This window comes from Calidris pugnax, unplaced genomic scaffold, assembly GCF_001431845.1.
Source record: "Calidris pugnax isolate Ruff unplaced genomic scaffold, ASM143184v1 scaffold167, whole genome shotgun sequence".
Lineage (NCBI taxonomy): Eukaryota > Metazoa > Chordata > Aves > Charadriiformes > Scolopacidae > Calidris > Calidris pugnax.
Window position 1 is genome coordinate 2,204,043 of NW_015091045.1, and position 137,700 is coordinate 2,341,742.

Below are 137,700 nucleotides of genomic sequence, written 5' to 3' on the forward strand. Positions count from 1 at the left end.
TGGCTTCCTCCCCCACGAGCCACCCCAAAAGTAGGGGTATCATGGAGCACCCCAGCACCTGGAAGATCTTCTGGGGTCAAGCGCTGGGACGTGGAGGAGATACCACCTCGGGAAACGTGGAGCTCACAGCCTCTCCTGCACCACGTCGTAGTACTCTGTGGGGAGAAACGGGGAGCTGGAGGATGTGCAATGGCCACCCCCAGGACCCCATGGATGGAGGGAGCGGGGAGGGCTCAGCCTTTGACCAGGAGCTGCTCGGTTGATGCATGTTTGAGGGCAAGATGTCTCTCGTTGAGGGACAAGGGGAGAACATCTCCTTACCTGATGCTGGTGGGATGTTGGCTCCAACGGTCCCCGTGGCGCTGGGGGGTGGAGGTGGTGGCACCGCAGGGCTGGAGAGGAGCAAGGGGAGGAATAAGTGCCAGCCTGGCATTGCCCCTTGTGTCCCAGCTTGGGCTGGAAGGTCCTGGTACACCAGGGACCACAGGGACAATCACACAGCCCCACAGCACCCTCCAGTTCTGGGCTCCCCAGTTCAAGAGGGACAGGGAACTACTAGAAAGAGTCCAGCGTAGGGCTACAAAGATGATTCAAGGATTGGAGCATCTCCCTTATGAGGAGAGACTGAGAGAGCTGGGACTCTTTAGTCTGGAGAAGAGAAGGCTGAGGGGAGACCTTATCAATGCCTACAAGTATCTCAAGGGAGGGTTGAAGGAGGAGGGAGCCAGACTCTTTTCAGTGGTTCCCACTGAGAGGACGAGGGGCAACAAGTTGGGACATAAGAGGTTCCACTCAAATATGAGGAGAAACTTCTTCACGGTGAGGGTGGCAGAGCCCTGGAAGAGGCTGCCCAGGGAGGGTGTGGAGTCCCCTTCTTTGGAGATTTTCAAAACCTGCCTGGATGCTCCTGAGTAACATGCTCTGACAAGCTCTGGGCAATCCTGCTTCAGCAGGGGAGTTGGATTAGATGATCTCTATGGTCCCTTCCAACTCTAGAAATTCAGTGAAATTTCAGTGAAATTACTCACAGCTCCCCATCCCCAGCTAACGAGCCTGTCCCCAGGTACCGCACAGCCCCCAGTCCCCGATCCCGCATCGGGACTGGCCACGCCAGGATGGGAGAGGGACCAGGGTAGGGGATGTAGTGATGGTGGAACACCACAGCCTCCTCTTCCTCTTCAGTCTGCAGAGGTCCCGTCATCGCCTGCGGGGAGGAACAAAAGGGCAAGCCCCTCTTGGCAGCTTGGGGCACCGCTCCCCAAAGCACCAGCAAGAGATTTCCCACGGAGCCACGCTTGGCTGCGATGCCTCAAGCATGGAATAGCTCTCCCAGGGTCCTGCTGGGTGGGCTCCATCCCACACAAAGCCCCACGGTCGGCCAGCCTGGGAACCCGGCTGCTGGGCAGACGGGGAGGTGGCAGCCCCACAGCCAGGACCTCAAAACGCTGCTGGGAAGAGCCCCTTTGATGCGGCCGCTGAGATGCGACAGGCAGAGTCTGGTGATGGGTGAACTGGTGGGCGCTGGGCGGGCAGCACGAAGGGGGGGACATGCCTAGAGATGCCAGCTGGCAGCAAGAAAAGCAGCTGCCCACAGCCCAGCTCTCACCCCCGCCAAGAAAGCAGCATTTGTTTCCCCCCATGGAGATGAAATGTTTAATATGATTTGTATTCGACGTGGACTTTTAAATCAGATTTAATGAATAGTGCTCAGCTGCCGCAGCCCAGGGCTGCGCCCTGCCCGGACCGCAGCACGCAGAGGGAGGGTCCTGGCTCTTCCCAGCTGGGCTAAGTCACTTCCAAGAAGCCTGGATGTGATCTGCGCTGGCAGAGCTGGGGGTGAAACCAGCATAAAGAGCCCCAAAACCCCAAGGGGCTGCAGAGCCTGGACTGAGATGGGTTGAGACCACCCAGCTTCTGTGCCTGGAGGGGTCCCACACTGTGCCAAAGCAGGACACGGGCATCCCGCTCTTCTGAGCAGCTCTGGAAAGGTCTCTTTGCCCCCCTCTTTGGTCCTTTTGGTCCTTTGCAACATCTCTGACCCTTACCTGGACAGTGGCTGGGGATGGCCCAAACCCGAAGGAATAGTCCCTTTGCAACATCTCTGACCCTTACCTGGGCAGTGGCTGGGGATGGCCCAAACCCGAAGGATGCCAGAGCAGACACAGTCAGGCTGTTCATCACCACCTGGTGCATTTGGAAGTTTTGAATCATCATCAACTCAATTAAATCTGCCGGAGAGCAAGGGGCTCTGTGTCAGAGAGAGATCAGAGGAAAAGCACAAGAAACATGGCCATGGGATGAATGCCTGGGATGGGATGGGATGGGGCGGCACCATGGCTTGTCCCTCTGCCCAAGTGGTGGGACCTACGCCAGATTCCCCCCACCCCAATTTGGAAGGCCCCCAATTATTTTGCTTGGATAAAGCTTTTAAATATCCATATCCCAGCCTTTTCTTATTTGCAAATGTGATTAAACATCTGGTCTGGCTTGCTCAGGGCTGCTCACAAAAGGTGATTAGTGGTGCTGGAGGCATCAGACTTTCTGCCCATTCAGAGGAGAATTGCTGTGGTCCTGGCAGTGCTCAGCGGCTTGGCTCGGCTCTGCCTTGGCACCAGGCAGCAGAGCCGGTGTCCTAGGGGTGGCACCACATGGGGACCATGCCAGGGTCAGCTCTGCTTGGCACCACGTCGTGCAGGGGGGCCCTCAGAGACCCTCCCGAGGAGGCAGGAGCTGGGGCTGGACCCATCTCCATTCCCAGGAGGAAGCACCTATGGAGCTGGGTGCAGGAGAGGAGTGGGATGGGGATGCTCGGTGCCTCCCCAGCCCCAACCTGGCTCTGCACGAGGAGCTGGGACCCGGAGTGGCCGTGCACGTACGTGTTCACATCCCAGTCCCCTTGGCTGGTTGCCCAAGCCGTGAGGTGGCCACTGAGGGCAATTTGGCTGCGGGGGAAGCGCAGCGTCTGGCTCTGCATCCCCATCAAAACATCCCCAATTCGCCGCAGGCACGAAATTCCACTGCAAAATCCCTGTGAATCTGCTGCAGGGGCTGCCCCTGAGATCCTGCTGGCTTTGTGCACCAGACCCATGAGCCCCCCTGGGAAATAAAGGGGTTTGGGCATCTCTGTGTCCCACATGCCAGATCCCAAAATGCTTTCGTGGCTGCAGGGATGGGCTCCCAGGGCACCCAGGAGGGAGCCAACCCTCCAGTGAGGAACGTTACAGGACAGCCCGGGAGGTGGCTGGAGCCACGAGGAGGGAGTGGGACAGCAGCCAGGCATTGAACCAGGAGGAGAAGACACGCAAAGAGCTTGGGGCTCTTAATGCATCCCACCCGTCCCACTGGAAATGCAGCCAGCTGTGAGGGGCCGGGCTGGGGTCTCTCCCTTCTCTTCCCACACCAATTTTCAGCATGCCCTTTCCTCCGTGTGTTTTTCAAGACAGCTCAATCTTCTCCCCCTCCCTGCAACGCTGCGTGGCTTCACCCACAGCGTGTCCTGTGGACCACCAGCTCCCCAACCTCTGCTCTCTGCTCCCCCAGCCTGGATTGCTGGATCCTGGGGTGCACAAGGTTGGGTGAAGCCCCTATGGACAGTCAGTCTTTGCTCCCACCTCCACATTCCACAGGCTCTGGGGCTGGCATGTGTCCCACTCCAGTCCCACCTGGGAGCCTGTATCACCCTAGCTTTCCCTGGTGATGCTCCCTACACCCACATGAAATGGGGTTTTGGAGAACAGAGAGAGGCAGAGTTAAAAAAACAGCCCCAAACCATTCCACGAGAGCATCCCAGTTGTGGCTAAAGCCAGCCCGGATTTCAAGGTTGGTAAAACCACCAAAAATTGCGTCCCATGGGGCAAAGCAGCCATCAAAGCATGGAGTAAAGATGCAGAGGGTGGACACAGCCCCTCTGCCTGCCCCTCATCCTGAAAAGGCTGGCGGGGGGGGGAAAGAAGAGGATGAAATGAAGCTGGTTTTAACGCTGACCTCTATGACATCTACCATCACGCACCTCCCCGGATGTCTGGGGGTCTGGTGGGGGGAGCCAGGGCAGCCATGGTCCCAGGAAGCTGCTGGAGGATCACCACTGGCTGCTGGGGCACTGGCACGGCCCCACCACGTCTCCTGGGCTGGAGCTGAAAGGCAGGAGGGGAAGGAAAACCCCAGGAATCTCCCAAAATTGCCTTAATTTAGTGCCCCGTTAGTGGGGCAGCCGGGGAAGAGAGGGGCAGGGAGGAAAGAGGGAAGGGGCAGGGAGGAGAGAGAGGGCCAGGAAGGAGAAGCAACACTGGCCCCAGGGGGAGCAGGGGTGAGAACCTCGGAGGAGGGGATGGTTTGCATTTTCCCCCCATTTTTCCAGGGGTGCAGCCCTGCATACCTGGATGAATTGCACTCCTGGCAAGTCCCAAACCCTGGAGACATGTCCCTGTGCAGAAGCGGCCTTACCGGTGACCGGGGTCTGCAAGGAGGTGTTGTGCAAGGAGAAGCTTTGTAGCCCCCAATCCCAGTGCCCACCTGAAACCAGCCCCTCTCTCCTCCCACCCCATCCCATCCCATTTTCCCCACCTGACCCTTGTAAGCCCTGACCTCCCCATAAATCCAGAGACAGAGCTGCTTTCCAGGGCTTACCCTGTGTGGGATGGTGTAGGTCCCTGCTGGGGTGTCCCCCCAGGCCCCCTGGGGTGCCCCCACCTCCATGGCTGGGGCAGGCGATGGGGCAAGCAGGGTTTCTGCTGGTGGCAGAGCTTGTTGCTATAGCTGCTGGGGCTAAACAAACCCTTCCCTGCAGGTTTGGCCAGTGGAGGAATGTCCTCGGGCTGGTTTTCCCTGTGGTGAATCCCCAGGATAACCCCCCCCTGGCCACTGCAGTGGGCTGTGGGGCAGGGATGGCTTGTGCCCCCCCTGAAGGCATTTCTGAGCCTCCAGGACAACCTGCCCTGCAGTGAATCTAGCCAGGAGCAGGGAGCTGCAGGTTTTTCCAAGCCCTGCTACCGGTCCCAGTGGCAGGGGAGACCTGGTCCCAGTGCTGGGGCTGCTGGCAGCATCTCACAATGTGTGGATTTGGGGGCTTTCCTAAAATCCCAGGTCCCAGCACCCTGTGGTCTCCGTAGGTCCCATCTGTCGCGGCTGGTGGGACACAGGGCTGCTCCTGCCCTGTGCTTGTGCTCTCAGTGCCTCTGGTTCCCAGTCTGGGGGGCTGCAGGAGATATCTGGGGATACCCAGCCCAAACAAAGCCACCCCAGGACAGAGCAAAGGTTGCTCAGAGGGGAACAAGAGGGAAAACCTGCGATGACATCTACCATCTCCTGGGCTTCGGTAATCTGGGGCTCTGGGACATCCCAAGCCGGAGGCAATCCCAACTTTAACAGCCTTTTCTTTTCCGTTTAAGGGTCGTTCCCTTGTCTTCAAGCCCACTGCCAGGTCACCTCTCTGCGGCAGAAGGGATAGAAATGGCAAAACAAGGATGGGGCAGGGGCTGGCGGGACCTGCCAGGGTTCCTGTCAGGGCAACTCACTCCTCACTGCACCACCTCTTTTATTGGGACTTGTTGAAAGGTCTTGTCAACCACTGGTGGAAAGCCCCAGGAGGCAGTGGCAGTATGTCCCTGTGGGGATGAGCTGTCACCTGTGCTTGGAGGGGGGCTCTGGGGTGTCGGAGCAAACCTGGTGAGGTGCCTTTGCAGGGATCGTGAGGAGATGGGTCTGGTTGAGAATCTGGGATAGCTTTAGATGTCTGGGATCAGATCTTCAAGGTTCTGCAGTGGCTGCTGTGGGATGGAGGCATCCCTGCCTGTGCACCACAGGTTTGGGGTCTCCATTGATGGAGGGAGAAGGTCCTTCCACCCCATGGGATGTCCCCTTGCATGTCCTCAGAGACATTATCCCCCTGCTCACAACAAGGCACATGGGCTGGGGATGTCACTCAGCCCCACTGGTACCAGGTACTGGCCCACCACTGGGTCCCCTGGGTCTGGCCCCCAGCCTCATGGACTACTTCCCTGGAGATGCAACGACCAGCCACCGCATCCCACCATGGAAACCCAGGCAGGAAACAATTGTGCCAGAGCCTGGCTTCAGACTGCTGCTCTCTCCAACCACCAGTCCCTCCCAGGCTGCTCACAGGGGGATTTGTGTCCAGCAGACCAAAACCAGCTCACGTTTTGCCTTTATCTCCCCCTGGCCAGGGAGCTCTGCCTGTCCAAGCTCTTCTCAGGGAAACTCTGCATAAAATATCTAAGCCCCAGCAACCCCATTGCCATGAAAACCCACTGTCTCCCTCAAAACAATCCAGCTTCCCACTGGCTTCAGGTATCTTTCTTCCATCTCCATCAGCTTCATTCCCCCCAACTCCTCTTCTGGGTCATTATTTCCATCGATATTACATCCAAAATCCACCATCCGCTGATAGCGCAGATCTGGGAACTTTTCCCAGGAACCCAGCCTACAGCCAGCCCCGCTCACCAAGCAGGAACGGATCTCTCCAAAACCCCTTGTTCTGCCCCAAAATGGCACTGAAGACACCCCCAGAAGCCAGGGGAGGAGTGCTCCGAGGCTGGCTGCCTTGGCCCCCATCCGTTGGCTCCAATCGGGCTATTTTCTGCTTGATTAGATTTTGCTCTGAGTTCCTAATTTCTCTGAGCCCCTCTGGATTATTTCTCTGCCTTTTGTTATAGCTCCCAAATTCCCATTATTTGCACATTTAATTACTGTGCTGATTACCCCCTGCTTCTGGCAGAGCCTGCCTTGCTCTGAAGAGAGCCCGGGTACCCGCCTCACTGGCGCTAATATTGCTCTAATCTGTAGGAAAGATTCAAGCTCCGGGGTGAAGGGCTGAGCAGCAGAAGGAAACCTTCTGCCAGTGGTGGGACAACGAGGGGAGATGGGGGACCTTCTCTGAACATCCTCAGCACCCCCTCCATGGCAGCCTGAGCCCCTTTGGGGGTGTCATTGGCTCCCTCCAGTGCAACCCACAGCCCCGATGCATCTCGTGCAGCGTTTCAGGACAGGGCACAGGCTGGGGGGCTTGGCTGAAGGCAGAGCTGTGCTTGGCATGTCCATGTCACCATGGCATGTCCCTTTTTCAGTCCCCCAGCACGTCTGTCACGCAGAGAGAAGGTCTGAGCATCAGTGGGAGAGAGGGTGCAGGAGATGCCAGCACCGTGTGGCCACCCGTGCATGTCAGCCCGGCTCTCAGTCTTCTTTAAATCACAACGTCATTAAATTAGGGCTGCAGATATCAGAGCGGGGACAACCCCCCCCCCCCAGGACCCCTCGGGCAGGAGCACTCATGGTCGTGTGGGTGGATTGACTGCCAGGTGATGGATGGATGCTGAGTGACACCGACACCATAAGGACTGGCCAGGAAAGCACGATCTGGGCACGGGGTCCAGAGGAGGCCACAGAGATGCTGGGAGGGCTGGAGCCCCTCTGCTGGGAGGGGGGGCTGAGAGAGTTGGGGGGGTTCAGCCTGGAGAAGAGAAGGCTCCGGGGAGACCTTGGAGCCCCTTCCAGTCCCTCAAGGGGCTCCAGGAGAGATGGGGAGGGACTCTGGATCAGGGAGGGGAGCCCTAGGAGGAGGGGGAAGGGTTTGCCCCTGAAAGAGGGGAGATGGAGCTGAGCTGTGGGGAAGAACTTGTTTGGTGTGAGGGTGGTGAGAGCCTGGCCCAGGTTGGCCAGAGAAGCTGTGGCTGCCCCATCCCTGAAGGGGTTCAAGGGCAGGTTGGAGGGGGCTTGGAGCAATCTGGTGGGGGGGGGGAGGGGTCCCTGCCCAGGGCAGGGGGTGGCACTGGGGGGGCTTTAAGGTTTTTTCCAACCCAAAACATTCTGTCTTTCCATGATTCTATGAAATGCAAGTGTCAAGGCACATAGGATGGGCACAGAGAAAGGCAGCCATGGCTGTGTTGTCCCCAGGATGCTGCCCAGAGACACCTTTCACAGGTAGAAATGATCCTCCAGCTGGAGATACCACCTCTTCGCACCAAGGAATTGGGGTGAGGACACCCATCAGCCAATTCACCTACACTGGGGAGATGTGTCAGCCCAGGAAAGGTTTATGCTCCCCATCTTGACATGCTTGATGATGGCACATAAGGCACCTATATGTGTATCAAAGAAAACCGAGACTCAGGAGGGATCAGAAGATTAAAACTTTCTCGTGGGGATGGACCCTGCTGTCCTCAGTAAGAGCCACCTTGCCAAACCCAACCCCAGACACCCTGAGGAAGATCAGCAGATAATTTTACTGGCAGCCCTCTCTTTGGAAGGTCTTGAACCCCCCTTGTTCTGGAAACCCTCACCTAAACCTTCACCTTAAGTCAAAATCAAGGCCAGGAACTCTGGTTAGGCAAAAGGTGGGCTCCACCAGAAGCTTTGCTTCAGGCCATGGTCAGGACCAAGGCAGTGGTCCTGAAACAAGGTCACTCCCTGGGGACCAGGAGGGACAGGCACCTTCTGCCACCCCCCCACCCCCTTGGACATGAACACAACACCAGCACCATGTGGGTGCAAGCAGAGGCTGCAACTCAAGCCAGGAGCAGGGGGTGATGCTCCACCAGGCATCTGGAGCAGGATCAACGTGATCCAGCCCCTCGGAGGGAAGTGATGCTCTGTCTTGCACACGTTTCCACTTGGAATGCAAGCAAAGAAAGCTCAGCATCGATGAGCTTTGGTGAATTAGCTGAGGAGCAGAACAGGGGCACACGGGCCAGGATCACCAGGATGCATCCAACCTGGATGAGCCATGCTCTGACATGGCCCAGCAGGAACAACCCACTGAGCTGCCCTCCCATAGCTGGGCAAGACAATGGGGTGACGGCGCATCCCTTGTGCCATCCCCCCTTTCCCAGAGACAACTTGGAGCCGGAGAGATTCCCAAAATGAGGGAACGCAGGCAGGAGGCAACAACCTTGCCTAAGACTGGTGGAAGATGAAGTAAGCACAACTGAAGCAATTAATCCCCCTGTAATCCCTGCTGGCTCTTAAGGGGTATAAAGAAACCAGTCCAAAAACCAGTTTGTCGTTGCACATGAAGACAAACCCCGGATGCAGTGACACTTTGGCAGCTGCCGTCCCCTGACCTCTGCATCATGCTGTGACACACAGCCACGTGGGTGCACACCTCTCAGGGATGCTCTGTGGGTCCAGAAGCATGAGTGGGTGAAAGCATCCCATTTTGAAAGCTAATTGCAAACAGAAGTGCCACTTTCCTTTTCCTGGAGGTCTCAAGCTGCTGGTGCTCGTCTTCCCCGAGCCACCATCCGGCCACCGTGGTCTCCTCTTACTCTGAATCACTCTCCGCAGGCTGTTTCCTTCCCCAGAGCCTAAAATTAAGCAAGAGGTGGTTGGCGAGGGCTGGGGACACCCCACTTCTTTGCCGTCAGGTGGGAAGGAGGTAACACAATTAGTAATTTCCAGCCCTGGGTAAACGAGCACTTGCCGCTTGCAAAAAGATTACTGCGAGTGACTTCATTTGCTTTGGAAACGGCTGAGTCATTTGTAATTACCGACAGGCACCAGCAGCACCAGCAGCAATCCCGGCCTGGAGGAGGATTAATGGGAGCGCCCGTGGCTGGAGGGCATCCTCCGGGAGCTTCCTGGGGCTTCGGCATGGACACGGAGCCTCATGGTCACCTCTCCCCCCAACCCACGGCCGTGTATGTGCCTTAGGAAAATCCTCCTCTCCTGCCACCTCCACTCAACCACTGCTGTCCCCACCACTGTCACCATTGATGCTCCTGTGCTGGTCCAGGTGGGGAGCATGGAGAGGGCTGGAGGGTCCTGGACTGGCCAGGGTTTGCAACGCAGTGAGTGTGACCTCATTCCATAGAATCATGGAATGGTTTGGGTGGGAAGGGACCTTAAGGACCATCCAGTGCCACCCCCTGCCTGGGCAGGGACACCTCCCACCACACCAGGTTCCTCCAAGCCCCCCCCAACCTGCCCTTGAACCCCTTCAGGGATGGGGCAGCCACAGCTTCTCTGCCCAACCTGGGCCAGGCTCTCACCACCCTCACACCAAACAAGTTCTTCCCCACAGCTCAGCTCCATCTCCCCTCTTTCGGTGTCAAACCCTTCCCCCTCCTCCTAGGGCTCCCCTCCCTGATCCAGAGTCCCTCCCCATCTCTCCTGGAGCCCCTTGAGGGACTGGAAGGGGCTCCAAGGTCTCCCCGGAGCCTTCTCTTCTCCAGGCTGAACCCCCCCATCTCTCTCAGCCCCCCCTCCCAGCATCTTCCCTAAAAGTGATGTCCCTAACACCAGTAGGGGTGGGCCTAAGAGTGATGTCCCTAACACCAGTAGGGGTGGGCAGGTCACCCAGGCAGGAGGCCAAGCCACCATCATCTGTCCCAGCTCATCCTCAGTAGAGAAACAGTAGGACCAGCTCAAGAAAGTGGAGGTGGTTGGTCATTGCCTGAGGGGTCTCCCCATCACATGAGGTGCTTGCTGGGGAAGAGCAATGGTCCTCTTCCAGCGATGTGGTGCTTGACAAACCTCCTCTGGTCTTTCCCACCACGGGGACTGGACCCAGCCACCTCCAGTGATGTGGTGCTTGACAAACCTCTTCTGGCCTTTCCTACAACGGGGACTGCACCCAGCCACCTCCAAACTGGGCTGCTCCCCTCCATCGCCCAGCTGGGGACGGGACCCTCAAGTCAACTCGCCACCAGATGGCACCACGGCCTTGTGGGGGACATGTTGGGTGGCTCATGTCCACCACCACCCCCAAACCAGGTGGTGTCCCCCATCACCCCCTTCCTCTGCCCCTCAGCCGGAGCTGCCGGCGCTGCCCGTGGGGTGAAGTGGGGCACGGGGTTGTTTGCACCGGGTATTGTTTTTGTTTGGGTTTCGCAGCGTCTGATAAGGCACCCTCCCTCCGCGTGTTTATATGCTGTTGGCAAATTAAATGATTAAGAACGGGTGTTTGCATTTCAGTGGAAACTATTAGACGGTAATGAGTCTGGCCGGGTCTCAGCAGCCTTTTGTGTCAACATCACCGCGGGCTCAGCCTTCGCCGGCCCGAGAGCGGCGGCGGTCACTCCTAATAATGTCAAGCAAGTGCTTTTAAATACAAAGGGCCTAGTTCTTTTATTCGCTTTGTTCTTTTTAGGGGTATTTAATTTACATAGCGATTCTTACCGAGGTCTTTGAATGGCGGAGCGACGGCAGCCGCTCGCTCATCGGCTTCGTGTCTCATTATGGGGAGTTATGGAAGGAGTAGCTAATGTGATCTGCTGCCTCGTTAAGAAATGGTAATGACGTAGGATTACTAAAATTAGCCCAAAAATAGTTCACCCTCCTCCCACCCCAGTACCAAGTGCAGTGCCCCCCCTGCCCCCAGCCCTCCACCTCCCACCAAGGTCCCGTGGGGCCATTTTCGCCCCCTCCTTTCCCCATCGCCCACACCTGAGTTGTTTCCATGAGGAGGATTTTTAGGGGGGGCCTGGGAGTGCGAGGCTGGATCCTTCATCCCCAAAAATGATCACAGCTGCTTCCCTGCGCCCCTGGGTTTCCTCCTCCTTCCTGTGCCCCTCCTGCCCTCCCTGCTTCCTCAATAAAAGCATTGAAATGGTGAGGTTTGGGTCAAAATTCCCTTTGCTAAAGGGGCTGGGGCACTGTAGCATGGATTATATATATATGTTTACACATATATATTTATAATACTGATATATAATATTGATATATAAAAATATATAATACCTATTAATTTTTTAAAAATTTATATATATATAAGGCGAAGAGCCCAGGTAAGGGCCCAGGGGCCCGTAGCTGGCCCCAAGGACAGCCCCATCCCTGGGCATGGCTGGGAGCGATGCTGTGCTGGGTGGTTTGTGGTGTGTGTCCATCATGGGCTGCTCCCACTCGTGGGGCCCACCAGCACCCACCATCCCAGTAGCACCAAACCACCAAGATCACAAGCTCAGACAAGACCAAAAACCATAGTTGGAGCAGAATTAATGTTATTTTGCAGAGCTGCCTGCCAGACACCCAGTGTCCTCCCCGGGCTTTTCTGGGTAGAGAATGCATTTCAGAAAGGGGGTGTCCCCAGGAGGAGATGCAGGAGGTGAGCGGGCAGGATGGAGGTGGGGACAGGGATCTGTCTAGGCTGATGGAATCCCCTGCACGGGCAGAGCTTGAAGGAGCATCACTGACCCTATGCCACATACATGTGTGTGGCCAGGCATGCACACACGTGTCAGGGCATGTGCTTGCACATGCTTTTTTTATGGTTGGACAAGATGGTCTTAAAGGTCCCTTCCAACCTAGGTGATTCTGTAATTCTTCTGTGATTCTGTGTACATGCACAGTCCCAGCATCCTGACATCTCCTTTGAGGTCTCTACCTTCCTCTAGCCCCATGTCCCACGTGGAGCCAGCCAGAGAGCATGGTGACCCATGGCATGTCCCCTGCACCCCATCCTGGCTGCACCCCCACTTCCCACAGCCTTTACCCAGTGGTTTTTCCAGCTCAGCAGCATCCAAGGAGGAGGCGAGAGGGCTCCGAGCTCCCCCTGTGCATCCCCCTGGGCCCAGCCGGGGGTCCCCATGTCCCTGACAGGAGCAGATAAGGGGGTGCTGGCAGCCCGGTGGTGGCCAGGGTGGGCAGTGCCAGGCTGGGGTGTCCCCCCCGTGCTGCTCCTCGAATCCAGCCCTCTGCATGGGGAGGGGGAGCGGAGGGTGGAGCCTCACATATTACCAGATCCAGGAGCTGTGACATTCATTCTGGCAGAGAGACGGAGCCCGTCGGTCTTGGGCAAGGCAGGGGGGGGACAGTCAGAGCTGGGTGGGCACAAGGAGTGGGTCAGGACCACCTGAGAGGGACTGAGCATCCTCCACGGGAAAAGGTCCCGGAGGGAGCTGGGAGCAGGACAGGGCTGGGAAGGAGCAGCAGAAGTGGGGTTCGGTGGAGCAGGGTCACCCCTGGGAGCCGGGGTGTTGATGTGGCCCCCCACCCAGAGGACCACGCAGGAGGAGCCAGGCTGTCCCCAGCCCCTCGGGGACTGACCCAGGACACCCGTGGACAAGGCAGCACAGGGTTGGCTCCAGCCATGGGGGGCCCGTGGCAGCCCCCCGGTGCCTGCACGCTGCTGGTCCTGCTGCTCATGCTCCCCATGCTCCAGGTAAGTGTCCCCAGGGAGGAGGGGACCGTGGAGGGGGGAGAGGGTGGGCAGCATGCGTGGTGGTCCCTTGCCTGTGACAGCCACTTTGGGGTCCAGCCAGCCCTGGGGAGCAGCATGGCTGTGGTCCTGGTCAGGGGTGAGGTCTCCCCCCAGCACGTCCCCATCACTGTCCCCATCCCTCCAGCTGCTTGACCCATGGGTGACACCAAGCTACAGCCCTGAGTGCTGCTGGCACTTCTGCTCCCACCCGGGTGCTTTCACAGCAGCTTCTGGGGAGGATATGGTGCAGGGAGGGAGGTGGGTGATGCTGGGACCCCACTGTGCCCCCCCCAGGCTGGGACAGGACTCGGGGTCTGGGAGGGGCAGCCAGCAAAGCTCCATTGGGGTTCAGCTCCAGGGGATACTCCAGGGAGGGTGACCCCTCTCTGCCCTGCCATGGGGACGGTCCCCTCCATCCTGACATGGGTCCTGGAGAAGGGGGGGGCTTCACTCACATCATCTTCAGTGTCTTGAAGGAGCCCCCAAACCCCAAGGGCCTGGGGGAGCATCTGCAGGGGAGAAGGTTGGGATGGGTGCAGGATGCAGGGGGCAAGGACCACACGTTGAGTGCTCCCCATCTCTGGGTGGCCCCATGGGCACTGGGTGCCCGCTGAAACAGGGGGGACACGGGGGGGTCGTGCTGCCGGAGCAATGCACGGTGAGTTTGACAGCTGTGAGGCAAAGCCAGCCCCAACTTGTCAAATTGCTTCGGCGGCAAATGCCGGGGGGTGGAGGGCTCTGACAAGAGAGGTTTTTGGCTTGGTGTTCCTCCACGAAGCCTTTGGGATTGCTCCCGGCGCTGGCTGGCTCCTCAAGCTCCTTAGCTGACATGGGGGGTCTGAATGATGGAAAGGAAAAGAAAATGAAAAGAAAGGGAAAGGGAGAAAAAGGAAGGAGGGAAGGGAAGGGAAGGGAGAGAAAAAAGAAAAAAGGAAGAAGAGAGAACAAAAGAAAGAAAGGGAGGAAGAAAGGGAGGAAGGAAGGAAGGAAGGAAGGAAGGAAGGAAGGAAGGAAGGAGAAAGAAAGAAGGAAGAAAGGAAAGAAAGGAAAGAAAGGAAAGAAAGTATCTAACCATTGGACTAATCTGAAGAAAAACTACCCATTTGAAAAGAAAGAAAGAAAGAAAGAAAGAAAGAAAGAAAGAAAGAAAGAAAGAAAGAAAGAAAGAAAGAAAGAAAGAAAGAAAGAAAGAAAGAAAGAAAGAAAGAAAGAAAGAAAGAAAGAAAGAAAGAAAGAAAGAAAGAAAGAAAGAAAGAAAGAAAGAAAGAAAGAAAGAAAGAAAGAAAGAAAGAAAGAAAGAAAGAAAGAAAGAAAGAAAGAAAGAAAGGAAGAAAGAAAGAAAGAAAGGAAGAAAGAAAGAAAGGAAGGAAGGAAGAAAGAAAGGAAGAAAGAAAGGAAGAAAGAAAGGAAGAAAGAAAGGAAGAAAGGAAGGAAGGAAGGGAGGGAGGGAGAAAGGGGAAAGGGCAGGGAACACAAGCAGGATCAGGACAGTGCCAGAGGCTTTGAGGACTTTACAAGGGAGGGAGGGAGAAAGGGGAAAGAGCAGGGAACACAAGCAGGATCAGGACAGTGCCAGAAGCTTTGAGGGCTTTACAAGGAGAGTGATGGCATCAGACCCCTTCCCAGATGGGGAAACTGAGGCACAGCAAGGAGCTGCCTGTCCTGAAGCAAGCTCCAAAGGGAGCACTGCACATTACCTGCTCCGCTGCTCCAGTAGTCATGCTGCGTTGCCATAAATAATAAAAACCAGCAGCTTAGTAGCTAAAAGGGGCTGCGGCACCTCTGGCCAGTCCAGATCCTTCCTCACTGCAATGTGCTTTCTCAGTGCTGTGCTCAGCAGCCATCACCAAAATGTATTTTGCAGATCTGGAATTTCCTTGTAAATCTTGTGCTCAGCAGGAAAAGGAAACCAAATCTCCTTGGGGAGGTGAAGGAGCCCCAGGGGATGGGGCACGATGTCCAGGACAGGGCAGGGGAAGGACGGGACTCAGCCAAGTGATGCTTTAACCTCCCAGATTTTCCTCCAATCCTTGGGTCCACTTGCCCACCCTCATCCCTCTCTTTCTCCAGCTTTTGTATCTCTGGCCTCACACCTGAAGCCATCAGCAACCCAATCCCATCTCCTTGGCCCAAAAGCCCTGCCCCAGGCAGTCCCCACCTCTGGATGCTGCAGCCCCGACTGCATCCCTCCATGGGGATGGGTGGATGGGAATGGGCATGGATGCTTGGGAACGGGCATGCAAAATTCAGCTTCAGTCTCCCGTCTTGTCAGCAGGAAGCTGAAGGGGCAAACCCCAAAAGTGGGAATTCCTGGATAGATTCTCTCGAGGCTGCACGATGGCCGGGACAGGGCAGGGGAAGGACGGGACTCAGCCAAATGATGCTTTAACCTCCCAGATTTTCCTCCAATCCTTGGGTCCACTTGCCCACCCTCATCCCTCTCTTTCTCCAGCTTTTGTATCTCTGGCCTCACACCTGAAGCCATCAGCAACCCAATCCCATCTCCTTGGCCCAAAAGCCCTGCCCCAGGCAGTCCCCATCTCTGGATGCTGCAGCCCCGACTGCATCCCTCCATGGGGATGGGTGGATGGGAATGGGCATGGATGCTTGGGAACGGGCATGCAAAATTCAGCTTCAGTCTCCCGTCTTGTCAGCAGGAAGCTGAAGGGGCAAACCCCAAAAGTGGGAATTCCTGGATAGATTCTCTCCCAGGGAGCCGAGCCACCACACGCCTTGCAATTTTGGGAGCTGTGGGGTCGGGGTGAACTCTTTGGTGTTTCAGCACTTCTGCTCAAAAAACCAAGAGCTTTAAGGGGGTCAGCGTGCCCCTTTTGCAGTATCTCCCCAAAGAGATGGGGAAAAGGAGAAAAGGAACTCCAACAGCCATTACCGATGCCTCTGATTAAAATCCACCGCCCTGAACGTGAGCAAAGCCCATGTGAGCAAAACCCAGCTGGCAAGGGATGGGTTAGACGTGCCCAAATAGGTGGGTGGTATTTTTCAAACCTCTAATTACATGGTTTCCTTGCTCAGGCTTCGAACGTGCTCGCCTCTGCCCTGCTGATGGGGTCGGCCCCTCCGTCTCTTCAAGCTCAGCTCCTCTGCGTTGGAGCTTGCGTCTTGGCGGAGCGGTGCCCTCAAGCATCACACGCTTTCAGAGGGAATTAGAAATAATTGCGGTGGTTCTTTATGGTGTTTACAAGGCAAACAGTAGAAAGCTAAGGAAATGTCAGGGTCCAAAAGCACTGTTACGTAGATAAGGCTCTCCTGGGGCTGGCTGCAACAGAAATAGTGAATATTGGCTGGTACCCCGCCTGCTCGGGTCTTTTAATGCCCGGCATCCCACTGTCTGCCCTTTCCTCCCTCCCAAGGTGAGAGCGACACATCCCGACTGCTCCGTCGTCCTCTATTTCCAAGAGCAAGAAGCTGAATGTCTGGAGATTATCAGGAGTGAAAGGGAAACGTCAGCCCCCCCGGGACCCCCCGGGCAACGAGGTGAGTGTGAGCTCAAGCTGCCCGCCGTGTACAGGGCTCATCTTCCTCGGGAGGAGGGGGGGATCTGCTAAGGGGGGTCTTTGGAGGATGATCCATGGAAGGGGGGGGGTGCAGAAGAGCAGGTATTTTCAGGAAAATGGAGAGCAACACTGAGGTGAAGGCTGAGGACAAGAGGGAACGGCCTCAAGTTACACCAGGGGAGGTTTAGGATGGAAATTAGGAAAAATTGCTTCGCAGAAAGGGTTAGAAGAGCAGTTATTTTCAGGAAAATGGAGAGCAGCACTGAGGTGAAGGCTGAGGACAAGAGGGAGCGGCCTCAAGTTACACCAGGGGAGGTTTAGGATGGAAATTAGGAAAAATTCCTTCACAGGAAGGGTTATCAAACACTGAGACAGGCTGCCCAGGGTAGTTGTGGGGTCACCATCCCTGGAGGGATTTAAAAAACGTGTAGATGTGGTGCTGAGGGACATGGGTTAGTGGTGGTTTGGGGAGTGTTGGGTTGATGGTTGGACTCGATGATCTGAAAGGTCCCTTCCAACCTGGACAATTCAAAACATCCCTGGAGAGCCCCGAAATTGCTGCTGCAAGGAGAGAGGGGAGCTGAGATTTCACCCAGGGAGCACAGGGGGGCTGAGGGATACAAATAACCACAAGGGCTGAGTCCCCCCAGATTTAAGGCATATGGCAATGGAACAATGGTGAGGTCTGTGCCCCAAAAAAAGCCTCCTGCCCCACTCCTGTCCCCCCTGCATGGATGCTCCGGGGCCAGGCAGGGCAATGCAGACTCTTGGCCATCACCATCACGGCACGTGTCACCACTTCATACCTTCCTAATTCAGTTACTTTTAATGCTAAACATGTTTTGAGCAACTTAATTTTTACATATCTGGGACTTTTAAACCAATCAACTAATTGAAAAACAGTTTTAAAGTGCTGTTTTCGTACTTTTTTTTTTTTTTTAATTACATTTCAATTTCCATCCAGAAGCAGCTTGGCTCAAATTCTGGGTAGAAATTATCACCCAGTGAATAAGAAATGCGTCATTCAATGGATTTCATCTAATACAAATGTAAAAATGAAACATCTCAATAAATGCATGTTAAGGTGCATAATTGCTTAAGTAACTGTGCAGAGATGTAACGTATCATCCAGCTTAGCGGAGAAAAGCCAAGTTGATTGGAAAAAGCCCATTTTGCAGCCCAGATCGTGCCAGCCAGGGGGAAGGAGTCTCACTGTAGGAAAATGAGCAAGAAGCATGAATGCATAATTAAAATCAGTATTTAATCCCAGGTTTCCTGCTTGCCTGCCGCCTCCGCTGCCCACCTGAACTGAATTTATCCCTTCCCCCTTGTTTCTTTGTGCCAGTGTAGGGAAGGGTCCCGCAGAGCGTGTGGCTCCAAGTGACAATGGAGGGGATGGCTCAGGTGCCCCGGACACGGTGGCAAATTAGCGTGAAGAAGCAGGACAGGGATCTCAGACCTCAGCATCCTGTTGGGGAACCCGCCGTGGGGCCCTAAAACTGGTCAGAGACTCCGTTTGTGATGCTTTCTCTTCAAAATCTGCTCCTCTCCTCGCAGCATTTTCTGCTCTGAAATAGTCAGGGAGAAGTAACCCGCTGGGGAGGCTGAAGAGATCACTTTTGGAGGTCTCCAGGTACCAGTCAGAGCAGTGAGAAATAGGGAGGTGGCCCGAGCAGGTCTGTGTATAGTTGACCAGTAGAAATCCTGAGCAGGAACTTCCCATCAAACTGCATTTTGAAGGGAAAAAAATGGTCTTTTCGGCCACGTGAAGGAGACCACCACAGGGATAATGTTGATCTCGGGTGTGTTTCAGCCCTTCGCTGGGAAAAACTGAAATAAAGGAGGGTGCTTTGGGTCAGTCCAAACCAAACACCTTGGGCTGCCAGGCCAGGCTGGCTGGGAACCCGGGGACAAGGGACAGTGAGAGGACATGGTGGCCGCTGGGGACCAACAACGCAGGGACACTGAGGGCACAGCTCCTGCCTGCAAGGTGGGCAATGAGACACGGTGCCAGGTCCTTTGCTCATGTTTTTTTTCACTCTGTTCCCCCCAGATGTTGCCTCCATCACCTCTTCTCCATGGGAGAGTTGTCCTCATTTTAGTGCCAGGTCCTTTGCTCATGTTTTTTCACTCTATTCCCCCCAGATGTTGCCTCCATCAGCTCTTCTCCATGGGAGAGTTGTCCTCATTTTGCATGCCACTAAGAAACGGGGTTTTTTTAGATACCACACCAGCCCAGGAGAGAGAAACAGAGCAGGAAGGGGGATTTCAACCTTTTCTCCCCATCCGAATGGAGGGGTGACTTTATTCCCCGGGAAGGCACTACAGAGCTGGGTGAATCCCAGCTCAATCCCTGTGCCATGGGTCCTCTGGCTCCCAACCAGGTGGTCCCACAGCACTCACCGTGCTGGAAGAGCTTGTTCATACGACGAGAGATGCATTTATAGAGAGGGATGGCTCTGCCGTACAGAGATTTTACTCAGACCCCAAGAAATGAAGCAACCGCTCTCAGCACCAGCCCCAGCAGCTCTCCTCAGTTCCCCTGTCCTCCAGAGCAGAAATTAAGACGTACCTTGACGTTGTAATGACAGCCCTGCAAATCCCTCCAAGCCTGGCCAGATACCTACAGACGGCTTTGCCGAAAATCAGAGAAAACCAATTAGACTTGTCTGAGTCCACATTCCCTGGCAGGGAATAGACGTGGCTGCAGGTTAATAATGTATATCCACAAGGTTAATAATGTACATGTGCGAGGAGGAGAGCTGTCCTGGAAGTGTGATGTCTGTGTCTCATCCCCTTGTGCTGCAGCACTAATTCTTCAAGGCCCCGCATCTGCTTGGCCGTGCTTGTTTCCAAGGCAATTGGAGAGTCATTTACAGAAGAACTTAGTGCTAGACAGAGAAGCAAAACATGTTTAAGTTAATTGCTCTCCAGCAAGTCCTGCGGTGCTTTCTCCTGTCCTCCTCCTCCGGGCTGGAGAGACGCCCCACGGCTGTTGGGGGCAGAAATCCAGCATAAAACTGCATTATTTGAGATGCCACCAGGAAAGTCCCAGCCCTTCCCACACCCTCATCTCCCGGGGTCTCCCCACAGCAGCTCCAGCTCTGACGTAGCCCCAAGAAATACCAGGTCCCACCTCGCCGTGGGGCTAAAAGGAGATGTCAGCGCCGGGGGAGGTCGTTCCCAGAACTGGAGCTGGGATGCTCCTAATTCCTGAGGGGGTACGGCATGGTCCCGTAGATCGGGTGACGGCTGGATGCTCTCTGCTCTCCTGTTACACCCCCGCAGACGTGCCCAGGCACCGGGGGGCTGTGTCTCTGCGTGTGTGTGTGTGTGTGTCCCCAGCACGTCCCTTCCCAGCGGCACCAACGGTCCCCTCCCTCCCCAGGCTGCCCGACCGAGTGGGATGGAGTGAGCTGCTGATCGGCCCTGCCCGTCGGACAGTCCCGAGCTGTCTCCTGCCCTGACATCCTCCACGTCTTCAAGAAGTCCAAAGGTGCGGTGCTCTGAATCCATCCCCCAGGACCGAGGGCTGAGCTGCACCCACCCCTGCCTCCCTGGGGTCCTTCTCCCACCCCAGACCTTCCCCCTTGGTCCCACAGCTCCTGCCCCCTCCACAAGATTGGCATATATTGCAATCCAAGCAGGGGGTGGGCAAAAGCAGGGTTCTGTCACACCAGGGGAGTCCCAAAACCATTTCATCACCCAGCACCAAGCATCCCCTGTGGGTAGAGCGCTTGGGAACCTCATCCTCCAACCAGGAGAGCCCCTGAGCTGTTCGGTGCCCTCCTTTCTCCATCCACACACCAGCCTAATGCTCTTGACATGCTTGGTACCACTCCAAGGCACACAGATGAAAAACGCAGTGTAAGATCATGATTATTTCAAGGCCGGGCACTCTACCAGGGCGGGTGCTGCCGGGGGAGCTGCTGCCTCCATCCATCTCGGGGGCAGTGGACTGTGAAGGAGAGCCCCCAACCAGCTCCCATGGCATCCGAGCCCTTCCTCAGCTGGGCAAAGGCAATGGAGGGTTGGTAAATACTTGCTTTAGGGCAGAAACAGCTCAGGAGAGGCTTGATGAAGCCCTCGCAGGATGAAAAAGCCCCCTTTTAGCCTTAATTCCCTCCCACTGTAAGGATTCATGCTTGCTTTCACATCCTGCCCTAAAATGCCCTGGCACCTCCAGGCACGGCCAGCTCAGGAGAGGCTTGATGAAGCCCTCGCAGGATGAAAAAGCCTCCGGGCACTCTACCAGGGCGGGTGCTGCCGGGGGAGCTGCTGCCTCCATCCATCTCGGGGGCAGTGGACTGTGAAGGAGAGCCCCCAACCAGCTCCCATGGCATCCGAGCCCTTCCTCAGCTGGGCAAAGGCAATGGAGGGTTGGTAAATACTTGCTTTAGGGCAGAAACAGCTCAGGAGAGGCTTGATGAAGCCCTCGCAGGATGAAAAAGCCTCCTTTTAGCCTTAATTCCCTCCCACCGTGAGGGTTCATGCTTGCTTTCACATCCTGCCCTAAAATGCCCTGGCACCTACAGGCACAGCACTGGAGGGCAGAGATGTGATCCGGGTGGGAGGGATGGGGCAGCACTCGGGTACCAGGCTGCTGTCACAGCCGGGATGCTGGTGCTGGGATCTGGGCTCCCTCCCTGAGAGCAGGGTGTCATCCCCAGACATTTTGGGGGTGAGGATGCCGAGGTGATGTCCATGGCTCTCCTGATGTCCCTTCAATGCCCTGGCACCTCCAGGCACGGCACGGGAGGGCAGAGATGTGATCCGGGTGGGAGGGATGGGGTACCAGGCTGCTGTCACAGCCGGGATGCTGGTGCTGGGATCTGGGCTCCCTCCCTGAGAGCAGGGTGTCATCCCCAGACATTTTGGGGGTGAGGATGCCGAGGTGATGTCCATGGCTCTCCTGATGTCCCTTCTTGTTGCCATAGCACTGATCTGGAGGAACTGCACCGAGTCGGGATGGAGCTTCCCCAGCCCTCCCTACTACAATGCCTGCGAGCTGGAGACCACTGGCAGCAACAATGACACTGAGGCCAAGGCAAGTGGGTTCCCCAGGGCCATGGGGCATCCTCCCTTGCATCACCCTACCCCAACCCCACGTTGGGCAATGAAACATGAAGATGAGTGGCTCTCCTGATGTCCCTTCTTGTCGCCGTAGCGCTGATCTGGAGGAACTGCACCGAGTCGGGATGGAGCTTCCCCAGCCCTCCCTACTACAATGCCTGTGAGCTGGAGAACACTGGCAGCAACAATGACACCGAGGCCAAGGCAAGTGGGTTCCCCAGGGCCATGGGGCATCCTCCCTTGCATCACCCTACCCCACGTTGGGCAATGAAACATGAAGATGAAGATGTATCCTTGGCTTCATCCTTCTTGCTGGGCTGCCTGGAGGGATCTGAGCTTGGCTGGGTGCAAGGGCTGGACCATCACCCTGCCCGTCGCAGACCACCCCCTCCCAGCCCATGCTGCCTCACTCCACTGGTGCTTTCCCTTCTAGAAAGGCTATTTTGTCACCATGAAGATTCTTTACACCTGTGGCTACTCCACGTCCCTGGCAGCCCTGTTCCTGGCCATCGGCATCTTCTCCTGCTTCAGGTAGGGCTCAGCGATGGCTGCCCTGTGGGTTGGAGGAAAGTGGTGTAAATCATGAGCATCATTGGATGCTCTCAGTCTCTCCCCTCACTGAGCAGTCAGGGTCCATCCCTGCCAACACAGATAACCAGGGAGGCATGAGACAAACAGCAACGTTGTCCTTTCCTGCTGAGACAAAGACTTTAAACCCTCAGGTTGCCCCTTCCAGCTTTGTTTTTGCAGACCTTGCTGTGCTGCGGAAGGATGCTCTCCGGAGGTGGCTGGAGGATGTGCCCCAGCACACCTCGTCTCCAGGCAGCAGCTCTGAGCACAACACAACCTTGTCCTTCATGATTTCAGAGCAGGAAAACCTTCTCCAGGGCTTTGTGCTGGACCACCACCAAGTTATGGTCCCCTGGGCTGGGGTCCAGCCAGGGAAGTGGCCCATCTGCTCTCCCTGCTCCTCCCTGGGCACAGCCCATCTCTGCCTCCCATAGGAAGCTTCATTGCACCAGGAACTCCATCCACATCCACTTCTTCACCTCCTTCATACTGCGTGGGGCTGCCGTGTTCATCAAGGACGCCGTCCTCTTCTCGGACGAGTCTGTTGACCACTGCACGATGTCAACGGTAAGACACCGAGTCCCAACCCAGACATGGTGCAGGAGCTGATCTGGAGGGGTCAGGGTGGGTTTCTAGTGGAGTTAGGACTGAAAAGAGGAGAGACAAAGAAGTTGTGAACCTGTGGAGGAAAGGTTGGCTTGGGTGGACTTCAGGAGGTTCACAACAGCATCTCTGCTTGAGCCCTGGCTGCAGCGAACATGTTCTACCCTCAAAGCTCTCCCTGGTCTCAGAGGATCTCCCAGCAGGGCTAAAGCTCAGCACAGCCCCATGTACATGCAAACTGAACTGGCACCTCTGGCTGTGCAGATCTGGGGGTGTCAACAGAAGCAGAAACCCCTGTGTGCAGCTCACATACAGTGCTGTGGACACCACAGACACAGGTTTCTAAAGGTCCTACGATAACAGGCCGTGGTCTTCTGCCCATGCTGCACAGGCAGAGCAGAAAATCCCTGGGGCTGCACCGAAAGGCCACCACAGGTCTCCTTGACCAGATGGACAGAGAGGCTGCCCATCCCCTGTGCCCCCAGGACATGGTCTGACATCAGCCCACACTCCTGAGCTGATCATGACTCCTCCTCATCCTCACAGGTGAACTGCAAAGCAGCCATCGCCTTCTTCCAGTACTCCGTCCTGGCCAACTTCTACTGGCTGCTGGTGGAGGGCATGTACCTGCAGACCCTGCTGCTGCTCACCTTCACCTCCGACAAGAGGTACATCTGGTGGTACATCCTCATCGGCTGGGGTGAGTGCGGGGTCCCCCAGCACACCCACCCCCCTCCAGTGAGGTCCCACTGACACAGACCAGGGTAGGCACCACTTTGTGGGATTGCCTGCTCTGAGGCCCACCTGGCCAGGGGTCCACAGGCACGATGGTCCCCATGGATGCTCACAGCATGGCCCCCCACCCCAGCATCTCTCTGTATAGCCTCATGCTTGCTCAGTCAGCATGGTCCTTGCCCTCGTGGCATGTGTGCAAAATCACTCAAAAACTCCTGCTAATGCCAACCAAAGAGACTTTGCAGCAGCACCTGCTGCCCACCCATCCTGAATGTGGTCAGGATGGGACAGAGACAGGTTCTTCCTTCTTCCCACATCCATCCAGGGCTGGAAACACCCATCCCGGGCACCCAGGTTAGATGTCAGAGCACAGAGAATGGCAGGTGGGTGGCCAGGAGGTGACACAAAACATCACCATCAGTGGGCACCATCTGCTTTTGAAACCTGGAAAAAGGGGAAAGGCTGCCACCTTCCTGCAACCTCCAGAGCCTCATACCTCACCTAGACACATGTTTTGGGGGATAAGGGATGGAGGGGAGGTACAGGGGCTCCCCAGAGGCCCAGGGTGACTCCACATCCCTGCCTGGGTCCTGTCCTTGCAGGCGTCCCCATGCTGACAGTCTGCGTCTGGGTGGTCACCAGGCTGCAGTACGACAACCATGGGTAAGATCAGCCACCACTCTTCTTTCTCCAGGCCAGCTTGGCCATACATCCCCCATGCAAGTTGTGGGGGATGAACCTCTTGCATGGGAGGCTCAGGAGGGGAGAAGTGGGGCAGCACTTTATTTTAAAGCTATTTCTATTTTCTGGTGGGGCCCACACTGCCTATTGCAAGAGGTGTACTGGGGCAACACTTTATTTTAAAGATATTTCTATTTTCTGGTGGGGCCCACGCTGCCTATTGCAAGAGGTGTTGTGCAAATGGGGCAGGGGGCTGGAAGGGGAGGGGGGGGAAAGTGGGTTGAGACCTGGGCTAAAAGGGTTGTAAGTGGGTGGCAGAGCCATTCTCCTCCCACAGGTGCTGGGATGACTACACCAGTCTGTACTGGTGGGTGATCAAGGCTCCCATCCTCCTGGCCATATTTGTGAGTAGGTCCCCTGGGCATCCCAACCCTAGAACTGGGGGTCCCATAGGGACAGGGGGACCCAACCAGGGGTCTGTGCAGAGCCTGAGACATGGATTCCCATGGCAGGTGAACTTCCTCATCTTCCTCAATGTCACCAGGATGTTAGCGCAGAAGATCCGGTCCCCGGACATCAGCAAAAACTACAAGCAGCAGTACATGTAAGGGCTAGCTCGGGCAAGACGGGGGTCCCCTCACCCCGGTTTCTGGGTGGACCCAGGGCAGCAGGGACCCTTCCCTGGAGGAGGACAGAGGAGGACCATCCTTGGAGCCTCCAAGATCTGCCTTTCATGGAAAACCCGTTTTGGGTTAAGACCAAGCTCTTGGGAAAGGCTTGTCTCACAGGGGTGCAGGACCATCAGCAGCACCCAGGCACCCTTCTCATGCCACCACTCTCCACAGGAGGCTGACAAAGTCCACGCTGTTCCTTATCCCTCTCTTTGGGGTGCACTACGTGGTGTTCGCGCTCTTCCCCGAGCACATCGGTGTGGACGCCCGGCTCTACTTCGAGCTGGTCCTTGGCTCCTACCAGGTACGGAATGGGAGAGATGGGGAGGCAAAATCCCCATGTACCCGTCCTGTCCCATCCCAAGATCACACCAGGGGACCCTGGGACACACTAAAGGGGCTTTGCACTCTTTTGGGAGGGGACGATGTCCCAGATGCCCTTCAAACACCAGGGACAAAGCACAAGGGTTGTGGGTTGTGAACTTGCACTGACCCCGTACACCTTCTGCCTGTGGGACAGGGTAAGAGGTGTGGGATGATGCTACATGCAGGCAGCAGATAAACACAGAGGTGTCCAATCCCTTTCCTTGAGTGACATTTGCTCTTTCTGTCCTTCCCAGGGGTTCCTGGTGGCTCTGCTCTACTGCTTCCTGAATGGAGAGGTGCGTGTCCCCCCCAACACCCACCTCCCAGGCACCACAGCCACACAGACACCCCCAAGGATGCACTCCAATGAGCACAACCATGGGGGTCCTCACCCTCTGGCACCCCAAATCCTTTGTCGAGCCCTGGGTGCAGCTCCTGCCCCTCCATCGGGTGCTTGCAGGTGCCCCTGGGTACCAGCACCCATCCATGGTGTCGCTTCAGGTTCAGGCTGAGATCAAGAGGAACTGGGGCAAGTGGCAGTCATCCATGGAGAGCAACGTCTTCAACCTGGCCACCCAAGACTTCACAGCGTGACGAGGATGGCGTCTGGGGGGAAGTACCTCCCCGAGGATGATGGTGGTGGTCCAGCTCCACGGCTACGGTCCCAGAAACACAATGAAAAGGATTTTGTAGGTTCTGGGTCTGGCATCCCCAGAGGGTGGTTGTGAATGGCTGTTGGGAAAGGCTCTGCCTACTCAGGTGCTAGTGGATCTCTTGGATCCCTGTGACGGTGTCTCGCCCTCCCAAAAGCTCTCTGGTCAGTGTTGGTCAGTGTTTTAGGCAAAGGGAAGAGAGCTCCTCCACCTCTTCTGCCCCAGGACTGGGCAGGAAACACAAATCCATTTCATAAAGGACATCTGGCATTTTCCATTTGGCACTGGAATGCAAACTGAAGGGATTTACTGCTGGTTGTTTTCCCCACCTTCCTTGGTTTACAAAATTGTTTCCCTTATGGAAAGATGCCCAGACACAACCCCCAGGAGCTGTTCTGGCAGTGGGAGAAGCAAATACAGAGACAGACAAGAGTCCACAGCTCCTTCGGTGAGACCCCCACAATGGTCTCATGCCACGGATCCTCCTCTGACATCCAAAACATTCCCCTTTCTCCCAATCCTGTTCCTTCAAGCTGCTCTTGGTGCCAGGGAGGACGGTCCATCACCCTTTCCATGCCATCTCAGAGATGCTCTGCAGCTCTCCCAGGGGCTTTGCACCGGAGGGACAGGATGGTTTGCAAGCAGTGGGGGTCACCTGTCATCACTGGGGACTTGTTGTCCTGGAATGAGGTTTTTGCCAATAAAATCTTGTTCTGAAATCCAGTATTGCTATTCAGAGGTCTGGTTTGCTCTACAAACTCAGGCTACAGACCCTTGGTACCAGGCTTGCTAGAGGGTGGAAACCCTACCGATATCTGTAATGCCTGGAAATAACCCCTGGGGTAGAAATATCTGCTTTTTCCCTGCCTGATGAAGCATCCAGGCTCTGGGCATGGCCACGGAGCAGAGATGGAGGAGGAAGGCAAGGAAGAGCAGAAGATGGGTGTATCATGGGCTGCCCCAGAGGTGCTGGGTCACCATGTCCCCTCCAGGTCGGCGTTGCCACCACCACACCACAGCCTGCCCCATTTGCCCCCATGAGCATCCTTCGCCCTCCCTGGGCTGAGCTCCTGCCTTGGCAAACGCTGCCTTCAGGAGTGAGAAAGGCCTCAAATGCCCTTTCCCCAAACCTCCTGGTCTCTCCCGTGTCCCCAAGACCCCGGCCACCTGATCTCAGCAGAGCTTCTCACAATTCCTGGGCTGTAATTTCTCCGTGTAGCCACATGTCCTTCCTTAAATAAAACCCACTTGGCTGGCTCCTTTCTAGACTTTGCAGGATCTCCAGAGATCCCAACCGATCTCACAAAGAGGCGTTGAGAGGGAAACAGAGCCCCAGACTTGATTTGAGGTGAGATGGGAAGATGCTTCATTTAAACAACCCCCCGGGCCAACAACATCCTGCGTTGTTGGCCAGGAAACCTCCAGAGGAGCATGACAGCTGTCAAATAAATGCCTGCCTGCAGCTGTGAAGAGTCCACAGGTGAAGAAATATCTCTCTCCATCATTAGCGAGGAAGATGCTGTTTTGGCAGGGATGGGAGGCAGACAGCAGCAGATTGAGCCAGGGCTGGATATGCTCGGTGGGAACATCACAGTTGCCACAAAGCTTTGAAAAGCACTGGGTTTTGAGTGTATTTTCAGCTGCAAATGGGCCTTTCTGGGTGCTACACCTGCCCCTCAGATGACCTGCTGGGCTTCGACCCCATGGCATCCACAGTGCATGGCAGAGCCTGGGAAGGCAGGGGTGCAGGGGGGGAATTGTGCCACCCCTGTGGGGACTGTGTGTCACCTTCAGTCTGCAGGAAAGGTTTTCAAAAGGGTTTGCTGCACCTCTAGCGTGGGCCACGTCCTACAGCTGCATATTTGGGGTGGCTGAGCCTAAGCAGAGCTGGGACAGGTCTTCCCAACCTCCCCTCTAGCATGATGTGCTGGATGCAGTGACACAGGACTAATGCCTCTTCTAATGCTGGGGAAAACTGCGCTTTCAGAAGACTCTAGTGTCTGAATTTGTGAAAATATTTCCTTTACAGCCAGCTCTGGGGGGCGGGTTTCAAGGTCTTGGTGTTTTCCAGCTCCCCAGGTGCAGGGATAAGGAGGAACGAGCCCCGGGCACTTGACCCGAGCTGCCAACAGGGTTATTTCATACCATGAACATCATTTTAAATAGAAATCAGAAAGTTTGCTGAGGAGTTCTCTCTCTCTCCCTTGATGGCTGCCATCCTGGGAACTCCTTGCCCCGGAGCCCTGAGCCCTTCCCTTCCTCCCGGAGCCACAGGGTCCCCCATGGGCTGTCCCTGCGAGGAGTGCACGGCCCCCTGTGACACAGTGGGATGAGTATAATCCTTGTATATCTTATATTAGTATCAGGATTAATACCAGTCCTTCGGTATTATTGTTAATTATTTAGTCTTACCCTATTAAATCTATTTATATTTCAACCCTTGTGTTTCCTTTCCCGGATTCCCCTTCCCAAGCGGCGAGGGGTCACTACGTCCCCATCACACCGCCCGCGGGCACCGACATCGGATCCAGGGTGTCATCCCTGGAGCTACACGGTGTCCCCGCACACACCGCCCGCCCGGGACACGGCGTGGAGGGACCCCAGCACATCCCCCAGGAGGGGGCTACCGGCCCCTGGCTCCCGCTGCCAGCACCCGATGACTCTGCCCAGGGCACTGAGAGCACCCAAGGAGTAAGGTAAGGGACCACCTCGCTTCGGGGGAGTGGGCACCCAGCCCCACACGCCTCCCAGGGCAAGAGCTGGGGCTCCCCCCCACAGGACCCCCTTCTGCAGCCCTGGCCAGGTGAGGGTTAATCAGGCACGGAGATGGGAATAAGGCTGAGGGCTGGGAGAGCTGTGCTTTTGCCTGTTGCTTCTTTCCCCGCCTGCATCCCCCTGCTCCTCTGGGGGCTGCCAGACCACCCTGCTTGGGTGCCCCCCATTCCTGTGCCGGCATCCGCTCCTTCATCCCTGCTCCAGGACCTGTGGCTCAGGGTCTCCACCCTGAAAATGCCCCTTCCCCATGCCCCGGCTCGCCGGCACAGCTTGTTTCCCCCCTGCTCTGCATGGCACAGAGACCAGCCACAGCTCAGCTCCACAGAGCCCCCATGGATGCAGCGGGTCCCCCCACAGCAGGGAGAGGGGCAGGATGCGCCCAGCACGGGCCCCTTCAAGGGAAGATGCCAACCAAGGCACCTCCAACACCCCAGTGTCCCTCAGGCTGTGCCAGGCATCACCCTTATCCCACCCTGTCACCCCAAGGACATTAATTTTGCTCCCAAATTAGTGATATGAGTACCCCCTCGTACCCCAAGCCCCCATTCCAGGTAGAATTTAGCTGGTTTTGGAGTAGAACTGTGCCCTTATGCCTGCCCGGTGCCCACCCTGGGGTGGCCCTGGCTTCCCAAAGGGCAGAAGCCCCATCCTGGGGTTTCCACCCGCACGTTCCTCACCCCAGGTTTGCTCTGGGCTACAGGCAAAGTGAAAAAAGACCAGCGGAGCTTGCACGGGCTTCAGAGTGGTGACAAGGCTGGGTTTGGGGCAGCTGGTGGGACCTGCTGAGCATCCCCTGAATTTCCTGCTGTGACCAAGGCAGCAAGTGGAAAGTCCCCACAGCCACAGCGGGAGGATGTCCCTGTCCCTGCCCTCCTGGTCAGCTGAAGCCACCAACCTCCACACACAGAGGGGATGCTCTTTGCCTGTGGGTACAGGCTGGTGCTTTGGTGCTGAGAGTGGGATGAGTATAATCCTTGTATATCTTATATTAGTATCAGGATTAATACCAGTCCTTCGGTATTATTGTTAATTATTTAGTCTTACCCTATTAAATCTATTTATATTTCAACCCTTGTGTTTCCTTTCCCGGATTCCCCTTCCCAAGCGGCGAGGGGTCATAAGGTGAGAGAATAATTGTATAAAACCACAATAAACTGTGCATTGCTCAAACCATAGCAGGGCCCAGGGTATCACAGCATCCTGGTTGTCCCCATCGCTTGCCCGAAAATGCCCCTTCCCCATGCCCCGGCTCGCCGGCACAGCTTGTTTCCCCCCTGCTCTGCATGGCACAGAGACCAGCCACAGCTCAGCTTTGCTTCTTTCCCCGCCTGCATCCCCCTGCTCCTCTGGGGGCTGCCAGACCACCCTGTTTGGGTGCCCCCCATTCCTGTGCCGGCGTCCGCTCCTTCATCCCTGCTCCAGGACCTGTGGCTCAGGGTCTCCACCCTGCAAATGCCCCTTCCCCGTGCCCTGGCTCGCAGCACAGCTTGTTTCTCCCCTGCTCTGCATGGCACAGAGACCAGCCACAGCTCAGCCCCACAGAGCCCCCATGGATGCAGCCAGTCCCCCCACAGCAGGGAGAGGGGCAGGATGCGCCCAGCACGGGCCCCTTCAAGGGAAGATGCCAACCAAGGCACCTCCAACACCCCAGTGTCCCTCAGGCTGTGCCAGGCATCACCCTTATCCCACCCTGTCACCCCAAGGACATTAATTTTGCTCCCAAATTAGTGATATGAGTACCCCCTCGTACCCCAAGCCCCCATTCCAGGTAGAATTTAGCTGGTTTTGGAGTAGAACTGTGCCCTTATGCCTGCCCGGTGCCCACCCTGGGGTGGCCCTGGCTTCCCAAAGGGCAGAAGCCCCATCCTGGGGTTTCCACCCGCACGTTCCTCACCCCAGGTTTGCTCTGGGCTACAGGCAAAGTGAAAAAAGACCAGAGGAGCTTGCACGGGCTTCAGAGTGGTGACAAGGCTGGGTTTGGGGCAGCTGGTGGGACCTGCTGAGCATCCCCTGAATTTCCTGCTGTGACCAAGGCAGCAAGTGGAAAGTCCCCACAGCCACAGCGGGAGGATGTCCCTGTCCCTGCCCTCCTGGTCAGCTGAAGCCACCAACCTCCACACACAGAGGGGATGCTCTTTGCCTGTGGGTACAGGCTGGTGCTTTGGTGCTGAGCTCCTGACAGGCTCCCAGCGCTCGTGCCCTGGGTGTAGCAACCTCCTGGGACCTCCTCAATCCCTCCTTCCCTTGGCTTTAGCTGCTCTGAGCCTGGCCTCTGAGCCACCAAAAAGAGCCCTGGGGTCAGTTTTTAATTAAAGAAAAAAGAAATCAAAGTAATGCTCCCCAAAGCACACCTTTGGCATCTCCTGCATGGAGCTAATCCTGCGTCCCACGCTGCACGACCTCTCCCCCGAGAGCTAAACCCGGTCCCCTGCGCTGCTGTGTTTACATGGTCTTGAACAGAAAAGGAAAAATATTGAGCGAAAAAGCAAAATCGAGCCAAGGAACTTCACTTCCCAGCTCCCTGGGAGCTCAGGTTTGCAGTCTTTGGTCCTGTTTTTATTGATGGCATGGGATGCCAGCGAGCACAAGGACCCCCCCAGGTGAGAGGCTGGAGGCAGGGGAGGGGGAATTGCCATGGGAACACGGGGGCGAGGGATACCAGGCTGGGGACAGCGGGTGCTTCAGCTCCAATAACGCCCATGCCAGCATGGGAAAGTGGCTACAGGGTATTTTGGGACAAGCAGCAGAAGAGTTACACAGAGCCAGCAGAGTTGGAGAGATGATGGGGAGGGACTCTTGATCCACGAGGGGAGCCCTAGGAGGAGGGGGAAGGGTCAGACAAGCAGCAGAAGAGTTGCACAGAGCCAGCAGGGTTGGAGAGATGATGGGGAGGGACTCTTGATCCACGAGGGGAGCCCTAGGAGGAGGGGGAAGGGTTTGACCCTGAAAGAGGGGAGATGGAGCTGAGCTGTGGGGAAGAACTTGTTTGGTGTGAGGGTGGTGAGAGCCTGGCCCAGGTTGGCCAGAGAAGCTGTGGCTGCCCCATCCCTGGAGGGGTTCAAGGGCAGGTTGGAGGGGGCTTGGAGCAACCTGGTGTGGTGGGAGGTGTCCCTGCCCAGGGCAGGGGGTGGCACTGGGGGGGCTTTGAGGTCCTTTCGAACTCAAACCATTCTGTGGTTCTATGACAAGTCCCCTCTGACCATGCTGAGTGCTGCGATGGTAGGTCCACCCCCAACACAGCCCTGAGAACCCCAAAAAGGGGTGACCCCAAGCTGAGCACACCTCAGCACCTAAATTTGGGTGTCCCCTGAGCGCCCTACAGACTTGTAGAACTACGTGGGCACACAAAGACGACCCAATGACCCTGTCGGAAAGGACAAGGAGGGGTACAACCATGCAGCAAGCCACCCTTTTGCACCATCCCATGAAACCCTGGTCTGGCTCAGGCCCACAGAGGTCTCCTCAGGCAGGGTGTGCCTCAAGGGACATGGGGTGTCAAAGCATCCTGGTATCAAAGCAGGGAGACCCCGCAGGGCTGTTGGCCATCCTGGCCATGGGATGCTCCTGGTGTGCAAAGAAACGTGGTGCTGGTGCAAAATTTGGCAGCGGTGGATTGTGGGAATAAGGGGAAGGAAGCAGAATGGACAGATGCCCCTCACTTGCAAGCAAGAGGAGGAGCTGTGGCCAGTGCTGGGTGCTGCAGGACCAAATAACACTCCCAAAGAGCCACTGACTCGACGTTGGCACCAGCTCCCCCACCGCCCCAGCCCTTGCAGTTGTCCCGCTGCTCTTTCCAACTTAATGTCACTTCTGGGAGAGATGGATGGGGAGGTGCTGGCTGGGGTCCCTTCCCGCCTCCCCTCCCACCTCCCCACCAGCCCATTGGGTGCCAAAGCCAGCCCTGAAGCCACCTCAACATCTGGGACACCCTGCTCCGCCACCGAGACCCACCCGGGTGGCCACGTCCCCCCAGCTGGGCATGCATGGCTGGGGCGGCCACGGTGCTGGGGGGGTGGTGGTCCATGTATGCAGGGACCCCCTCAGTGCTGGGCGATGTGGCCGCGGGGGGTTTGCAGGCGCCGCCAGCCCCATGATTGGCGCGGCGGGGGACGAATGCCACAGCTGAGACGGGGCCGAAGGCTACCTGAAGGACCCCGCATGTCCTCAGGTTTCACTCATGACCATCTGACAGCAGCAGCAGCTGCTCTGCCAACAGCCACTCGCTGAGCCAAAGCCTCCAGGAGTCGAAGGAGAGGGAAATTCTGGCCCTAAAAGGTCTCTCCTTGGGATTTCGCTCTCTCTACCCAACAGTAAGTAGAGGGTTCAGCCCTGGGTTGATGCCAGGGCACTGGGAAGGGTCTATAAGGGTCTTGGATGTCACGGGGGTTGTCATTCTCGCGGTGCTCAGCGCGGTGCAAGCGACATCGAGGGGTTCACAGTCCAAGTGCTGGAGGTGGATGGGGACAGGACAGCCCCTGTGGTCACTGGGGTGGTGTTTAGGGCTATAGGCACCCACCAGATCCCCCTGGGTGGAAAACAGCCATGGATGGAGGGAGAAAGTCCCTGCAAACATGCAGGCAGGGCACGGGGACGTGGGTGCCAGCAGCCACCGGGCCTTTGGTGGCCACAGACCTGCCACCAGGATGAGGGGGGACGGCTGGAGATGTGACAGGCCACCAGTTTCTGAGCCACCTTCCCACCCGGAGGAAGGGAGCTACAGGCAGGGCTTAAAAGTCGCCTTTCTCCTGGCTTCTCCTTCTGCAGATCTAAATATAAACCTCAGCTTGGCCAAGCCAAGGTTGCAGGAAAGGTCTGGGGGGTGCTTTGCAGTGTCTCCTTTCGGGAAGGCGCCTGTCCCCGCAGAGCTCTCTGTCCCCCGTGGGGCGGCGGGGAGGGACCCCCCCCGGGGACACTGGGGGGAGGTGGGACCCCTTTGCCATGCCAAAGGAGCGTTGACAGGGTGACAGGGAGGTGGGAGACCATCGTTCCCCCATCCTTACGTGGGGGCTGTGGGGTGCACAGGCAGAGCCAAGAGCTTTGGGGTGCAGGTGAGCCCAGTGTGGGGTGCAGGGCTCAGATCCCCCCATGGGCAGCGGAGAAACAGGCAGTTCCAGGGTGGGATTTGGGTCAGTTTTTGGGTGCTGGATTCTCCCCCACACACACCTCTGACCTGCGGTGGGTGCACGGGGCTCTGCAGAGCTCCCGTCACTCGCTGCACGTGCAGGGACCACTGTGCACCCACCCCCAAAGTGACATTTTGGGGTCTATCCAGAGGCAATCGGCCACCCTGGTCCCCAAATCCCCCACAACAGCAACTGTCCCTCTTGGCTGGATCCTGCTTTGCTGCCCCCTCGCCCCTTGAAGCCAGTGCTGAGTTGGCAAAATGAGATTTGAAGATAAACACCAGCATTTCCTCCCTTTTCCCGTGCCAGGGATCAGGCTGGGGGTGCAGAGAGCCCAACGTGGGGCAAAGGATTTATCAACAATTCCCTAAAATCCCATGGAGGGTGGGGGACACCCCAGTGGGTCCTGTCACCCAGGGGAGACCCTGCACATGCAGCTGATGGACTGATGCTGTGAGCGCCGGAGCTGCCTCCTCTAGTCCCTGCTAGGAAAACGCCTGACGTCACGACAGTTCAGGGGAAAAAAGGGCATATTTACGGGAATGGGTTAAAGAACGCGGAGTCCTGCCTTGATCTGGCTGTGCTAATATTTAAATAGCATTTTCTGCTTTCCGTTGTGTACATAAGGGTCCCCTGAGCACCAACCAGGGCAAAAGGGCCCCGTGGAGCAGCTCGGGCAGCTCCATCTTCACTCGGGGAAACTTGTTGGATTTAGGGGTAGGAGGAGGAGCGGCTGCCAGCAATGACGATACGCCGAACACCGTTTTCAGCAGGTTAGATTAATGAGGCCATTTATATGGAGGGGAGGAAGCAGGAGAAGGTGGTAGATCCTTTGGGAAGTTCTGAGGGCAAAGATCCCAGCCACAGCTCCGGAGATGCTGGGAAGGGTGCTCAGCCTCTGTGCCTGTCTGTCTGTCTGTTCAGCTCCCTCCTTCCCTGGTTATTTATACAGCTCTTGGGAATATCTCTGAGTCCCCCTCATCCAGATCCAAGTGGATCATTCAGATCCACTTGGATCATTTGAATGATCCACTTCCATCCCTGGAAGTGTTCAAGGTGAGGCTGGATGGGGTTTTGAGCGACCTGCTCTGGTGGGAGGTGTCCCTGCCCAGGGCAGGGGGGTTGGAACTCCATGATCTTTAAGGTCCCTTCCAACTCTAATCCTTCTATGATTCTATGATCTCTCAGGAGCTGGAAGGCAAGAGCGGAGATGCGGTGGTTAGAGCCTGGAGCTGGGCATGGGGTGGGCTGTGATGGCTGCAGGTGCCCCATGTGGGTCACAGGTTGCGTGATGTCTGGTTGGGGGTATTGGGGTACAGATGCTGTGATAGGAACATGGACATCCTCCAGCCCCAGGATGCTGCAGGTGCCCCGAAATTCCCAATCCTGCAGGAGCATGAGGTCCGGGACCTGCTCCCAGCGCTGCTCCTTGAGGATCCCTATGAGGAACCCTGTGGTGTCTCTCCCAGCATCCCTTGGAGGTGGCTGCATCACTGCCCCCCTACTCCCCCCGAGTTTGGGGTACCCCATGGGGGGGCAGCAGGTCACGCCGGCCCCATGCCATCCTCCCTTCCCCCACGCCGTCCCCTCTCAGCACCGGCTCAGATCTCTTCCCAGCCTGACATGAGAGCTGCTGGCAGGGAGGAGCGGGAGGTTGGATGACACCCGAGTGCAGGCAGTGGGCAGTGGGCAAGCGCAGGGTCCCTGCTTTAACCCTTCCCCGTCTGCCCGAGCCTCCACTGCAGCCAAATTCCCCCCAAAATAAACCCAAGCATCTATCCACCCCGGTGTCCCCTTTCCAGGAATCCCTTCCCAGGGGTCAGTAGGGACGGGGCTGGGGTGGAAAGGAGGTGGGGATGGGGCTGGTACCCCCCTCCCCCGGCATCCCCCGGCTCCAGGCAGGAGGGGGTTAGCGCGTTGCTGCAGGATGTTGCAACCTCCTATTTCCATCTGTGGCCCAGGAGAGTATCTGAGGACTTCTCAGCTTCCAGCCTATGTGTGCCACCCCCGCCTTAAGCACATCGAGGTACCCTTGGTAGGGGCTGCGGGCAAACGGGCGGTGGAGTGCCGGCATCTGAGTGAGTTCAGGTCAATAACAGTCAGGGAATTGTACAAAATTCATTTCCACGCTGCTTACGGCCCCGGTGGGAGGAGTGGAGGTACCTCTGCAGGGGATGGATTTGGGGGGGAGTTAGCAGTTTATGTGGTGAGGGGTGGTTGGTGCTGCTTTAGCATGTTCAGGGTTAAGGATCTGGCTCTCCAAAGGACCACAGTGATGGCCCAGGCTCAGCTGCAGGAGCTGGGGATGGGAACAGCACCTTGCATGGCCCGTGGTGGCTGGGACCCAGCTGAAGGTGCTGCTGCAACAGGCTGTGACACATGGGATTGGGCGTCACGTTCTTCTCCCCAGTGTAAATCCCCCGAGAAGGTGTCCTTGTCCCCAAGTTCATCGCAAAGCAGGTGGGTTGGCTGCCGCCAGGAAAAAGGCTGGAGAGCATTTGGAGACCTCCTCTTTGTCTACCCAAGAAAGGCAGAGTCCAGCAGGCAGAAAGCAGCGAAGCAGCATCATTCCCATAGCAGTGAACTCATTGAACATGTCCTTAAAATCCAGCATTTGTCCCATGCAACCCTACCAGCATCATTGGTGCTGTGGGTGACATACAGTGAGTCACTGTGGCTGGGCTGGACCAACCTGGGGAGACCAGGATGGCACCTGAAGAGCATGAAGTTGCTGCAGCATCTCAGTCCCCCTGGTCTGGCTGGGGAAAGGCAGCTGCCAACACTGGGCTTGCTCCAGCCTTGTTTTCCAAGGGCTTTCAACAGACCATCCCTTTTGCTCACCATTGGGCAAATCACAGAATCAGAAGATGAAGTTGCTGCAGCATCTCAGTCCCCCTGGTCTGGCTGGGGAAAGGCAGCTGCCAACACTGGGCTTGCTCCAGCCTTGTTTTCCAAGGGCTTTCAACAGACCATCCCTTTTGCTCACCATTGGGCAAATCACAGAATCAGAAAAGCATAGAATCACAGAATGGTTCAGGTTGGGAGGCACCTTAAAGCCCACCCAGTGCCACCCCCTGCCCTGGGCAGGGACACCTCCCACCACACCACGTTGCTCCAAGCCCCCTCCAACCTGCCCTTGAACCCCTCCAGGGATCTTTTCACCTCTTTAACTCTACCAGCTCCTTGGCTTTCAGCTCTCTCCAGGCATCACAGAATCATAGAAGCAAAAAATCACAGAATGGTTTGGGTGTGAAGGAACCTTAAAGTTTACCCAGTGCCACCCCCTGCCCTGGGCAGGGACACCTCCCACCACACCAGGTTGCTCCAAGCCCCCTCCAACCTGCCCTTGAACCCCTCCAGGGATGGGGCAGCCACAGCTTCTCTGGCCAACCTGGGCCAGGCTCTCACCACCCTCACACCAAACAAGTTCTTCCCCACAGCTCAGCTCCATCTCCCCTCTTTCAGTGTCAAACCCTTCCCCCTCCTCCTAGGGCTCCCCTCCCTGATGAAGGAGTACACAGGATGAAGGACTATAGCATAACTTCCCCCATGTCCCCGGGATGACGGATGCTGCTTGGAAGCATCCCGCATTCCTGCCGGTGCAGTTGCTTTGGACCACACTTCAGGCAAAGGAAGAAAAGACACTGAGAGGAGGGTAAAAGCCCACGGTGGTGACAGGGGGACGTGTCACTAAGAGGTGCCAGCAGTGTTGGCCAGGCGTGGTGGGCAAAAGGCTGGTGTCTGAGCCACACAGCCCATGGGACTTCCCAGCTGAGCACTTAAAAAACTCATTGATTCAAAAGGATAATGCTGGGAAATGAAGAATTAATTTTTTTCCTCATTCTTTAAGTCTTCCGAGCCCTCTGCTATCTGAAATTAGAGTGGGAAAAGGACTGGGGCGACTCGCTCTTAACTTTTTTACTGGTGTTACTTTCTTTTTGTGAACCTTCAATCTCAGCTCCCTTTAAAAAAGAGCCGCCTAAAACCAGAGGGAGTTTATGGTGGGCTCAGAACCGCTGCAGTGGTGGAGCTCCAGCGTCCCACGGCAGCGTCGTAGGAGATATTTGTTTGCAGAAGATGATTTTGGAAACTTCTCATGTCTTTCCAGATAGTCCTTGTAATGTAGTTACAGCAGAGCATTAAGGGACAACCATATATCTGGGGATAGTAAACATCAGACTCTTAAACAGCACATTATCATGTTACTGAAAGGGACATAAACTTGTTTATAAAATGGCTAATTTTGTCTGGCACAACTGAAGGGTGTTTATCCTAGTTACCACTAGAAACTCATATAATCTCAAAAACGCTAATGCAGCTCCAGGCCCTGCTCATTAAATCACTCGTGTGCATGACTTAAAGCTGCTCTCTCCACCCCCTGTGCTATTTGAGGGCAGAAAAAAACCGTTTCACATTAGATTTTTTTTCAATTTCCCCAATTTATATTTTTTTTTCGAAACTTGGGCAAAATACAGTAGGAAATAAACACCACGTAGGACTTTTTTCAAGGTGTGACATCCATAGGACCACACCAGAAGGTTTTTTTTCCCTCACCCATCAAGCTTTACGACAAAGCACCGTGTCACCCCGTGCACTCAAGCATCACAAGAGAAGCCAAATATCCTGGAGCTCAAACAAAACCCACGGCAGAGGATGGCATTGCCACCACAGCACAGGGGTGACATGGCCTCCTACCTTGCAGCCTGCACCCAGAAGGGTTTGGAGCTGTTTGGGGTCCCTTTGGATCCCTTGATGGTTATGGTGGCAGGATTTGGACCTTCACCTTCTCCTTTCCCCCATGGTCCCACCACTGGGCATGAGTCCTAGGGGTACAGAGGTGGGGAATGCAGAGGGGCTAACAGCTGTGGTATTTACCATGGAGTCACAGAATGGTCTGTACTGGAAGGGACCTTAAGGACCACCCAGTGCCACCCCCTGTCCTGGGCAGGGACACCTCCCACCACACCACGTTGCTCCAAGCCCCCTCCAACCTGCCCTTGAACCCCTCCAGGGATGGGGCAGCCACAGCTTCTCTGGCCAACCTGGGCCAGGCTCTCACCACCCTCACACCAAACAAGTTCTTCCCCACAGCTCAGCTCCATCTCCCCTCTTTCAGTGTCAAACCCTTCCCCCTCCTCCTAGGGCTCCCCTCCCTGATCCAGAGTCCCTCCCCATCTCTCCTGGAGCCCCTTGAGGGACTGGAAGGGGCTCCAAGGTCTCCCTGGAGCCTTCTCTTCTCCAGGCTGAACCCCCCCAACTCTCTCAGCCCCCCCTCCCAGCAGAGGGGCTCCAGCCCTCCCAGCATCTCCAGGGCCTCCTCTGGACAAAGAAGAGCTTTATAACCCCCTTAAAGCTCCCTGTCCTGCTTGGACATATAAATGTTGTCCTGACTGCTCTGAGTGTCCTGACCTTGTGCTGATTCTCCTGGCAGCAGGTCTCCCAGCCCATGTAGGTTTGGTTTCTAAATCCTACTTAACGCGTGCCCGGGTGGAGAGGGGACCTGCTGTGTGTTAGTGGGGGGGATTCATAGGGCACGTGGCAGGATTGTGAGAGGCAGAGCCATGGGTTCTCCTGGTCAAGCGAGGGGATGGGCAGCGTGGAGGACGGATGGTGTTTGTAGCAGCATTTGAGACACACGTTTGATGACCCGTCACTGAGCTGTGACTCATCCCCAAACCCTGCAGTCCCAGCTGGTCCCTATTGCACCATCCTGCCCCACCCTGGGTGTCCTCAGGGGGATAAATAACGGAGGGATGGGGAGGGTTGCCTTGTCCTGTGTGTTGTTAGCCTCCAGGTGCTGGTCTGGGTGGAAGAGGTGTGTCCCAAGAGGATTTGGGGTACGGGTAGAGAGCCGTGGGTGTTGCAGGGCTGTGCTTTCAGTGTGCTGTGGTGGGTTTGGGTTGTGTGTGCAGTAGGTCTGGTTTCCAGAGCTCTTGAGCTGCTGGGTTCTGGCTTATCTCCCCTGGTGTTAACTTCTTGTAGCTACGAGCGTGTGGGTCAGCCCTTGGTTCCCTGGCACCGGGTTCCCCAGAGCTGTCTCTTCACTGGCTTTGGTGCACGAGCTCATTGCTTCCACGCTAATCCCTGCTGCAGGGCATCCCCCCCGCACTGTGCTGTGAGCTCTTGGCTGAGCATCATCTGGCTCTGCTGGCCCTTGGTGAGTGAAGCTGATTTACACTTGCTGGTGACCACTCGGGTTGTGTTCTGTCTTGGACTTGTGTGTTCCCATCGGCCTCTTCTGGGGTTTCCAGAGCATCTCCTCTGAAGGGAATGAGTCTTGAGGGCAAGTTTGCAGGTGGCAGCTCCTCAAGATGTGTTTGGTGGTCTCGCTGCATCACTGCAGATACTCAGAGGGTCCCGCTGCTGTCTCCATGTTCCGGGTGTCTGTAGAGCTGAGATCTGAGGAGCAGCGTGTCTTCACTTGAGACATCCCAGTTATGCCTGTCTTTTTAACCCAGCCCTGAGTATGGTGAGGGAACAAGTGCCTCTCTCTGGGCTTTTCAGGCTGGGGGAGCATTGCTGGGGAGCAAGGCCCTGGGCAGGGAGGAGCAGAGCCCTGGAGCCTGAGTGATGGGCTGAACCCAGGACCTGCATGGGCCAGCAGGATGGGGAGAGGCCCCCCTGCCACTCTGTGTCCCCCACAGCCACAAACAGCATCCAAAAAAGTCCTTCCCCTTCTTCTCCAGCCCACAGGAGGTTATTTTCTGTGCAGGGATGGAGTGCCAAGTCTGCATGGGGAGGCTCTCCAGGCTGTCTTAGAGAGGCCCCCGTCACCCTTCCATCTGTCCTGATCATACCAAACTTATTCTGCAGCATCTCTGGTAGCTTCCAAGCCACTCCTGCTATTTTGGAGGCTGATTCATTAGTGTGGCCTCAGAGTAGCAAAAATATCAGAGGAAACTGAATTTCTGTCAGAGTGAAGGCCACACGCTCCTGAGCAGGGGGCTGCTCCCAGTTGCCTGCTGGTAATTGAGGATGCTGAACTGGGGAGTGAGATTCTTATCCAAGGTGTTGGACATGGGCAGTGTGTCACAGTAAAAACGGAGTTATCCAGCTTAGCTGGGAGTCCCAAATTTAAGAAGGCAATAAACAGCAGACCAGAGCTTTGCAGAGACATTTCAAGTGACTAATTTAATCATAGAATCATTAAGGTTGGAAAAGACCTTTAAGATCATTGAGTCCAACTGTTAATGTCTCAGCATGAGAGCTGATGGGGCAAGAGCCTGTCCTCAATAGGGGACCCTGAGGGGACCCATGTCCTGGGGAGGGCTGGGGCTGAGCCCCATGGGGCGACTCGTGCCTGGGGCAGCACCCGCTGCTGCACCCCAAGGGTTTCTACCTATGGGAGGCACAAAGAGTTTGATTTCGGTTTATTTATAGCAGCTGCTATAAATGTGCCCGGCCGGGAGCAGAGGGGCTGGTCCCAGGGTGAGCTTGCATCCCTTGGGGTGGTGGGACATGGACATCCCCCCCACACACGCTGGTGTGGGAACTGGGCTCTCCGGGGGAGAGAAGGGTGCTGAGCCCCCCGCAGAGCCCACATTTGGCTCTTGGACCCTTCTCTTTTGGAAAGCAGCGGTCGACCAGAGATGCTGATGGCTCCAGGGCTGCGGTGTGTGGGACCCAGACATAAGCTTAAGTTCTGCTGCTGCTCCCTGAGCTCATCACACTATCCCTGGGTGGCTGCAAAAGGGTCAGAGCAGGACCAGGTGCCACCAAAGACCCCCAAAAACCACAAAGCATTTCCATGTCCAGGGCAACATCCCCCTTGAGGACCCCCTGCTTAGCCTTGGGCAGTGCTGCCAGCCCTCAGCATCAACCCTGTGCCTGGTGCTGCCAGGGGCTGCTCCATCAGTAGCCAGATCAACGTGGCACAGTGGCTTCAGCCCAGTGAGAAGAAGAGGAGACACGGGCCTGAAAGCAAAGCTGGTGCTTCTCACTCGAGCTCCCCTCCTGCACTCGCTCCTGCCGGGGCAGGAATGAGCAGAGTCATGGGGCTGGAGAAACCTGACTCCTGGTGTGATCGCTGGTGGCAGCTGGAGACACAGCCACCTCCGCCGGGGACTGCAGCGAGCGGGGACAGGGCATTGCTGGGGGTTTGAAGGGGCAGTGCCCAGGGGGAGGCTCCGGGGAAGGCATGGACCATGCAGCACCCCATGGACCAAAGCTCCAGGGAAGACATGGACCATGCAGCACCCCATGGACCAAAGCTCCAGGGAAGACATGGACCATGCAGCACCCCATGGACCGAAGCTCCAGGGAGGATATGGACCATGCAGCACCCCATGGACTGAAGCTCCAGGGAAGGCATGGACCATGCAGTGCTCTAGGGAAGACCTTGATCGTGCAGCACCCTATCACCGAAGCCTTGGAGAGCAGTGTGCTGCTAAAGAGGTTGGAGCCCTACAGAGCACTGGCACGGCCTGTAGCACACACTTGCCCTAAAAACTCTGCAAAACCCCATTTCCAGGGAAATCGAGGCTGCCTGGACCAATACACTCCTGTGAGTCTTCAGAGTCCCCAGGAGATGGGGTGGGTTGGTCCCTCCATGGGTGCTGTGGGTCCTGCTTGAGCAGGAGTCAGTGCATGCCCTGTGGGACTCAGGGTGACAGAGTCAGACACAGCCCCGTGCTTTTGGCTGGAGCTTCAAGGCCACCAGCATCGAGGGAATGCAAAGGGCAGGTTTCCAGAGCTGCTCAAGCAGAGCATGAAATGGGTGTAAATCCAGAATAAATGGATGAGAAGAAGCAAGGCTGGTGCCGGATATGGACTGTGCAGCACCCCATGGACCAAAGCTCCAGGGAAGACATGGACCATGCAGCACCCCATGGACCGAAGCTCCAGGGAGGATATGGACCATGCAGCACCCCATGGACTGAAGCTCCAGGGAAGGCATGGACCATGCAGTGCTCTAGGGAAGACCTTGATCGTGCAGCACCCTATCACCGAAGCCTTGGAGAGCAGTGTGCTGCTAAAGAGGTTGGAGCCCTACAGAGCACTGGCACGGCCTGTAGCACACACTTGCCCTAAAAACTCTGCAAAACCCCATTTCCAGGGAAATCGAGGCTGCCTGGACCAATACACTCCTGTGAGTCTTCAGAGTCCCCAGGAGATGGGGTGGGTTGGTCCCTCCATGGGTGCTGTGGGTCCTGCTTGAGCAGGAGTCAGTGCATGCCCTGTGGGACTCAGGGTGACAGAGTCAGACACAGCCCCGTGCTTTTGGCTGGAGCTTCAAGGCCACCAGCATCGAGGGAATGCAAAGGGCAGGTTTCCAGAGCTGCTCAAGCAGAGCATGAAATGGGTGTAAATCCAGAATAAATGGATGAGAAGAAGCAAGGCTGGTGCCCTGCTGACCTGCTGCCATGGACACCATCCCCTCGTAGGGATGCGTGGTGGCAAAATCTCACTTTTTCCTTGCTCTGAGGTCCCACCTTTGGGTCCCAGCGGGCCTGGGGTGAGATGTGGCTGTGCCCCCCAGGGAAAGTGGCTCCAGGCTCTCTGTTTTGCTGCAGTTTGGGCCACAAGCTGGGGTTTAGGCAGTGCCAGACTCCTCTTTGCGGTGACGTGACTCAGTTTACCCTCTTAGATAACGCTGTTCAGCAAGGACAAAACCCTCCCTCTTCTAAAACAGATTTAAATACAAAAATCAGTGCTCTTGCCACTTATTTTTTTTTTTTTCATTTTAAAGGTTGTCCTGTTCTAAAAGGCAGCAAGTCACTCCCATCCCTCTACCAGCTGCGTTTTGGTCTCGTCTCAAAGCTCTGGTGCTGGAGCTGGGATGGGGCTGTTCAAACACTGTGATGAAGGGGGTCTCTGCCCAAGGGATGTTGCAGGTGGGGGCTGGTCCCTGCTTCATCCCCAGGGCTGGATGTGATGGGGGGTGAGCAGTAATACCCCCCCAACACCGTGCTGCCCTGGAGGCCACCTCGGCCCTCAGCAGAAGACAATCCATTTTGCACACCAAGGCTCGGTTCAGCAGCGAGGGAGGGTGGTGGTGTCTAAAATGCAGTTATCCTGTGCTGCTGGAAATCAATACCTCCCCTCGCCGCTGCTTTTATCTCTCGGTTTTATAATCACCATAGGAACGTGTCGATACCGTTACGCACCCAGAGCCTCTCTTCCCATCAGGGCTATAAATGTCCAGTTCTCCTTAATTACAAAGGGCTGCAGGTTCCCAGCTCTCAGCGCAGCAGGGCTGGGGCCATCAGGAGTATCGATCCTAGAGCTTTCTCAGCATCGCGTAGAGTTTTGGGGCGTGGAGGAGTCACCGTCTGCCAGTGGGATGCTGGTTTTGGGGAGGGGGAGGTGCAGAAGTGCATCTGTCCCAGTATCCCTGCAAAGTGGGATGGAGTGGTGCAGAATCACAGAATGCTATGGGGTTGGAAGGGACCTCTGGAGATCATCTAGTCCAAGCCCCTGCCAGAGCAGGTCCACCCAGAGCAGGTTGGGCAGGAATGAGTCCAGGCAGGTTCTGAATGTCTCCAGAGAAGGAAACTCTACCACCTCCCTGGGCAGCCTCTTCCAGGGCTCTGCCACCCTCAAAGCAAAGAAGTTCCTCCTCATGTTTAGGTGGAACTTCTTGTGTTCAAGTTTGTGCCCATTTCTTCTTGTCCTGTCCCTGGGCACCACTGAAAAAAGACTGGTCCCATCCTCTGACACAATGAATATTGGGCCCATCTCTGACCCAAGCTGATGTTTAATGAGTTGAACAGATATCCAGGCAGAGCTGAGGGAAGGTGACTCAAAGAAAGGACATTTCTGGTGTCTAGGAAGCCTTTGCCAGGCATTTCAGCCCAGCTCAGGGCTCAGCAGCCTGCTCCTTGGGGTGCAACCACCCTTCTTCTCCCCACCTCCCTCTCTCCAACCCTTTCTGTTGCTCTGCAGCTCAGTGGAGCCACTCTTATCTCTCCCAAATGGCCCATCCTATTCCTGTCTGGGGAGTCATCCTGATCTCTGTAACATTAGAAAGTGTCATTATTGCCTTTCTTTTTGGCTGAAGATAAGACTTTAACCCCTTCCTCTTGGGAGTAGAGCCACCCGGCACTGCAGGTTACTCGTGTTTCCTACGGACCGGTGCTGTGAAATGGCCACTGACCCTGCAGGACCAAGCTCCTCTGGCTGAGGAACCTCAGCTTGGAGCACCCTGTGTTGCTTGTGCAAGGTGCAGGAGGAAAGCTGCCTGTGCCCAGCAGCGTATGGCAAAGGGGAGGCAGCTGGAGCGGTGCCACCGGTGCCAGGGTGGTCTTTGTTGAAGAACCCTGTCTAGGTTGTGAAATTGTGTGTCTAACAACGGCCAGCTGGTGCCAGGGACACCAACTGCCCAGCTCATATGGTGGTGCTCAACCTGATGGTGCTTTTTGGTGGGAGGCTGAATGGGGGTCTGGGAGGAGAAGGAGCACACAGGGTGCTCCGTTTGGAAACGGTCCATGTGTAGTAACCTCTCTTGCACGTTCAATGCATCTGCAATAGACCCATTTGCAAAAAAACCCCACCGAGATCTCAGAGCCACCCGGCGCTGCAGGTTACTCGTGTTTCCTACAGACCAGTGCTGTGAAATGGCCACTGACCCTGCAGGACCAAGCTCCTCTGGCTGAGGAACCTCAGCTTGGAGCACCCTGTGTTGCTTGTGCAAGGTGCAGGAGGAAAGCTGCCTGTGCCCAGCAGCGTATGGCAAAGGGGAGGCAGCTGGAGCGGTGCCACCGGTGCCAGGGTGGTCTTTGTTGAAGAACCCTGTCTAGGTTGTGAAATTGTGTGTCTAACAACGGCCAGCTGGTGCCAGGGACACCAACTGCCCAGCTCATATGGTGGTGCTCAACCTGATGGTGCTTTTTGGTGGGAGGCTGAATGGGGGTCTGGGAGGAGAAGGAGCACACAGGGTGCTCCGTTTGGAAACGGTCCATGTGTAGTAACCTCTCTTGCACGTTCAATGCATCTGCAATAGACCCGTTTGCAAAAAAAACCCACCGAGATCTTCGGTGCCATCCCCTGGCTTCAAGATCTGAGCAAAAATGCTCCAGAAAGTCACCGGCTGGTGTTGCCTTCTCAGCCCCTCTCTTCCCGGCAGGCTGGGTGAAGGCGTCCCGGAAGCAGAATGAGAGGATGGCCGGCCTGCCGCACATCCCGGGCCCCGAGAACCTCCGCCCCTTCACCCCTGCCTCGCTGGCTGCCATCGAGCAGCGCATCGCCGAGGCAGAGGCGCTCAAGATAAAGAGGCAGCAAATTGAGCTGCCCGAGGAAGAGGAGATCAAGCCCAGCAGCGACCTGGAAGCCGGCAAGAACCTGCCCCTCATCTATGGTGACCCACCGCTGGAGCTCATCGGGACCCCTCTGGAGGACCTGGACCCTTTCTACAAGGATAAGAAGGTGAGGGACACAGTTTAACCCATGGGTAGACTTGGCAGGAGATATGAAGTCCCTACAAAAATACCTTCCTCTTCTTTTAACCATGCCCCAGGGTCCTGAGCCCATCTTGGTCCCATCTTGGTAATCCATAGCCCCACAAAGCAGTGGTTACTTCTCCTACAAAGCAGAGTATGTGTTTCTTGGCAAAGTCTCAGGCCTTTGGAGATGCAAAGCATGCATAGAGGTCCCACCTTTAGTGGCAGCACTTGATCCATGGATGTTTTGGGGGTGACACAGTTTAACCCATGGGTAGCCTTGGCAGTAGATATAAGTCCCAAGAAAAAGACCAAAGCATGGACCCTCCTCTTCTTTTCACCATGCCCCAGGGTCCTGAGCCCATCTTGGTCCCATCTTGGTAATCCACAGCCCCAGACTGCTGTGGTTACTTCTCCTACAAAGCAGAGTATGTGTTTCTTGGCAAAGTCTCAAGCCTTTGGAGATGCAAAGCATGAATAGAGGTCCCACCTTTAGTGGCAGCACTTGATCCATGGATGTTTTGGGGGTGTGCAGAGGGGCTAACCTGTCTCTCTCCTCTCTTTTCTCCACAGACATTCATAGTCCTCAACAAAGGGAAGTCCATCTTCCGCTTCTCGGCAACCCCTGCCCTCTACATGCTGGGGCCCTTCCACCCCATCCGCAGAGGAGCCATCAAAGTGCTTATCCATTCATATCCTTGCCCTCTGGGGTTCTGCCCCATTGCCAGGTCAAACCAGAATGAGAACAGCCCTGGGAGAGGTCTGAGAGGAGCATTTCATGGTGGTGTCGTGAGAAAATCTACTGGGCTGAACCCCACCATGGCCATGACCCACTCCCCACCCATCCCAGTGCTTTGGTCCTTTCCAAAGGAGTGGGAGCTTCAAGGCTTTGGGCACCTTGGTGGCACCAAAAGCTCAGTCTTGGTTGAAGTAGGGAGGAGTCAGTTTGGTTGGAGAGGGGAAGAAACCTAAGTGGTGAAGCTTCCTAGCTTCAGGGTCCCAGAGGTCTAGAGATACTTGGAAAGGAAGGAAAATATTTACAGGTCAGGGGCTCCTGACCCATCTGGGAAGTGGGTGAATTGGGGAGCTCAAAGGATACTTTGGGAGAAGGAAGACAGAGAACCATAGCATTGAGGTACAGGGGAGGAGGCAACTTGGGGCTTTTGGTGTGAGACAAGCAGAGATGGAAAGAAAGGAAAGGACCCCCAGAGCAAGAGGGGCACTAGGATGGATGGGAAGTGATCCCAGCAGAGCTCTGGTGGCAACAGGGGTTGGTGGCCAGGAGGCAGGAGGAAAAGGAAGGGGGTGTATGTTGTAGAGGGATCAGAGAAGTGAGGAAGGCTGTATCCTGGGTTGATGGAGAGGAAGGAACACAGGGGACAAGAAAGGAGGCAGAGCCACAGAGATGGGGAGGAGAGCAGAAAGGGAGGGTAGGGGCCAAGACTAAGGGGAAAACTAAGGAGAAAGAGTGACCACAGGACTGAGCCAGGAGAGAGCTGCAGGAGGAGCAGGCCAGGGCATGGGACCAAGGTGGGTACCAGGACAGGAGGAGTTGGGGGGCTTGGCTTCATAACTGTGTGAAGGGGGGAATCTGGCAACAGCCACAGCATTTCTCCTTGACCAAGTTTTAAATTATTCAGCATGTTCATCATGATCACGATTTTAACCAACTGTGTGTTTATGACGCTGAGCAACCCCCCAGCGTGGTCCAAGAACGTGGAGTAAGTTCCTGCCTCCAGCGACCTCCCCCAGCCAAGGGGGCCATCCCAAGTTGGCCATCCTCAGGAGGGACAGGACCAAGGATGAGAGAGTGGTGGTGGTATCCAGGCACCTCAGATGAGGAGAGGTGTCACTGGGAGATGCTGGTGGCCTCTTGGCCAAAAGGGATGTCCATGCTCTGCATTAGGCATTGCAAAGAGTGGAGTGTTTCAGAGCTGCCCAAAATCTGGTGGGGACCCTGTGACAGGAGACCACTGCAGAGCAGGTCAGGTCAGCAGGGATAGTCTGGAGGGGCTGAGCAGATCATAGAATACATAGATGTACCAGTCCAAGGAGTATGGACAACCAGTCCCAGGTGAGAGGGGAAAATCCAGCATTTTCTGCTGTGGTTCTGCACAGTCAGATCTCAGCAGGATTTTCAGAGCATGGTGGTGTGGGACATCAGCAGGGATCAGAGATGTTACAGAATAGTCACTAAAGGGACTGGCCCAACTGGCCTTATGAGGTGAAAACCTTCCCCAATACCAAAGCACCTGAAGAACCCAGTGTCCCCCCGAACTGAGCTCCCCAGGATGGGTCCACCCACTGTCAGGGGTGGACAAAACCCCGTCCTGAGCTGGCCCTTGGACCCAGGTGAACATCCCCTGAGTGACCATTCCCGTTTCAGATACACCTTCACTGGGATATACACCTTCGAGTCCCTCATCAAGATACTGTCGAGAGGCTTCTGCATCGACGACTTCACATTCCTGCGCGACCCGTGGAATTGGCTGGACTTCATGGTCATCTCCATGGCGTGAGTTTGGTGGGATGGGGGGTGGACAGGAGTTCTGACCACTGCACCCAGGGGAGGACACTGGGGAGGAAGGCTGAGAAACAGGAGGGTGGGTTCCATGCAGAGCCCTTGAAACCCTTTCCTCTCCTGTCCTGCAGCTACATTACCGAGTTCGTGGACCTGGGGAACATCTCTGCTCTCAGGACCTTCCGTGTCCTCCGTGCCTTGAAAACTATCACCGTGATACCAGGTGAGACATAAAGAAGGGGTCTCCTCTCCATACCTTCCCTTTCCCCGGGCTTGGGTTTTCCCACAGTTCACAGCAATTCCTTGTTCTTTTGGCAGCTCTAAGAGAAAACAGAGGAAATAAGGTATTCAATATTTATGAATAATTTTCCACATAATTCGGCTTTTGGGTCAGGTCCTGATGATTTTATATCTTGAAATGAGCTGTGCTCACTCGGTTGTTTGGCCAGGGAAAGCTCCTGATGAGCCAGACGTGGTGTTTTTTAGGGTTCCTCAAGTGAGCTTGAGCTCACGTTGTGTTTATGGGCTTTGCTTGCTCCTCAGAGCCATAAACTCATTTTTGTCCCCACAGCTGACTGCTCTGGTGCCAGGGTTGAGATATTTAATGGGAATTAGTGCAAGAGCCATATGGTGAATGTTTAAAATCACCCCAGATGTCCAGCCTGCCGTATTAGTGGCTGTTTCCCAAATGTTGATGCCATTTCAATACCCTGCTTTGGTACCACCTAGTGCAAGCTCACAGAAATGATAGGTCAAAACCCCTTGAAGAAGCATGAGATTGAACTGAAAATTATCATTTCTTGCAGTGAATAAATTCTTGTCTGTAGGTCAAACCCCTTGAAGAAGCATGAGCTTGAACTGAAAATGATCATTTCTTGCAGTGAATAAATTCTTGTCTCTGCAGTTTTCAGATCTTTAGGGTTCGTATTTGAATGGGGTTTTTTTGCCTCCATCAAACAGGCTAAAAATTGCATTTAGGAAAACGTAAGCTGCCGCTTCTTTCTGGAATGACATCCCCCCAAGAGGCTTTGCAGAAATAGCAGTTGCAAAAATAATCGGTTTTAGAACGTCTCTCCTCAGCAGTTTCCCAACACAGACAAGCCCTTGGAGAACAGGGTTTTACCTAAACAGTTCTGAGAGCGGGGGGAACTGGCAAGATGACAGGGATAAAAAATCATGTGTCTTCAGAGAACGGCCTCCACGTGAGAAAGCTCTGTGCTCAGAGCTGCTTTTAAGATCAATGTCAGGGTGTCCCAGCATCACCCATCATCCTTGTAGACCTTGGGTGACAGGAACATCATCCTCCATGTCAAAAGCTCTGTGAGGATCTGTGGGTGAGCCCCCTCTGTGGAGGAAACGGCGATGCTGGGGGGGGAGAGATGAGTTAATCCTGATGTTTAATGCAAATGTCACTTTGTCACTTCTGCTCAGATGCTTTGGGGTTTCTCCAGCTTGAAGGACTCAGGCTGGAGGGTCTGTCTGGGCTCCCAACCACCCATGGGACAGCAGTGTGTGGGGGCGTTGGACCACAGAGGCTTTTCTGGAGCTGAGAGCAGTGCTCAGCATCTTCCAGTGGGGCTGGCAAATAGCTTTTCCATGTGCCACAGCAAAGTGGTCTACTGGAGTGGTTTCGGCCAAAAAAGGCCAAATCTTGGCATCTGGGCAAAACTTAAAGCCAAAAGGAATTGATGACTGCCAGGCTGGGGTGGGCGTTGGTTTGTGATACCCGGGTTCAGGTTGGCATGGGGAGGCTTGGCTGACACTGGTCCAAGGGTGACAGCTGTGGGAGAAGGGTTTAGGCTGCCCAGCAACGTGTGGGGACAAAGGGGCAACTGGGATGCAACGTGTGGCTCAGAGCTTGGGGTGTGAGCACATGGGGTGAAGTTGGTGACACCACATGTCCCCACCAGATCCATACTTTTCGGGAATACCATAGCACCTTCTCCACAATTAGCAAACAAGCCATTAGCTCAGTAGTAACACCTCCCCCTTAGGGCTGAAGACAATCGTTGGGGCTCTGATCCAGTCGGTGAAGAAGCTCTCAGACGTCATGATCCTCACCGTCTTCTGCCTCAGCGTGTTTGCCCTCATCGGTCTCCAGCTCTTCATGGGGAACCTCCGACAGAAGTGTGTGCGGTGGCCCCCCCCCAATGACACCCTGCTAGGGGACTTTGGGCTGGAGAATGACACATTCGTCAACACAACGCTCTATGGCAACTTCACTGATGACATCATCAGCAACTTCACTGATGGCATGATCGGCAATTTCACCAGCAACTTCACCAGTAACAGCACCTTTGATTTCGAGGCCTACATCAACGATGAAGGTAAATGCTCATGCATGTCCTTCTCCATTGTCCCATCACCCTGGTTTGCTCCTCAGTCTTCCTCTGTACCAGATCAAGATGGTTTCCTTGCATGGATCTTCCTGCTTGAGGTGCTTTGCAGGGAGAGACGTGGCTGGTGGGTGAAATAGGGGTGTTGCATAGTCACAGGATGGAGAGATGGGATCAAATCCACCTTGCCAGGGAAAATGCAGTCCACCTGGGCAGGCTAAACTCCTCCAGGAAGGTTTCACCATGGGAAGGTGGACACCAGGGTGTCCACCTCTTATCACTTGCTAGTGAGGGCACAATCTCCTCCTTGGGGATCAGCTGCTCCATCCAGCCAGTCACAGCAGGGAGACCCAACCCTCCAGGAACAGATGGGATTTGGGGCAGAAAACCAGATGGAAGGATGCAGGAATGACATTTTTCTCAGCCACTTTCACTGTTGTGTCACAGCTGGGTCCTTCCCCAAGTACCGCCGTGTCCAGTGAGCATTGCATGCAACACCACGACAGCCAAGAACAGGGGAAGGGGGGAGATGTGGGATCAAGCACAGGTCCTTGGAAAGGTCTTCAAGTTTGCTACTTTCCTACCGCTTCTTTGAAACACGATTGGCACAGAAAAGTGTGGTGGGTTTTTTGGGTTTATTCCTTGGTTTGGAGTTTTTCTAACTCCATGAAAATGTAAAAAGTCTCAGAAAACCTGCCCAGCAGAGCTGAGCAGTGGCAGGATGCTCCACGGGGATGTTTCACGTCTCGTTTAGGGCACTCGGCAGAGCTCAGCAGAAGGTCGGGTTACGTCTCAGCTGAGCTGCTTTGCCCAACTGTACAAGTAGCTTGGGCATTAATTACAGGAAGGTTTCTTGGTAGGGGTGCAAATTCAATATATAGGATCTAATGAGCGCAGTGCAAATAGCAACAGCACCCTGCGGCCGTGCATTCGGGTTAACAGCTACTGGGGCCAGGCCAAAAACACATCTCCTGGAGTTTCACCAGCAGGATATCTCCTCCACGGGCCCACACAGGTTATATAAAAGCCTGGTGGCAAGAAGCCAGGCAGAGCCGGGGATGCTTTGAGGGAGCTCCAGAAATCCCTGCGTGGCTCCTGGAAGGGCTGTGATGCCCAGGATGGGGTCCAGCTGCCCTCTGCCATGTCCTGGGGTGGGTGTCTTCAGGTATTCATCTGTGTGTCCCTGGGGGCAGGTGGCCACCTCTGGTGGCACTTCTGGGCAGCTCTATGGTTCTGAGTCTGTCCTTGAGCTGTAAAGAGGAGATTTAAGGACCCCTGGTCTGTGAGTGGGGATGGATTTCCCCACAAGGTAGGGGCTGGTTGGAATGGGAGCTGCAGGAGGAAGGTGATGGCCATGGAGCAGTAGCAGAGCATCTCCCCAGGCTTTTTGGGGACCCCTGCAATTCCCCATGGGGGGACTCCTGGTGCTCCCGGGTGATGTCCTGCTATTTTGTACATTTTTGCAGCAAAACAGCAGCCCTGGTCCTTTGAGTAGGTGTTAACCCACCTTCTCAGGAGGCCCGACTCCAGCCAACCTGGATGTTTCCAGAGCTCTTTATGGCCTTGGGAGCCACCTAGTTGGGTCAGTGAAGCACAGCCATGAGGTCCCTGACCTACTGCCAAGTAGTTCAATGCAAAACAGCAAAGTCAGCAGACAGAAGATGACCCAGTGCCCAACGCTGGAATGCTGGGATTTGGGGAATTTCGCTAACAGCGAGGAACTGCCAAGAATTTAAAAATCAATGTTTGTATTTATTCTTTCTTTTTATTTTTTTTTTTTTAAATCTCTTGTTCTTTCCCCAAATGCAAAGCCAATTTCTACTTTCTGGAGGGAGCGCTTGATGCCCTGCTCTGCGGGAACAGCAGTGATGCTGGGTGAGTGCAGCTCACGCTGGTGGCCAGGGTCCCCTTTGGCTCTGCGGGAGGGGACAAGGCAGCCAGTGCAGCCTGTGGGACCACTGATGCTTGGGATGGGACAGGACTGGGGCTGGGAACATGGCTTTGCAGGTGGATGGTCCAGGAATTCCAGCTGTATCAGCTTGGAGGGGGTATCAGTCCAGGCATCCGACTGTATCAGCTTGGAGGGGGTGTTGATCTGGACTGTATCAGCTTGGGGTGGGGGCTCCTGATGAAGTATCTCAGCACCTCCAGGGATGGAGCATTTCGCTGAGGGCTCAGGAGGGGCAGCACCAGGGGCTCACACCGGCTGCCCCCGCGGCTCCTTTGGTAGGAAGTGCCCTGAAGGCTACCAGTGCATGAAGGCGGGGAGGAACCCCAACTATGGCTATACCAGCTACGACACCTTCAGCTGGGCTTTCCTGGCCCTCTTCCGCCTCATGACGCAGGACTTCTGGGAGAACCTTTTCCAGCTGGTAGGTGCCCGTGGGACCCTCATGGGTGGGTACAGGGACTCGGTGGGAATTTTTATCCTTGTGCAAATACTCCTCTTGTTTTGATGCTGCCCCTGGCATAGAACATGGAAGAAGTCCATGAGTGGAAAGCTGTGGGACCTTGTCCCATGAGGTATGGATCTGACCAGAATCAGTGGAGATGGGGCACGGTCCCACCTAGCTCCCCAACCTGAGCAGTGCAGTGTGTTTTCCAGGGCAAAGCCCAGGTTTGCTTCAGCTGTGTCATGGAAATGGGGGATTTACAGGAGTATCCAGTACCTCTCTGGCTTGAGCTAAGGGAGAGGGTAAGGGGGAAAGCCAGGTCGTTTGTCCCCTGGGCTGAATCACCCTTTAGGGAGACATTGCAGACATCATGAATTTTCAGCTGACCCTGCGTCCAGGGACTGTTTAGATAAAAGCAAGCCCATGTCTGAAGGCTACACGTGTCCTCTGGAAATGATGATGCCCAGATCTGGAGTTAGAAAAGGGCTGGTCTTGGCCCAAGGGGGAGACCTGAGAAGTTGGGGGCTGAGAGACATCAGCCCCTGCCACAGCGAAAGGACTCTCTGGTGAAATACTGGTCCCATCTCCATACATGCTTGCAGCCCTTGGGCTACCAGATAGCTTGGCTGGGTTTGCTGAGACTTCTGGCCATTTCACACAAGTCCTAACCCAATGCCATGGACTGCAGGAAGGTCAACTGTGCAATGACCAGCCCTTGGGGAAGATGGGAGCAAAATATTGTACTCCACAAAGGGGAGGGTGCCCTGGTGCAAGACCTTTCGTTGAAAGAATCACCAAACTGATATCGTGCCAAGGTGGTGTGACAGCCCCTGCCTCCTCTTTCCACAGACGCTGCGTGCAGCAGGGAAAACGTACATGATCTTCTTCGTGGTGGTTATATTTCTTGGTTCCTTCTACCTCATCAACCTCATCCTGGCAGTGGTGGCCATGGCTTACGCAGAGCAAAACGACGCCACGTTGCTGGAGGAGCAGCAGAAGGAGGAGGAATTTCAGCAGCTCATGGAGCAGCTGAAGAAGCACCAAGAGGAGCAAGAGAGGATGGTGGGTGGAAAGTGTGGAAGACAAAATGAGGGACCTTGGGAATAGGGGGAGAAAAGGGGAAGCAGCAACAAGCATGCTGGTGCCTCTACATAAAATCCAAGAATAAACCCCATTTGGTCCATAGTAAGCAAAGGTAATAATTGGAATCATAGAATGGTTGAGGTTGGAAGGGACCGTTCAGATCATCAAGTCCAACCATCAACCCAACACTGCCCAAACCACCACTGACCCATGTTCCTCAGCACCATGTCTGCCTGGCTTTTAAATACCACCAGAGATGGTGAGGTTACTCCACCCCTTCCCTGGGCCTCTTGTTCCAGTGCTGAATAACCCTTTCTGTAAAGAATTTTTTCCTAATATCCATCCTGAACCTCCCCTGGTGCCACTTGAGGCCATTTCCTCTTGTCCCATTGCCTGTTCCTTGGGAGAAGGAACAGACCCCCACCTGGCTACAATCTCCTTCAAGGGAGAATAACTGAGAATAACTATTTTGGGGGTCTCACCTGAATCAAATAGTCGAGATACTACCCTGAGGATGGTGGAAAGGCTGAAAAGATTTATTTTCCACGTGGAAAATCCAGCACAGGGAGCACTGGGAGGCAGCAGAGAGGTGCAGCACGGGGGTGCGGCGTTGTTTGAAGAGGAGGAGGTGAGACACAAGGCGTAAAAGGCCCCAGAGCTAACAATATGTCTTCCTGCAGCGCGTCAAGAGCAGGAAACCTGGCAGGGAGCCTGGGCAGGCAGATTATGATCAGGGTACAAAAGAAGCACTCAAGGAAGCCAGGGCAGTTGCAGCAGGGCTAAATGCGTTAGGAAACCATTCTGCTTTGGCCAAGACTGGAAAGAGAAGAGGGGGACGGAGAGATTATGTTATCCTAGCCCTTTTCCAGTCCTTAGGAGTTGCTTTTCAGCACAATTTGCCTCTAAAAATGCGAGAAAAAGCTTCTGTGATGTCTGATGCTGCAGCCCAGCTATTTCCAATCTCTACTCATCGTTTTGGCCAGTGTCAGCAAGGTCCGCAGGAGACATCCCTGCAAATCTAACTGTTAGTCCGGGCAAAAGACCAGCTTCCTCGCATGTAGAGAGAGACACAAAACAGTGTTTTCCTCTCTCTAGAGCCTCTATCTCTCAGTGCTTATCTGTGCCAAGCAACAACATCCTCTGAGGAAGTGGCTTTGCTCTTATCTGGCTCCTGCTGTTGGCAGGATGGGTCTCAGCAGGTCCTGCCCAAGGGATGGGGACACCAGGGCTGGGCATAAAGCTGATGCCATGGCCCGTTCCCTGAACAAATTAACCAGTGAGGTGCCCAAAGGCTTTATTATTTGTTTATTGCCACCTAGAGAAATGGAGAAGTCAGGGGAAATAAGGCTGAGATTTAGGGCAAAGCACTCCAAGACATGGGTGTTTGGACCCATTTAATATCCAGTGCCTGAGCATGGAAATCGTGTTTGATCTCAGCGATGTGCAGCTGGAACAGAGGGTTTCCCTCTCCCCTGTGACATCCTTAGTGCTACCAGAGGGTGCAGTAAACTTCAAATATTAATAGCACTGTTGGAAAGGAAAAAAAAAAAAAAAAAAAAGGGAAGGATTGCATGTGCAAATGAAAATCAAATAAAACAACATTTGAGGGAAAAAAAATTCAAATTTTGACCCAAACATTCACAAACTCATTGCGAAAATCAAATAAAACAACATTTGGGGGGAAAAAAATTTCAAATTTTGACCCAAACATTCACAAACTCATTGCAAGTCCAAAAGTCTTGGATGATACATTTTCAGCAAGAGCCTTGAAGGTTTTGCTGCTTTTCCTTTTGGGATGAGAGCGTGTTTCAAAGATCAAAATTTCCTGCAAGAGAGAAATTAGGGGGTTGCCATACTTCTGTCTTTCTGAATTACTCACCCTGCCCAGATCGTGAAGCAGCAAAAAGGGAAAAGCCTGTGACCTCAGGCATGTGTCTGGCTGCAGCAAATTGTTATCCCTCCTTGTTGCTCCAGAGCATCCGAGTTTGCTGATGAGCTCACCTCTGCCCAGGTCCTGTGGCAGCAGACTTTGGGAGCCACAAAGACCTGCTCAGAATGGTCCTGGGGCTCAATTCACCCTCTCCTCAGCCTGGTGGCCCATAGCGATTGTGGGACCTGCTGATGGCTATGGACGGGTGGAGATGATGGAGATGTGTGTTGCTGCAGTTGCAGGAACGACGGTCCAGCAGCGGTTCCCTGCCCAGCAGCGTGGCCCAGGAGGACCATGACTCGGACCTCAACAGTGACCAGGACAAGGCAAAGGACTGCAATGGGCAAGTGGTCCCCAAGGTGGTCCTGGAGCGGTCTGCGACAGTGGTTGACGTACGTGCTCGGCTCTGTCTCTGCCATCCTTTGAGGGTGCCCACCCCAGCAAACCCCAGTGGAGGGACAGGCTTGTGACCAGCTTGTGGGTCAGGTCCTACAAGCCTTTCTGCAGCCCACCTGCAGCTCCCGTGTTGCACCCCAAGGTCTCTCCAGACCATGCCCCCTTTTTTATTTGCCTGCTCTATCTTTAAGTGCATTAAATACCCTGCTCTACATTCACCCCCTGTGGCCTCCTCTCCTTCTAGTTCAACCCAACCAATGAGCCAGAAAAATCAGACCCCAACCACCTCACCGTGGGCAACCAAGATGGGCCAGGCCTCGAGAAGAGGGTGGGGAGCGCCATCAGTGTCATCTCCAACGCTGTGGAAGGTACATCCTCCTCCAGCCTGGGCGAGGGCTGTGTGTGCTGGCTGGTTTAGACCCAATGTTGTGTGTTGGAGGTCTTGGGGTGCTCTGCACACACCAGTGACAAGTGCCTGTCCCACATCTCCAGCCCTGTGTGAGGGGTGACTCTGGACCTGGGGCCCCCAGTTGTGGTCAGGGCACTGCAGTGATGCTCGAGCAAGGCTTTTCATCCCAGCATCCTCCTAGAGTCATCCCAGAGTCAATCAAGAGCTGTTGAGTGGCTTCCCAAGAGCCGTTGTCTCAACTTCAGCAAAAACGACCATGGGCTCAGCAATAACAGGCTCCTCAGCCCTGACCTCCCTGGGGGTGGGCACTGAGCCATCCAGCCACACCAGGGCAGTTCCCTTGGGTGCCCCTGCCATCTCAGCGTGGGAGGGACACCTCAAATCCTGCCTGGGTGCTGAGAGCAGGTTTGGACCCACAGTTCCCTCAATGATCTGCCTTTCCTTCCCCCTCTGGGTTGGAGGGTAAGGTCTGCAATATCACTGTCTGGACATGGGAAGACTCCTCCTTTTAGCCCCCATATGAAACTCATAAATGGTCTAAGGCTTGTTCAGGACCTCAGGAGAGGTCCCTTCTAGGGGGTTAGCACTTGGCCCGCTCAGGGGAAGACAGGAGAAGCCTGCGCTGATGTCTTTTTTTCCTTCCTGCCCTCAGAGCTGGAGGAAGCTCACCAGAAGTGCCCACCCTGGTGGTACAAATTTGCCCACACTTTCCTGGTCTGGAACTGCTGTCCTCTGTGGGTGAAGCTGAAGGAATTTGTCAAGATGGTGGTGATGGATCCCTTTGTGGACTTGGGCATCACTATCTGCATTGTGCTTAACACAGTCTTCATGGCCATGGAGCATTACCCCATGACAGAGGAGTTCGAGAATGTGCTGACCGTGGGAAACCTGGTAAGTAGCTACGGACGTCGCGTCCTTCCCTATTTTGAGCAACAGCAGCCACACCATCCACCTTGGTGGGCACCTCCCCTCTGCTGCCATCATGTTACCAGAAAGCTGGATAAGGATTTTTTTACAAGGGCATGTAGAGATAGGAGGAGGGGTGATTGATTGCTTCAAATGGAAGAGGGGAGATTGAGGTGAGCTGTGGGGAAGAACTTGTTTGGTGTGAGGGTGGTGAGAGCCTGGCCCAGGTTGGCCAGAGAAGCTGTGGTTGCCCCATCCCTGGAGGGGTTCAAGGAGGGGTTGCTTGGAGCAACCTGGTGTGGTGGGAGGTGTCCCTGCCCAGGGCAGGGGGTGGCACTGGGGGGGCTTTGAGTTCCCTTCCAACCCAAACCGTTTTGTGATGCTATACTTGCCTGGAAACACCTCCCAGCTGCTGTGAAAGTCCTCAGGCTGGGGGTAGAGGGGGGTGTTGTCCCAGCATCCCTGAGGTGGGTCGGGCTCCAGGACAGCTCAGATCAAGGGAATTGATATGTTGGTGGGATGTATCACCCCCTGTTCCACCTTCTGCTGCAGCTTCTGTCTCAGCTGGTGCATCTTGTCTTTGACAATGTGGTCATGACCTTGCAAAGCTCTCCTGAACCATCTTCCACAGGGTCAGGTTTTGTGATGCTATACTTGCCTGGAAACACCTCCCAGCTGCTGTGAAAGTCCTCAGGCTGGGGGTAGAGGGGGGTGTTGTCCCAGCATCCCTGAGGTGGGTCGGGCTCCAGGACAGCTCAGATCAAGGGAAGTGATATGTTGGTGGGATGTATCACCCCCTGCTCCACCTTCTGCTGCAGCTTCTGTCTCATCTGGTGCATCTTGTCTTTGACAATGTGGCCATGACCTTGCAGAGCTCTCCTGAACCATCTTCCACAGGGTCAGGCACGAGCTGCTGCCGGCCCTGGACACCCCACAGTGTCCCCAGTGATGCTGGGTGGCCACAGGGCAGAGCAGGGGCCATTCAGACGCTGGGACCAAACAGGTCCCCGTGCAGCAGGAGGCAGCAGTGAAAAATAATAATAATCAGGACTTTTCCCAGTGAAATCACTGCAAATCCAGGCTGTTCCGATTTCGTGGGCATATCGAGCAACCAGCTGTGGCTGGTCCTGCTTGGAGCTCTGGGTAAAGGGCTTCCAGCTGGGTGCAACCTGCTGGTGGGACAGGTCCAGGAGGCTCTTGGGTGGTTTTGGGAAATGCAGCTGAAGGGTGGGAAGAGCTCACTGTCTCCTTTCCTGCTGCCTTTGCCCTGCTCCAACGCCTGCCGGAGCCTCTCTGTGCCCGGAGCACGGAGTGACACATGCCGGTGCCCGAGCCCCGGGCGGGCAGGATGACGCTGGGCACATAGCTGCTTTGTCTCTGGTTTCATTCAGGAAATACAAGGGGATTAATTGGCTGTTGCTCGAAGCATGGTCAGGCTGCAAAGACGGCTCCAAGCTGTTCCTTTCAGGCCAGCAGCAGCTTCTGGCTGCCTGTACGCCCCGGTGCCGGTGGGGATGGGGGTGATTTGCTGGGGAAGGGCCAGGAAGGGATGGGAGCAGGAGAAGAAGCTCCCACTGAGCTACGGTCTCCCCCAGCATCACCTGCCTGTGCCCGAGATGAAGGCATCAGTGCCTGCTGCAGGCAGAAGGATGGTCAGGCTGTAAGTGAAGAGAGCAGGGAAGCAGAAAAGGGACATTTGTGAGATTAAATGCAAAGGGGGATGTTGAGGAGCATCCCCTGGGATCACAGGATCAAAGAATCACAGAAGGTTTTGGGGTTGGAAGGGACCTCTGGAGACCATCCAGTCCAACCCCCTGCCAGAGCAGGGTCACCCAGAGCAGGTCCCACAGGAACGTGTCCAGGTGGGTTTGAATGTCTCCAGAGAAGGAGACTCCACCACCTCTCTGGGCAGCCTCTGCCAGGGCTCTGCCACCCTCACAGCAAAGAAGCTCCTCCTCATGTTGAGATGGAACTTCCTATGTTCAAGTTTGTGCCCGTTCCCTCTTGTCCTGTCCCTGGGCACCACTGAAAAAAGACCAGCCCCATCCTCCTGACACGCACCCTTGAAGTATTTATAGGTGTTGATCAGATCCCCCCTCAGCCTTTGTTTCTCCAACCTAAAAAGACCCAAGTCCCTCAGCTTTCCCTCATCAGAGAGATGTTCTGGTCCCCTCATCATCTTCATAGCCCTGATGCTGGTGCAGCAGCCTTTCTGCACAGTTGGAGGCAGGGACCTGCGCATCCCGACTCGATCCGCATCCAGGGTGGAATTTGCCACTGGGCCCCCCCTGCACACGCCGTGTCGGGAAATTACATCAAGGATGCTAATTGCCACATTGCTGATCCCACTCCGGAGTAATGTGATAATGACCCCGCCGTTGTGGTCCCAGGAAAAGCATAATGTGTAAAAGCCGGATCAGCTTTCGCAGGGCTCGGGGAGGGGCAGGGGCATCCCAGTAGCAGCCCAGTTCCCGGTGCTGGGAATCCCTGTGATTCAGCAGTCATTTGAAAGGGGTCCCTTTGCCAAAGAGGCTTTTATTTTTAATTTCCGCCGGCCGACACGCACCTTTGCCAAGTCTCTCTGGTAGCAATTGGTCTGGAGAAGCAGCTCCCACTGAGCCACGGTCTCCCCCAGCATCACCTGCCTGCGCCCGAGATGAAGGCATCAGTGTGTGCTGCCCATCTTGCTGCAGGCACTGAAGAGAGCAGGGAAGGAGAAAAGGGACGTTTGTGGGATTAAACGCAAAGAGGGATGTTGAGGAGCATCCCCTGGGATCACAGAATCACAGAAGGTTTGGGGTTGGAAGGGAGCTCTGGAGATGATCCAGTCCAACTGGACAGTATGCCCAGTCTGGCTCCACAACCCACACTGGGGAGCTCCTTCTCAACCAGGGCTGGACCCACTGGGATGAAACACTTTGGAAGTACCCCAAAACAGGAGAGGTGCTGCCTGCCCCATACCAAGCACTGGCTTTCAAGCAAGCTGATGGGTTGCTGTTTCCCACAGGTCTTTACAGGGATCTTCACAGCGGAGATGGTCCTGAAGCTCATTGCCTTGGACCCCTACGAGTATTTCCAGCAGGGCTGGAATATCTTTGACAGCTTCATCGTCACTCTCAGCCTGGTGGAGTTGGGCCTGGCCAACGTGCAAGGGCTCTCCGTGCTCCGCTCCTTCCGCTTGGTACGTGCCGTGGGGATGAGCTGGGCTGGGGGGTTTTGGATGCATTTGCCACCAGGGTGGAGAATGGCTCGTTCAGCCTCCTTTATGGTCATCACCAACTTGTTCCCTGTTAAAGACAACACTGACAGTCGAGCTAAATATTTAGGAAAGTCGGAATCTGTGCTCTTTGCAAAACAGTTGGGTGTTTAATCTCTCCTGCCTTAATAAAACTGCCACACGAAGGTCTAATCCCAGCTTCGCTGCCTTGCTGACACCTTGTGGCAATGAAAGCCCCAGGCAAACCAATGCCTTGTTTCCTTGCTCCTTGCAGATGAGGGTTTTCAAGCTCGCCAAGTCCTGGCCCACCCTCAACATGCTCATCAAGATCATCGGTAACTCGGTGGGTGCCCTGGGGAACCTCACGCTGGTGCTGGCCATCATCGTCTTCATCTTTGCTGTGGTGGGGATGCAGCTCTTTGGGAAGAGCTACGTAGAATGCGTGTGCAAGATCTCCCTCGACTGCACGCTGCCCCGCTGGCACATGAACGACTTCTTCCACTCCTTCCTCATCGTCTTCCGCATCCTCTGCGGGGAGTGGATCGAGACCATGTGGGACTGCATGGAGGTGGCCGGCCAGACCATGTGCCTCATTGTCTTCATGATGGTCATGGTCATCGGGAACCTCGTGGTGAGTCTTGGAGCTGGGGTGGACCCTCAGTGAAGGGTGGGGAGTGAGGATGGAGGGTGTTATGGGGTGGGGACACCTCTGTCCCTCACTCTCTGGCCAATGCTGTCCATCTCAGCTCATCTACCGGGCTATGCCTGTAGGCATGGTCTTGTTGGAGCTGTATAGAAGCACAGGCCAAGGCCTCCTGGAGACCCAGTGGGGATGTGCTGTGTGCTCAGCTCTGTGTGAAGCAGGGTAAGAAGCAATTTCTGAAGGACTTTCAGCAGAAACCAGATCAGGAAGGAACAGAGGGGGAAACTGAGGCAGGGAAAATTTAACAACGGTCTTGTGGCAGATACAGGAGCAACTCTGGGGCAAAAGAGAACTCATCTTTGAGCTGTCCTTTCTTCACGTGGCTTTTCAGGCTTTCCTTCCCCATCTCCTACTCTCCTGTGATGAGGGATGGAGACAGCATTATATCCAGCTGGCCCCAGGGCTGGCCTTTTGCTCCTGGGTGCTTTTGGGAGCAGACCCCCAACATCCCCAATCCTCCCCACGGTCCAGGTGGCATCCCAGGGATGCACGACCCCTCTGCAGCCCACGGCTCCTTCCCCCAGGTCCTGGTGACCCCCTGGTCACCATCACCCTCCCTCCCTGCCCCTTGCCCTCCCCGCTAACCCGAGCTGCTCGCTGCCCGCGCTGCAGGTCTGCAAGTTCCAGGCGAGCGTGAAATCCTTTCTAAACTTGGTAACCCTCTCGCTGGAGGCTTTGAAGCTTGTTTTCCAGGCTGCGTGGGCCCTTCTTAAGGAGGGAGGCAGGGGAGGGAAGCGCGGCGGCTTGCCGAATCGCTCCTATTACTTGCCGGGGGTTGTGTAAGCCCTTTGGAATTTGCTTTGAAAAACTATCTGCCCGGGGAGTTGCTGACGCCTCTCGGGTGGCTGCTCCAGCCCCGGGCTGGCACAGCCCTCCAGTGGGGTGAAAGAAGCCCCCAGGGGGAAACCCAGACCCCTCCATGGCTTGGGTCAGGGGTAGGACAGCTTGGAGTGTCCTTCTTTGAGGGTAGAAAGCCAGGAGTTGGGTGCTGCTTGGTTTCCCTGGCTCACACCAGGTTTTTGGGGCTTGGAACTTTCCCCACCCCCACCCCCCATAGCAGCATGGAGAGCTGGGCTGGCTGCAGAGACCTGGGGTCTCCTGGGGTCTGTGCTGGGTGACAACTGATGGTGGGGAGCAGCTCCGTGTCACCCCCCTGCCCCAGGGCTGTCCATCACCCAGCAGTCAGTAATGGCTTGGAATGCTATCTGACAAGGGGGAACCACCTTCATTTCAGCTGAACCAGGCTGAAAATCACCCATAAGTGGCAGGAGCATCTCCAGGACAGTCTGAAGAGGGACTCAGAGACTGGGAATCTCCCTGGAGATCCTCCCCAAAAGGAGTTCTGCAGACTTTTCCTCTTGCAGAGCCAGTTTTTGGAGCTGGACAGCCCATCCAGGAGACTTTCCTGGGGATGATATGAGGGCATCAGGATTTTGAGCTGGTGGGGTCAGAGGCAGTCCTCCCGGAGGTGCAACCCTCCTTGAGATTGCAATGGGGATGAGCTGGGCCGGGGGGTTTTGGATGCCACCAGGGTGGAGAATGGCTCGCTCAGTCTCCTTTATGGTCATCACCAACTTGTTCCCTGTTAAAGACAACACTGACAGTCGAGCTAAATATTTAGGAAAGTCGGAATCTGTGCTCTTTGCAAAACAGTTGGGTGTTTAATCTCTCCTGCCTTAATAAAACTGCCACACGAAGGTCTAATCCCAGCTTCGCTGCCTTGCTGACACCTTGTGGCAATGAAAGCCCCAGGCAAACCAATGCCTTGTTTCCTTGCTCCTTGCAGATGAGGGTTTTCAAGCTCGCCAAGTCCTGGCCCACCCTCAACATGCTCATCAAGATCATCGGTAACTCGGTGGGTGCCCTGGGGAACCTCACGCTGGTGCTGGCCATCATCGTCTTCATCTTTGCTGTGGTGGGGATGCAGCTCTTTGGGAAGAGCTACGTAGAATGCGTGTGCAAGATCTCCCTCGACTGCACGCTGCCCCGCTGGCACATGAACGACTTCTTCCACTCCTTCCTCATCGTCTTCCGCATCCTCTGTGGGGAGTGGATCGAGACCATGTGGGACTGCATGGAGGTGGCCGGCCAGACCATGTGCCTCATTGTCTTCATGATGGTCATGGTCATCGGGAACCTCGTGGTGAGTCTTGGAGCTGGGGTGGACCCTCAGTGAAGGGTGGGGAGTGAGGATGGAGGGTGTTATGGGGTGGGGACACCTCTGTCCCTCACTCTCTGGCCAATGCTGTCCATCTCAGCTCATCTACCGGGCTATGCCTGTAGGCATGGTCTTGTTGGACCTGTATAGAAGCACAGGCCAAGGCCCTCCTGGAGCCCTAGTGGGGATGTGCTGTGTGCTCAGCTCTGTGTGAAGCAGGGTAAGAAGCAATTTCTGAAGGACTTTCAGCAGAAACCAGATCAGGAAGGAACAGAGGGGGAAACTGAGGCAGGGAAAATTTAACAACGGTCTTGTGGCAGATACAGGAGCAACTCTGGGGCAAAAGAGAACTCATCTTCGAGCTGTCCTTTCTTCGTGTGGCTTTTCAGGCTTTCCTTCCCCATCTCCTACTCTTCTGCGATGAGGGATGGAGACAGCATTATATCCAGCTGGCCCCAGGGCTGGCCCTTTGCTCCTGGGTGCTTTTGGGAGCAGACCCCCAACATCCCCAATCCTCCCCACGGTCCAGGTGGCATCCCAGGGATGCACGACCCCTCTGCAGCCCACGGCTCCTTCCCCCAGGTCCTGGTGACCCCCTGGTCACCATCACCCTCCCTCCCTGCCCCTTGCCCTCCCCGCTAACCCGAGCTGCTCGCTGCCCGCGCTGCAGGTCTGCAAGTTCCAGGCGAGCGTGAAATCCTTTCTAAACTTGGTAACCCTCTCGCTGGAGGCTTTGAAGCTTGTTTTCCAGGCTGCGTGGGCCCTTCTTAAGGAGGGAGGCAGGGGAGGGAAGCGCGGCGGCTTGCCGAATCGCTCCTATTACTTGCCGGGGGTTGTGTAAGCCCTTTGGAATTTGCTTTGAAAAACTATCTGCCCGGGGAGTTGCTGACGCCTCTCGGGTGGCTGCTCCAGCCCCGGGCTGGCACAGCCCTCCAGTGGGGTGAAAGAAGCCCCCAGGGGGAAACCCAGACCCCTCCATGGCTTGGGTCAGGGGTAGGACAGCTTGGAGTGTCCTTCTTTGAGGGTAGAAAGCCAGGAGTTGGGTGCTGCTTGGTTTCCCTGGCTCACACCAGGTTTTTGGGGCTTGGAACTTTCCCCACCCCCACCCCCCATAGCAGCATGGAGAGCTGGGCTGGCTGCAGAGACCTGGGGTCTCCTGGGGTCTGTGCTGGGTGACAACTGATGGTGGGGAGCAGCTCCGTGTCACCCCCCTGCCCCAGGGCTGTCCATCACCCAGCAGTCAGTAATGGCTTGGAATGCTATCTGACAAGGGGGAACCACCTTCATTTCAGCTGAACCAGGCTGAAAATCACCCATAAGTGGCAGGAGCATCTCCAGGACAGTCTGAAGAGGGACTCAGAGACTGGGAATCTCCCTGGAGATCCTCCCCAAAAGGGGTTCTGCAGACTTTTCCTCTTGCAGAGCCAGTTTTTGGAGCTGGACAGCCCATCCAGGAGACTTTCCTGGGGATGATATGAGGGCATCAGGATTTTGAGCTGGTGGGGTCAGAGGCAGTCCTCCCGGAGGTGCAACCCTCCTTGAGATTGCACCCCAGTTTTCTGGGCACACTCTGCAGCTCCTGCTGTGTCCTGCAGCTCCTGCTGTGTCCTGTGCTGCTGCACAGGGTTCCTTTAAAGCTAAGTAGAGAAATATGGTGCATGACCACCTCCAAAGCCATCTCTGCCCTCTTCATCCCCTCTGCCAGGCTCTCCTGGCCGTGTCTCCGGTATTTCCGAGTGCTGAAGCCGTGCAGCCTCCGGAGCATCCCGGCCGCAGGGAGGTGTGTGTTTCTCCCCACTTCCTCTGCCCAGGAATAAGACGGCGGCGGGTTGTCCTTTGCTGTTAATGACACTTTGAGCATTTCCTTTGGGGTTATTAAGGGAAAAGGGAGGAAGTCAGTCGGGTGACAAGGTAACGGACTCCTGTCCAAAAAAGCCGGAGCCAACAGCAACTATTAGCTGTAATTGGTACTTAACGTTAAGTATTAAACTGGTGGGATAGTAGGGATTTATTTAAAGATGCGGTTTAAGTCATATGGCATGAGCCATGTGAAAACAGCAGTGACCTTGAATAGCAGCTAATTCCCGTCTCAGATGCGCTGCTGGCACAAAAAGGCACAAACACCAACAGCTGTGGGCTTGGCCCATCGGCCGCTCCGCACACAGCGTGGCCGGGTGCTCCCAAACCCCCCGGAGAACCCATCCCGCTCCTCTTCTCGTGAGCTGCTCCAGGTTCCTGGCACGTAGTGAGTCCACCCGTGCCAGGCGAGGCCACGGTGGGCTCCAGTCACGTTTTGGGCATGGTGAAACAAGAGCCACCTGGGGGAAGCAGAAGAGAGTCCGTGTTTGGAGCTACATAGAGCACTTTCATCCACAGCCTGGGGTGCATCCCTCCAGCAGCGTGGCCAGCAGGGCCAGGGAGGCAAGAGACACCTGGGGGAAGCAGAAGAGAGCCCCTGTTTGGAGCTAGATAGAGCACTTTCATCCACATCCTGGGCTGCATCCCTCCAGCAGCGTGGCCAGCAGGTCCAGGGAGGTGATTCTGATCCTCTGCTCTGCTCTGGAAAGACCCCACCTGGAGCACTGTGTCCAGCTCTGGAGTCCTCAGCACAGGAAGGACATGGAGCTGTTGGAGCGGGGCCAGAGGAGGCCACAGAGATGCTGGGAGGGCTGGAGCCCCTCTGCTGGGAGGGGGGGCTGAAAGAGTTGGGGGGGTTCAGCCTGGAGAAGAGAAGGGTCCAGGGAGACCTTGGAGCCCCTTCCAGTCACTCAAGGGGCTCCAGGCTCCAGGAAAGCTGGGGAGGGACTGTTGATGAGGGAGGGGAGCCCTAGGAGGAGGGGGAAGGGTTTGACCCTGAAAGAGGGGAGATGGAGCTGAGATGTGGGGAAGAACTTGTTTGGTGGGGGCCAGAGAAGCTGTGGCTGCCCCATCCCTGGAGGGGTTCAAGGGCAGGTTGGAGGGGGCTTGGAGCAACCTGGTGTGGTGGGAGGTGTCCCTGCCCAGGGCAGGGGGTGGCACTGGATGAGCTCTAAGGTCCAACCCAAACCATTCTGTGATGCTATGAGCTGACCTGTGCTGTAACAATATACCACTTTCCATGGAACAAAGCAGTCTCTGGTAGAAAGGGATGAGGTTATGGCTGTGACTGAGGATCCTACATGGCTCCGGGGTGTTGGAGACCTTCAGAACCTCTCTGCACAGTTGAGGCCAGAAAAGATGAGAGGATGAGTTGCAGCTGGGAGGACAATAAGCAGGAGGTTTCTCCCTGGGAAGAGAAGGAATGGAGCTGAGTTGCATCCCTGTGGGTGGTGGGTAGAAGCACCATAGGCTTGAGAAGTCCCACATAGGGACCAGCCAGGCCAAGAGCTCCAGGAGACATGTTGATGGACCCACACGGGAGGTGGCTTGAGAGGGGCTGTAGTGATGACTGACATTGCTTGCAAATGTATCAGCAGGACCCAAGCAGCTGGAGGTGACACTGAGGGGATCACAGCCCAGGGAGGAGTGAGGAGGACCATGTCTGTGTCCTTCAGGAGATAGTGTTGACATCTCTGCAGTCCCCAGAGCTAGGCAACGGGAGGAGGGAGTCCTATGACATGCTCAATGAAGGTGTCTTCTCCATCGCCATGACTGGTCCATGCCTACAGGGATGATGTTCATGCCACACATCAGCGCTGCTATTTGTTTTTGTCCTCTGCAGGTCCTGAACCTGTTCTTAGCTTTGCTGCTGAGCTCCTTCAGCGCCGATAGCCTGGCGGCGTCCGACGACGATGGAGAGATGAACAATTTGCAGATTGCTATTGGCAGGATCACCAGGGGGATCGACTTTGCAAAGGCATCTCTGCTGACGCTGCTCCACAGGCTGTGGAAGGGGAAGAAGGTGGCCCCGGAGGAAGAGCAAGAGCACAGCAAGAGGGACAACTCTGTGTTAAACCACATGGACACTGGCCAGGAGATCAAGTTGGAGTACTTGGACGGAGTCGCTGGCAAAGAGCATTTTTTCATGGATGAACTGGACCACATGAATTTCATTAACAACCCCAACCTGACGGTGCAAGTCCCCATCGCCTCGGAGGAGTCTGACCTCTATGAGGAGACGAGCACCCAGTCTGAAGCTGAGGACATCAAGGTAAGAAAGGAGGGTGGAAGGGTTTCAACCCAAAAACTGGGACTGACCCAAGAAAGATGCTGGGTTTGGTTACTTCTAGCTTTTCCACAATGCACGGTGGGCCAGACTTGGTGTTTTTCAACCTGGCATTTCCCAGTGTAAGCTGGAGATGGGGGTGGGGACAGGGTCCAAGCAGGGGTTTGCCCTTGTTTGGGTCAGTCTATGGGGTTCTTGCTAGTGCCAAGGGGGCACCACAGGGTTGGTGCGAGGGTCAAAGCGCTCAGTTGGGGGTTAAAGATGTTCCAGAGGAAATTGATGCCAGGAAATCTGCTGATGGCACTAACATTGGATCCACTGCTAATGCCTCAGAAAGAATCATCGGGGGCGGGGGGGGCGGGCTATGAGGAGCTTAGCACAAGTGAACATGAAGTAGTCCATTTTGGATCCAAAGCTGACGAGACAGCTGACGTTGGCACTGCAGTGTCGAGGCCCGGGGAGGACTGTCAGGGCTCGTGGGACACCCATCACCTTGGTGCTCCAGGGAAGAGCGAGAGAAGAAACTCAGGAAGACCTGAGCGGGCACAGAAGGGAAGGTGATGGTCTGGGGGGAAATTACTGATCACAACGTGGTCACCTTGAGGTGCAGGGCAGCGGGGATGCTGTGGTGGAGAGGAGCAACTGCAGCAACCTGGAACAGCTCTGACCCTGGGATTTATCATCACTATTGATGGCAAATGTGGTTTTTTATCCCGAGGTGCTGGGGAGATGCAGGGCAGCGGGGATGCTGTGGTGGAGAGGAGCAACTGCAGCAACCTGGAAAGGGGGTTTGTATGAATAACAGAACAGCTCTGACCCTGGGATTTATCATCACTATTGATGGCAAATGTGGTTTTTTATCGATGGCTCCCTGCTCAGGAGCTGGGGAGCCTTTGGGATGCTCTGTCCCAGCTGGTCCTGCTGGGGATGACGTGCTGGGGCGGAGGGTAGGGGTGCAGTTTGGATGCCATCACAACTGCTGCCAAGTCCCAGGCCGTGATTGCCCAGGGACCCCAGTGCAGGGCTGGAAAATGAACCAGGACCCCCAAAACCCCAAAGCCACCCCCATTCCCTCCCCATCTGCTGGCTCCTTGCAGCTCCGCGCAGTGACAGGGACCCGGCTGCGCTCAGGGCACAGTGCAAGAAGAGGGGACGATCTTAATTATCTATTCATTTTTTGTTTTTAATGGGGAAAATTGTGTGTTTTCAGCAGCTGGGAAGATGGCAGGTGTGATTGTGGCTGTCACCTGTTGGAACCCTGCTGCTTGCTGTGCTCAGCAGGGACAAGCTTGCCTGGAGCACCTTGGTGGAGGGAAGGGGCGAGGGCAGTTGCTGTTGTCGTTCCCCCGAGCGTTGCCAGCAGGAGGGCTGAGAGTTGGCATTTTTCCCAAAATTTTTTCCTACTACAAGTCCAGTCCAGTAGCACTAATCCCGAGTACACCCAGGCCATGCCGTAGCACACGGGGCATGCAGTCGCACTGCACAGAGGTGACCACAGGCAGGGACACCTCCCACCACACCAGGTTGCTCCAAGCCCCCTCCAACCTGGACTTAGGTGCTAATGCCAACCTGGCCACCATGGGGGGACACATCCAGCCTGGTCTGTTGGGGTCCCCATGGACCTCAGTTCCCCACCACCACGATGTGCTTCCTGATGGATGGGGGAAAACCTCAGCACGTGACTATGGGACATGTCCCGACGTGGCTCCAGCAACCATGGGGCTGTGTTTAGCTGACATCTAGTGGCACCTGCTCCAACACCCTCCAGGGAGCTCAGATTTTGAGAGCCATCCCTGGCTGCTCGGCTCAATCAGGGGGCAAACAGCATCTCTCCACCACTACATACCAGTTCACCCCACCATCACAGCTGGGTTTGGTGGCTAAGTGTTGACCAAGGTCCGAAGCGGGGAAGGTGCATTAACAGCCCAGCCCCTGCCCAAACAGGTCATGGGGTGAAATGATAATTAGAGATCAGGCACTAATTGGTGGGGGCTCTGAGCTGCTCCTTGGTGAAGATTGCTGCTCACATGCCCTCAATTAGCTCCAGATGGAGCCAGAGCCCGACACACCACCTCGTGACGGGGACACGGGCCACCGGTGACAGTTGCAAACTGGGGTTTTTTCTCCAGATGGGCAGCTCATAAATGCTCTCCCCCTCCCAGAGCAGCTCCTTTTTGAGGCAAAGTCATTTTTTCTGGGTGGAAGGACAGCAGCAGGGTGAAGGCAGCAGCGTGGCCGCTCTCCTCGAGCACTTGTGTGTCTTACGGTTGATTTATGTTTTGCCTCGTGAAGCAGCGAGGAGGTGACAGGGACGGCAGGGCTGGTGTGCCACGGCTGAGAGAAGAGTTCATACTGTGACTCAGATCTCTTCCTGGGGGCTTTCTGACTCAGACCCCCACGCTGCCAGGCAGGGCGATGTCTCCTGAGATGCTCTGGGCTCTGCACACCCCTGGAGTGTCATCAAGTGCTGTGAATCTGGGGGTCACAGGGTGAGTCTGGGTGTGCAGCACCTGAATGCCAGTGGCTGGGACTGGCAAGGATGGGGAAAGCCCTGGATTTGGGTGGAAACACCCATCCAGGAGGTGCCGTTCCAGCTGTGTGACGGGAATTGCCCTGCAAACCTGCTGGTAGTAAGATGTGTGGGGCTCAGGAGCCCCCACAGATGGGGTTTGGGGACCATGCAGTGGGACCAGCACAGTTATCACTGTCCCTACCTCCAGAGGACCTGCCCTGGGCACCTTTGCTGTGATCTCCAGCCCAGCTGGGCTGGTTCATCCCCACCTCGTGCCTTTGCAACTCTTGTCCTGGAGACAGATGGTTTCCGTGTGTCCTTCCCCGGGGTCACAGCTTGCCTGGCTCCATGCCGAGGCCTCCTAATCCCCCTGTCCCTCCTGTTCCCCCCTCCGAGCCCCAGAGGAGGGTGGCCCCTCTGCTCCTGCAGAGCCATCGGCCAACAGCTTGTGCCACTGCTCCTGCTGTGTCCTGCTCCTCAAGGCAATGCCCTGTGTGTCCCCAGCATGCAGTAGCCAGGCTACAAGGGTCCCCCAAAGAAATATCCTCTCCTACTGACGTGGATGTGACCTCTGAAGCTGCAGGCAATGACAGTCCTTCAAATTACCCCACTGGGCCTTCCCTGGCTTATTGGAGGACACAATAGCTGCTTTATTCACTACCAAAAAGCACTAGAAACCATGGGGAAGGATAATCTCCTCCTCATGCAAAGCCAGCACCATCCTGCATTGGGGATGTCCACCCAAGATCTTCAGGTTCCCAGGTGGGACAGGCAGCTCTGGAGATCTGCTCTTTCCTCAAGTGTTGCAGAAGGTCTTCTCAGAAAGCCAAAAAAAAAAAAAGGTGGAGGAAAAAAATCCCAGTGCCTTGCCAAGTTTTTCTCTCGTTATCAGCCCCTCCGGGCCTCGCTGAGTGGTGTCTGGGAAGCCGGCCAAGCCGAGCTGTGGCGCGGGATGGAGCCGGTGAGAGATATTTGGGATGCAGGTTTTGAACTTGGGTGAACCTCAGCCTAAAAGCCCTTTGGCACAAACCAAGCCAGCAGGAATTGAGAGACGTGCCATGGTGGCCACCCAGCTTTCTGCAGGTCTCCTTCTACCAAAGGGCGTTTGGCAGAGAATTTCTTAGTCAGGTGCATGTGGAGGAGAAGGAGGAGGTGAGAAATTCAGCCTGAGGTGATGGTACAAGTGGACAGGAGATGGACTCACTGTGCTGGGAGGAAGGCTGGGACCAGGGGACCTTTTGCTCCTCTGAACCTGGATGAAAAGCCAGCTTGTGCAAGCTCTTGTACCAAAAATCCTTCATGGTTTGTAGCCCTGGAGAGTTCAACAGCTTCGCTTTGGGCTGCGTTTTCCTAGGAAAGGGACTCAGAGCAACCTTCAAGGGAGGGGGTCCCACCAGCTGGGTCGCACGGTGGGGGCAGGAGGAGCTGGAGGGTGGCTGGAGGCAAAAAATCCCAGTGCCTTGCCAAGTTTTTCTCTCGTTATCAGCCCCTCCGGGCCTCGCTGAGTGGTGTCTGGGAAGCCGGCCAAGCCGAGCTGTGGCGCGGGATGGAGCCGGTGAGAGATATTTGGGATGCAGGTTTTGAACTTGGGTGAACCTCAGCCTAAAAGCCCTTCAGCACAAACCAAGCCAGCAGGAATTGAGAGACGTGCCATGGTGGCCACCCAGCTTTCTGCAGGTCTCCTTCTACCAAAGGGCGTTTGGCAGAGAATTTCTTAGTCAGGTGCATGTGGAGGAGAAGGAGGAGGTGAGAAATTCAGCCTGAGGTGATGGTACAAGTGGACAGGAGATGTACTTGCTGTGCTGGGAGGAAGGCTGGGATCAAGGGACCTTTTACTCCTCTGAACCTGGATGAAAAGCCAAGCTTGTGCAAGCTCTTGTACCAAAAATCCTTCATGGTTTATAGCCCTGGAGAGTTCAACAGCTTCGCTTTGGGCTGCATTTTCCTAGGAAAGGGACTCAGAGCAACCTTCAAGGGAGAGGGTCCCACCAGCTGGGTCGCACGGTGGGGGCAGGAGGAGCTGGAGGGTGGCTGGAGGCACCCGCAGCCCAGGAGCATCCCTTCCACAGGGCATCCCAGCCTGAATCCTCCTCTCCCTTTGCAGATTCCCCTCCCCAATGACAACGCATCATCCGTGTGCAGCACCGTGGATTACAAGCCCCCGGCGCCGGTGGAGGAGGAGGTGGCAGAAGAGGCTGAGGACAGCAACGAGCCTGAGGAGTGCTTCACCGAAGGTGAGGGACCGAGCAGGGCAGGGGAACCTGTGGAGAGGGGGAGGTGGGTATGGAGGGGCTGTTACCAACCAATTCTTGCAACAGAAGACCCCCAGGCTCACTTAGCTCAGCCCAAACTCCAAATTCTCCTGTACCACCAGGGTCCCTGTGGGGCTCCCCTCTTGCACGCACACCCTCAAACCCAGCAGGATCCTGCTCCAACCCTCACCCAGGAGGGTTTGAAAAGACAATAAAAGCACAAATAGTGTCATGTTGGTGGAAACACCCTGGCCAGGAGGTAACTCACAGCTCTTTGTCCCATCCCCAGCCTGCGTGAAGAGGTTTCCCTGCCTCTACGTGGACATCACCAGTGACAGAGGGAAGGTGTGGTGGAACCTCCGGAAAACCTGCTTCCGCATCGTGGAGCACGACTGGTTTGAGACCTTCATCGTCTTCATGATCCTCCTCAGCAGTGGGGCGCTGGTAGGTCCCACCTTTTGCCCTGTCCCATTTGCTCTGCAGCAGCTCCCCAGCTTGGTGGTAGCCCAGGAACATGGGCAGAGCCCAGGAAGCAGCACCGGAGGCTCTGGGCATCGCCTGGTTATTTTCTGTGCAAAATAACACAGCTGTGGGCAGATGTTTGACATAAAACCCCATTTGGCTCAGGTCTGCCCCATGTGCAGCCTTGAAAAGGGATCTAAACCTCCTCCCCTTGCCCTCCAAGAGCCCTGCATTGGTACAGTCACCCCTGTACAGCCCCCCAACATGGGCTGTAGTCCATGGATGCAACCTGCTACAGCCTCCTGTCCTGCTCTCGGTGTCAACCATGAACTATCCACACCATCTATTCAGCTTTATGCGGATGGTTCCTCATTCCTCTGCCTCCATAACTGGCTGTCGGGAGGTGCTTCTCAAACAATTCATGGTTATTATTTTGCTGCTCAGCACTCCCAGCCTCTGACCCTTCCAGAACCCAGGTGTCCATTTAAATCACCCTCATTAAAAAGCTGTGTGCCCTCTTGGAATGTTTGCCCTGGGTATTACTCAGCTGCTAATTAGCACAGAGCTAATGGGGAGACCAACTTCTCTGCAGGTTTGGCGGAGGGGAGAAAGAGAGAAGGAAGGGTGACAGAGGGACTGAACTGGTTTTCAGACATGTTCTCTGTGTCTGCATCACTCTCTGAAGTGCAGTTTGGGGATGTCTGAGGTTGTAGCCAGTGCCGGAATCGAAAGCTGTGCTAAAACAGCTGTGCAACACCTGGCCACCATGCCCCTACCTCTGATTGTTTGTGTCTTACATCCCATAAGCATGTATCAGTAAGCCCTAGTGCTCCTGAAGAGCATTTTCAAAACTACCAAGGCCTCCAGAGGTGCAGGTTGGCATCCTGGCTTCTGGCTTGTGCTCAGACCAGGGGGAATTAGGTGGAGCTGGACATTTGCTGCAGTGAAGCTTTGCTTGGGGGCAAACACCGCTCTACGCAGCCAACAGGAGCTCACAAACAGTTAGACCCCACGTTGATCAGGTGCATGGGTAAATGCCACCTGTAGCAAGGCTCTCAACTCTTCAAGCTGCTCCAAGCCCAAGGAAATGTAGGTGTGGATGTGGCTGCGTTGAGCCAGGCAGCAGGTCTAATGGAAGAATGACTGTCACGTAGCTCCGTGCCTCCTCCAGGCTTTTGAGGACATCTACATCGAACAGCGGAAGGTGATACGCACCATCCTGGAGTACGCCGACAAGGTCTTCTCCTACATCTTTGTCATCGAGATGTTGCTCAAGTGGGTGGCCTACGGCTTCAAGGTGTACTTCACCAACGCCTGGTGCTGGCTGGACTTCCTCATCGTGGATGTAAGTGTGGTCTGATGAGAGCCATGGTTAGCCAAGGGATTTGGGAGCATTAGGGGGTTGTAGCAGGCCATTGGAAATGAACCCATGCTGTATTTTAAAGGAATTAGGGGGTTGGAAATGAACCCATGCTGTATTTTAAAGGACAATGGGTGGCTGTGGAAAGAGGGCTTAGACCATTGCTTAAAATAATGGTCCCCCACAGGAAGGGCCACTTCTTCCCCTGGTCGCAGAAACCCTTTCAAAGCCCTTTCTGTTTTATGCTCAAGCCAAGAACAAGCCCGTGCTGTTCTACCAGCCCCCAGTAAAGATGTGAAGGGATGTAGGGTCTCCCAAAAGCTCCGTGACACAGCAGGTCATTCCACCTGGGCATTATTTCTGCATCCCCTGTCACCTCCACCCTCATACCCAAGAAGCAGGGACATCCTCCAGGTGGCTGGTCACCAGGGACCCAAGGACTCTATGCCGAGCCCTGTGTCCCAAGACAAGATGATGTCCACCAGCCTGAGGGAGTTCTGGGCAGAGAGGGAAGTGCAGGATCTGCAGGGACAGGGTTCAGTTGTGTTTCCAGCTGAGACATTGTTAATCCCTTGGGCTGCTCCTTCCAGGTTTCCCTTGTCAGCCTGACAGCGAACTGGCTGGGATACTCCGAGCTGGGAGCCATCAAGTCCCTGCGGACCCTGAGGGCTCTGAGACCACTGCGTGCCCTGTCCAGATTTGAAGGCATGAGGGTAGGTTCCTCCCCCGTGTGTTGCTGGCTCTGACACGGGCGTGCAATGTGGCACCATTCAGCAGTCACCTACATCAGGGACCCTGGTTGTGTTTCCAGCTGAGACATCGCTAATCCTTTGGGCTGCTCCTTCCAGGTTTCCCTTGTCAGCCTGACAGCGAACTGGCTGGGATACTCCGAGCTGGGAGCCATCAAGTCCCTGCGGACCCTGAGGGCTCTGAGACCACTGCGTGCCCTGTCCAGATTTGAAGGCATGAGGGTAGGTTCCTCCCCCGTGTGTTGCTGGCTCTGACACGGGCGTGCAATGTGGCACCATTCAGCAGTCACCTACATCAGGGACCCATCCCAGTTGGTTTTCAGGGGACTCCAGATCAGTGGGATTGAGATGTTAAAGTACCATTAATCCAGTCTGAGCCCACCTGGTGCTTCTGGGGAGGGTAAGGCTGGGGCACAGGGACGTGAAACTCCACATCATTGCTACCCTGGTTCCAAAGCCAGGTCTTCCAAGGTCTTTTCTCCCCATGCAGGTGGTGGTGAATGCCTTGCTGGGCGCCATCCCTTCCATCATGAACGTCCTGCTGGTCTGCCTCATCTTCTGGCTGATATTCAGCATTATGGGGGTGAACCTCTTTGCGGGGAAGTACTACCGGTGTGTCAACACCACCACGGGGGAGCTCTTTGACATCAGTGTGGTGAACAACAAGAGCGACTGCATGGCCCTCCTCCACACCAACGAGGTCAGATGGGTCAATGTCAAGGTCAACTTCGACAACGTGGGCTTGGGATACCTCTCCTTGCTGCAGGTGGTACGTAATGAAAACAGCTGCCATCCCTCCATGTGATGCATCACTGTAACAGGGCAGTGCCATTAGAATTAGAGAACTAGAGGTCTAGAGAATAAGTCATACGAGGAGAGGCTGAGGGAACAGGGCATGTTTAGTTTGGAGAAGAGGAGGCTGAAGGGAGACCTCATTGCCCTCTACAACTACCTGAAAGGAGGGTGTAGAGAGGTGGGTCTTGGCCTCTTGTCCCAAGGGAATAATGACCAGACCAGAGGAAATGGTCTGAAGTTGAGGCAGGGGAGGTTTAGATGAGATATTGGGAAGAATTACTTTCCACTGAGGGGTGGTCAGGCCCTGGAACAGCCTGCCCAGGGAGGTGGTGGAGTCACCATCCCTGGAGGGATTTAAGAAACGTGTAGATGTGGCACTTCAAGGCATGCTCTAGTGCCTGGGATTGTTGGGTTGGGTTTTTTTTGTGTCTGTGTGTATGGTTGTACTCGATTTCAAGGGTCCCTTCCAACCATGAAGATTCTGTGATTCTGTAATTATAGAATCACAGAATCATAGAATCATTGAGGTTGGAAGGGACCTTTCAGATCATTGAGTTCAACCATCAACCCAACACTGCCCAAACCACCACTCACCCGCCCCGCTTTAAATACCTCCAGGGATGGTGACTCCACCACTGCCCTGGGCAGCCCATTCCAAGGCTCGACAACCTTTTCAGTGAAGAAATTTTTTCCTAATATCCATCCCAAACTTCCCCTGGTGTAACTTGAGGCCATTTCCTCTTATCACATCGCCTGTTCATTGGGAGAAGAGATCGACCCCCCCTGGCTACACCCTCCTTTCAGGGAGTTCGAGAGAGGGAGAAGGTCTCCCCTCAGCCTCCTTTTCTCCAGGCTGAACACCCCCAGCTCCCTCAGCCTCTCCTCACAAGACTTGTGCTCCAGAACCTTCGCCAGCTCCAGTGTGTCCTTCTCTGGACACGCTCCAGCACCTCAATGTCTTTCTTGTCATTAGAGGCCCATAACTGGACTCAGACCTTGAGGTGGAGCCTCACCAGTGCCATGTACTGGGGGACAATCACTGCCCCAGTCAAATTAGCATCAGGGCTGAAGGAAGATGCTGCCCTGATGCCCAGATGGGGACCTTAGTTGCTTCTTAGCTCCAAAGTTGGTATTTAACACAAAAAAAAATCCCAAAGCCCTGCAGAGCCAAGGAGGAAAAGGAGAGGGCAGAAGATGGAAGGGGAAGATAAATGTCACCAGGGAACTGCTGTGGATGAGTGTAGGGAGCACCAAACCTGGGGCTGCCAGAAGTCCTCTGCAGAGCACAGGATGCAGGACCGAGGCGGGGGAGGTCTGTCTTTCCCCCAACCCGTTTAAAAAGTTGGGTCTGCTGTAGTCGTGGGCTGCAGGAGCTTTGCATGGGGAAGATGACGACTGGAAAAAGAGCGCATGTGTCCACAGTGGGCGAACGCAGCCGTTCTTCCACTGAACCCACTGCAGCTGAGCCAGGCAAGAGGAAGAGGAACTGCTCACCGCAGTTTTAATAAAAATATAGGTGTGGGCTCTGTTATTGGGTAGTCTGGGGTTACTCCCAGCAGATCCAGGGGAACTGGCGGTTGCAGAATCGGAGCATAACCCAAATTGATCAACCTACTTTAAATTCAGCTTCCTCTTCAGATTTGTTGTTCCATCAGAATCAGGAAACAAAGATGTTCAGGCTTTTTGTTTAACAAATCAGCAGCAAAAGCCTGTAAAAGATGCAGTGTCCCCCCTTCCCTGACACCCCACCAGGATCGGGATCCAGGAGTTGGAGGGAGGCAGCCAGCCCCAGCACAGCTGAAGAATGCATTTTGGTTTGGAGGAGAAAAGAGTTAATTCCTTCTTTTCCCACCCTGGTTTGCAGCGGTGTTTTGGGAAGCCCCTGGTAACCTCAGCCACAGAAGGGAGCTTTGTGTGTGCACGAGCAAATCTCAGTATTTCTCTATCAGGGCATTTTTCTCATGGTCCTTCTCCTGCCATTGCCACAGAGAAGCTGTAACCTCCTCCGAGCAGGCTGAGCAGGCATGCTCAGAGCTGAACCCCCAAACCAAACCCCAATCACACACCCATCGCCCTCCCCAGCCCCAAATGCCTCCCAGCAAATCTGTTCTTCTCCGCTGTCCCCGCAGGCAACCTTCAAAGGCTGGATGGACATCATGTACGCCGCCGTGGACTCTCGCGAGGTGAGGAGAGAAGCTGGGATGTCTCACAACCAGCACCAAGCATTGGTCATCCCACAGGGCCAGTTCCCCCAGCAGGATGGGAGCAGAGTCTTAGGGCCAAGGAGATGCTCAGCATGGACTGGGGATGGACCCCTCTGTCTTCATAGAATCATAGAGTTGTCCAGGCCAGAAGGGACCTCCAAAGGCCATCTAGTCCGACCTCCCCGCAGTCAGCAGGGACACCCCCAACTAGACCAGGTTGCCCAGGGCCTCGTCGAGCCTCTCCTTGAATATCTCCAGCATCCCCCCTGGCTCTGCCCATGGATGCTGGGGGTGCTGCCTGCATCCCACCCATGGCTTCAGCTAGGACATGGGCTAAAGAGTAGAGAAACCCCCAAAATATCCCCCCTGCTGAGGTGCACAACCTAAAAAAGGCAGCCGGTTTTGTCCCTGAGCCACCCATGTCATTGTCACCTGCACCACATCCACCCTCCCAGCTGCACCCTGGCCCCCTCACCGGGCTCCCACCCCACCTGGGCTACAGCTGGGGCTCAGACCGCTCCTCGGTGTCAGCTTTACGGTCCGAAATCCCCGCTCTGCCTCCACAGCTCCAACCTGGAGGGCTCGTCCCTCACCCTGCTGTGACACGATGCCCTCCATGTGCTCCTCCAGCTGGGACAATTCATCCCATCCTGCATAAAGAGCCTGGCTTGCCTTGAGCAATAATCATAGAATTATAGAATGGTTTGGGTTGGCAGGGACCTTAGAGACTATCCAGTTCCACCCCCTGCCTTGGGCAGGGACACCTCCCACCACACCAGGTTGCTCCAAGCCCCCTCCAACCTGCCCTTCAACCCCTCCAGGGATGGGGCAGCCACAGCTTCTCTGGCCAACCTGGGCCAGGCTCTCACCACCCTCACACCAAAGAACTTCTTCCCCACATCTCAGCTCCATCTCCCCTCTTTCAGTGTCAAACCATCCCCTCTTTGTCCTCTCACTACACGACCTTGTAAAAAGTTCCTCCCCAACTTTCTTGTAGGCTCCCGAAATGTGTTATTTATGTCGGCCCCCTAATAATCAGGTTATTTGAACAGCAGCCAGCATTTAATCATTGGGTTAAATGGGTGATTAAAACCAATCGTATTTTGAAGGGCTTCATGCAGGGGCTGTTTCTGCTGTGATCCATCCCAAAAAGTGTCCCCAGGCCAGCCCAGGTGTGCACACACAGAGCAGCAGGGATTTCCTACCCTTCTCTAACCGAGCGAGCGTGCCCGTGCCCCACCGAGGGGCTCAGCCCCACACACCCACGGGCCTGAACTTATTGTTTTCGTTGCCTTTTTTTAGCACCAGAAACAGCCTGTCTTCTCACCCAGCTGCAGCTGCCGGTGCCCAGCAGAGGAGCTGCTTCCAGCTCCCTCTGAAAAGGGCTCGGGCTCCTGTCTCCCCGAACACCTCGGGCAAAGCTGTTTTGGGAGAAAAACTGCTCTCTTCTGCCAAGAGCCTTCCTTGAAATGAGAGAGGCTGGTTGTGACACCTTGGGATGCCTCCAGTCAATTCTAGAGCAGAATTAAGCGATACTCCTTGATGAGGAGTGTTTTTCGAGGCTGCCAGGCTGTGTCACCCCCCTGTGCTGGTGTGGCATGAATTGAACCACTTTTCCTTTCCCCTCTTGGCTTTATTTCAGTCCTTGGAAAGCTGATTATTGGGAAGAAACTGTAGTTTCCTCATTGATATCACTGCACCTGGGCATCCTTTCTTCTTCCCCAGCCCTCACCATAGGCTGGGGATCAGCACATCTTTGTCACCCAGGTGGTATCACGTGGATGTCCCTTCCTGTAGCTGCTCCCATGGGGACCACTCAACCCACACATCATCTGCCAAAGGTTTCGGAGCAGCCACCCCATGGCTATGTCCGGATACAGTGACAGATTGTCCAGGGGCTTGGGGACATGCTTTTGGGTGACAGTTAGTCTCACGTTTCCCATCTCTCCTGGTCAGATTGAAGAGCAGCCAGTGTACGAGATCAACCTCTACATGTACATCTACTTCGTCATCTTCATCATCTTCGGCGCCTTCTTCACCCTGAACCTCTTCATCGGCGTCATCATCGATAACTTCAACCAGCAGAAGAAAAAGATAAGTATTTTCTGGACACTGGTCCAGGACAGAACTGTGGACTGGCAGGGGCTGGAAGGGACCTTTGGAGATCATCTAGTCCAAAGCAGGACAGAGGGGACCAGCAGGGTTGTGGGGTGAAGAGACGAAGGCTCGGATGGACCCCAGGGTCCCTCTGGAACCTGAAAGATCACCTAGTTCAAAGCAGGATAGAGGGGACCAGCAGGATTGTGGGGTGAAAAGACAAAGGCTTGGATGGACCCCAGGGTCCCTCTGGAACCTGAATTGCTGTTATCCATTAGTGAACAAGGAGAGCTGGGCAAACAGCACCCAGGGATTTGTGTCCTGGCCATAGCATTTACAGAGGATGTCATTTATGGATGCAGAGGGAGGAGGTGAGGGGGGCTGTGGTTTCTCTTGCCTGTGTGCCAGCAGGCACAGCTGTACGCCTGTGCTGTCACTATTATTTTCTTTTCCTACCCCGTGACCCTTTCTCATCATTTTTCCATCCATCGAGGAGAGACTCGACTTCTGCTTTCCAGCGAGCAGCAGGGGACCAATGTCCCTGGGCTGCTGGAGTGGGGAGCAAGTGGAGTTGGGGTAACACAGAGCACGTCGTTGGTGCTGAGCGAGCTCTGAAGCCCCCCGAGATACTTGTTTGGGTCCCAGCAGGATCCAGCCAGCAAGTAGGGGGTGATCCCTGGCAGGATGTGGGGTGCCCCACTCTCTGCAGTGGGCTGGGAGGCAGCATCTCACCTCTTCAGGAGGAAACCACAGCGCTGGGGTGAGCACCCATGGGTGCTGTGAATGAGGGGAAGCAGCAGAGAAAGGGACAAGCAGGGAGGAAGAAGGTTTAACTGAGTCAGTGCAGTGAGTAGAGCCTGGTAGGAGCTTGGCTGGAGAAGCTTGGAGGGAAGGAGCACGGTCAGAGACACTTGGTGGGAAGGAGCCTGGTCAGAGATGCTTGATGGGAAGAGGCGAGACCCCAAGACTAACTGAAGTGATTCCCTTTATACTTTGGAGGCAAAGACATCTTCATGACAGAAGAGCAGAAGAAATACTATAACGCCATGAAGAAGCTGGGCTCCAAGAAGCCGCAGAAGCCCATCCCCAGGCCGTCGGTATGTTGGGTTAATCACCCTGGGGGAGCTCTTCACGCCACCAGCTGTCCCAAAATGAATGAGAAGGGTCTAGGGAAGGGAATTTGCCAGGGCAAGGAGCCAAATCCTGGCTCCCTATCGCTACTCTTCAGACAGGACCTTGCTAAGAGACGGAGCTTCAGAAGAGGTTCACATCAGGCGATGCTCTTTGTGTCTGCTCTTCAGCCCTGGGTCAGGGGCAAGGCCGGGGGCGGATGGTCACTTTTGCAGGGATTAGGGATTTCTCCTGTCTCAGCTCCCAGCTCCTCTCCAGAAGGGAGTTGGAAAGCTCAGCTCGGGGAAAGCTCAGCTTTCAACACTCCTAGAAGGGACGCTGGCCTGGCCAATACATACACAGTTGTGACTTGGGTTTGGTTGTGACAGACCTGCTCAAGTGAGGCCTTTTCCATCTGTTTATTTTTGCCCTGATGTATTAGCTGTGGGTATAATTAGAAAGCAACTGTCCCCTGTGCCCACGCCTCCTGGCCGTGGTGTCACCAGATGGGTTTCATCCTGCAAGGTGCTGGGTATCCTCCTCTCATAGCTTTTGTGGCCATGAGACCCATGTACTGGCCACGACACTGAGGTTTTCTATGCTCTTCTAAATACAGTTCCTTCTTCTCTTTCTGTTGTGTCTTTTGTTTTGTGTGTATGTGTGTCTGTTCCCACCTGACCTCTGGTTCTCCATCATCACCCACATGGCCCTTACGACAGAACAAGTTTCAAGGGATGGTGTTTGACTTTGTTACCAGGCAGGTGTTTGACATAACCATCATGATCCTGATTTGCCTGAACATGGTGACCATGATGGTCGAAACTGATGATCAAAGTGAACTCAAAACATCTGTCCTCTACAAGATAAACCTGGTCTTCATCGTCATCTTCACTGGAGAGTGTGTGCTCAAAATGTTTGCCTTGCGTTACTACTACTTCACTATCGGCTGGAACATCTTTGACTTTGTGGTGGTCATCCTCTCCATCTTAGGTGAGTCCTGCTTGTTCCACCAGTTCCTCAGGGGTCCCTCTGGATAATGAAGAGTGGAAATGGTCTAGCTGATCCACAACCACCAAGCTGTCACTGGCCACCCCCGTACACCCACCCCTTGAGCAGAACCAAGCACAACCAAGAACAGGACCTTGAGACAAGACGGATGTGAGGCCACCCCATGCCACCAGGCTGGACAAGGGGCTGGGGTTGTGTCTCACTCCTCCTTGGTGTTGGGTTCCCCTTGTCTCTGAAACAAAGAAACCAGCATTTAACCTCTGGGTTTATTTTTTAATATGTTCCCTTTGCCACCAGAGGAAAAGAGACCTGTGTGCCAACAGGGGTGGCCTCATCTCCCTCTATCTGCCTAACTCTGGCAGCTAGAGGACCTCCATCTCACCTCCCCGTGTTGGCTGCAGAGCATGGCAAACTCACTTCTCCTTCATCCCTTCACAGGTATCGTCCTCTCAGACATCATAGAGAAGTACTTTGTGTCACCCACCCTCTTCAGGGTCATCAGGCTGGCAAGGATTGGCCGTGTCCTCCGGCTGATCCGAGGGGCCAAAGGCATCCGGACGCTCCTCTTTGCCCTGATGATGTCCCTGCCTGCCCTGTTCAACATCGGCCTCCTGCTTTTCCTCGTCATGTTCATCTACTCCATCTTCGGGATGTCCAACTTTGCCTATGTAAAAAAGGAGGCAGGGATTGATGATATCTTCAACTTTGAAACTTTTGGGAACAGCATCATCTGCCTCTTCCAGATCACCACGTCGGCTGGATGGGATGGCCTCCTCAGCCCCATCCTGAACAGCGGTCCCCCCGACTGTGACCCTGAGCTGGAAAACCCTGGCAGTTCGGTCAAAGGGGACTGTGGCAATCCCTCCATTGGCATCTTCTTCTTCTGCAGCTACATCATCATTTCCTTTCTCATCGTGGTGAACATGTACATTGCCATCATCCTGGAGAACTTCAATGTGGCCACAGAGGAGAGCAGCGAACCCCTCTGTGAAGATGATTTTGAAATGTTTTATGAAACTTGGGAGAAGTTTGACCCGGATGCCACCCAGTTCATCGCGTACAGCACCTTATCTGACTTTGTAGACACCTTACAGGAGCCACTCAAAATTCCCAAGCCAAACAAGATCAAACTAATCACCATGGATCTACCAATGGTTGCTGGGGACAAAATCCACTGTCTGGATATCCTCTTTGCCCTGACTAAGGAAGTGCTGGGAGACTCGGGAGAGATGGATGCCTTGAAGGCCACCATGGAGGAGAAGTTCATGGCTGCAAACCCCTCAAAAGTTTCCTATGAGCCCATCACCACCACTCTGAAAAGGAAACACGAGGAAGTCTGTGCCACAAAGATCCAGAGGGCTTTCAGGAGGTACCTCCTGAGGCGCTCGGTGAAGCAGGCGTCCTACATGTACAGGCACAGTAAGGACGAGGAGGCCCTGCAAGAGGACGCGCCCGAGAAGGAAGGTCTGATCGCCACCAAAATGCACGAGATGTATGGGAACAGTGGGACAGATGTGGAGACAGCCCCTGCCTTTGGTCTTGCACCCGTTCCCAGCTCAGAGACTCAAGATGCTCCTGGAGAAGCAGAAGGATGGGATAAGGAATATGTTGTGAAAGAGTCGCTGGTATAACAGAAAGAGGCTTCCGCCTAAAAAAGACTTCATTTGTATCTCCTTTTCAAGAGCTCTTCCATATACAGATCAATAGATCTTAGATACCGAGCTAATTTCAGATAATTCAAGCAGACACCTTAACTTTTGGAGCAGGATCTCTCACTGATCCTGGTTTTTACAGCTCGCCGCACTTGCAAAGAGTTTAATATTTTTATTATGAGAATTAAATGTGAATTCTATTGTTGGTGAAAGAGAAACATTTTTAGTTTTGAAATGATCTCATCATGGCAACGATGTTTTTCAGACGTTAACAAATGAGTATGGCTGTCCTTTTATTTAAAGTAATTATTTATTAATGTTATTTCACAATTAAGAGATTTTCTTGTATATTATTCTTCCGGAGTGCAGACAAGTAGCCAGTGAAAGATGAGCCAAGTGAAATAATATTAAAAATAATTACAGAAAAGGCAAGGTTTTCTGAACAAAAATCTCCAATGTCTTAAATTAGCACCTTTCTTTTGAACATTTGAATAAGCTTTATGGATTTTTTTTTTTTTTGTTATATACAGAGAAAGTGCAAATATTTGAATAAGCTTTATGGATTATTTTTTTTGTTATATACAGAGAAAGTGCAATTATGTCTTAAAGATTTGTTTGCGTAGCCAAAACAAAGCATCTGCAGATATGTTCTCAGGGTTAACTATCAGGTTTTTAAAGGTCTCTGAATATGCATTGAAATCATAAATCATTCAGGTCTCTACGGTACGAATGTAAATGGTGTTTATATTCATGTTTCTTCTCCGATTTCCCGTTTCATCCAGATTTTGTGGCAGGAAAGCAATGGGCAAAGGTAGGGTTTGGAGAACGTCCTCTGAGAATCCCCAGTCCCTGCAAGAAAACGCTGCAGGGTTTCTTCAAGCCCCGTAGTGAGTGGAAATGTCCTGATGGATGCTCTTGATTAGCATTAATTAACGAGGCGCATCCCCAGGGATCAGAGCAGGTCTTTGAACGGTCGTTGCAATCAGCTGCTTCAACGGGGTCCCTTAAATCCCATCGGCCACCCAGCACTGGGGGCCTTAACGCAATTAATGCCCCACTGGGGTATAAATCCCAAATCCTTGGGCAGAGCATCCTTCTCTTGGCTGGGGCTCCAGAGTTGACCCCGCGGCACCTGCTGGGGCCAGGCAGGTCCTCACCAGGAACCCTCTCAGCAGAAGAGGGTTCTCCCAGGGAGGGGGGGAAGGGTTTTAACTGCTCTTTACGCAGGTGGGGAAAAGGCAAGTAATCCAAGAAAAATGTGCAAAAGGCCCCGAGTTCATCTCCGGACCGTCTTCTGCCTTCAAAAGGGGAAAAAAAAACCCAACCCTCTTGAGATCAAACCAAACATGAACCAAAAACTTCTTCCAGTTAAAACAAGGGCTGCTTCTTGAAGCCAAAGGGTCTGTCTTTTTTTTATTATTATTAATTATTATTATTATTATGATAATTATATGTATTTTTTTTTTCCTTGGGCTGATTTTGGCGCTGAGCCCTTAGGGATGCCCCACGTTGAGGCTGGCCAGGAGCGGTGCTGAGCTTTTCCTCGTGTATTATTATTATGATGATAATTATATATTAATTTTTTTTTCCTTGGGCTGATTTTGGCGCTGAGCCGTTAGGGATGCCCCACGTTGAGGCTGGCCAGGAGCGGTGCTGAGCTTTTCCTCGTGTCCCCGTGCTGGTGGCAGAGCTGGGGTCGCTCCCGCTCGTCCCGTCGCCTCGTGCCTGTCATTTCCGTGTCGCAAAGGGGGTGCTGCTCCCGGGGACAGGACCCTGAGCCCCTCTCCACGGCCTCTGCGTTGGGGGAGCATCCCCGGTTCCGGCCGTTTCCCAGCCCGGATTGTGGTTCACAATCGATGCTGCTTGTACGTACGTGTCGTCGGTGGTTGGAAAGAAAAAAAAATGCCAAAGAGCAGGATCCGCGTGCGCTAAAGGCATTTTTCTTTGTACATTTCTTAAAATAAACAACCGTAAACGGTCTATGATTACGATGCCAAATGCGTCGGTGTGTGTTAGAGGGAGAAATGTCTACCCTGGGCCTGGGAGGGGTAAATGTCCCCTCCCTTTGCTCCAGGGTAGGTGTGGGGAGCCTTTCTGCATGGCTTTGGGTGGACCCGCCATCCTCAACAGGACCTGGTGGTCCCACGCTGCACAAGAGACCCCCTGCGCTGCCTCCAACCCAGCCCAGAGCTTCTCCTCTGCTCATGAGCCCAGAGAAGCTGTGGCTGCCCCATCCCTGGAGGGGTTCAAGGCCAGGTTGGAGGGGCCTTGGAGCAACCTGGTGTGGTGGGAGGTGTCCCTGCCCAGGGCAGGGGAGTTGGAACTTGATGATGTTTAAGGTCCCTTCCGACTCTAACCATTCTGTGATTCTTTGAACAAGTTCCCCTGGAGCCCTTGGTGCCTCACGGCAATGAGCTCCATCTCTAGGAGCCACAGGAGATGCTGCTGCACGTTCAACCAAGGAGAGAGGTGGGCTTGGAGGAGGTGCAGACCCCCATACCAGGCTCTGTGAAGCCAAACCTGCCCCACCAGCCACGCAGGAGCAGTTCAGCATCATGGGGAGAAGGTAGCAAATGGGCAAAGGAAGTTTCTACATCAACATGTCGTTGAAGGAGGAGCCACTGACGTCCCCGAGGGCCATGGCATGGCCTCACTGCTGTGTTTTTGCTCTGGCTGGAACAGCTTGTCCCAAGGATGGCGTAATTCAAGTTGAGCATCATGGCACCCACGCAGGCAGGAGGCTGGAGGAAGGAGGTGGTGTGACCCACCGTCCCTGTCCTCCAACGGCGGGGGAAAGGACAGCAGTGAAACCCAAGCCCTGATGAATAGGAATGGGTTGGGGAAGAGCACAGCTGCCTGGCAGAGGATCTGGGGAGCCAGGGTGGCCCAGGGGAAGAGACATAGGGACACAAGACCCTCCCTGTGACCCTCCTCCTCCTCCTTACATCCTATGCTATGGGGCACTGCAAGCACAGGATTGACTGAGCCCCTCTGGACCAGGTCTACCTGTTTGAGGGTGCCAAGGAACCTGTAGGCCAGGCCGTGGGGTAATTTGGCCACTGTCACTGCAAACCCTCTTTAGTTTGTGCCCTGCTTCTGGTTTTCCCCCATGGGACTTTCCCAAGAAGCTCCAGCATCCCCACCTCACTCAGTGCAGCTCCCATCTCCCACCCCAGGCTTGATGGAAATCCCACAAGTGCATGGACATCCCTGATGGTTTTGCCTTGCTGGGATGTCATGGCCAGGCTGTGCTTTTCCAGCAAGACCAGAGGTGCCAGCAGCAAGGACCAACATACAGCACCATGCCCAGCATGACCTGCCTGCTTTACCAGGAGAAGGCACCTCTCCCATCATCTCTCTTCCTCTCCTGGGGCCAGCTTTTCTCTGGAAACCTTTATTTCTCCTTTTTCTCGCTTCACATCGCCTCACACATAATGTGGGGCTCAGTCTGGTTCCCAGCAGCTGCCGGATGCTCAGAACTGGTAAAAAACCCACCAAACCTGCAGAAGGTGAAGGTCTGGGGAGGCCCCAGGCAGAGTCACCGGGGCTCTGGGGACCAACACAACTGGCAAAAGTACCCAAAGGTGTTTTTCACATGGATTTACAGTTCAGTGCTCACCCGCAGCTGGTGCAGGGCTGCGGCCGGAGGGCACAGCATGGACGGAAACCGTATTTCTGCGTCGGAGCAGAGGGGGACAGAGCTCACCTTGGGGTCCCACCTTGGGGTGCCATCTTTTCCTTCCCTGGGGAGCGGTTGTCTCCAAAGGACTCATGGAGAAGGGTTTCATGGTAATCAGGGTGTGAAGGAGCGGGCCTGGCTGGCATCCAGGGAGGTGACACCTCACTTTGGTCATCTCTCTCCTCTTCTACATTTCACCCTTCCCTGGAAGAGCAGCTGTGGGGACTCTCTGGGATGTTGGGGATGGGAACTGGGGGGAACCAACCCAACATCACCCCTCAATGAGCAGAGATTAGAAGCCCCACAAACATCCCCTCATCCCACCCTGCTCCTGCTCCAACTCTTGCCACTGGACCACCATCACCTCCTGCACCCATCACCTGAGGAGCTAAACTGGGGGGAACCTGCCCACACTGCTGTGGAGCTGGGGTACAACCCTGGGGGTAACCCCCATCCTTTACCCCACCTCAAGGGATGTGACAACACCAATGGTCACCTCTCACTCCCTGGGCACATCACCTGGACCCACACCAGGTTTTGCAGCCCCGAGTGCTTTGCAGGTGGGCTCATCTCAACCACCAGTGGTGGGCACCTCCATCAACGGTGGCCACCACGATGAGCAGAGCCTGGGGACACGAGGCTTGGAGGGTGCCCAGGGCGCAGGCACCGGCTGCCCCAGCGTCTGCGCCGCATTCAAAACCGGCCCCGAGGGGAAAGTCCCCATCGAGGAGGATTTACATGAGCAGGAAAGGGGCCGTCTCACGTAGCGGCAGCTTCGCCATTTTTAGGTTGGGAGGCCAAGCCGGTCGGAGCGGCCGCTGCGTCCTGCAGAGGCGAAGGCTGGACAACTGGATGTTTCCCCCTCTCTGTTTGAGGTGAAAGATGGCTGATTTCTGCACCAGGCTGTGGGTGCTCCAGGCCAACCTCTGGCTGATGGCCCTGGTCACAGGTAGGTGTCAAACAGGGGCTTTGAAAACGCGCGCCCAGGGGATGCGCCCAGGCTCGGTGCCATGAGGGGCTTCACACAGGGATGGCTTTAAATGCGTTAGATTTAAACTTTGCCACTGTCATCCTCCATCGCTCGGAGCCGGGATGGACCCACGGGGGGTCAGGGCTCAATGTCTGCCTCGGGTTTGGGGTTTTGCTTCCCCTTGGGGTGCAGGGATGGGACACGACTGTCTCGCCCCCAGCACCCAGCTTTCCGGGGCGGGCGGGTGGCCTCGGTGCCTGCCCAGCTGTGGTTGCAGGTGTCAGGAAAGAGAGGGTCGGGTGGTTTTTTTTCCCCATTTAGTGCTCTTAGAGGCCTAAGGATGGGGCCAGCACATCGCCAGGGCCATGGCCAACCCACGTCCCTGTGCTCTGTGGGGTTCAGTGCACGGGAGCGGAGGAGAAATGGGAGGAAAAAGGCTTTTGGGGGTGATTTGGGGTCCCTGTGTGAGCATCCCCATGCTGTTCCTCTTTGCATCCCCACAGAGAAGTAGCAGCTAAACCCAGGACCCATCTCCTGTCCCTTTCCAACTCCTCTTGCTCGGTGCAGGGACACCCTCAAAACCTGCAGCAGATCCCACTCTCGGCTGGGGAAACTCGGGAGAAAGGGCATTTAAAGGGTTTTTGTATGCCCCCCCAAGTCCAGCAGGGATTCGGGGTCACAGGGTTTCATCCTGGCTCTCATGATGACTTCAAGGGAGGGCAGGGGAAGCTCAGCCCACCCATGGGCCTAAGGATGGGGCCAGCACATCACCAGGGCCATGGCCAACCCACGTCCCTGTGCTCTGTGGGGTTCAGTGCACGGGAGCGGAGGAGAAATGGGAGGAAAAAGGCTTTTGGGGGTGATTTGGGGTCCCTGTGTGAGCATCCCCATGCTGTTCCTCTTTGCATCCCCACAGAGAAGTAGCAGCTAAACCCAGGACCCATCTCCTGTCCCTTTCCAACTCCTCTTGCTCGGTGCAGGGACACCCTCAAAACCTGCAGCAGATCCCACTCTCGGCTGGGGAAACTCGGGAGAAAGGGCATTTAAAGGGTTTTTGTATGCCCCCCCAAGTCCAGCAGGGATTCGGGGTCACAGGGTTTCATCCTGGCTCTCATGATGACTTCAAGGGAGGGCAGGGGAAGCTCAGCCCACCCATGGATGCAATGGAAATCTTGGCTTGAGGGGTGTGAGGGCTTTTAGGGTGAGGAACCAGCCTGGTCTTTGTTTAGAAACACCAACAAAACATGGAGAGCAAAGGCCTGTGCCCCAGCTGGGCTGGTGGCAGGGACATGTACCCAGTGCCCAGTCCAGACAAGGTGCATCTCCCCATCTCAGAAAACAAATGAGATAAGGCTGGAGGGGGCAGTTTGCCTGCAGCGATGTAGGTGCTGGAGGGCAGCATGGACCTAGAAGAGACTCTGGGGCAGGGAGGGGACCCCATGGCTGAGCCAGGAGGTCCCTGCAGGGCGAAGGTCTGCGGGTGGGTGGCAAGGCAAAAACTCAGGTTGGGGAATTGAACCTTCCTTCTTCTTCTTCTCCTTCTCCTTATTCTTAGAATGATAGAATCACAGAATGGTTTGGGTTGGAAGGGACCTTAAAGATCATCTAGTTCCAACACCCGGCCCTGGGCAGGGACACCTCCCACTAGACCAGGTTCTCCTCCTTCTCCTTCTCCTTCTCCTTCTCCTTCTCCTTCTCCTTCTCCTTCTCCTTCTCCTTCTCCTTCTCCTTCTGTCTCCTCCTTCTCCTTCTCCTTCTCCTCCTTCATCTCCTTCTCCTCCTCCTTCATCTCCTTCTCCTTCTCCTTCTCCTTCTCCTTCTCCTTCTCCTTCTCCTTCTCCTTCTCCTTCTCCTTCTCCTTCTCCTTCTCCTTCTCCTTCTCCTTCTCCTTCTCCTTCTCCTTCTCCTTCTCCTTCTCCTTCTCCTTCTCCTTCTCCTTCTCCTTCTCCTTCTCCTTCTCCTTCTCCTTCTCCTTCTCCTTCTCCTTCTCCTTCTCCTTCTCCTTCTCCTTCTCCTTCTCCTTCTCCTTCTCCTTCTCCTTCTCCTTCTCCTTCTCCTTCTCCTTCTCCTTCTCCTTCTCCTTCTCCTTCTCCTTCTCCTTCTCCTTCTCCTTCTCCTTCTCCTTCTCCTCCTTGGGAGTGAGTTCTGCAGCTGCCCCAACGTGCTAGAAGGTGGTGCAGCCCCCACCTCCATGCCAGCTTCCCCGCGGTGGCATTTGGCGAATATTGATCGAGCGGATGGAGCTGGGCACTGAAGCGATGCAATAAACAGGGCTGGTCCTTCCTGCCCAGCTGCAGCAAGAGGAACCGAGGCACAGGGGCACCAGAGCTGTGGGCTGGGGCACCCATGGGTGCTAGGGGGTTCCCCGCTTCACCCCGTTTCCAGCACTGCATTGTAGGAATCCAGCATCCAGCCCCTGTCTCTGGGGGCTGCATGGTCCCAGGGTCTGAGAACCTGGCCATCAAGGGGCTCCGAGATCAAGGAAGCCCCAGCAGGGAAAGTTTTTCCTGGTTGATTCAAAAAACGTGTAAATAACGAGGCGTGAGTCCCTCTGAGAGGGCACCAGCCTGTGGGAATATTAACAGCAAAGGCAGGTTTCACCGGGACATCAACCAGAAAGCAGCTTAGAGAAAAATCAGGAGATGGGACGCAAGTGGAAGGGTTTGCACCCAGATCTCCACTGCTCTGGGTCATCTCAATGGGGCTCTGGCTGGTGCTCCCAAGCACTCCATCCCACATGGAGTGGGCAAGAAGGACTCATGGGATGTGCCATCCCATGTGGGACACCCTACCTGGGCTTGTCCTACCTTGGCCACTCCCTCAGGGTCCTTCTCTCTTGCAGGTGGGATCTCAGCAGACAAGAGCAGCACCACCAGCAGCACAGGTAACCTCCCAGACCCACTGGGCTCTTCCCTACCTGTGTCCCCCGGGTCCCTTCTGTCCCCACTGGACCACATCACGAAGGTGCTGGTCCCCTGCAGAGCTGGAGATGTCCCATCACCCACCACCCTTCCCCACCACAGAGGCAATTCCCAGGCTGTGACCTCCTCCATGGCACGTCCCCAGCCCTGCACCTTCCTCTCCCTCTGCAAAGCTCAATCCCTTTTGTCTTTGTGAAGAACACACGTGTTTTTCCTCTGTGTTTGCCCAGCACGTTGCGTGAACAAGCCGTGCCCTGGGACAATTCCCACCCAGGGGGTATCAGGCATGAACTCCACAACCCAGACGAGCCCTCAAACCCACCAGCTCTGGGGCCAAAACACAGGCAAAAATACAAAATACAGCAAAATGCAACAAATGTAGAAGCACGAGCATGGGTGGGGTCTGTCCTGGCAAAGGCTCCGTGGCGCGTGTCGGCACAGGGTGTAATTTTGGAGCCAGGACTAACGAGATGTACGAAGGGAGGGGTGGGAGCAGCAAAAAAGTGCTGCTTTTTTGGGAGCGAATGAGAGCGAAGCCATTCCCACAGAAAATCAGTTTCCATTAAAAGCACGTTTTCACCAAAAGTTCTACCCCCGGGTGATGACTCACCAAAACAAAGCTAAACGCTCAAAAGGAGTGTAATCCATGAAAATGGAAAGCTCTTGATCTTTGTGGGGGCAGGTCTCATGGGACAGGGTCCTTGCTGGCCGTGACCACCCTCCCTTGTCCCCTAGCAGATAGCAGGTGTCCCATCGTGCAGCAGCAGCCACGCTACGTGGCGGCCAAGAGGAACACCCCGGTCTACTTCATCTGCTACTCCAAGGAGCCCCACAACATGCAGTGGTACAAGACCCTTGTCCCCTAGCAGATAGCAGGTGCCCCATCGTGCAGCAGCAGCCACGCTACGTGGCGGCCAAGAGGAACACCCCCGTCTACTTCATCTGCTACTCCAAGGAGCCCCACAACATGCAGTGGTACAAAATGGAGCCCAACAGCGATAAACTGCACAAGCTGGAGAACACCTCCCGCTACAACATCGAGAGGAGAGACAAGTTCCTCAACTTCACCATCTTCAGGATCACCAACGAGGACAACGGCATCTACGTGTGCGACAGTAAGAACCTCATGGAGGAGAAGAGGCAACCGCACCTGTGTGGGACAGAGCTCAGAGTCTTGAGTGAGTGGGAGCCCCCCATCCTCCTCCTCCTCCTCCATGCACCCCAGGAGATGCTCCTTCCCCTTCTATCACCCTTTCCCCCTCCATGTGAATCCCAAATCATGCTCCTGTGCACCCACCTCTCCCCATGCTTGTGGGACCCCCTCAGATGTAGATGCTCCATGGCCCCCCAGAGGTTTCTTTGCTCATTGACAGCCACCAAGCAGCAAGATGCCCTCCCCCTGTTTTTCCCTGGCACATCCATCCCACAGAAACACATCCCAGGGACTGGACTCCCATAAAAAATCAGATTTTTTCCTGGTCCTGCCCAGTGGTGGGTCCTGGCCAAGGTATCTCATCTCAGGGCTGGTTCCTGATGCCAACCCCTCTTGCAACGCTCTCTTCTCTCCCAAAGGGGAGGGCATGTCACCCTGGTCCCCCCATCCCCTCTGCTGACACACAAACCCGTGGCCATGCCAACCTCATCCCTGTTCCTCAGGAGCCCAGCACGGAGGTGGGACTTAGGGCTCTCCCTGTGCTGCTGCTCCCAGGTTACAACATCCAGCAGTTCCAGAGCAGGAACACCCTGAAAGACGCCATCATCGTCATCCAGTCCATCCTGCTGGTTGTCTTCATCAGTGTTCCCATGCTCCTCTTCCTAGACAAAGTAAGTGATGGCACCTCCAGCCCATCATCAGAGGCATCTCCAGACATCAGCCTGGGATGTCCCCAGGGGCAGGACACCACTAGGGATGGGGCTGTTGCATGGGAACGTGATGGGCTGCTTGAGTGGGGAATAAGTGTCTCAAATGGGGTGGGGGGGGACAGCCTGGATTTGCACGTGAAAGCTGGTGGACCTGGCCTGGGGGGACGAGTCTGGGGACAAGGGACAGAAGATCCCAGTGGGTGCTGGGGACACTCAACCTGTGACTCTCCTCTCCATAGGGTGAAGAGAAGGAAAGCCCGGAGGAGGACCACACCTATGAGGTAATGCATCATTAATTATAGAAATGCCTCTGTAATATCAATCTGAGCCTTGAAAGAGCCGGTTGTGCCCTTGCTGGGTGTCTCCTGGGCTCCACCAGGACCTGCAGGGCATCTTCCTCCCAAGTGCTTGTTGCACATCAGCCGTAAAGAGCTGCTTGTAAGACCAAGCCAAGTTCTGAGCCCATCCAGCCATCTATCTCCACCTTCTCCCCTCTCAGAAGCTGCCCCAATCTCCAGGGAAACAGCCTAGAGATGGGGCCCTGCTTGAAGGTCCCAAGGGGGGATGCGCTGTGGCCAAAGCCACGGTCCCCTTTCCCATGTCTCAACCTCCTTCTTCTTGGCACAGGGCCTGGAGGTGGAGCAGATGGCCACCTACGAGGACATCACTCCTTTCCGGGACATGAAGGCCAAGTGGACCGTTGGGGAACACCCAGGTGAAGAGTGAGGTGTCCTGCACCCACCACCAGGCCGGCACCGGTGGCACGGCTCCCTGCCAGAGCTCTGATGGCACCCGTGGGGATCAGCCCCCAGCTCCTGGCCTGGACCACAGCTCTGATGGGTGCCTGCAAACCATCTCCAGCAGCCTTGCGTGGAGCTCGGGTCCTGCTGCCCTTGGGTGCTTGCTTTGTCGTGTCCAGGTTGTGCCCACCAAGGCTGCCCTGTCGCTCTCACCACCCTGCTGATGAACCCCTAAAGCCTACGTAGAAATTAGAAGCTACCTGCTGTCCCCCCAGTAACAAACTGGCCCCAAACCCCAGGCAGTCCCACACCACAGCGCTGAGCTCCTGCGTGGTAGATGCCATGGAAGTACCAGTGTGGGTGGTAGGTCTCCTCCAGCCCCACCATCCCTGGGAAGGAGAGGACCAGGCATGATCACTCCCCATGCTGCAAGGACCCTCCTTGGGCTGCAAGACCCCGCTGCAGTCCAGGCAGAAGAGCCAAGATGAGCAACACCATGTGGGTGTTGCATAAAGTGGATTTTGGGCCAGTCTTTAGCTCTCAAGCCGTGGACGTGTCCAGCAGGCCAAGCTGGCAGTTGTCTGAGATGGAGGATCCTCCAAAAGCACCTCTTTCTCCCCAAAGACTCCAGGAAAAGCTGGGGAGACAGCTCTCACTCGGAAGGTCTTGCACAAGTCTTGCTCCACTCTAAGCTAGAGCCGGCCCGTGTCATGAGGACATCCCCTTGCTGAAGGACATGTCCCATCTCAGAACATATGGGAAGGATGTAAATCGTGGGACGCAAATGTCCATCTGCTTTTTCAAGCCCTAATAAAGGTAATGGGTAAATTCACATCCTGTTCTGTCCTGACGTGCCCGGTCCAGGGGTGTCCCATCACCCTGGGGCCAGGATTGGCAGGATGGATGCCTGAAAATAAGGAGCAGCTCTTCACGGGTCCATCTTCGCTAGAAAACAAACTTCACCTCATCAGGCCTCCGAGCAAAAAGCCAAGAGCAGACGTGGGGCTCTCCTGGAAGTTCTCACCACGCACTGGGGAGACCTCCACAGTCCCAAGATGTCAGCTTGGGATGAGGGACAAAGACCATCACCAGGAACCAAAACAGAAGAAGAGGGCCCAGAGCCAGGAACTCCTCTCCCGGCTACATCTGCTCTTGCAAGAGAAGCTAAAAACCATCTGGTTTTGTGAATAAAAAAACATCTTGACGGGGAAGCAGCTGTGTGGGGCTTAGGGGTGGTTGGGGGATCTGGAGAGACACGGTGGGGTTGGCTGGATGAGGCACGACAAGGGGGTGACGAGGACAGTGGGGCTGAAAGTCGGGGCCCCCTCGGAGAGCCAGGGACCCCCGCGTCCCCGTGGCTCATGACATTTTGGACCCCGAGGAGAGGACAGGACCGCGCTGCTTCCCAAACCCCCGGCAGAAAAGGGAGGGTAAAATCACGAGCAAACAGGGCTTTTCAGCAGGGAACAGGATGGTTCTTGTTTAGTGGCAAACCACCTTCACGGAAAACTGGAATTCGATCTAAACAGCACAAAACCAGCATTTTCAGGTTGATTTTTACTAGTTAAATAAAACTACCCCAAATTAGTTGCACGCACATGTATATAAATGTTACTTAAACATGTTTTACTTATAAAATGGGTTAATTAAAGAAAGGAACATTCACAGAGAGAGAAGCGAACCGGCTGTTCCCGGTTCCCGTGTTTGCCAAGGTTTCGGGCCCAGCAGAGCTCATCCCTCCACCCCTTGTTTTCGGTTACGAAATGGAAGAGGAAGGCACATTTTCTGGGCCTTCCCAGTTCCCAACCGCTACCTCAGCCCCGCGTAAACAACTCGCTCAACAACTGCTTTAACCGAAAGGCACCAAAATTGAGGAGAATCTGCTCTTCGCACCTGGAGAGGAAGCCACCGATGTCAAAAGCAGTTTCGGCGACCCCGGTTCCGCTCCATCGCTCGGCTACAACTCTCAGCCCGGGGCTTTGGCTTCCTTTAAAATGCCAGAAGCAAATAAATATTTCTGTAGCGTTAGTGGTTCATTTTAAATGCTTCGAGTACTTTCTAGGGAGCCTAGTGACGGGGTTTGTTGTCATTTTATACTGAGATGGGGTGGCATTTAAAACGCATTTCATGTAAATAAATATATTTGGGTCTATCCAGTATTTTTGTCCCGATTTGTATCCCTGCCCATCAGCAGGATGGCAGCCAGGTCGCAGCCCTGGACCTCGTCAGCCTCATCTTTAGAAATGGATCCAAGTGAAACCGAGCAGTTCTGGTTCCAGTAAGTAAAACCCATCAGTTCAATCTGAAAAAGGAATATTTACCATCTGAGTTGAGAGCTAGCAGAGGTAGTCAACCGTCACGGAGAAGCTCTGTCGGCCACGCCGTCGCCCACCGAAGTGCAGCGCCGGGGCTGTGGGCCAGCAGCTGGCCCCTGGGGCAGGATTCACTGCTCACAGCTCCAAGGTCTTCTCCAAGGTCTTCTCCACACAAGCACCACAGCTCAGGGGGCAGGAGGGGCTGGGAAAGTGGCTTCATTTGTTGAGATGCCGCTGGTGATGCTCAGGGTGAGGCAGGGGGACACGAGACCACCCTGAAGAGAACTGAGGGGTTTTTTTATTCTCTTTCAGAAAAGACAAGGAATTTGGAAATTCCACGGCGTCACGCTGCTTTATGAGGTGCTACTTCGGGTGACCAAGACAGGCATTTGGAAGCTAGAAAAATGTCGAGCTGATGTCTGGGAGCTGCTTATGCAACCGTGGTTGTGCCAGCGGGGTGTGTGTGCCCAGCCCAGCCTTCGCCGCCACGCTTCTGCCTCAAAAACGGGGACAAACCAAGCCTCAGGGGCATCGCGCAGCCTGCATCGTCCTGGCATCCCCGTGCCTGGCTGAAACAGAAAGAAAATGTTGGTTTAGCACCGTGCTTTCACTAAGAGAGCTCCAGAGGCATCAGGAGATGGGCAGGACTTGGGTGCAAGGTGCTGTACCAGTCAAGCATCACCATTCCCAGGCAGCAGAGCCTGGGCTGGGGGTGTGCCTGTGGCTCTGCTCATCTCTGACAATTATTGACATCTTTAAACATGATTTGGAGTAGAAAAACACACCCAGATGTTGCTGGCTATTGGGTGACGGGATACCTGATAGCTGCGGGACCCACTGTTCCCTCTTCTCTAGGGACTGACATTTACTCTGTGACACCACCACATTTCCAGCAAGCAAACACCCCGGGGGCTTCTCAGAATAAGACCGCGCTCTCCCCGGCATGTTTATTAACCAGCTCTTGCACCCTCAGCTCCAGCCGCCCCGCTGACGACGCTGCCTCTCAGAAACCACAGCCATGGAAAATCCGGGGCTCAGGGCAGCCAAACCACCACCCCCAGCCAGGGAGCAGTCCCCAAACCCTGGACAAAGGGCTAAAACAGGGTGGTTTGGGGCAATCGGTGCCTTATGAGGGGTAAAAGTCCTTTAAGCCTCCCCTGAAGTTGCCTATCGCAGGTTCTGTCTTGTTTTGCTCAAAAGTGGGGATAGGTGTGCTGTGACCTCGGCTCTTCCCCATCTCCTCTTCCCCATCTCCAACACCTTCTTTCCACACCAGCCCTCTGCTTAAATTGAGATATTTCACGTTCATAGCTCAGGCAAGAGGAGGAAGACTCTCATAACCAAATCTTCTCATAGCCTTGTCCAGCTGAGGCTGGGAGAAACCTCCCAGATGGCACCCGGGACGTGGGGTGGGCAGGTTGGTCCCCAAACACACACCTGGGTATGACAGCTCCTGGTCAAACCAGCCCACCAAAACTAGTGGCTGAACTTTGGAAATTCCAGTAGCATGAAAGAAATGACTTGTCATCCAACAACATCCATCCAGCTCTGGCGCTGCCAACAATAAAGGGGGAAACATCCCGCTTGTTAGAAGTCTCCCCAACTGGTCAGCCTGCCCTGTAGAGCCAGGCAGGAAAATCAGGTGGATTTTCAACCTTCTGGGGCAAATTCCACCATGTAAAAGCACCGATCAGATTTGGGATGGGTCTTCCAACCACGATAAAATCCCTATTTGCAATAAACAGCAGAATATGGCGAAATCATTCAGCACCGATTTCATCCCCAGGCAAACAACCTCCCCAACCTTTACATCTATGTATGAAGGACTACGATTAGGTCGCACCATTGCGAACACTTGTGCATTTATGCACGGGGAAGATATAGAGATGTTGTTGTGATCGTGAACACATATATACATTTTAAACAGACCCCCTGCTATATAAGGGGTGGCTCAACAGTTACCTTTACCAGCCTAGATGAAAGGAGGAAACCTTCACTCTCAAGCAACACCTGAGCAACGCACCGGGCAGAAATGGCTCCAGGTACTTTTCTTAATTTCACTTTTAGAGGATTGCCAGGGCTTTGAGCGATGGGAGATGATGATGGGGTGGGACTGAGGTGGGCTATACACAGTGCCAGCCCAAAATTAAAATGTGGCAACTTCTAAATCAATGAAAACTAATACCTCTCCGTACAGCGGGACTGAATTTATGTAGTCTTTAGCCTAAACCGGGCAAGGAGAGGGTGGAGAAAATGAAGAAGAAGCTCAAGCCACAGTTTTAACAGTTATTATTAACATAAATGTTAGTAGAGATATTAAAACTCATATTCAAAGCTTAAGGGGATGAGGATGATGTCTAATGCACGCATCCAAGTCCTACAGGCTCCAGGGCATTCCTCCACGGGAAGGTATTTATTTGTCTGAGATTAACTTCGTGGTCTCTGGACACAGATGGAAACTTGTGTGAGTCACGGGTAGAAAAACTTTAGGCTTGACAGAAATCACCAAATTCTACAGGTATATCCCAGAGAGAAAAAGCAGCAGGTCACAGCACCGGTCATGTCACCAGCTCTTGTCCTAGGAAGCAAACAGGAGGTTTGAGGTTATGGAGTAAACCAAGGCTAAAGTGAGCTGCTCCCAGCCCCTCACCTGGGACTCACCATCCCCTGCTTGCTCACACAGTGTGCTCTCCTCACAAGGGCAAGGCTCACAGAAAAACACGAGCATGTTAGGGAAAAAACATAGGGACACACTCTAGTTTCCATGGAGGAACAATGACTTCAGCCAGGAAGACACTGATGACAACACTGGGAGCAGCACAAGCCTCAAGGGCACATCTAGTGACAGGGGACAAGGCTTCTTTTGATTTTGGGGAGGGTTAAACTCACCCACGGAGTCAAACAAGACATTCAGGAAGGTGATCCCTCAGCCAGCACGGACAGGAGAGGCTGGGAATTCATTCTCCGATGCCACCTCCATCCTCAGCAGGGTCACTAAGGGACTGCTAACACCTTTCCTCTCCCCTTTGCTGCAGGGTCATGGTTTTCTCCTCTCCTCGTTGCTGTGATCACTCTGGGGCTGCAGTGGCCACAGGAAGCTGCCACCTTCCCGGCCATGCCCCTTTCCAACCTGTTTGCCAACGCCGTGCTGAGGGCTCAGCACCTTCACCTCCTGGCTGCTGAGACATACAAAGAGTTCGTAAGTGTTGCACCCTCTGAGCACCTCCTCAGCATTAGCTTGATGACTTCAGGACCGTGCCACAGCTTCCTACCCAGTATAACTTCCTAGAAACAGAGACTTTTCAACTGTTAGTGTTGTCTTTGTCAGTTCTTGATGAGGCAAAAGGGTCTTTATAGGAGAAGACAGGTTATGTCTTCTCCTATAAAGAACTACAGCTCTACAACTACGTGAAAGGACACTGTAGAGAGGTCTCTTCTCACAGGTAATTAACAATAGAACGAGAGGGAACGGCTTCAAGCTCCAACAGGGGAGGTTTAGATTGAACATTAGGAAGGAATTTTTCACTGAAAGAGTGGTCGGGCATTGGAACAGGCTGCCCAGGGAGGGGGTGGAGTCCCCATCCCTGGCTGTGTTTAAGGGCCGTTTAGATGCAGTGCTGAGGGACATGGTGTAGGGGAGGACTTTGTAGAGTAGGGGAGATGGTTGGACTCGATGATCCCAAGGGTCTCTTCCAACCTCAATGATTCTATGATTCTATTCTATGATTCTATGTCCCATCAGCCTGGGCCCATCTCCTCCTCTCAGCTCTGTGTCCCCCTCTGATCCTGCACAGTCCCCTCCTCAGGGCTATTCCTGCCCGTGTCCAAACCCACTGCACAGGGTCTGCTGTCTCTGAAAGCAGTGGGAGGTGGCACAGATATTTTCCAAGACCTTCCTGTGACCATCACCTATGGCCCTGGCTGATTCTCAGTGCTTAAAACTACCCAGGAGCTGGCATGAGTTGTCACTTTGGCAAGAGCTGTCCTCAGGGGTCACCTACTCCCTGTCCAAGTGTCTTCTGTGTTCACCCCAGCACTTTGGCTTAGTGAGAGGAAGACCTTTAGGTCCAGAAGCTACTGTGCCAACACACAAACTCGTGTTCCTACCTGCCAGCACTGTGCAGAGACACCTCATGTCTCAGAGTTATCTCCTGCAAAGAGAAACAGTTCAGGACAGCTTGGGGAAAGCGTCTGTGGTCTTCTCCCAGCACAAGGGCAACAGACCTAAGTCTTTTTGGGATGTCTCCACAGGAACGCACCTATATTCCAGAGGACCAGAGACACGCCAACAAAAATTCTCAGGCAGCTTTTTGTTACTCAGAAACCATCCCTGCTCCCACAGGGAAGGATGATGCCCAGCAGAAATCGGTAAGTTTTCTCCCCTGGGTGAGCACAGACCTGTTTGAAGAGCCCAGTCGTGCCTCATTTCAGGAACAGAGGGTTTCCCGAGGTATCATTCCTCCTCTCTTTTTTTTGGCTATTTAAACCCTGCGTGAAGAAAGAAAAAAAGCCTCTTCTGGGTTAGACTATAAATCATATTCCCACCCCAAGAGGAGAAAAACTATTGACTCCACAGGACGTATGGCTGGGGGTGCTCCTCAGCTTGCAAACTTCTCTGTATCTGCTGAAGCTGCAGGAGCTTCACACCTCTGGGTCACCCCTGGGCTGTTTCAGAGGGAGCAAGACCCACAGGTAACTCTACCAAACATCTCACCTGCACAGCTTTGACCCTTTCTATTATTTTTTTTTATTTCAGGATATGGAGCTTCTTCGGTTTTCACTGGTTCTGATCCAGTCCTGGCTGACCCCGGTGCAATACCTAAGCAAGGTGTTCACAAACAATCTGGTTTTCGGCACCTCAGACAGAGTGTATGAAAAACTAAAGGACCTGGAAGAAGGGATCCAAGCTCTGATGAGGGTAAGTTGGAGCATGTTGCATGATTACAGACTAACAGAAATGTCACAGACACAGGGCTCTCAGCTCCCAGGGTCTTCCATGGGATCCAAAGACCATGGGAAATCTGCCCACCTTCCACTCTGAAAACCAGTGGCACCCCTTGGACTTTGCTTACCTTAAGATAATGAGATCATGACACCACATGGCACATGCTTCATCACTGGGGAGTATAAAAAACCCACGTAATAACTGTTACTGGCATTGCCATAACCACCATAGCAGCACAGACCAGAGAAATCACAACAGTCCGGAACCAAACCCAGTTCCAAACCCAGCACCAAAGACTGCCCAATCAGTTAAACCTGCTGTACAAACAGCAACGTAAGGATGTTTGCTCTATCTCCATGCAAAATACTTTAAAGTGGAGTAAATTTTAGAAAGTTTGTAACCGGGCCCTAAGGGCTTCCAACATTTTATAAAAACAACACGTACAAGCCTGTGTACAGACAGAAGCCTACACTCTGATGTTCCTCTCTTAGGTTAATGCAGCACGCAGACAGCTGAGAGCTGGAGACAGATCTTCTGCAAGGGTCGCTCTTAATTTTTGCTTTCTTATTTTAAATGAAATTGTTTATTATCTGCCAGGACGCCTTTTCAGTTACGCTTACTCTATAACGAAGTTTATCTGCCAACATCACCAGATAGCTAGAGCTCCAAGTCCTGTATCTGTGAGAAATCAGTCTGAAAAATTATTTAGATCTTCTAGAATCTAAGTAACTCTGAAAGTCGGGCCCTGAGAGTAAACAGAGATCTCCTGTCCTGGCACTTCAGCTGGAGTAAGTAGGAATATGTACCAGTATTTCCAGATTTTGTTCCCTGTATGATATGTGTTTGGGCATCGGGAAGTGGCACACAAACTAGACAAACAATCACATTTCACTCACTTAGACCATTGTCTACTTAACCAAAACCGCCTTGTTTACTGTGCCAGCTGGTGAGCAGAGCAAGGCAGGAAGAACGACAGACTGCAGATCTCTCAGCTCCAGATGCACACGCCTTGGGACTGGGTTAGAGCTCTGTTTACTGGGAAAGTGGGAGAAAAGAGAATTAATTACCCAATTCCTCATCTCCTTGGCTGGAGTAGCTATGGAGAGACCCTGCAACTTTCCCCTTATTTTAAGCCCCAAAGGACACAGTTCTCCCTCCCTGCAGCCTTGTGCCCAGCTCCCTTCTCACTGGCAGCATTTTGTGCAGCATCACCCCTGCATAGATACCTTTCCTGCAAACACATACCCCAAAATACATTTGAAATATTATTAAGGTGGGGGGAAAAACCACCCCAACATCCTCTAAAGCCAGATGGAAGCGCTGGCGATGGGTCCCCTTGGGAGGACACTCATCCCCAGGACCTCTCCATCCTCTCCCAGGAGCTGGAGGACCGGAGCCCGCGGGGTCCCCAGATCCTCAAACCCACCTACGACAAATTCGACATCCACCTGCGCAACGAGGACGCCCTGCTGAAGAACTACGGCTTGCTCTCCTGCTTCAAGAAGGACCTGCACAAGGTGGAGACCTACCTGAAGGTGATGAAGTGCCGGCGCTACGGCGAGGGAAACTGCACCGTTTGACACCGGGGACGGCTCCCCAGCCTCCCCAGCCCCTCGCCGGCCACGGCTGCCCTGCTCCTTGTAAAGAAAATCAGAGAATAAACCTGCAACCCACTGACATGTCTCTGGTTTTTGGGGGGGGGCTGCGGGGACAGGCCGCCATGGGGGGCCGGGAGGGATGAGCCGCAGCCTGGGTGTGGGGCTGGAGGGGGGAAATTTGGAGGTGAGGCCTCGGACCGGGCCTGGGGAGCGGGGCCTGGAACCCCCCCGGGGCTGGGGAACGGGGCTTGGCACCCCCCGGGGCCGGGGAGCAGGGCCCGGGATCCACCCCTCGGGGCTGGGGATCGGGGCCTGAATCCCTTGGGTCTGGGGAGCAGGCCCTGGATTCCCCTCCCGGGGCAGGGGAGCTGGGCCCTGGATCCTGCCCGGGGCTGGTGAGTGGGGCCCTGGATCCCCCCTGAACCTGGGGAGCTGTGGCCTGGGTCCGCCTGCCCTGGATTTGGGGAGCAGGATCCTGGACCCCCCTCCCCACATCTGGGGAGCAGGGCCTCGTCCCCCCTCGGACTGGGGAGGGGGACCTGGATCCCCCCAGGTCTGGGGAGCAGGGCCTGGGATCCTCCCTGGGGCTGAGAAGCAAGGCCCTGGATCCTCACTGGAGCTGGGAGGGGGGACCTAGATCCCCCTGGGGCTGAGGAGCGAGGCCCGGGGTTCCCCCTGTGGCTGGGGAGCTGTGGCCTGCATCCCCCCGCCCTGGATGTGGGGAGCAGGATCCTGGATCCCCCTCCCTGCGTCTGGGGAGCAGGGCCTCGTCCCCCCTCGGGCTGGGGAGGGAGACCTGGACCCCCCCAGGTCTAGGGAGCAGGGCCCGGGATCCCCCCAGGACTGGGGAGCTGTGGCCTGGATCCCCCAACCCTGGATGTAGGGAACAGGATCCTGGATCCCCCTCCCTGGGTCTGGGAAGCAGGGCCTCATTCCCCCTTGGGGTGGGGAGTGGGGTCTGGGGAGCAGGGCCCGGGATCCCCCCAGGACTGAGGAGTGGGGCTTGGATGCTCCCAGGATTGAGGAGCAGGGCTTGGATCCCACTGGGACGGAAGAAGGGGGCCTGGATCCCCCCCGGGTTTGGGGAGCAGGGCCCGGGATCCCCCCAGGGCTGGGAGAGCGGGGCCTGGATCCCCCGGGACTGGGGACTGGGGACTGGAACCCCCACAGTCCTTCTCCCCCTCTGGAGCTAAGGCCTCTGTTCCCTCCCATTTGTACTGATGGCTTCATCTGTGTGCTAATAATAAATTTTTAACTTCCTCTTTTTTTGTTGTTGTTTTGTTTGGTTTTAATAACTTTTTTTTTAGTTCCCTTGTTTCCCTGAGGCACGCTGGGTGCAGGGCAGCCCCGAGGGGGTGTCTGGCCACCCCGGGGTGATTCCTGCCCTGGTGCCACACAGCAAAGCTGCAGAGACACCAGCACAAGGTGGAAGAGCTGAGACAAAACTCCATGAGTCAACCTGCAAAATATAGTGCTAATTTTTAGCTGAAAGTTTTGGCAAACAGTGTGCCCACTCAAAGGGGGATGGCGGAGAGCAAGAGGGTGTCTGGGATGAGGGTGATGAGGGATAGAGAATCCCACGTCTGCCTTCGCTCTCCTCCCGATGGGGAGCTGGATGATAAGGGAGATGAGACATCCTCAGGGTCAGAGGTCCAGCCAGGTTGAGCTTATTTTTTCTGGAGAGATATTGATCAGTCTCACTCCTTATTCCAGTGCTTATTGCCATTAAACAGTACTAAAAATTTTCCTCGATTTCTAGGTAATTAGGTCTTGTGAGTCATTTTCCCTTTGTCACTGTTGCTCAGCCCCTGGAGCATCCATAGATATTTTAAAAGACCCTTTTTTCTCTTGGTTTTTTTTATTCCCTCAGCATTCTCTGTTTTCAGCATTTTCCAAATTTGGGCCACTCTACTCAGTGCGAGCACACAGAAACGCTGCCGTGGCCGGGCCGGGGTTTTACGCCGTCATCAAGTTTTACTCGGCTGGAGACGCCAGCAGAGCCCAGCGCGCGTGCAACGGGCAGAGGCTGTTTCAGACATCTCCCCTGAAGGTACGGAGAACTGCCCCAGGCATGGAACGTGCAGGACTCGGCACCGTGACCTCCAGCAGCAGGATAGATTCACATTAAATACTTGTTGGTCTCGGTGATGCTTCCTGTGCAAAAAGTTTACTAACTTGTGGCTGGGCGTTACCACTCGGGTGACATAGAGTGGTTTGGGTTGGAAGGAACCATAAAGCCCCCCCAGTGCCACCCCCTGCCCTGGGCAGGGACACCTCCCACCACACCAGGTTGCTCCAAGCCCCCTCCAACCTGCCCTTCAACCCCTCCAGGGATGGGGCAGCCACAGCTTCTCTGGCCAACCTGGACCAGGCTCTCACCACCCTCACACCAAACAAGTTCTTCCCCACATCTCAGCTCCATCTCCCCTCTTTCAGTGTCAAACCCTTCCCCCTCCTCCTAGGGCTCCCCTCCCTCATCCAGAGTCCCTCCCCATCTCTCCTGGAGCCCCTTGAGGGACTGGAAGGGGCTCCAAGGTCTCCCCGGAGCCTTCTCTTCTCCAGGCTGAACCCCCCAACTCTCTCAGCCCCCCCTCCCAGCAGAGGGGCTCCAGCCCTCCCAGCATCTCCGGGGCCTCCTCTGGCCCCGCTCCAACAGCTCCATGTCCTTCTGCTGGTGGTGGCCCCAGAGCTGGAGGCAGCACTGGGGGGGTCTCCCCAGAGCGGAGCAGAGGGGCAGAATCCCCCCCTGGCCCTGCTGCCCACGGGGCTGGGGATGCAGCCCAGGGTGCGGGGGGTTTCTGGGCTCCAGCGCACGTTGAGGGGCGTGTGGAGCTTCTCACCCACCGACACCCCCAAGGCCTTCTCCTCAGGGCTGCTCTCAGTCTGTTTTCCTCCAGCCTGGATTTGTGCCTGGGATTGCCCTGAGGTGCAGGACCTTGCACTTGGCCTGAGGTTCACGAGGTTCACACAGGCCCACCATCTGCTGTCTCCCAGGTAGCATTTTAGCAGGAAAAGGGCAGCATCCCTCCTCTGGAATAATTTGCAGGACCTATTCCTGGGAAAAAAAATATTTAACATATATCAGAAGCACACCTGTAGTCACAGAGTAGGTTACCTTCTGGTGACTCTCCCGGAGCCATCAGTGGTGTGTCTGTAGTGGGAACTCTGCAAGCAAAGCCTGGCTAACCAGGGTTCTTCATTCCTGGACAGGTTTGCGTTTGCACCAAGCAGAAAGGGTTTCAGCAACAAGTCCTTGCTCTCAACAGCAACAAGTGCCAAGAGTTGGCCAACCACTACCTTGGCTTCAATGGCTGGTCCAGTCGCATCATCACGGTAAGGGGCCCTTTAGATTCATACATCATCCTTCCCCTCATCCTCTTCTTCATTAGAGTGGCTGGTGGAATAAGAAGAATTCTGTTCTAATCTGCCCACAAGAGGAGCTGTGTTTTGGACCACAAGTGAGGGTATTTTGAAAGCCTGGGGAGAGGAGACTTGCTGTGGGTGAGGGACTGCCTGGGCTTCTGTTAATAAAAATGGGGGTGGCTGTGATGAAAGCGGTGCCAGGACATGACTGTAAACTTTGTGTGCTGAAGGTGTCCAAGATGACTGAGACTCAAGAGTCTGGGGACTACGAGATATTTCTAAAAGAGGGTGAAAAGAGTAAATTTTCCTGCTCTGCCTCCACCATGTGCCTTGGAGTCAGATGCTGTGCAGAGGAGGTCTGTGTTATGGAGGCATAGGCCTAAGTGGTCATAACATTTCCTTCCTATTTAACCAAAATGAATTATCTGTGGTCTTCCCAACAGCTGCAGAATGTATCTGGCTTTGATGGTGAGAATGAGGAACTGGGAGAGACCTTACAGAAGCAATCTGTGAAATACCTGTGTGCTCTAGAGGTGACACTGCCCAACCACGGGGTACGCACCAGGGGAGTTGCCCTCGGCGAGGCAGATGTAGAAAACAGCGAAGGTACATTTTGGATGCAGTTAGGAGTCTCTCTCAGACACCAATCAGTCTGGCTTTTGCACAGTTTGTGGCTCTGATGAACTGTCTGAATTTAGCTGGAGGCAAAGATCTGCGCAGGGCCTTGTGAGCTGCTGTGCTACGCAGGGAGGGACGCTGAGCGTGCCTCTTCCCTCCCTCCTTCACACCAGGATCGCTTTCCTGCCCTCTGTTCTCTCCCTCTCGCCTGCAGCGTTACTCATTCCCCACCACAGCCACTTCTGGTGTGAACACGCAGTGGGATTCTCCATTCTGTCCCTGTGGCACGGCTCAGGGCCCTGACACAGGGCTGAGTGTCATCTGCTGCTGGGGGTTGGCCACAAACCCCCGCTGTGAGGGTGCTGCCAAGCTCCCGAAACACAAGCAGCCTTTTTATCAGATCCCTGAGGCTGTGTTTGGTTGCGTTTCCTAGCGCGAGGCAGCTGGAGTGCTTCGCATGTGGAATGTTGTCTTGATATCAGTAACGTGCTGCTTGTTGTGTTCAGATCCTCTGGAGTTCCTCACGGCCTCCAGGAGAGCTCAGAAACTCGCCGTTGGGAAGGCTTTGTCCAGTGCCTTTCAGAAGATACTCCTCATAGTCTTAGGTGAGAACTATTTTTGTATTAAACACTGGGCTGTTTGGGCAAACGATATTATATGTTTCATGATAATTGATATAAATTCTTTTTCTCTGAACCTTTCTTGGAATTCATTGAGGCTTGGGGAGGTCTCGGAGAAAATAAACTTATGTTGTGGTCTGTAATGATTTAATAGCGTGGTTCCACCCTAGGAGCTATAAGAGTGAAAGGAAGATCAGACAGGAGGTCAGATTTTTTTATGATAAATAAATCATTGAAACTCCAAGTTCCAAAAATGTAAATGCTGGCAGGGAGAGCTTTTTAACACTACATGTGCATGGGAAAGAGGGATGGGGGAAGTTCTGGTTACAGGGGGAACATGAACTGAATTGCAGCACTTGGCGCATTCCTGTCCTGCTTCCAAGCCAGCCAGGTGCCATCACAGGTCCGTGCCCCACTGCTGCATTCAGTGTTGCTTCTCTGGGGCTACTACTCCTTTGAGTTTTTAATCATAGCAGCTGGCTCTGTGCCTGCCCAGGAGCTGCTGGATCTGCTCTCTCTGGGTTCCAGGTCTTGTGCTCTCTGAACTTTTAGGTGACGCCTGTTTATGTGGTGTCCGAGTAGTTTAGTGACAGACCCCCATGGGATCAGGTCAGTGCCTCATTTTACAGAGTGGGGGCTTTCATCTGGCAGATTCCTCCCTGGACTCTTTAAGGTGTTTGTTGGAAAGGTGGGGTTCTGGATTCAGATGTTTTGCAGCACTTCCCATCTTTTGCTCCGTCACGTACACAGAGACCAGCAATTAACATGCTCTGTCTTCTCCATGGATTTCTGCTCCCTCAGTTTCAGTTTCCACTCCATTTAGTAAGAGCTGTTTGGTTTTCAGCAGAGAAGAGAGGCAGAGAAAGAAGCACATTCCTTCAGACCAACCAGCCAGTTGCTCTGAAAGCCATTATGAGGCAGAATTGTCCCATTTGGAGTTTAGGGTAGGTTTATTGTCATTACGCACCGTAGTAATTAACCCTGTCTCTGGCTGCCTATTCTGTTTCAGACAACGGGAAAGTGGCTGTGGAGTACAATCCCACCCAAGAGGAGCTCACAGACTCCTTAACAGAAGAGGAACTGAAGGGGCTTGTTCAGGTAAAACCAGCTTTGGCACAGGACCTGTGTGTTTCATCTAGAGACTGAAGACAGAGCCGTTAACTCTTACAGCCTCTGACACCCTCCTTTTATGCAGCCATTACCTTGACTTAAATCCTAGGAAGTAATTGCATCCTGAAATTGTACAGCACGCCAAGGTTTTAAAAACCTTACTTTTTTGGGTATCTTTGTGTAGAAATCCATGCATATTTTAGACAGCAAAGGAAAGTGAGCAGTTAGGGGACAGGACTGCTGTGGTGCAGGGTGACAAGTCTGACACATGACAGTGTCCAGGACTGCACTTCATAGAATCTGTGAGAGTGAAAACCCCCGTAAAGGCACAGTAGGTTAAATCAAATGATTTTTTAATAGGTTCTTAAATGATTCAAACTTCCCATCTAGAAAGGCATTTCATAAACTTATCCTTGCCCCAGAGGATAAGTTAAAAGCTTTGGTGGAATCCCTGCAGGTAACTGTGGGATCTGTTAGTGTGCACCGACCCAAAATACACGGGTACAACAGTAAAGCTTTAATCATCGTGCTCAGTGAGATGAGTTCTGCCTGTGTGCCAGCTTGTGCACGCAGCTGGTCCTGAGCAGAGGGCTGAAACGGCTGCTGTACCAGGGGAGCTCACTGAAACGCAGGTTTTTGAAAGCAGACATCACTCTCACACAACAGATCAGCTCCACACTGATGTCTCACTCCTCCTGCAGTTTGCACGGAGGAAGTGTCTAATGAACCGTGTGACACTTTATTCCGTTTGGTGACATTGAGTCACCTGGTGTTCACGGGCTGGACTATCTTATAGAATCAGAGAAGGCTTAGAGTTGGAAGGGACCTTAAAGCCCACCCAGTGCCACCCCCTGCCCTGGGCAGGGACACCTCCCACCACACCAGGTTGCTCCAAGCCCCCTCCAACCTGCCCTTCAACCCCTCCAGGGATGGGGCAGCCACAGCTTCTCTGCCCAACCTGGGCCAGGCTCTCACCACCCTCACAGCAAACAAGTTCTTCCCCACATCTCAGCTCCATCTCCCCTCTTTCAGTGTCAAACCCTTCCCCCTCCTCCTAGGGCTCCCCTCCCTGATCCAGAGTCCCTCCCCATCTCTCCTGGAGCCCCTTGAGGGACTGGAAGGGGCTCCAAGGTCTCCCCGGAGCCTTCTCTTCTCCAGGCTGAACCCCCCAACTCTCTCAGCCCCCCCTCACAGCAGAGGGGCTCCAGCCCTCACAGCATTTTCATGGCCCTCTGCTGGACCCTCTGCTGCTTTCTTACTGAAGAGCAGCAGTAAAATAGGAGGTATTTTCATGTGAAGTAACTAACGTCCACTAGATTATTTTTTTTTATCAGTTGAGAAGATGAAATTTCTGCTGCTTTGTTCTCTCTCTGCATTTTCCTCTGTGCAGCCCCTTCCATCTGACTTCTTTGAAACCTGCAGAGAACTGACCTAACGTGCAATGACCATGAGAGAAGTGAGCAGCGGAGTCCAGCAGAAAGCCTGTTGCTTCTCAAACCTCTGTTTTACCCTGAGAGTCATCCCTCACCTCCCCTGCCCTCTCACTTCCCTTGTGATGGTGTGTGGGAGGTTAATTCAGCGCTCTCTCCGCAAAGCACCTTCCAGCCTGATAGGAGGAGGAAGAGGCTGGAATTTGGAAGGACTTGCTGGGGAGGGGAGCTGCTGGGTGTCCTTTGGGTTCATTCCCTTGTGATGTCAGTCAGTCTTTCCGAAACAGAAACGTTCCTCAGTTGGTAAATTCCGAGGAGGCTGTCTCTTGTACGTGATAAAAATATATTGTTTCCAGGTGCAGAATGATGAACCGAAAATACATTGGAGAGAAAGAAATTTACTCTTCACTTCTCTTCCCAGGTCAGCGAATTGTCCTTGGAACAGTTTGACCTGGAAGAAGAAGAAGTTTTGTCTGATCTCAGTTTTGATGATGAGCTCCCTAGCCGGGAGACGCCGTCTAATTAGCGCAGCTCTGTCTTCACATCATTTCCAGTTTGATGCAGCGTTTGATTAGGAATGAAAGTCTAACGCTGTGAAATGACATGTGCGTCATATCCACTGTTTTCTTCTTCTCCAAATACGTAACAGCGAAAGAAATGGGCAATAAGCCTTGTGTTACTAAAGTTAAGCCCAAAAATATATGCTATTTTTGGAGAGGAAGTGTTTTCCTGTCAGCTTATCCAGGTCAGCTATATATGGAAGCTGCACAATTAGTATTTAGACAGCGTAACAGATGTATATGGCACTTAAAGAAAAATAGAAGGAACAAGCCCTCCCTGCAAGAGCCTACAGTTCAGGTTCACTCCGATCCACAGGAGAAAGCTGGAGACGGCAGGAGGAGAGATCTTACCAGCAGGAGTAGCTGTGGTACTTAGACACGTCTGCTCAGGCACGAAAAATGCTGCTCTAAGTGACATTTCTTTTAAGGAAATAAGCATCAGTCTTCTAACAGTGTGTTGAGCCACATGGGTTGAGCCCCAACTATAAGGCGTTGGGCCATTGTCACCATGTAAAGCAAAGATTCTTTTTTTACAGGAGGTTTTTCATTAAATAAAGTAAAATTTTGTAACTCTGTGTGATGAATGAATGAATCTCAGAGGCAGCACAGGCAATGGGAAGAGGCATCAAGCTCCCTGAATCATGAGGGTATGTAGTGGTGGGGGGGATGCTTGTTTGATAACAGACCCCTGTGCACGTTTTTTGACCTCGGTCTTTGGGGAAAAAAAAGATGAATATAAAATGGGAGAGCTCAGGGAAGAGCCACAGGAATGATTTGAGATCTGTCTTGAAACAAGAGGAAATAAGAGGCTTGTTTAATTTCACGAAAAAGACAGGAAAGGGATAATTTGCTCCAGGAGAAGACCCCTGATAGCGGGTGAGCTTTTTAATTGGGAAAGTGAAACAAAATCCAGTGGAGGGGCACTGAATTTAGAGAAATCCAAATGGGGAAGCGAGACGCAGCGTTTCACAAGGGGGAATGCTGGAGGGAGGGACCGGCCCTCCATGAGGTGTGGTGAGTCCTCTACTGGGGCAAGTTCTTGGGCAGCAATGGTAATGATATTTTATATTCTGATGGCGGAGGGGTCCGAAGCGCCAGGCCCAGCTCTGGGCCATGAGGCCTGCGCCAGGCCCTGGGCTTGTGTCCCCACGGTTGCCTGGCAACCACCGGCCGGGCCTGCTCCGCCATGGGCCTGCCCAGGCCCGGCCGCCCACTCCTGCTGCTGGTGCTGCTGCCGGCGGCGGCCTCCTGCTTCGAGGGGCCCTGCCCACTCCCCTGCCGCTGCCAAGGGCAGCTGCTGGACTGCAGACACGCTGGCCTGGCCACCATACCCCCCGCCACACGCCGACATGCCCTCTTTACCCTGTGAGTACTGGCGGCCAGACCACCCTCCATCTTGACAACTCCAAGCTGGGCGGGAATGTTGATCTGCCTGAGGGCAGGAAGGCTCCACAGAGGGATCTGGACAGGCTGGATGGGTGGGCCAAGGCCAATGGTGCGATGTTTAAGAGGGCCAAGTGCCAGGTCCTGCCCTTGGGTCACACCAACGCCATGAATGTTCCAGGATGGGGGCAGAGTGGCTGGAGCTGCCTGGTGGAAAAGGATGTGGAGTGTGGGTCACAGGCAGCTGACTATGAGCCAGCAGTGTGCCCAGGTGGCCAAGAAGGCCAACAGCATCCTGGCCTGTGTCAGGAACAGTGCGGCCAGCAGAACTGGGGCAGTGACCATCTGCCTGTCCTGGGCACTGGTGAGGCCCCACCTGGAGTACTGTGTCCAGTTTTGGGCCCCTCATGAGAAGAAAAACATTGAGAGGCTGGAGTGGGTCCAGAGAAGGACAACGGAGCTGGTGAGGGGTCTGGAGAGTAAGTCTTAGGAGGAGAGGCTGAGGGAGCTGGGGGGCGTTCAGCCTGGAGAAAAGGAGGCTGAGGGGAGACCTTGCTCTCTCCAACTCCCTGAAAGGAGGGTGTAGCCAGGGGGGGTCAGTCTCTTCTCCCAAGTCACAGGCCATGGGACAGAGGAAATGGCCTCAAGTTGCACCAGGGCAGGTTCAGATTGGATATTAGGAAAAAATTCTTCACCAAAAGTGTTATTATGCCTTGGAACGGGCTGCCCAAGGCAGTGGTGGAGTCACCATCCCTGGAGGTATTTAAAAGCTGGGCAGACGTGGTGCTGAGGGACATGGGTCAGTGGTGGTTTGGGCAGTGTTGGGTTGATGGTTGGGCTTGGTGATGTGAAAGGTCCCTTCCAACCCGGGCAACTCTGTCTTCCCTTCCTCCACTTAGTCCTGATAACCCCTCCTGAGACACCCAGGAGAGTCACTGGCAGGAGACATCTTGGTTTTGGGGGCTCATGCTGCAGCACCAAGGGGTGAAGCCGGGCTGGCCATGCTGTTGAATCTTCAGGCAAACTCCTCTTCCACCTCAGCAGCCAGATTTACAGAGGAAAGGGTCTTCCTGGGGGGTGACGATGTCCATAATTTCTTTGCAGAGATTTCACTAGCAACTCAATTTCTTCCATCAAAAAACAAGCATGGAGGGAATACCCGTGGGCTGAGTCCTTGTAAGTATCCTCTAACATTTAAAACATCAGGAGTTCAGGTGTTTTCAGTCCTTTCATCTGGTTTTTGAGCCAAGGGTATGATGAGCACGAGCACCCACACAAACCATTTCCATCTCAATTCAAAGCTCAGCTGCTCAGCAAGAAACCATTTCCATTTGAACTCAAAGCTGAGCTGCTCAGCAAGGAGGGATGTGAATCCCCAGGGCTTTCTAGGATGTCAAGAAATGCCATGAGCTGTTTCCTTTCCATCCTGTGGGACCATTCCTGTGCCAATTTAATCAATGATCAGGCTACAGTGAGCTTCAGCAGCCAAGGAGTGAGTGCCTGCTCCTGCGATGAGTGGTGATGATCCCTGTAGTGACTCAAAGGGAGGTTTTAGCAAAGCTACTGCAGGATATTTTCCCCTGAAAATTCCACTTCCTCCTGGAGAGCAGCTGGTGTTACAGTAAATGTCCATTTTTCTCATTCCAGGGTCCTCCAGAACAACAATCTGCAGGCAGTGAAGAGGCATTCGCTGGAGGGTCTGTTCCTGCTGAGGCACCTGTAGGTACCATCCCCTGCCCACCATGGTGGGCTACTGCCGCGCCTTCCCTCAAAGCCCTGCTGCTCAATGCACCCCCATGCACCTCAGATTTACTCCTCCTCCACTTCAAGCTCCAGCCAGAGCAGAGCAGGGTGTCTTGGAGCTGCAATAGTGCCTGGTGGAGGGATTCCCTTAGGGCCGTAGCGCAGCTTTCGTTTCCCCAAATCCAACCCAGAGGAAGAGGCTGCTGCCCTTTCCCACAGATATGGGATGAACTGTAGTCAACCCCAAGCTAACAGTGACCACTCCCAGCACTGGGACATTGACTCTGGCTCTGTTTGTCTGAGGACCAACATTTTTGGGGTGAGAACCACCTAGAACAAGGCAAAACCCCAGACATGACTTGCTTCTGCTAGGGTTTGGGGTGGAAAGACCACGTTGTGTTGAAGACAGATCCCTGTATTGCTGACCACTCTTGGGAGAGCTATCTGAGGTGGGAAGAGAGAGGCCTGCACTGCCCCTTGCTCTGCTGAAATCTCAGATGGAGCGGGGTTGGTAGATCTCTGCTTCAACCTCCAGCTCTGAGCAGGACTAACCTCACCGCTAGCACAGGATTTTTCTATGAAAAATCAATGAGGTTACCCAGCCAAGTCCCCTTCTTCTCAGAGGATGTAAGGTCCTCATTCGATTGGTCTGGGAGGGGTTCAGAATGGTTCCATGGTTGCAATTAAGACACAAAGGAGGTCAGAAACAATTGTGCATCTAGGGATGTCATATGAAATGTCATATGTACGAAGTTGCAACAAGTCCCCTGTTTCTAACACTCTCTGGAAGGGAGCAGAAGAGCATTAGGGTTTTTTTTTTTCTCATTGAAGTTCAGTTTTTCACATATTTTGGGGTTTCCTGTGCGGTGCAGGCAAAGGAAGTGTGAAACAAGAACAGCAAAATCTTGCCCTGTTCTCTCTCCTCTGCTTAGCTGCTGTCACGCTGACTTTTCTTATCCTAAAGGCCAAGCACCAGAAATAAATCCCCCCGTGGAGGCTCAGAGCTTTAGTGCCCAGAGCCCGATTACCTGAGCCTCAGAGGAGACACAGGTACACTCATTTCCCAAAACAAACTTCATATCAAAGATAAAAATCCTACTGTGCAAAAAACCTGACAGCCAAGGAAGCCCTGGCTTGGAGTTGGCTCATAAGGGCTGTGTTTTGGGTCCCATTCCTCTGTTGTTAGATTAGCTGAAATGAGGACCCAGAGAGGTGTCCCAAAATCCCCTCCATTGCTCCTATTTGTAGTTCATTGCAAGTGTCTCAGCTCCTTCACCGTTTGCATTTGCAGCGTCATTTATTGAGTGTGGCCCTTACGTGCTTGCGTTTTTTCCCAGAAAAAGGGAGGATTTGTATTTTCTAATCCTCCTGTTGGCCTGGAAGGAGCCAAGTCCAGGGTGGTCTTGGCCTTTCTGGAGCTGCTCCTGCGGCGAGCCAGCCCTAGGGCTGTGTCTAAGCCCTGTCTCAGCGCTGGGGAATGGTGGAAAACAAGGGAACACCAGTGTTGGGGCCCAGTGCCCACACCAGCTCCCCCTCCCCACGTCTTTTTAGCAGGTACGTGTGCCCTACGTTGTAGAAAAGAAGGAGCCAAGAGCTTAAAAGCAGAAAGCATGTGCTGCAGGATGTGGGTTGCAGGCTAAACGAGCCCGTTTGGGAAGAAACAGGCTTCCAGCCACGCTCCCCTTCCACGAGGCTGAAAACTGAACTCCCCAAAGCACTTTCTGAGATCACCCGTGCAAAGACCTTCCTCCCACCACCCGGCTGCCTCCCTGGGAGGTCCAGACCCCGCAGGCGAGAGCTGCCGTCGCTCCCCGACGCTCTCCCTGAACACCCTCTCCAGCAGCCAGGCCATCTCCCACAGAGGAAACCTTCTGCCTTCATCTCCTCTAATTTTAGATGCCTAATAACTGTCTAGGATTACGCTAATTGTTCAGGCTCTCTCTGTCCTCTGTGGAGAGGAACAGGCACTTCCCATTCACCCAAATGATCTTGGAAACCTGTCGGGGGGGGATGAATCAAGTCCCAAAAGTGTTTCTCTCTGGCTGTTTGCTGCAGGGCAAGCCTGGGCAGTTAATTCAGGCTGAGACAAGGATCCTTTTGATTTCTAAGGCTGGGCCAGGTGAATCCTGCAGCTGCCGGGTGTCTACACACATCTCACAGCAGAGCTCTGCAGGAAAGCAGAATTTAGGTTACCCCTTCATTATGCCCTTTTCAGAATTAAATGCTCTTGATTTTGCATCATTAATAGGGTCCCTTTAACATAACTTTTTCACCAAATGTAGTGTAGGAAGGAGGAATTAAGAGAAAAACTACCGTTTTGGTCACACATGTGGTCACCAACCCATCTCTGAGCCCTCAAACAGAAGGATCTGTTCAGGCTTTCCTGGGTGGCTTCAGCAAGCAAAGCCCCGATGGCACCAGGGGAAGGCAGGTTCCATCCCCGTGGTGCATCCAGAGGGTCACAAATCTGTGCAAACTCATCCCCACCTGCTAAACTGTGCCTGCCTAAAGCATCTTTTCTGTTATCAGAGAGGAAAATCAAGCCCTAAAATAATTCTAGTGGGATCAGAGGTAGAAAAAAAAAAATCACTGAGATGAAAGCCACCTCCGGTCAGGAGGGTTATCACAGGTTACACACCACTGAGAGCTAATATCAGATATAAACACCATGTGCAATCAGAGCCGTGTAACATATATGCTGCCAGTGTCAAAGCAATTGGAAGTAAACATGACAGTGCAAATGTAATTAACATTTCGTGTTCTAATTTTAACAGGGATTTATCTTTCAATAAAATCCTGTCGCTTGAGGGACGCGCTTTTGAGCCACTTCCTTTTTTGCAGCTTATGTGAGTTATAAAAGTTTCTTTCTAGTATATTTAGTGGAGTCTGTTTGCATTTATAACCCTTCTTGTGCTAGAAAAATGTTCCTGTTATTTTTAGAACAATGACTAAATTTCTCCTGCTAAAAGACTAACGGAGTTAAAGAGATCGATGCAGATGGCTGGATGACCCACAACAGGATGAGAGATCATCGCGTGGTTGTCCAAACGCAGCCATAATAGAAGCCATTTCTTGAAGGCTTGTTGTATCCTGGAGCAGAAATAGATTAAGCACATGTGCACTTCATTTCCTCCCCTTGACAGGTTAAGAAAAAAAATGAGAAAACGGCAGTTTCCTCCCTATTCTACCTTGGATTTGCATATTTCCTACAAATCAATACTGCTTCGCTCCGGCTTCCTGTAGGACAGGCTCGATTCATTTCTGTGATCTCCTTTTTTCCCCCCAGAAACCTGAGTGGAAATTTCATCACACAGATCCAGAATGGCACTTTCCAGGCATGGCACGGGATGCAGTTTTTACAGAAGCTGTAAGTGGAACAAGGTCTAAAGGGGTAGATCAGAGCGGGACTCCTCAGTGACAGTGGGGAAGGGCAGACTTGCTCTCTGTGAAGGACTGAATCCTACCATAGATGTCATCCAGGGTCCACCACTGCAGCCTGAAAGCCACCTTCTTCTGGCCCACCTGTCTTCTCTCTACTGTGTCCAGTTTTGGGTCCCTTCCCACACACCTTCTCCTGGCCCACCTGTTTTCTCTCTACTCTCCCACAAAAAAGACCTTGAGGGGCTGGAGTGGGTCTAGAGAAGGACAATGAAGCTGGTGAGGGGTCTGGAGAGTAAGTCTTATGAGGAGAGGCTGAGGGAGCTGGGGGGGTTCAGCCTGGAGAAGAGGAGGCTGAGGGGAGACCTTATTGCTCTCTCCAACTCCCTGAAAGGAGGGTGTAGCCAGGGGGGGTCGGTCTCTTCTCCCAAGTCACAGGCAATGGGACAAGAGGAACTGGCCTCAAGTTGCACCAGGGGAGGTTTAAGATGGATATTAGGAAAAATTTCTTCACTGAAAGGGCTACTAATCCTTGGAATGGGCTGCCCAGGGCAGTGGTGGAGTCTCCATCCCTGGAGGGATTTAAAAGCCGGGTTGCCATAGTGCTTAGAGACATGGTTTAGTGGTCGCTTTTATCAGAGTTAGGTTGATGGTTGGACTCGATGATCTTAAAGGTCCCTTCCAACCCAGACAATTCTATGATTCCATGGCTTCCTTGAACCAGCATCAGGCTCAGAGAGCAATGGAGGGACACCATGGGACTGGACAAGAAAGAGATGCTGCAGGAAGGGAGAAGGGGCAGGGTGATGAGGGGTATCGGATGTGACCCAGGTTTCTAGCCAGAAATTTCACTTTGCACATTCACATTTAAAAGTAAAGGGCCTCAAAAACATCCACAAAAAGGAAAAATTGTTCTTTTGGTGCCTGGAGAAAAACGTGACTTAATCCATAGTGGGTTCTATCAGGAAGCCCTTCCAGGGATAAGATCACTGTTTCCATCTGGACCTGAAATAAGCAGGAGGCCAGGGCGTTTTGCCCACCAAGGGTTCATGTACATAAGGAAAAGAGCACAGTCTCCCTGCCCTCCCAAAAATTGCAATGCTTCTCACGTGATACACCAAATAAGGTGGGAAAATAAATTATGAAGGACAATTCCCAGAGGAATAGGCCACAGCTTTGCCTGGCTGGATGCAGTAATAGAGTAAAAGTTTATGGACAGTGGAAATGTAAGGAAATACGGAAAGTTAGATTCCAAAATAACATCAAAGTCCTGGTCAAGGGAAGCGAAGAGAAGGTGTGAGCTGAGGAGGAAAGAAAGAGATGTTGTATTTTCCAGAAGCAGCACTTCTGGGCTTTTGCTCTTTTAGCCAGAGATAATCAGGACCTGATGTATTTTGTGAATCAGCCCATCAGCATCTGTTCCTGCCTCTAGCCTTCATCCCGGGCCCTTCCTCACACACGTCGCACTGAGCCAATTTTTTATCTTCAGGCTGAAATTTCCTATGTTTGTTCTCTACTTGAAAGGAAATTCTTTGGGGAGGTTTGAGTAAAAATTGTTCAGCCAAATCCACATCTGCCATCCATAAAAGCAGGCTGGATCCTTCCCAACCATAAACCTCTTTACACCACTCGCACAGTAGAGAGCAGCCTGGAAAGCAGATTCCAGTGTAATTCCTCATCAGATCCAACAGGCACAAGTCTCTCTGGGCCTCTCTGCTATTCAAAGGGTAGAAATGTGAAGCCTGGCAAAGAGGAAAAACTCCATGATCACAGAAATACTTTGCAATGATCTAGTGGAAATTCACTTTGATTCTGCTGTGTTTACACAGTTCAGGACCCACTGGGGTTTCTTTTTACTCTACAAGTAAGTGTTTTAACCATCTCCCCTTTCTCCAGTGCCTGTTGCATAGAGCCAGTTGATCTTGTCTTTCCAGACTCGTGGGTAAGAGGAGGTGGGGACAGGCTGTCCCCATGTCCCCCTGCCCACACCGCTCACATCCTTCCCATCAGCCCCTCACAGCAGTGTGTTGTTTTTTCAGGATCCTAAGCCATAATCCCCTGTCTGTTATTGCTGACACATCGTTCTTCAATCTGCCTTTCATCAACTATCTGTAAGTATTGACTCGCTTTTACCAGTTTAATACAGATCTTTGTCTCTCTCAAGTGCCCTGTGGTCAGGAAAGTGGAGACCCAGCAGCAAAGCTCACTCTTCTCCCAGCCTTATTCTCCTGGAGGCACAAAAAAACCCCACACTGGCAAAGCAAGGTGAAGGGCAAGTAGTTCTGGTGTGTCCCCAGCTGCAAAGTAACCGAGGAGTTGAGACAGGGGTATGGTTTAGTGATGATGCTCCTTGTTGACCGAGGAGTTGGGACACAAAAGACATCAAGGTCTGGGGCTGTAGAGTTGGCCTGAAGGGTGTGGGAATGCCCCCTACTCCTGCTTGGGTACTGAGAAGGTGGGATCCTGGTCCCACATACCCACCCTGCTGCCTTGACACAGCTCAGGGCAGGTGGTCTGGGGCTGTGGAGTTGGCCTGAAGGGTGTGGAAATGCCCCCCACTCCTGCTTGGGTACTGAGAAGGTGGGATCCTGGGCAGGTGATGTCTGTGTTGGTCACGATTCACAGATCCAATGGCTCCTGCTTGCAACTGTGTGACTCCTCAGGGAGGAAGACATGCAGAGGTTTTGCACAGGTCCTTCCTGCTGGCAGCCCTGCTGTCCCACAGAAACCCTTCGCTTTCTGCCTAGCACATTTTTCTCTTTTCACTGGTTTAATTTCTCTTTCCGAGGTCACAGTGGATTCATCCTCTTGGGCAAGAAGCATCTCCCTTCAGGGACTGGAGCTGCACTCATGGGGGAGCAGGAGGAGGGTTTTGAGCTGGGGAATCCTTTCTGTTTGCATTCATCTCCCACGAGATGTGCAGGATCCCCTCCTGAATCAGACCCCATGGTTAGGAACTAGTCAAAGCAGAAAGACAATAGGGTTTTGAGTCATTTCTCTTTGATTAGGCAGAAGTGGATCCCTCTGCAAACACCACCACAACCACCAGGGACCTGTTCTTGTTCTCAGAGCACAGTTCTGGTAACGCCGCCTGAAAACTTAATGTGGTTTTTCAAATCCTTTCAGAAACCTGGGTGGAACACGAGTGACTCGGCAGGCATTGATCAGGGTCCTCCTGAGAACACTCCACCTGGAGACGCTGTGAGTAGGCAGGGACTCGGTCCCAGCTGCCAGCAGATAGGAATTGCTGAAACGAGGGGGTCCACCTGGCAAGCAAACCAGCTCACCACTAAATCAGAATAACCCCAGTGAGCCTCGGGTTCGCTAGTTACTTTTGAGAACCTCCCAAACTCACCTGCTAAGAAACAGAATTTTGCCTTTTAGATGACATTCTCCAGGTTTTTCAAAGGGAATCTTTAAATCAAGTTGGGGTACGTTTCTGTTTCAAACCGTGTTTTGGGATCGGTTCCATTTTCAAAGGTAAAATCAACATTTTGATGCCACCAGAGAATACTATTTCCTATTTGAAACCTCACTCAGAAATTTGGAGAACATATTTGTCCATCGGAACTGTGGGGTGGGAAGCCTATTTTCTATTATGAAACCTCACTCAGAAATTTGGAGAACGTATTTGTCCATCGGAACTGTGGGGTGGGAAGTTTTCCAGAGCTGTAGAAGAACCATGGTCTGTGTGTCACCTGAGTTGGACTCGGGGATGTGGATTGAGATGCTGGGTTTCTCTCCAGTAACCTCTTGTCTTTAGCAAACTGTCCGGTAACGTGGCCTGCTGCCTCTGCCAGGAGAACAACATCACCGAAACCCCCTGCGTCGAGGGGGTCCCTCAGCGGACCGTCGAGTTCCGCTGCAAGAAGGTGTGCTCCAACAGTACTTCCCAATGTGGTAAGGCTTCCCCGTGAGGCAGACTCCTCAAATCTGCCCCATTTCCTCTAGTTTTAGTAGCACGGCCCCCAGTCTGTGGGGGTTCCCAGGCAATGTTGGCCACATTGATGGCATCAGTCCAGCCCGGTGGGTCCTGGCCAGTCCCAGGGACAGTAAATCTAGGCAGATTTAGTGAGCTGAGCACAGCTAGAGGGGCTTTGTCCGTGCAAGGCCTTTAAATCAGCCAGTGCAGGGAGTTCTGGTGGGACCTGAGAGGCCTCTGACTCTGCTCCCAGAGCCACAGACACATAAAGCTCCCCCTTGAGCATAGGACTTGGAAAAAACAAGGGTTGAAAAGTTACTCATGATTGCACATATCTTCTGTGTCAAATACTATCTCCAGAAGAAATAGCTCACTGGGCTAAACAAACACACGGGCTTCCAATGCACACAGTGCATCTGGCCAAGGAAATCATGCAGGCCCAGTACCCTTCCCAAGCACTGGAAGGCACCGTCTGCTCATAAGCCCCCCAAATTCCCCCTGACAACCTCCCGAGCCTTTCCAGTGCCACCAAACCTTGGCTGGTCACAGGTTGGTGGCGAGAGGGGTCCCAGACACAGCACAGAAGTGGCCAAAGGGTCTGGTGAGGTGGCACGTGCTGAGCTGCACCTCCACCCTGCCACCCGCGCTGGAAACCCCCAGACCCATAATTAAGTCATTTTCAAACTGGAGGTGGACAAAGTGAGCCTTAACCTCGTTGCAAGTCTAGGAAAAAGAGGCTGCTAAGCCATTTAGGGCTGGATACCTTATTTCCGCGTCCCATTTCCTATCATTTTAACAGGAAAAAAACAAAGGCCTAAATACCTTTGCAATCTGTAAATATTCTTGCCCATGTCACCCTGCCTCTGGCATTAAGCTATCTGCAAAGCAGGATTAGAGATAAGGTTGTGTTTGCAGCCTTGCTGTGGGACTCTTGAAGACTTATCCTGGCTCTGCAGACTCAGCGGGTGCCCTTTGCCTGCCAGGGCAGGAGCTCTCCTGGGCTGTTTGCATCTTTCTGAGTCAAAATCCTACATTTCCCACTTCTTCTAGGCCAGGGTGATGGGAACCACATCCACCAGCAGACACAGAGCTCTCCGTTACTGGGGGCTCACTCTGACTGCAGATTGGGGCAGACAACAGCATTTTAATGTGAAATATCCCAGGTTTTCCTGCCCGCAGGGGGAAAGACTAGTCGGGATAACTGATCAGGGACAAACACCATGTCTTTGGGAATTCTCCTTTCCAGGCTCTCTGCGAGTTTAAAAGCTTTATGGTGATTTTAGCAACTCAACACTGGCTCGTATCGAGCTGTGGGGAAATCTCCGACAGCAAACCCATTCCCCCGGGATGTTTCCATTGATTCAAACAGAGCCCTGGGAGAGAGCAGAAAAGAAACCTCTATCTGTTCTGCCCCGATGAGATAATCTGATTGATTTAACAAGATTTTTCCCGTCTGTAACACATCCACCGTTCAGTTCACACACTTCCTTGTCTTAAAGACAAGCGCCTGCTGCTCGAGGTAAACCTTTGACCCTGGGTTTTGGCAGAAAGCTTCTTGTGATGCCGAGTCACTGATCTGCTCTCTTGGTGTTTTATGGCTCACACAGATCCTCTGCCAGAGACACAAGGATTAAAAAAAGAAGCGCTACAATCTGGTAAACTCAAAGCCAGCACGATGTCGAACCTCAGTCCCAAGGAGACTTTGCTCGGAGACCAAGAAATCGTGACACTTAGGATTGTCCTGAGCCTGGCCAGCACTGACAGTGATCTCAGTAAGGCCAGTGATCACAATTCCAGAACAAATTCATATCCCCCTCAGCACCCATCCAGGCAGGAAAGCAAAACCAGCAAGGAGCTGAGGCAGATGCTGCGCAGGATTCAGCACACGCACCAGATCAGTGAAATCGAGATAAGTAAACTCTATTTTCTAGAAAACCTGCTAATGGCCGAGCTGAAGAAGCTGCACAAGCCTAAAATCATCGTGACTGTGAAAAGCACTGTCTCACCCCTGCCAGTGCCTGCTGCACACGTGCAGGAGGTGCGGGGGATCCCAGCAGTGAAGGGACAGACAGCCAGGGGCTGGGTACGAAAGCAGCGGGACGTAGGATTGAACCCTGCAGCCCTCAACCCCTACGAAGCAGCTGGTAGGTTAAACCCCAACGACAACCCCTTGGTCTTCAGGCAACACAAAATATCCCCACACTTCCTTCAAAAAATTCCCTTTCTCTCTCCCCAGCAGAAGCCCCACATCTATCCAGGTCTTTTGAGATTTATTCCGATACAATGGAACAGAGTGAGAAAACCCCTGGGATGGAGGATGTGGAGAAGGTAGAAGGTGCAGAGGAAGCGCTACCTCCAAGGCAGGACGAGCAGAGACTGAACACAAACCAGCATTTTCTCTATAACCCGCTCATTAACAGCCCCCTCACTGCAAGCAGCACGCTAGAGGACACAGCTGAAGAAGAGAATCCCTCCCTACGTGGGTATTTTCCAGCCATCCCTCAAACCACAGAAACCCACTGGAAGCAACGAAAGGAAGAATCCAGTTTCCTCAATAATTCAAGTAGCTCCAACAGCCCAGACGATGAGCTGGTTCAAGGAGACCTCTTTGAAACCAAGGTCAACCATCACCTGCGCTTCCTCGTCCCCAACAAAGCCGTGCGGGCGTTCATCGCCCGGGTGGCACGAGCCCTGAAGATGGACTGCCACCACGCCAAGCTCCAGGTCTCCTGTGCCAAGATGATCTCAAAGACAGGGATGCTCATAAAGATGCTCAGCGAGAGGCAAAACAACCAGGTAGCCTCTGCTCTCAGGGAGCAGTGTCCCCAGGAAGAGAATGTTCCCAACGGCACGACCCTGGCCAAGGAAACGGGCGGGAAAGTCACAAAGGAGGTAGGAGAGATACTGGGCGCTGCTGGATGTGTCCTTCTGGACAACAGGGAATGGAAGGAGCAACCCTTTCTCCCCTCCTGATCTTCTCTCCTTGTCTCCCAGTTGGAAGTGAAGCACACCGTGGCTAACGGGACCCTGTTAGCGATGGTGGTGTCTGTCCTGATCATGGCTGCTCTCATAATGGCGTGTCTCTTCGAGGTAAGGAGATAACTTGTTTGATAGATGGCTGCCAGTTGAGCCTTGGAGCTGGAGAGCACTGGGACGGGGTGGTGCCTCCCCACAGGGATTATGAGCCCCGGGGTGCCAATGTGAATACCCATGGCTAGCACAGGAGATGTTTTTCCAACCTTGGAGCTTGTCACAGCATCCACACAGCTCAGCATGGCTTCAAGCCTGCTCAGGGGGGATTGTCCTGGTATCTGTCATGCCCTGTCCACAGCTCTGCTCTGCAGCTTCCTTGAGTGGGGCTGTGGCTCCCTCCCAACCCAACCTCTCCCATTAGCCCTTCCCTGAGTTTTATCCCACAATCCCAACCATGAAGAGCCACCTCCCAGGCTCTTCTCCTGACCCTGATCTGCTCTTCTACTTACACAAATTGCTTTCAGCCATGCAGTGATCCCCCTGCTGCCTTCCCTCCTGCCAAAATCATAGAATAGAATCATAAAATAGAATCACAGAATGGTTTGGGTTGGAAGGGACCTTAAAGCCCATCCAGTGCCACCCCCTGCCCTGGGCAGGGACACCTCCCACCACACCAGGTTGCTCCAAGCCCCCTCCAACCTGCCCTTGAACCCCTCCAGGGATGGGGCAGCCACAGCTTCTCTGGCCAACCTGGGCCAGGCTCTCACCACCCTCACACCAAACAAGTTCTTCCCCACATCTCAGCTCCATCTCCCCTCTTTCAGTGTCAAACCCTTCCCCCTCCTCCTAGGGCTCCCCTCCCTCATCCAGAGTCCCTCCCCATCTCTCCTGGAGCCCCTTGAGGGACTGGAAGGGGCTCCAAGTTCTCCCTGGAGCCTTCTCTTCTCCAGGCTGAACCCCCCAGCTCTCTCAGCCTGCCCTCTGCGAGGACAAACTGAAGTCCTTCTCTAAGGCTCGATGGCTCCTCATGGGTCAGGGTAGTGGGACAGGCAGAGAGAGGACTCAGAGCACCCACAAGATTTCATCCCCCCTTTTGGGGCCCTTCTCCTCAGGAAAAAAAAAAAAAAGAAAAAAAAAAAAAGGGGCTTTTATTTCTTTAAAAGCCTCCCTACATGTTTCAGACTGGGGTCAAACAGGAGGGGAGCTCCCTGCAAAACACCAAGCAGATAAGAAAGGCAGACATAAACACTGCCGAGATTAGGAGAGCTCTGGGAGTTCGGGTCATTCCGGAGGCAGGGAAAAGCAGGGAGTTGGGAAGGGAGGATGGGCTCTCCCTAAAAACGTGGCTGCTGGTACAGGCTGGCACGTGTATATAACGGGCTCGGCTGGAGGAACAACCTTTTGGCCTCCCTTGTTTTTGCAGAGTATGAGGAGAAAACCCTGATGTTACAAGTCTCTCTCCCTCTCTCTCCTTCCCCAGACTTGCTCCCGAAGATGTGCAAACGTTTTCCAATTCCAAAGCACTGGGAAATCACGACCAAGAAGGTAATTAATCCCTGGGCCGTGCCACTGCTGTGTCACCAATGATCTTTACCCCAAACAGCCCCGAATCCCCGAGCCCCCCAGCCACACGGGCACCGAAGACTCACCAGTCTCTGTTAAAAACACGTGGCTTTTTAAAGAAACCCAGAAAAGCTGTGAGGTGACATCTCAGCCCGCTGCACCCTGGATGTGGTGGATGTGTTGGCCCCGGGTGGTCCCACATCCCTGCCACCTTGAGGAAACACCTCTCTGCTCTGATTCCCACCAAAACCCTTCTCTGGTGCCACCTCATCCCGATTCCTCCCTCCCCGGGGGCTGTTGAAGAGCTCACTCTTGTCCTCTCCGATGCCTTTTCATAGAATCATAGAATCATAGAATGGTCTAGGTTGGAAGAGACCCTTGGGATCATCGAGTCCAACCATCTCCCCTACTCTACAAAGTCCTCCCCTACACCATGTCCCTCAGCACTGCATCTAAACGGCCCTTAAACACAGCCAGGGATGGGGACTCCACCTTTTTTTTCCATCCTGGCTAAACCAGGACTCATTCCTGGCCACAACAGCCAGCACCTGCCCTTCCTCCTGCAGCTCCTCACCTTCCTCAGGAGAAACAGAACCATCTCCCCTCCCTGCCTACGGACCAGAAACGGTGAATTCTGAGGAAATGAGGGACAAAAACCTTTTTTCTCCCCCTTTAACCCATCAAATCCCGATGTTTTGCAGCACCGTAAATGCCACTTGGCTGAATCCTACTGCTGCTTCCCCGGATACAGGCAACCTTCCTGCTGGTACCCACCCTCCCCAGCTGCCTTCACTTTTTATCCTGAATTTCCTTTATTTTTTTTTTGCCAGGCACTATAAAAAAAAACTGCTCAGGGGACAGAGAAAGAAGGATGGTGTTCAGAAGCAGGTAAGGGCAGGGAGCAGGTCTGGCTGCTGCCCATGCTGCCGGCTGCTCCACAAACTCTCTCCAAACCCTCTCCAAAACCCTCTCCAAACCCTTTCCAAAACCCTCTCCAAACCCTCTCCAAACCCTTTCCAAAACCCTTTCCAAACCCTTTCCAAAACCCTCTCCAAACCCTCTCCAAACCCTTTCCAAAACCCTCTCCAAACCCTTTCCAAAACCCTCTCCAAACCCTCTCCAAACCCTTTCCAAAACCCTTTCCAAACCCTTTCCAAAACCCTCTCCAAACCCTCTCCAAACCCTTTCCAAAACCCTCTCCAAACCCTTTCCAAAACCCTCTCCAAACCCTCTCCAAACCCTTTCCAAAACCCTCTCCAAACCCTTTCCAAAACCCTCTCCAAACCCTCTCCAAACCCTTTCCAAAACCTCTCCAAACCCTCTCCAAAACCCTCTCCCAAACCTTTCCTTCCCCGGTGTCCCAGGGCCCGCCCGAGCCGGAGTGGCTGCGGGACCTGTACCAGCCCCTCACCTCCCAGCAGGAAAAGGCCCTGGCCCAGCTGCGGGACACCAACACCTCGGAGGAAGAGGAGGAGATCTTCAACAAAGCCCAGCTACGCTGAGGGGGACGGGGACGGCGGCTGTTCTGCAGCTCTGCTTCTGCTGGGGGAACCGCTGATTCCTCGGCCATTATTTCCTTCGTTATTTCCTTGATGTCATTTCCTCGGCCATTATTTCCTTGGTTATTTCCCTCAGTATTCCCTTGGTTATTTCCTTCATTATTCCTTTGATGTAATTTCCTTGCCCATTATTTCCTTGGCCGTTATTTCCTTGGTTATTTCCTCAGCTGCTATTTCCTCACCTGTTATTTCCTCACCTGTTATTTCCTCACCTGTTATTTCCTCACCTGTTATTTCCTTACCTGTTATTTCCTTGGCCATTAATTCCTTGGCCGTTATTTCCTTGGCTATTTCCTCAGATGTTCTTTCCTTGCTGTTCTTTCCTCACCTGTTATTTCCTCAGCTAGTATTTCCTTGGCCGTTATTTCCTTGGTTATTTCCTCAGATGTTAACTCTTTGCTGTTATTTCCTCGGCCATTATTTCCTCACCTATTTCCTCGGATGTTCTTTCCTTGCTGTTTTTTCCTCACCTGTTATTTCCTCAGCTAGTATTTCCTTGGCCGTTATTTCCCCAGTTATTTCCTCAGATGTTAACTCTTTCCTGTTATTTCCTCGGCCGTTATTTCCTCGGCCATTATTTCCTCAGCTGTTTCCTCAGATGTTATTTCCTTGGCCGTTATTTCCTTGGCCATTTCCTCAGATGTTCTTTCCTTGCTGTTTTTTCCTCACCTGTTATTTCCTCAGCCATTATTTCCTTGGCTATTTCCTCAACTGTTCTTTCCTTGCTGATCTTTTCTTGCCTGTTATTTTCTTGGCTATTATTTCCTGGGCCGTTATTTCCTCAGATGTTACTTCTTTGCTGTTATTTCCTTGGCTATTTCCTCAGCTGTTATTTCCTCAGATGTTATTTCTTTGCTGTTATTTCCTTGGCCATTATTTCCTTGGCTATTTCCTCAGATGTTCTTTCCTTGCTCTTATTTCCTCGCCTGTTATTTTCCTTGCCGTTATCTCCTCAGCTATTGTTTCCTGGGCCGTTATTTCCTCACTTATTTCCTCAGATGTTATTTCTTTGCTGTTACTTTATTGCTGTTATTTCCTTGGCTATTTCCTCAGCTGTTATTTCCTTGGATGTTATTTCTTTGCTGTTATTTCCTTGGCCATTATTTCCTTGGCCATTATTTCCCCGGCTATTTCCTCAGATGTTCTTTCCCTGCTGTTCTTTCCTCACCTGTTATTTCCTTGGTTATTTCCTTGGCCGTTATTTCCTCGGTTATTTCCTCAGATCTTCTTTCCTTGCTGTTCTTTCCTTGCTATTTCCCTGGCTATTTCCTTGGAAGCTCTTTCCTCGCTGTTATTTCCTCACCTGTTATTTCCTCAGCCATTATTTCCCTGGCTATTTCGTTGGATGCTCTTTCCTTGCTGTTATTTCCTCACCTGTTATTTCCCTGGCCGTTATTTCCTTGCCTGTTTCTTCAGATGTTCTTTCCTTGCTGTTATTTCCTTGTTATTTCCTTGGCTATTTCCCTGGCTATTTCCTCAGATGTTCTTTCCTTGCTGTTCTTTCCTCGGCTGTTATTTCCTTGGTTATTTCCTTGGCCGTTATTTCCTTGGTTATTTCCTTGGTTATTTCCTCAGATCTTCTTTCCTTGCTGTTCTTTCCTTGCTATTTCCTCAGCTATTTCCTTGGATGTTCTTTCCTTGCTTTTATCTCCTCACCTGTTATTTCCTTGGCCGTTATTTCCTTGCCTATTTCTTCGGATGTTCTTTCCTTGCTGTTATTTCTTTGTTATTTCCTTGTTATTTCCCTGGCTACTTCCCTGGCTACTTCCCTGGCTATTTCCTCAGCTATATCCTCGGATGTTCTTTCTTTGCTGTTATTTCCTTGTTATTTCCTTGGCTATTTCCCTGGCTATCTCCTTAGATGTTCTTTCCTTGCTGTTATTTCCTCACCTGTTATTTTCCTTGCTGTTATTTCCTCAGCTATTATTTCCTTGCTGTTATTTCCTTGGCCATTAATTCCTCAGCCATTATTTCCTCGGATGTTCTTTCCTTGCTGTTATTTCCTTCTTACTTCCCTGGCTATTTCCCTGGCTATTTCCTCAGCTATTTCCTCAACTGTTCTTTCCTTGCTGTTATTTCCTCACCTGTTATTTTCCTTGCCGTTATTTCCTCGGCTATTATTTCCTTGGCCATTATTTCCTTGGCCATTAATTCCTCGGCCATTATTTCCTCGGATGTTCTTTCCTTGCTGTTATTTCCTCACCTGTTATTTTCCTTGCCGTTATTTCCTCGGCACGTGTGCGTGCATGTGTGCACGACCATCCATTAATTCCTCGGCCATTATTTCCTCGGATGTTCTTTCCTTACTGTTATTTCCTTGTTATTTCCCCGGCTATTTCCCTGGCTATTTTCTCAGCTATTATTTCCTTGCTGTTATTTCCTTGGCCGTTATTTCCTTGCCTATTTCTTCGGATGTTCTTTCCTTGCTGTTATTTCCTTGTTATTTCTCTGGCTATTTCTTCGGATGTTCTTTCCTTGCCGTTATTTCCTCGCCTGTTATTTCCTTGGCTATTATTTCCTTGCTGTTATTTCCTTGGCCATTATTTCCTTGGCCATTATTTCCTCAGATGTTCTTTCCTTGCTGTTATTTCCTTGTTATTTCCCTGAGTATTTCCTCAGATGTTCTTTCCTTGCCATTATTTCCTCAGATGTTCTTTCCTTGCCGTTATTTCCTCAGATGTTCTTTCCTTGCCGTTATTTCCTCAGATGTTCTTTCCTTGCCGTTATTTCCTCAGCTTTTATTTCCTTGCTGTTATTTCCTTGACCCCTGGGGGGTCCCAACACGCGTGTGACACGCTCCCACGGGGAGGGACGTCCCCCCGGGGGGTGGGGTGGGGTGGCCGAGGAGGTCAGGGCGGTCAGAGGATGGGGAAGGCACCATGAAAACTGGCAGGTTTTCACCCAAAGTGTCCTGTGAGCAGGGGGAAGCACACACGCGTGTGTCCGGGCCTGCACACACGTGCACACACGCGTGTTGCAGCCATGAAGAGACGGTGAGGAGGTGATTCTGCCCCTGGGGGAGCACCGACCCTGGTCTGCGCCCTTGTGCAGGTGTGTGCAGAGTGTACATGTGTGTGTGTGTGCTCAGGGTGAGCCTGCCCGTGCACACCTGCTCCGTGTGTGCGCACACGTGTGTGTGCTCCACTTCTGCATGTGCCAGTGCATATGTGCCTGCCGTGTGTGTGCTTGTGTGTACGTGTGTATGTGTGTTTGCATGTGTGTATGAGCATGTGAGTGCATGTGTGTGCATGTGTATGCTCATGTCTGCTTGTGTGTGTGCACGTGAGTTCATGTGTGCATCAGCATGTGAGTGCATGCATGTGCATGTATGCACGTGTTTGCACGTGTGTGCACGCGTGTGCATGCGTGCCTGCCACATGTGTGCATGTGTGTGCTTGTATGTCTGCTTGTTGTGTATGAGCATGTGAGTGCACGTGTGTGCACGTGTGCCTGCCATGTGTGCATGTGTGTGCTCACATCTGTGTGTACATGTGTGCACGCATTTCCATGTGTGTATGATGTGAGCACATGTGTGTGCACGTGTGCATGTGTGATTGCACGTGTGTATGAGCAAGTGTGTGCATGTTTGCATGCATGTGTCTGTACGTGTGTATGTGCATGGGTGCATTTGCATGTGTGTGCATGTGTTTGCATGGGTGTGCACATTCGTGCTTGTGTGTAGACGTGTGTGTGCACATTCGTGCATGTTTGTACATGTGTGTATGTGCATGTGTGCATTTTCACATGTGTGCATGTGCACGTGTGCATGCATGTGTGCATGACCATGTGAGTGCATGTTTGTGCACGTATATACATGTGTGCATTTGCATGTGTGTGCATGTGTGCCTGCCACGTGTGCATGTGTGTGCTTGTATATCTGATTGGCTGTACATATTGTGCACAAGTGATTTCATGTGTGTATGAGCATGTGAGTGCATGTGTGTGCATGTATGCACGTGTTTGCATGTGTGTGCACTTGTGTGCGTGTGTGATTGCATGTGTGTATGAGCGTGTGTGTGCATGTTTGCGTGCATGTGTGTGTGCATTTGTGCATGAGGGTGTGCCTGTGTGTGTACATGTGTGCATTTGCATGTGTGTGCATGTGTGCCTGCCACACGTGTGCAGGTGTGTGCTTGTATGTCTGATCGGCTGTACATGTTGTGCACAAGTGATTTCATGTGTGTATGGGCATGTGAGTGCATGTGAGTGCATGTATGCACATGTTTGCATGTGTGTGCACTTGTGTGCGTGTGTGATTGCATGTGTGTATGAGCGTGTGTGTGTGTTTGCATGCATGTGTATGTGCATTTGTGCATGAGGGCATGCCCGTGTGTGTACATGTGTATGTGCATGGGTGCATTTGCACGTGTGTGCATGTGTTTACATGTGTGTGCACATTTGTGCATGTGTGTACACGTGTGTATGTGTGCATTTTCACATGTGTGCATGTGCACGTGTGCGTGCATGTGTGCACGACCATGTGAGTGCATGTTTGAGCACGTATATACATGTGTGCATTTGCATGTGTGTGCATGTGTGCCTGCCACATGTGCATGTGTGTGCTTGTATGTCTGATTGGCTGTACATATTGTGCACAAGTGATTTCATGTGTGTATGAGCATGTGAGTGCATGTGAGTGCATGTATGCACGTGTTTGCATGTGTGTGCACTTGTGTCCATGTGTGACTGCATGTGTGTATGAGCGGGTGTGTGCATGTTTGCGTGCATTTGTGTGTGCATTTGTGCATGAGGGTGTGCCTGTGTGTGTATATGTGTGTATGAGCATGTGTGCATTTGCATGTGTGCACAGTTGTTTGCATGTGTGTGCGCATTTGTGCACGTGTGTACATGTGTATGTGCATGTGTGTGTGCATGTGCACGTATGCGTACGTCTGTGCATGACCATGTGAGTGCATGTTTGTGCATGTGTGTACATGTGTATGAGCATGTGTGCATTTGCACATGTGCATGTGTTTGCATGTGTGTGCACGTTTGCACATGTGTGCACACATATGTGCATGTGTGCATTTGCACATGTGCATGTGTTTGCATGTGTGTGCACGCGTGCATGTGTGATTGCACGTGTGTATGAGCATGTGTGTGTGTGTTTGCATGCATATGCATGTGCATTTCTGCATGAGGACGTGCCCGTGTGTGTACATGTGTGTATGAGCATGTGTTCATTTGCACGTGTGCACAGGTGTTTGCATGTGTGTGCACATTTGCGCACGTGTGCACACATACGTGCATGTGTGCATTTGCACGTGTGTGCATGTGCATGTGTGCATGCATGTGTGCATGATCATGTGAGTGCATGTTTGTGCATGCGTGTACATGTGTGTATGAGCATGTGTGCATTTGCATGCGGCCTTGGCACTGCGCTGAGCCCCCCATCACCCACCCCACCCCCCCCAAATGGTGTGGGGGGCCCCATGGTGTGGGTCAGATGCTGCTTTGGGGTCCCCAGGGGGGTGTTGCTGCTGTGGGGTCCCCCCAGCTCATGGCCTGGGACCCCCCCACCTGTGGAGAACCCCCCACCTGTGGAGACCCCGCCACCTGCGGCACCTTCACACCTTTCTCCTCTCTATTTCCATTAAATTCTCCAAAAATGCCATTTTTTCGCTTAAAACGAGTCATTTTGAGCGAGCTCTGGCTAATTCTGGCGTCCAGCAGGAAAAGTTGAGTTTAAAAAGCCCGTTTCTTGCTTCCCTTCCAGCGCCCCTCGGTGTGTCCCCCCCCTCAGACCCCTGGCCCGGGATGCGAGCTGCCCGCCCCGTCAGATGGCCGCCGCGTCAACCGGGAAACTCCAGCGCCAAGAATCCCAAACCGGACAAAAATTGGGAGTATAAACACGGGGGAAACGTCATCCCATGAGGTGCTGGGGGGGGATTCACCACCCGCTTCGCCCTTGGGCCCCACCCTGGGGAAAAACCACCCCGGCTTCACCCGCGGCTCCGGCACGTCGCAGCCTGGGAGAGGAGTAGGCGACAGACCCCCAAAAATTCGCATTTTTGAGTGTTTTTGAGAGAGACATTTTCATCGTCGAGAAGAGTGTGAGCAGCAGGTGGAGGGAGGTCATCCTGCCCCTCTGCTCTGCCCTGGTAAGACACCAGCTGGAGCACTGGGACCAGTTCTGGGCTCCCCAGTTCCAGAAGGACAGGGAACTGCTGGAGAGGGGACAGCAGAGGGTACAAAGATGATGAGGGGCCTGGAGCATCTCTCTGCTGAGGAGAGGCTGAGGGACTTGGGGCTTTGGAGAAGAGAAGGCTGAGGGGGGATCTGACCAACACCTATAAATACTTCAAGGGTAGGTGTCAGGAGGATGGGGCTGGTCTTTTTCCAGTGGTGCCCAGGGACAGGACAAGAGGAAATGGGCACAAACTAGAGTATAAGAAGCTCCATCTAAACATGAGGAGGAACTTCTTTGCTGTGAGGGTGGCAGAGCCCTGGCAGAGGCTGCCCAGGGAGGTGGTGGAGTCTCCTTCTCTGGAGACATTCAAACCCACCTGGACATGTTCCTGTGGGACCTGCTCTGGGTGGCCCTGCTCTGGGAGGGGCTTGGACTGGATGATCTCCAGAGGTCCCTTCCAACCCCATGGGATTTTATGATTCTATGAGGGCAGCCCCAGGAGCTCAGCAGCTGCTTGGCCTCCTCTGGCTGCTCCTGGGCACCCCGCTCGGTGCTGTGGGGGCAGAAATTGGAGGGGTTCATGCAGCAGCGACTCTTCTCCAACCCCGTCAGGTTTGTTGGCTGTGAGGAGGAGGAGGTTTCCACGGGGAAGAGGGTGGCCTGTTGGTCCCCATCCCTTCCGTGATGCCCGTGGGGATGATGACGGTGCTGAATAGCGCCGGGAAGGAGCTGAAGTTGGACCACGAGGGTCCTGCTGCTGCGAGTCAAGGCTGGGCTCTAACCCTGCCCTGACCTTGTTTATTATTTCCATTATTTATTATTACCCTGCAACAAGGCTGGGACCAGTGGGTTTTCCTGCTCCCAGCCTTTCTCTGCTTGGCGTCGGCTCGTATTTTAAGTGTGGCCGGGTGTGCACGGGCTCTGGGTGGGAGCCAGAAGCTGTGGGGGAGGAGAGGACTGTCCCCACACCGGCCCTGGGACCCACGGGCCCGTCAGAGCCCTCCTTTCCCCGGGGCGCAGGGTGAGTGGTGCTGCAGCACTCACTCGTGCTTGGAAAATGACTGGCTCCGCGTCCAGGCCTTGAGTCACCGGTTCAACCCCGGCGTCGTGGGCTGTTGTTTTCCGTTTGCGAAGCACGAGCACTGACCTGCTGTTTATTTATAACTCGGAGAGCGTCGCTTCTCGGGAGAGACACCAAAGCTGTGGGACGGGGCGGGGGGTCTCTGCCTCTCCCAGCACAAGGCTTGATTCCAACACGAGCCTTTCCCAAAGAATTTGGCCTTTTTGCAGCAGTTTGGTAAACAAACAGCTCTGCTCTCGCCCCGCCGGCTCTCTTCCTCGGTAGGTGTAACCACCCCAGCTCGCTGGTGGTTTTTATTTCTCACTTGTTTTATTTTCTTTGTTTTAACTCGAGCTCTTGCGCTCTGCCCGCGTCGCCTCCGGGGTGGTGAGTGCTGGGAAACCATGTGGGTTTTTTGTTTTTGTTCTTCATGCTGTAGATTCTGCTTGTTCTCTGCCTTTGCAAATCCCATCCCATCTCTTATCCTTTCAAGATCACAAGGACCGGCGTTGGCTTTCCAGGATCTGCCTGGTCGTGCCCCGGTGCCCTCCGGTTCCTCCTCGAGCCCAGTGCCAGGGCTGCCAGCCCCGTTTCCCCATCGTTCACCCAAGGCTCTCGTTAGGTGAAATCCACCTTGGAGCTGGTTCCTTGCACTCGTTAGTCAGGAAAATGCTGTCCCAACAGAAGCGGCGCCGTGCAGATTCGCAGCGCTGGAACAAACTGGTTGGACTGGTCGTGGTGGGAGTGGAGAGTCCCACGGTGAAGGTGGCGGGTGTCCTCCTTGAGAGACACTAGGAGAGGTGGTGCTGGCGAAGGAGCCTGTGTTTTTGGGGGAATAACACTGATTTAGCAAAATCTGGATGAGGTCTTTGCAAAGATGGTGAAGGCGGCGGGTGTCCTCCTTGGCAGACACTGGGAGAGGTGGTGCCGGTGAAGGAGCCTGTGTTTTTTGGGGGAATACCACTGATTTAGCAAAATCTGGATGAGGTCTTTGCAAAGACACCGCTGTCAACCCCTCCCCTGTCACCGGCTGGGGACGCCGGGGTGGCTGTCACCCAGAGCATGGACAGGGGGTGCCTTCCTGGAGCTGAAACCCCCACGCTGCCTCTCCGGGCATGAGAAATGCCACCCTGTGCCCACGGCTGGCTTCTCCCACCCTTGGGTCTCTGCCACCGGTTCTTCCACCAGGAATTTGTCTGGGGTGGGGTTTGTTGCTCGTTTGCAGGGTGAATGCAGGAGGAGGCAGGGAAATGAGCAGGGGCTGCTCGGCCTCAAAGAGCCCGATGCTGGTGGGGCCTCCCATGTGGAGAACAGAGATAGGGACAGCTCTTTGTTGTCCTTGTTGTGTGTTGCTGTCACTTAGGTGTCCCCTCGCTGCCCCCAAAGCCCCCCAGCAGCACCTCGAGCATCTGAGCCAGGGGTTAACGTCCCTGTAATCACTGCGCTCCCCCATTCCTGTGTTGCAACCCAAAGAGAGGAAATCTTATGACAAGTCATGGTGAAAACAGTTTCCTTTTCTCTGAAATTCTCCGTGAACTTTGGAAACACTAAGGACAGATCCAGGATTTGTCCCCAAAGAGCTCTTGGATTGCTCCTCCAAGCAGGACCAACTGGTGTGGAATGTGCATGGGCTGCTCCGGATTTGGGATGCTCCTGCTCCAGGACTGAGATGCTCCAGATCTGGGATGCTACAGGTCTGGGACTCTCCGGATTCAGGCTGCTCCAGGTTTGGGATGCTCCAAGTCTGGGATGCTCCGGATTCAGGCTGCTCCAAGTCTGCGATGCTCCAAGTCTGGCATGCTCCGGATTCAGGCTGCTCCACATTTGGGATGCTCCAAGTCTGAGATGCTCCGGGTCTGGGACACTCTGGGTTCAGGCTGCTCCAGACTTGGGCTGCTCTGGATTTGGGCCACCGCTGCTGTCAGAACCAGCTGTGACCTTCCAGGATTGGTCTGCAAACCACGTTTGTGCCCTGGTCCAAGGGCTCACAGTGCTGGGAGAGGGACAGGTTGAAGCTGTCAGCTCTGCTTGGGGAAAGCTGTGAGGTTTTTGTGTTGGCTTGGAAATAAAACCTGAGGTATCGACGCCGTACCAAGCCCATCGCCTGCTGTGGGCATGCCCAAACCCTTGGCTGTCAACTACTGGGCTCTGCTTGGATGGCAAAGCCCTCACCATCAAGGGAATGAATGTCTTCTCCAACCTCTTCCATCCTTAGAAAGCTTTACGGCAGTAGCTGGTGCTGGAGCAGCTCTCAGACCCTTTTCAGCACCAAAATATGCTGTGTTTGAGCAGAGAGGCTACTGTGCGATGGGTGTCTCGCTGCCAGCAGCCTGCTCTGCTCCCGGGGCCTCCAGGCACAGCTTGGTTTGGGCAGATGGTTCAGAAAAACAGGGCAGGAGGCCAGAAGTCAAAGGTCCCTTGTTTGCAAACACCCTGCAGTTGCAGATGACCCCAGCGAGGCGGCCACTGCCTGGTTTTGCCAGGGTTTCCTGTAGTGGGAGGGCAGCGATTCTTCTCTCTCTCCCACCAAAGCAGAGCAGCCCCACCATCCTCACCCCCAGGAGCTGG

The 137,700-nt window shown here is 53.9% G+C and overlaps 7 protein-coding genes across 8 annotated transcripts in view; all 7 read left to right on the forward strand.

The window, feature by feature from the left end:
* The first annotated feature begins 12,851 nt into the window (after nt 1–12,851).
* Nucleotides 12,852–26,669, forward strand: LOC106896475 (vasoactive intestinal polypeptide receptor 1-like). Its single transcript, XM_014956494.1, is given in 13 exon segments — nt 12,852–13,111; nt 16,522–16,645; nt 20,054–20,161; nt 21,603–21,712; nt 22,172–22,269; nt 22,743–22,875; nt 23,458–23,611; nt 24,249–24,309; nt 24,665–24,731; nt 24,840–24,931; nt 25,173–25,302; nt 25,619–25,660; nt 25,866–26,669. Coding segments are annotated over 13 exon segments (1,284 nt in total). The 5' UTR covers nt 12,852–13,039; the 3' UTR covers nt 25,959–26,669.
* A 7,898-nt stretch (nt 26,670–34,567) lies between these two features.
* SCN4A (sodium channel, voltage gated, type IV alpha subunit) lies at nt 34,568–85,228 on the forward strand. Its single transcript, XM_014956557.1, has 26 exons — nt 34,568–34,688; nt 45,980–46,278; nt 46,866–46,984; nt 47,924–48,013; nt 48,679–48,807; nt 48,945–49,036; nt 50,808–51,140; nt 52,961–53,024; nt 53,380–53,521; nt 54,392–54,604; nt 56,792–56,947; nt 57,196–57,319; nt 58,013–58,251; nt 61,274–61,447; nt 61,758–62,114; nt 68,045–68,473; nt 73,105–73,234; nt 73,542–73,696; nt 74,886–75,059; nt 75,665–75,787; nt 76,314–76,592; nt 78,748–78,801; nt 80,779–80,916; nt 81,912–82,016; nt 82,749–83,019; nt 83,476–85,228. Exons 1-26 carry the CDS (start codon nt 34,658–34,660, stop codon nt 84,666–84,668), a joined length of 5,613 nt encoding a protein of 1,870 aa, XP_014812043.1. The 5' UTR covers nt 34,568–34,657; the 3' UTR covers nt 84,669–85,228.
* A 3,943-nt stretch (nt 85,229–89,171) lies between these two features.
* Nucleotides 89,172–95,694, forward strand: CD79B (CD79b molecule). The gene is made up of 6 exons (XM_014956495.1): nt 89,172–89,317; nt 92,181–92,222; nt 93,129–93,437; nt 93,968–94,083; nt 94,362–94,403; nt 94,750–95,694. The coding sequence occupies exons 1-6, from the start codon at nt 89,251–89,253 to the stop codon at nt 94,846–94,848; spliced, it is 675 nt and encodes a 224-aa protein (XP_014811981.1). The 5' UTR covers nt 89,172–89,250; the 3' UTR covers nt 94,849–95,694.
* A 4,592-nt stretch (nt 95,695–100,286) lies between these two features.
* On the forward strand, nt 100,287–103,827 carry LOC106896489 (somatotropin). The gene is made up of 4 exons (XM_014956546.1): nt 100,287–100,376; nt 101,429–101,545; nt 101,934–102,095; nt 103,502–103,827. Exons 1-4 carry the CDS (start codon nt 100,293–100,295, stop codon nt 103,700–103,702), a joined length of 564 nt encoding a protein of 187 aa, XP_014812032.1. The 5' UTR covers nt 100,287–100,292; the 3' UTR covers nt 103,703–103,827.
* Nucleotides 103,828–105,244: 1,417 nt separating this feature from the next.
* RDM1 (RAD52 motif containing 1) lies at nt 105,245–111,991 on the forward strand. The gene is made up of 7 exons (XM_014956479.1): nt 105,245–105,380; nt 105,595–105,770; nt 106,931–107,053; nt 107,527–107,689; nt 108,208–108,306; nt 109,331–109,419; nt 111,283–111,991. Exons 1-7 carry the CDS (start codon nt 105,245–105,247, stop codon nt 111,385–111,387), a joined length of 891 nt encoding a protein of 296 aa, XP_014811965.1. The 3' UTR covers nt 111,388–111,991.
* Nucleotides 111,992–112,607: 616 nt separating this feature from the next.
* Nucleotides 112,608–127,885, forward strand: LOC106896466 (leucine-rich repeat-containing protein 37A-like). The gene is made up of 14 exons (XM_014956480.1): nt 112,608–112,786; nt 113,909–113,980; nt 114,452–114,523; nt 117,322–117,393; nt 117,834–117,914; nt 119,965–120,036; nt 121,052–121,126; nt 121,689–121,825; nt 123,455–123,991; nt 124,084–124,739; nt 124,842–124,937; nt 126,301–126,365; nt 127,214–127,271; nt 127,748–127,885. The coding sequence occupies exons 1-14, from the start codon at nt 112,608–112,610 to the stop codon at nt 127,883–127,885; spliced, it is 2,310 nt and encodes a 769-aa protein (XP_014811966.1).
* A 5,717-nt stretch (nt 127,886–133,602) lies between these two features.
* Nucleotides 133,603–137,700, forward strand: part of PLEKHM1 (pleckstrin homology and RUN domain containing M1) — a 30,479-nt gene continuing 26,381 nt past the window's right edge. The window contains exon 1 of one of the 2 annotated variants that reach the window (XM_014956568.1): nt 133,603–134,043. The gene's annotated coding sequence lies outside the window, so the exon portion shown is untranslated. Of the gene's footprint in view, nt 134,044–135,083; nt 135,414–137,700 lie in introns of those variants that run through there. The other variant, XM_014956569.1, reaches the window with a different exon arrangement.

What these genes read in the sequence shown, in the direction of transcription:
- SCN4A (XM_014956557.1), top strand. Translation starts at nt 34,658, where the DNA reads ATGACGATACGCCGAACACCGTTTTCAGCAG. An exon ending in ATCAAAGTGCTTATCCATTC is followed by an intron (nt 46,985 to 47,923) that starts ATATCCTTGCCC and finishes ACCAAGTTTTAA; the next exon opens with ATTATTCAGCATGTTCATCA. An exon ending in TTCATGGTCATCTCCATGGC is followed by an intron (nt 48,808 to 48,944) that starts GTGAGTTTGGTG and finishes CCTGTCCTGCAG; the next exon opens with CTACATTACCGAGTTCGTGG.
- CD79B (XM_014956495.1), top strand. Translation starts at nt 89,251, where the DNA reads ATGGCTGATTTCTGCACCAGGCTGTGGGTGCTCCAGGCCAACCTCTGG. An exon ending in TGCTCCTCTTCCTAGACAAA is followed by an intron (nt 94,084 to 94,361) that starts GTAAGTGATGGC and finishes TCCTCTCCATAG; the next exon opens with GGTGAAGAGAAGGAAAGCCC. An exon ending in AGGAGGACCACACCTATGAG is followed by an intron (nt 94,404 to 94,749) that starts GTAATGCATCAT and finishes TTCTTGGCACAG; the next exon opens with GGCCTGGAGGTGGAGCAGAT.
- LOC106896489 (XM_014956546.1), top strand. Translation starts at nt 100,293, where the DNA reads ATGCCCCTTTCCAACCTGTTTGCCAACGCCGTGCTGAGGGCTCAGCAC. An exon ending in CTGAGACATACAAAGAGTTC is followed by an intron (nt 100,377 to 101,428) that starts GTAAGTGTTGCA and finishes ATGTCTCCACAG; the next exon opens with GAACGCACCTATATTCCAGA. An exon ending in GGATCCAAGCTCTGATGAGG is followed by an intron (nt 102,096 to 103,501) that starts GTAAGTTGGAGC and finishes ATCCTCTCCCAG; the next exon opens with GAGCTGGAGGACCGGAGCCC.
- RDM1 (XM_014956479.1), top strand. Translation starts at nt 105,245, where the DNA reads ATGGCGGAGAGCAAGAGGGTGTCTGGGATGAGGGTGATGAGGGATAGA. An exon ending in TTCAGACATCTCCCCTGAAG is followed by an intron (nt 105,771 to 106,930) that starts GTACGGAGAACT and finishes ATTCCTGGACAG; the next exon opens with GTTTGCGTTTGCACCAAGCA. An exon ending in GGTCCAGTCGCATCATCACG is followed by an intron (nt 107,054 to 107,526) that starts GTAAGGGGCCCT and finishes TCTTCCCAACAG; the next exon opens with CTGCAGAATGTATCTGGCTT.
- LOC106896466 (XM_014956480.1), top strand. Translation starts at nt 112,608, where the DNA reads ATGGGCCTGCCCAGGCCCGGCCGCCCACTCCTGCTGCTGGTGCTGCTG. An exon ending in CAACCCCTACGAAGCAGCTG is followed by an intron (nt 123,992 to 124,083) that starts GTAGGTTAAACC and finishes CTCTCTCCCCAG; the next exon opens with CAGAAGCCCCACATCTATCC. An exon ending in GGGAAATCACGACCAAGAAG is followed by an intron (nt 126,366 to 127,213) that starts GTAATTAATCCC and finishes TTTTTTTGCCAG; the next exon opens with GCACTATAAAAAAAAACTGC.